The following is a 144,179-nucleotide window of genomic DNA, read 5'->3' as shown; positions in this document are numbered from 1 at the left end:
AGTGTGCTGCTTGTACTGTGTCTGCATACCGCATCACGCGACAAGGGCTTGCAGACGAAAAATGTTACCGTTTCAGAGAGAAAAGCGACCAATGTGACGATCTGGCGTTATGTCGATTCGATAGTAAATGACGGAACCGGGAGATTTTCTTAGGTTTTTACTACATATTAACACTTTACACAATTTCTCGTGTTACCTGGCTGCGAGTCCTCGGTTCATGCAAAATCTTAAGGTCCTCGGTCTGGTCCAAGGCACCAAACCGCCCAATAATTCATTAATCGATAACTAAAACTTGAAATGTAGCTCTTCTTACTGGCCGATTGCATCAACGTAGATTCTTATTCTGTGTTCTAGTGTGCTGCTTGTACTGTGTCTGCATACCGCATCACGCGACAAGGGCTTGCAGACGATAAATGTAACCGTTTCAGAGAGTAAAGCTACCAATGTGACGATCTGGCGTTATGTCGATTCGATAGTAAATGACGAAACCGGGAGATTTTCTTAGGTTTTTACTACATATTAACACTTTACACAATTTCTCGTGTTACCTGGCTGCCAGTCCTCGGGTCATGCAAAATCTTAAGGTCCTCAGTCTGGTCCAAGGCACCAAACCGCCCAATAATTCATTAATCGATAACTAAAACTTGAAATGTAGCTCTTCTTACTGGGCGATTGCATAAACTTAGATGCTTCTTCAGTGTTCTACTATGCCGCTTGTAGTGACTCTGCATACCGCATCACGTACAAGGGCTTGCAGACGATAAATGTAACCGTTTCAGAGAGAAAAGCGACCAATGTGACGATCTGGCGTTATGTCGATTCGATAGTAAATGACGGAAACGGGAGATTTTCTTAGGTTTTTACTACATATTAACACTTTACACAATTTCTCGTGTTACCTGGCTGCCAGTCCTCGGGTCATGCAAAATCTTAAGGTCCTCAGTCTGGTCCAAGGCACCAAACCGCCCAATAATTCATTAATCGGTAACTAAAACTTGAAATGTAGCTCTTCTTACTGGGCGATTGCATAAACTTAGATGCTTCTTCAGTGTTCTACTATGCCGCTTGTAGTGACTCTGCATACCGCATCAGGCGACAAGGGCTTGCAGACGATAAATGTAACCGTTTCAGAGAGAAAGGCGACCACTGTGACGATCTGGCGTTATTTCGATTCGATAGTAAATGACGGAAACGGGAGATTTTCTTAGGTTTTTACTACATATTAACACTTTACACAATTTCTCGTGTTACCTGGCTGCCAGTCCTCGGTTCATGCAAAATCTTAAGGTCCTCGGTCTGGTCCAAGGCACCAAACCGCCCAATAATTCATTAATCGATAACTAAAACTTGAAATGTAGCTCTTCTTACTGGCCGATTGCATCAACGTAGATTCTTATTCTGTGTTCTAGTGTGCTGCTTGAACTGTGTCTGCATACCGCATCATGCGACAAGGGCTTGCAGACGATAAATGTAACCGTTTCCGAGAGAAAAGCGACCACTGTGACGATCTGGCGTTATGTCGATTTGATAGTAAGTGACGGAAACGGGAGATTTTCTTAGGTTTTTCCTACATATTAACACTTTACACAATTTCTCGTGTTACCTGGCTGCCAGTCCTCGGTTCATGCAAAATCTTAAGGTCCTCGGTCTGGTCCAAGGCACCAAACCGCCCAATAATTCATTAATCGATAACTAAAACTTGAAATGTAGCTCTTCTTCCTGGCCGATTGCATCAACGTAGATTCTTATTCTGTGTTCTAGTGTGCTGCTTGTACTGTGTCTGCATACCGCATCACGCGACAAGGGCTTGCAGACGATAAATGTAACCGTTTCAGAGAGAAAAGCGACCACTGTGACGATCTGGCGTTATGTCGATTCGATAGTAAATGACGGAAACGGGAGATTTTCTTAGGTTTTTACTACATATTAACACTTTACACAATTTCTCGTGTTACCTGGCTGCCAGTCCTCGGTTCATGCAAAATCTTAAGGTCCTCGGTCTGGTCCAAGGCACCAAACCGCCCAATAATTCATTAATCGATAACTAAAACTTGAAATGTAGCTCTTCTTACTGGGCGATTGCATAAACTTAGATGCTTCTTCAGTGTTCTACTATGCCGCTTGTAGTGACTCTGCATACCGCATCACGCGACAAGGGCTTGCAGACGATAAATGTAACCGTTTCAGAGAGAAAAGCGACCACTGTGACGATCTGGCGTTATGTCGATTCGATAGTAAATGACGGAAACGGGAGATTTTCTTAGGTTTTTACTACATATTAACACTTTACACAATTTCTCGTGTTACCTGGCTGCCAGTCCTCGGTTCATGCAAAATCTTAAGGTCCTCGGTCTGTTCCAAGGCACCAAACAGCCCAATAATTCATTAATCGATAACTAAAACTTGAAATGTAGCTCTTCTTACTGGCCGATTGCATCAACGTAGATTCTTATTCTGTGTTCTAGTGTGCTGCTTGTACTGTGTCTGCATACCGCATCACGCGACAAGGGCTTGCAGACGATAAATGTAACCGTTTCAGAGAGAAAAGCGACCAATGTGACGATCTGGCGTTATGTCGATTCGATAGTAAATGACGGAAACGGGAGATTTTCTTATGTTTTTACTACATATTAACACTTTACACAATTTCTCGTGTTACCTGGCTGCCAGTCCTCGGTTCATGCAAAATCTTAAGGTCCTCGGTCTGGTCCAAGGCACCAAACCGCCCAATAATTCATTAATCGATAACTAAAACTTGAAATGTAGCTCTTCTTACTGGCCGATTGCATCAACGTAGATTCTTATTCTGTGTTCTAGTGTGCTGCTTGTACTGTGTCTGCATACCGCATCACGCGACAAGGGCTTGCAGACGAAAAATGTTACCGTTTCAGAGAGAAAAGCGACCAATGTGACGATCTGGCGTTATGTCGATTCGATAGTAAATGACGGAACCGGGAGATTTTCTTAGGTTTTTACTACATATTAACACTTTACACAATTTCTCGTGTTACCTGGCTGCGAGTCCTCGGTTCATGCAAAATCTTAAGGTCCTCGGTCTGGTCCAAGGCACCAAACCGCCCAATAATTCATTAATCGATAACTAAAACTTGAAATGTAGCTCTTCTTACTGGCCGATTGCATCAACGTAGATTCTTATTCTGTGTTCTAGTGTGCTGCTTGTACTGTGTCTGCATACCGCATCACGCGACAAGGGCTTGCAGACGATAAATGTAACCGTTTCAGAGAGTAAAGCTACCAATGTGACGATCTGGCGTTATGTCGATTCGATAGTAAATGACGAAACCGGGAGATTTTCTTAGGTTTTTACTACATATTAACACTTTACACAATTTCTCGTGTTACCTGGCTGCCAGTCCTCGGGTCATGCAAAATCTTAAGGTCCTCAGTCTGGTCCAAGGCACCAAACCGCCCAATAATTCATTAATCGATAACTAAAACTTGAAATGTAGCTCTTCTTACTGGGCGATTGCATAAACTTAGATGCTTCTTCAGTGTTCTACTATGCCGCTTGTAGTGACTCTGCATACCGCATCACGTACAAGGGCTTGCAGACGATAAATGTAACCGTTTCAGAGAGAAAAGCGACCAATGTGACGATCTGGCGTTATGTCGATTCGATAGTAAATGACGGAAACGGGAGATTTTCTTAGGTTTTTACTACATATTAACACTTTACACAATTTCTCGTGTTACCTGGCTGCCAGTCCTCGGTTCATGCAAAATCTTAAGGTCCTCGGTCTGGTCCAAGGCACCAAACCGCCCAATAATTCATTAATCGATAACTAAAACTTGAACTGCAGCTCTTCTTACTGGGCGATTGCATAAACTTAGATGCTTCTTCAGTGTTCTACTATGCCGCTTGTAGTGACTCTGCATACCGCATCACGCGACAAGGGCTTGCAGACGATAAATGTAACCGTTTCAGAGAGAAAAGCGACCAATGTGACGATCTGGCGTTATGTCGATTCGATAGTAAATGACGGAAACAGGAGATTTTCCTAGGTTTTTACTACATATTAACACTTTAGACAATTTCTCGTGTTACCTGGCTGCCAGTCCTCGGTTCAATGCGAAATCTTAATGTCCTCGGTCTGGTCCAAAGCACCAAACCGCCCAATAATTCATTAATCGATAACAAAAACTTGAAATGTAGCTCTTCTTACTGGCCGATTGCATAAACTTAGATGCTTCTTCAGTGTTCTACTATGCCGCTTGTAGTGACTCTGCATACCGCATCACGCGACAAGGGCTTGCAGACGATAAATGTAACCGTTTCAGAGAGAAAAGCGACCAATGTGACGATCTGGCGTTATGTCGATTCGATAGTAAATGACGGAAACGGGAGATTTTCTTAGGTTTTTACTACATATTAACACTTTTCACAATTTCTCGTGTTACCTGGCTGCCAGTCCTCGGTTCATGCGAAATCTTAAGGTCCTCGGTCTGGTCCAAGGCACCAAACCGCCCAATAATCCATTAATCGATAACTAAAACTTGAAATGTAGCTCTGCTTACTGGGCGATTGCATAAACTTAGATGCTTCTTCAGTGTTCTACTATGCCGCTTGTAGTGACTCTGCATACCGCATCACGCGACAAGGGCTTGCAGACGATAAATGTAACCGTTTCAGAGAGAAAAGCGACCACTGTGACGATCTGGCGTTATGTCGATTCGATAGTAAATGACGGAAACGGGAGATTTTCTTAGGTTTTTACTACATATTAACACTTTACACAATTTCTCGTGTTATCTGGCTGCCAGTCCTCGGTTCATGCAAAATCTTAAGGTCCTCGGTCTGGTCCAAGGCACCAAACCGCCCAATAATGCATTAATCGATAACTAAAACTTGAAATAAAGGCCTTCTTACTGGCCGATTGCATCAACGTAGATTCTTATTCTGTGTTCTAGTGTGCTGCTTGTACTGTGTCTGCATACCGCATCACGTGACAAGGGCTTGCAGACGATAAATGTAACCGTTTCAGAGAGCAAAGCGACCAATGTGACGATCTGGCGTTATGTCGATTCGATAGTAAATGACGGAACCGGGAGATTTTCTTAGGTTTTTACTACATATTAACACTTTACATAATTTCTCGTGTTACCTGGCTGCGAGTCCTCGGTTCATGCAAAATCTTAAGGTCCTCGGTCTGGTCCAAGGCACCAAACCGCCCAAAAATTCATTAATCGATAACTAAAACTTGAAATGTAGCTCTTCTTACTGGCCGATTGCATCAACGTAGATTCTTATTCTGTGTTCTAGTGTGCTGCTTGTACTGTGTCTGCATACCGCATCACGCGACAAGGACTTGCAGACGATAAATGTAACCGTTTCAGAGAGAAAAGCTACCAATGTGACGATCTGGCGTTATGTCGATTCGATAGTAAATGACGGAACCGGGAGATTTTCTTAGGTTTTTACTACATATTAACACTTTACACAATTTCTCGTGTTACCTGGCTGCGAGTCCTCGGTTCATGCAAAATCTTAAGGTCCTCGGTCTGGTCCAAGGCACCAAACCGCCCAATAATTCATTAATCGATAACTAAAACTTGAAATGTAGCTCTTTTTACTGGGCGATTGCATAAACTTAGATGCTTCTTCAGTGTTCTACTATGCAGCTTGTAGTGACTCTGCATACCGCATCACGCGACAAGGGCTTGCAGACGAGAAATGTAACCGTTTCAGAGAGAAAAGCGACCACTGTGACGATCTGGCGTTATGTCGATTCGATAGTAAATGACGGAAACGGGAGATTTTCTTAGGTTTTTACTACATATTAACACTTTACACAATTTCTCGTGTTACCTGGCTGCCAGTCCTCGGTTCATGCAAAATTTTAAGGTCCTCGGTCTGGTCCAAGGCACCAAACCGCCCAATAATTCATTAATCGATAACTAAAACTTGAAATGTAGCTCTTCTTACTGGGCGATTGCATAAACTTAGATGCTTCTTCAGTGTTCTACTATGCCGCTTGTAGTGACTCTGCATACCGCATCACGCGACAAGGGCTTGCAGACTATAAATGTAACCGTTTCAGAGAGAAAAGCGACCAATGTGACGATCTGGCGTTATGTCGATTCGATAGTAAATGACGGAAACGGGAGATTTTCTTAGGTTTTTACTACATATTAACACTTTTCACAATTTCTCGTGTTACCTGGCTGCCAGTCCTCGGTTCATGCGAAATCTTAAGGTCCTCGGTCTGGTCCAAGGCACCAAACCGCCCAATAATCCATTAATCGATAACTAAAACTTGAAATGTAGCTCTGCTTACTGGGCGATTGCATAAACTTAGATGCTTCTTCAGTGTTCTACTATGCCGCTTGTAGTGACTCTGCATACCGCATCACGCGACAAGGGCTTGCAGACGATAAATGTAACCGTTTCAGAGAGAAAAGCGACCACTGTGACGATCTGGCGTTATGTCGATTCGATAGTAAATGACGGAAACGGGAGATTTTCTTAGGTTTTTACTACATATTAACACTTTACACAATTTCTCGTGTTATCTGGCTGCCAGTCCTCGGTTCATGCAAAATCTTAAGGTCCTCGGTCTGGTCCAAGGCACCAAACCGCTCAATAATGCATTAATCGATAACTAAAACTTGAAATAAAGGTCTTCTTACTGGCCGATTGCATCAACGTAGATTCTTATTCTGTGTTCTAGTGTGCTGCTTGTACTGTGTCTGCATACCGCATCACGTGACAAGGGCTTGCAGACGATAAATGTAACCGTTTCAGAGAGCAAAGCGACCAATGTGACGATCTGGCGTTATGTCGATTCGATAGTAAATGACGGAACCGGGAGATTTTCTTAGGTTTTTACTACATATTAACACTTTACATAATTTCTCGTGTTACCTGGCTGCGAGTCCTCGGTTCATGCAAAATCTTAAGGTCCTCGGTCTGGTCCAAGGCACCAAACCGCCCAAAAATTCATTAATCGATAACTAAAACTTGAAATGTAGCTCTTCTTACTGGCCGATTGCATCAACGTAGATTCTTATTCTGTGTTCTAGTGTGCTGCTTGTACTGTGTCTGCATACCGCATCACGCGACAAGGGCTTGCAGACGATAAATGTAACCGTTTCAGAGAGAAAAGCGACCACTGTGACGATCTGGCGTTATGTCGATTCGATAGTAAATGACGGAAACGGGAGATTTTCTTAGGTTTTTACTACATATTAACACTTTACACAATTTCTCGTGTTACCTGGCTGCCAGTCCTCGGTTCATGCAAAATCTTAAGGTCCTCGGTCTGGTCCAAGGCACCAAACCGCCCAATAATTCATTAATCGATAACTAAAACTTGAAATGTAGCTCTTCTTACTGGGCGATTGCATAAACTTAGATGCTTCTTCAGTGTTCTACTATGCCGCTTGTAGTGACTCTGCATACCGCATCACGCGACAAGGGCTTGCAGACGATAAATGTAACCGTTTCAGAGAGAAAAGCGACCACTGTGACGATCTGGCGATATGTCGATTCGATAGTAAATGACGGAAACGGGAGATTTTCTTAGGTTTTTACTACATATTAACACTTTACACAATTTCTCGTGTTACCTGGCTGCCAGTCCTCGGTTCATGCAAAATCTTAAGGTCCTCGGTCTGTTCCAAGGCACCAAACCGCCCAATAATTCATTAATCGATAACTAAAACTTGAAATGTAGCTCTTCTTACTGGCCGATTGCATCAACGTAGATTCTTATTCTGTGTTCTAGTGTGCTGCTTGTACTGTGTCTGCATACCGCATCACGCGACAAGGGCTTGCAGACGATAAATGTAACCGTTTCAGAGAGAAAAGCGACCAATGTGACGATCTGGCGTTATGTCGATTCGATAGTAAATGACGGAAACGGGAGATTTTTTAGGTTTTTACTACATATTAACACTTTACACAATTTCTCGTGTTACATGGCTGGCAGTCCTCCTTTCATGCAAAATCTTAAGGTCCTCGGTCTGGTCCAAGGCACCAAACCGCACAATAATTCAATAATCGATAACTAAAACTTGAAATGTAGCTCTTCTTACTGGCCGATTGCATCAACGTAGATTCTTATTCTGTGTTCTAGTGTGCTGCTTGTACTGTGTCTGCATACCGCATCACGCGACAAGGGCTTGCAGACGATAAATGTAACCGTTTCAGAGAGAAAAGCTACCAATGTGACGATCTGGCGTTATGTCGATTCGATAGTAAATGACGGAACCGGGAGATTTTCTTAGGTTTTTACTACATATTAACACTTTACACAATTTCTCGTGTTACCTGGCTGGCAGTCCTCCTTTCATGCAAAATCTTAAGGTCCTCGGTCTGGTCCAAGGCACCAAACCGCACAATAATTCAATAATCGATAACTAAAACTTGAAATGTAGCTCTTCTTACTGGCCGATTGCATCAACGTAGATTCTTATTCTGTGTTCTAGTGTGCTGCTTGTACTGTGTCTGCATACCGCATCACGCTACAAGGGCTTGCAGACGATAAATGTAACCGTTTCAGAGAGAAAAGCTACCAATGTGACGATCTGGCGTTATGTCGATTCGATAGTAAATGACGGAACCGGGAGATTTTCTTAGGTTTTTACTACATATTAACACTTTACACAATTTCTCGTGTTACCTGGCTGCGAGTCCTCGGTTCATGCAAAATCTTAAGGTCCTCGGTCTGGTCCAAGGCACCAAACCGCCCAATAATTCATTAATCGATAACTAATACTTGAAATGTAGCTCTTTTTACTGGGCGATTGCATAAACTTAGATGCTTCTTCAGTGTTCTACTATGCCGCTTGTAGTGACTCTGCATACCGCATCACGCGACAAGGGCTTGCAGACGATAAATGTAACCGTTTCAGAGAGAAAAGCGACCAACGTGACGATCTGGCGTTATGTCGATTCGATAGTAAATGACGGAAACGGGAGATTTTCTTAGGTATTTACTACATATTAACACTTTAGACAATTTCTCGTGTTACCTGGCTGGCAGTCCTCCTTTCATGCAAAAACTTAAGGTCCTCGGTCTGGTCCAAGGCACCAAACCGCCCAATAATTCATTAATCGATAACTAAAACTTGAAATGTAGCTCTTCTTACTGGCCGATTGCATCAACGTAGATTCTTATTCTGTGTTCTAGTGTGCTGCTTGTACTGTGTCTGCATACCGCATCACGCGACAAGAGCTTGCAGACGATAAATGTAACCGTTTCAGACAGAAAAGCGACCAATGTGACGATCTGGCGTTATGTCGATTCGATAGTAAATGACGGAAACGGGAGATTTTCTTAGGTATTTACTACATATTAACACTTTACACAATTTCTCGTGTTACGTGGCTGCCAGTCCTCGGTTCATGCGAAATCTTAAGGTCCTCGGTCTGGTCAAAGGCACCAAACCGCCCAATAATCCATTAATCGATAACTAAAACTTGAAATGTAGCTCTGCTTACTGGGCGATTGCATAAACTTAGATGCTTCTTCAGTGTTCTACTATGCCGCTTGTAGTGACTCTGCATACCGCATCACGCGACAAGGGCTTGCAGACGATAAATGTAACCGTTTCAGAGAGAAAAGCGACCACTGTGACGATCTGGCGTTATGTCGATTCGATAGTAAATGACGGAAACGGGAGATTTTCTTAGGTTTTTACTACATATTAACACTTTACACAATTTCTCGTGTTATCTGGCTGCCAGTCCTCGGTTCATGCAAAATCTTAAGGTCCTCGGTCTGGTCCAAGGCACCAAACCGCCCAATAATGCATTAATCGATAACTAAAACTTGAAATAAAGCTCTTCTTACAGGCCGATTGCATCAACGTAGATTCTTATTCTGTGTTCTAGTGTGCTGCTTGTACTGTGTCTGCATACCGCATCACGCGACAAGGGCTTGCAGACGATAAATGTAACCGTTTCAGAGAGAAAAGCGACCAATGTGACGATCTGGCGTTATGTCGATTCGATAGTAAATGACGGAAACGGGATATTTTCTTAGGTTTTTACTACATATTAACACTTTACACAATTTCTGGTGTTACCTGGCTGCCAGTCCTCGGTTCATGCAAAATCTTAAGGTCCTCGGTCTGGTCCAAGGCACCAAACCGCCCAATAATTCATTAATCGATAACTAAAACTTGAAATGTAGCTCTTCTTACTGGCCGATTGCATCAACGTAGATTCTTATTCTGTGTTCTAGTGTGCTGCTTGTACTGTGTCTGCATACCGCATCACGCGACAAGGGCTTGCAGACGATAAATGTAACCGTTTCAGAGAGAAAAGCGACCAATGTGACGATCTGGCGTTATGTCGATTCGATAGTAAATGACGGAACCGGGAGATTTTCTTAGGTTTTTACTACATATTAACACTTTACATAATTTCTCGTGTTACCTGGCTGCGAGTCCTCGGTTCATGCAAAATCTTAAGGTCCTCGGTCTGGTCCAAGGCACCAAACCGCCCAATAATTCATTAATCGATAACTAAAACTTGAAATGTAGCTCTTCTTACTGGCCGATTGCATCAACGTAGATTCTTATTCTGTGTTCTAGTGTGCTGCTTGTACTGTGTCTGCATACCGCATCACGCGACAAGGGCTTGCAGACGATAAATGTAACCGTTTCAGAGAGAAAAGCTACCAATGTGACGATCTGGCGTTATGTCGATTCGATAGTAAATGACGGAACCGGGAGATTTTCTTAGGTTTTTACTACATATTAACACTTTACACAATTTCTCGTGTTACCTGGCTGCCAGTCCTCGGTTCATGCAAAATCTTAAGGTCCTCGGTCTGGTCCAAGGCACCAAACCGCCCAATAATTCATTAATCGATAACTAAAACTTGAAATGTAGCTCTTCTTACTGGGCGATTGCATAAACTTAGATGCTTCTTCAGTGTTCTACTATGCCGCTTGTAGTGACTCTGCATACCGCATCACGCGACAAGGGCTTGCAGACGATAAATGTAACCGTTTCAGAGAGAAAAGCGACCACTGTGACGATCTGGCGTTATGTCGATTCGATAGTAAATGACGAAAACGGGAGATTTTCTTAGGTTTTTACTACATATTAACACTTTACACAATTTCTCGTGTTACCTGGCTGCGAGTCCTCGGTTCATGCAAAATCTTAAGGTCCTCGGTCTGGTCCAAGGCACCAAACCGGCCAATAATTCATTAATCGATAACTAAAACTTGAAATGTAGCTCTTCTTACTGGCCGATTGCATCAACGTAGATTCTTATTCTGTGTTCTAGTGTGCTGCTTGTACTGGGTCTGCATACCGCATCACGCGACAAGGGCTTGCAGACGATAAATGTAACCGTTTCAGAGAGAAAAGCTACCAATGTGACGATCTGGCGTTATGTCGATTCGATAGTAAATGACGGAACCGGGAGATTTTCTTAGGTTTTTACTACATATTAACACTTTACACAATTTCTCGTGTTACCTGGCTGCGAGTCCTCGGTTCATGCAAAATCTTAAGGTCCTCGGTCTGTCCAAGGCACCAAACCGCCCAATAATTCATTAATCGATAACTAATACTTGAAATGTAGCTCTTTTTACTGGGCGATTGCATAAACTTAGATGCTTCTTCAGTGTTCTACTATGCCGCTTGTAGTGACTCTGCATACCGCATCACGCGACAAGGGCTTGCAGACGATAAATGTAACCGTTTCAGAGAGAAAAGCGACCAATGTGACGATCTGGCGTTATGTCGATTCGATAGTAAATGACGGAACCGGGAGATTTTCTTAGGTTTTTACTACATATTAACACTTTACATAATTTCTCGTGTTACCTGGCTGCGAGTCCTCGGTTCATGCAAAATCTTAAGGTCCTCGGTCTGGTCCAAGGCACCAAACCGCCCAATAATTCATTAATCGATAACTAAAACTTGAAATGTAGCTCTTCTTACTGGCCGATTGCATCAACGTAGATTCTTATTCTGTGTTCTAGTGTGCTGCTTGTACTGTGTCTGCATACCGCATCACGCGACAAGGGCTTGCAGACGATAAATGTAACCGTTTCAGAGAGAAAAGCTACCAATGTGACGATCTGGCGTTATGTCGATTCGATAGTAAATGACGGAACCGGGAGATTTTCTTAGGTTTTTACTACATATTAACACTTTACACAATTTCTCGTGTTACCTGGCTGCCAGTCCTCGGTTCATGCAAAATCTTAAGGTCCTCGGTCTGGTCCAAGGCACCAAACCGCCCAATAATTCATTAATCGATAACTAAAACTTGAAATGTAGCTCTTCTTACTGGGCGATTGCATAAACTTAGATGCTTCTTCAGTGTTCTACTATGCCGCTTGTAGTGACTCTGCATACCGCATCACGCGACAAGGGCTTGCAGACGATAAATGTAACCGTTTCAGAGAGAAAAGCGACCACTGTGACGATCTGGCGTTATGTCGATTCGATAGTAAATGACGAAAACGGGAGATTTTCTTAGGTTTTTACTACATATTAACACTTTACACAATTTCTCGTGTTACCTGGCTGCGAGTCCTCGGTTCATGCAAAATCTTAAGGTCCTCGGTCTGGTCCAAGGCACCAAACCGGCCAATAATTCATTAATCGATAACTAAAACTTGAAATGTAGCTCTTCTTACTGGCCGATTGCATCAACGTAGATTCTTATTCTGTGTTCTAGTGTGCTGCTTGTACTGGGTCTGCATACCGCATCACGCGACAAGGGCTTGCAGACGATAAATGTAACCGTTTCAGAGAGAAAAGCTACCAATGTGACGATCTGGCGTTATGTCGATTCGATAGTAAATGACGGAACCGGGAGATTTTCTTAGGTTTTTACTACATATTAACACTTTACACAATTTCTCGTGTTACCTGGCCGCGAGTCCTCGGTTCATGCAAAATCTTAAGGTCCTCGGTCTGTCCAAGGCACCAAACCGCCCAATAATTCATTAATCGATAACTAATACTTGAAATGTAGCTCTTTTTACTGGGCGATTGCATAAACTTAGATGCTTCTTCAGTGTTCTACTATGCCGCTTGTAGTGACTCTGCATACCGCATCACGCGACAAGGGCTTGCAGACGATAAATGTAACCGTTTCAGAGAGAAAAGCGACCAATGTGACGATCTGGCGTTATGTCGATTCGATAGTAAATGACGGAAACGGGAGATTTTCTCAGGTTTTTACTACCTATTAACACTTTACACAATTCCTCGTGTTACCTGGCTGCCAGTCCTCGGTTCATGCAAAATCTTAAGGTCCTCGGTCTGGTCCAAGGCACCAAACCGCCCAATAATTCATTAATCGATAACTAAAACTTGAAATGTAGCTCTTCTTACTGGGCGATTGCATAAACTTAGATGCTTCTTCAGTGTTCTACTATGCCGCTTGTAGTGACTCTGCATACCGCATCACGCGACAAGGGCTTGCAGACGATAAATGTAAACGTTTCAGAGAGAAAAGCGACCAATGTGACGATCTGGCGTTATGTCGATTCGATAGTAAATGACGGAAACGGGAGATTTTCTTAGGTTTTTACTACATATTAACACTTTACACAATTTCTCGTGTTACCTGGCTGGCAGTCCTCCTTTCATGCAAAATCTTAAGGTCCTCGGTCTGGTCCAAGGCACCAAACCGCCCAATAATTCATTAATCGATAACTAAAACTTGAAATGTAGCTCTTCTTACTGGCCGATTGCATCAACGTAGATTCTTATTCTGTGTTCTAGTGTGCTGCTTGTACTGTGTCTGCATACCGCATCACGCGACAAGGGCTTGCAGACGATAAATGTAACTGATTCAGAGAGAAAAGCGACCAATGTGACGATCTGGCGTTATGTCGATTCGATAGTAAATGACGGAAACGGGAGATTTTCTTAGGTTTTTACTACATATTAACACTTTACACAATTTCTCGTGTTACCTGGCTGCCAGTCCTCGGTTCATGCAAAATCTTAAGGTCCTCGGTCTGGTCCAAGGCACCAAACCGCCCAATAATTCATTAATCGATAACTAAAACTTGAAATGTAGCTCTTCTTACTGGCCGATTGCATCAACGTAGATTCTTATTCTGTGTTCTAGTGTGCTGCTTGTACTGTGTCTGCATACCGCATCACGCGACAAGGGCTTGCAGACGATAAATGTAACCGTTTCAGAGAGAAAAGCGACCAATGTGACGATCTGGCGTTATGTCGATTCGATAGTAAATGACGGAAACGGGAGATTTTCTTAGGTTTTTACTACATATTAACACTTTACACAATTTCTCGTGTTACGTGGCTGCCAGTCCTCGGTTCATACAAAATCTTAAGGTCCTCGGTCTGGTCCAAGGCACCAAACCGCCCAATAATTCATTAATCGATAACTAAAACTTGAACTGCAGCTCTTCTTACTGGGCGATTGCATAAACTTAGATGCTTCTTCAGTGTTCTACTATGCCGCTTGTAGTGACTCTGCATACCGCATCACGCGAAAAGGGCTTGCAGACGATAAATGTAACCGTTTCAGAGAGAAAAGCGACCAATGTGACGATCTGGCGTTATGTCGATTCGATAGTAAATGACGGAAACGGGAGATTTTCTTGGGTTTTTACTACATATTACCACTTTACACAATTTCTCGTGTTACCTGGCTGCCAGTCCTCGGTTCATGCAAAATCTTAAGGTCCTCGGTCTGGTCCAAGGCACCAAACCGCCCAATAATTCATTAATCGATAACTAAAACTTGAAATGTAGCTCTTCTTACTGGGCGATTGCATAAACGTAGATGCTTCTTCAGTGTTCTACTATGCCGCTTGTAGTGACTCTGCATACCGCATCACGCGACAAGGGCTTGCAGGCGATAAATGTAACCGTTTCAAGGAGAAAAGCGACCAATGTGACGATCTGGCGTTATGTCGATTCGATAGTAAATGACGGAAACAGGAGATTTTCTTAGGTTTTTACTACATATTAACACTTTACACAATTTCTCGTGTTACCTGGCTGCCAGTCCTCGGTTCATGCGAAATCTTAAGGTCCTCGGTCTGGTCCAAGGCACCAAACCGCCCAATAATTCATTAATCGATAACTAAAACTTGAAATGTAGCTCTTCTTACTGGCCGATTGCATAAACTTAGATGCTTCTTCAGTGTTCCACTATGCCGCTTGTAGAGACTCTGCATACCGCATCACGCGACAAGGGCTTGCAGACGATAAATGTAACCGTTTCAGAGAGAAAAGCGACCACTGTGACGATCTGGCGTTATGTCGATTCGATAGTAAATGACGGAAACGGGAGATTTTCTTAGGTTTTTACAACAAATTAACACTTTACACAATTTCTCGTGTTACCTGGCTGCCAGTCCTCGGTTCATGCAAAATCTTAAGGTCCTCGGTCTGGTCCAAGGCACCAAACCGCCCAATAATTCATTAATCGATAACTAAAACTTGAAATGTAGCTCTTCTTACTGGGCGATTGCATAAACTTAGATGCTTCTTCAGTGTTCTGCTATGCCGCTTGTAGTGACACTGCATACCGCATCACGCGACAATGGCTTGCAGACGATAAATGTAACCGTTTCAGAGAGAAAAGCGACCACTGTGACGATCTGGCGTTATGTCGATTCGATAGTAAATGACGGAAACGGGAGATTTTCTTAGGTTTTTACTACATATTAACACTTTACACAATTCCTCGTGTTACCTGGCTGCCAGTCCTCGGTTCATGCAAAATCTTAAGGTCCTCGGTCTGGTCCAAGGCACCAAACCGCCCAATAATTCATTAATCGATAACTAAAACTTGAAATGTAGCTCTTCTTACTGGCCGATTGCATCAACGTAGATTCTTATTCTGTGTTCTAGTGTGCTGCTTGTACTCTGTCTGCATACCGCATCACGCGACAAGGGCTTGCAGACGATAAATGTAACCGTTTCAGAGAGAAAAGCGACCAATGTGACGATCTGGCGTTATGTCGATTCGATAGTAAATGACGGAAACGGGAGATTTTCTTAGGTTTTTACTACATATTAACACTTTACACAATTTCTCGTGTTACCTGGCTGGCAGTCCTCCTTTCATGCAAAATCTTAAGGTCCTCGGTCTGGTCCAAGGCACCAAACCGCCCAATAATTCATTAATCGATAACTAAAACTTGAAATGTAGCTCTTCTTACTGGCCGATTGCATCAACGTAGATTCTTATTCTGTGTTCTAGTGTGCTGCTTGTACTGTGTCTGCATACCGCATCACGCGACAAGGGCTTGCAGACGATAAATGTAACTGTTTCAGAGAGAAAAGCGACCAATGTGACGATCTGGCGTTATGTCGATTCGATAGTAAATGACGGAAACGGGAGATTTTCTTAGGTTTTTACTACATATTAACACTTTACACAATTTCTCGTGTTACCTGGCTGCCAGTCCTCGGTTCATGCAAAATCTTAAGGTCCTCGGTCTGGTCCAAGGCACCAAACCGCCCAATAATTCATTAATCGATAACTAAAACTTGAAATGTAGCTCTTCTTACTGGCCGATTGCATCAACGTAGATTCTTATTCTGTGTTCTAGTGTGCTGCTTGTACTGTGTCTGCATACCGCATCACTCGACAAGGGCTTGCAGACGATAAATGTAACCGTTTCAGAGAGAAAAGCGACCAATGTGACGATTTGGCGTTATGTCGATTCGATAGTAAATGACGGAAACGGGAGATTTTCTTAGGTTTTTACTACATATTAACACTTTACACAATTTCTCGTGTTACGTGGCTGCCAGTACTCGGTTCATGCAAAATCTTAAGGTCCTCGGTCTGGTCCAAGGCACCAAACCGCCCAATAATTCATTACTCGATAACTAAAACTTGAACTGCAGCTCTTGTTACTGGGCGATTGCATAAACTTAGATGCTTCTTCAGTGTTCTACTATGCCGCTTGTAGTGACTCTGCATACCGCATCACGCGATAAGGGCTTGCAGACGATAAATGTAACCGTTTCAGAGAGAAAAGCGACCAATGTGACGATCTGGCGTTATGTCGATTCGATGGTAAATGACGGAAACGGGAGATTTTCTTGGGTTTTTACTACATATTAACACTTTACACAATTTCTCGTGTTACCTGGCTGCCAGTCCTCGGTTCATGCAAAATCTTAAGGTCCTCGGTCTGGTCCAAGGCACCAAACCGCCCAATAATTCATTAATCGATAACTAAAACTTGAAATGTAGCTCTTCTTACTGGGCGATTGCATAAACTTAGATGCTTCTTCAGTGTTCTGCTATGCCGCTTGTAGTGACACTGCATACCGCATCACGCGACAATGGCTTGCAGACGATAAATGTAACCGTTTCAGAGAGAAAAGCGACCACTGTGACGATCTGGCGTTACGTCGATTCGATAGTAAATGACGGAAACGGGAGATTTTCTTAGGTTTTTACTACATATTAACACTTTGCACAATTTCTCGTGTTACCTGGCTGGCAGTCCTCGGTTCATGCAAAATCTTAAGGTCCTCGGTCTGGTCCAAGGCACCAAACCGCCCAATAATTCATTAATCGATAACTAAAACTTGAAATGTAGCTCTTCTTACTGGCCGATTGCATCAACGTAGATTCTTATTCTGTGTTCTAGTGTGCTGCTTGTACTGTGTCTGCATACGGCATCACGCGACAAGGGCTTGCAGACGATAAATGTAACCGTTTCAGAGAGAAAAGCGACCAATGTGACGATCTGGCGTTATGTCGATTCGATAGTAAATGACGGAAACGGGAGATTTTCTTAGGTTGTTACTACATATTAACACTTTACACAATTTCTCGTGTTACCTGGCTGCCAGTCCTCGGTTCATGCAAAATCTTAAGGTCCTCGGTCTGGTCCAAGGCACCAAACCGCCCAATAATTCATTAATCGATAACTAAAACTTGAAATGTAGCTCTTCTTACTGGCCGATTGCATCAACGTAGATTCTTATTCTGTGTTCTAGTGTGCTGCTTGTACTGTGTCTGCATACCGCATCACGCGACAAGGGCTTGCAGACGATAAATGTAACCGTTTCAGAGAGAAAAGCGACCAATGTGACGATCTGGCGTTATGTCGATTCGATAGTAAATGACGGAAACGGGAGATTTTCTTAGGTTTTTACTACATATTAACACTTTACACAATTTCTCGTGTTACCTGGCTGCCAGTCCTCGGTTCATGCAAAATCTTAAGGTCCTCGGTCTGGTCCAAGGCACCAAACCGCCCAATAATTCATTAATCGATAACTAAAACTTGAAATGTAGCTCTTCTTACTGGGCGATTGCATAAACTTAGATGCTTCTTCAGTGTTCTACTATGCCGCTTGTAGTGACTCTGCATACCGCATCACGCGACAAGGGCTTGCAGACGATAAATGTAACCGTTTCAGAGAGAAAAGCGACCACTGTGACGATCTGGCGTTATGTCGATTCGATAGTAAATGACGGAAACGGGAGATTTTCTTAGGTTTTTACTACATATTAACACTTTACACAATTTCTCGTGTTCCCTGGCTGCCAGTCCTCGGTTCATGCAAAATCTTAAGGTCCTCGGTCTGGTCCAAGGCACCAAACCGCCCAATAATTCATTAATCGATAACTAAAACTTGAAATGTAGCTCTTCTTACTGGCCGATTGCATCAACGTAGATTCTTATTCTGTGTTCTAGTGTGCTGCTTGTACTGTGTCTGCATACCGCATCACGCGACAAGGGCTTGCAGACGATAAATGTAACCGTTTCAGAGAGAAAAGCGACCACTGTGACGATCTGGCGTTATGTCGATTCGATAGTAAATGACGGAAACGGGAGATTTTCTTAGGTTGTTACTACATATTAACACTTTACACAATTTCTCGTGTTACCTGGCTGCCAGTCCTCGGTTCATGCAAAATCTTAAGGTCCTCGGTCTGGTCCAAGGCACCAAACCGCCCAATAATTCATTAATCGATAACTAAAACTTGAAATGTAGCTCATCTTACTGGCCGATTGCATCAACATAGATTCTTATTCTGTGTTCTAGTGTGCTGCTTGTACTGTGTCTGCATACCGCATCACGCGACAAGGGCTTGCAGACGATAAATGTAACCGTTTCAGAGAGAAAAGCGACCACTGTGACGATCTGGCGTTATGTCGATTCGATAGTAAATGACGGAAACGGGAGATTTTCTTAGGTTTTTACTACATATTAACACTTTACACAATTTCTCGTGTTACCTGGCTGCCAGTCCTCGGTTCATGCAAAATCTTAAGGTCCTCGGTCTGGTCCAAGGCACCAAACCGCCCAATAATTCATTAATCGATAACTAAAACTTGAAATGTAGCTCTTCTTACTGGGCGATTGCATAAACTTAGATGCTTCTTCAGTGTTCTACTATGCCGCTTGTAGTGACTCTGCATACCGCATCACGCGACAAGGGCTTGCAGACGATAAATGTAACCGTTTCAGAGAGAAAAGCGACCACTGTGACGATCTGGCGTTATGTCGATTCGATAGTAAATGACGGAAACGGGAGATTTTCTTAGGTTTTTACTATATATTAACACTTTACACAATTTCTCGTGTTACCTGGCTGCCAGTCCTCGGTTCATGCAAAATCTTAAGGTCCTCGGTCTGGTCCAAGGCACCAAACCGCCCAATAATTCATTAATCGATAACTAAAACTTGAAATGTAGCTCTTCTTACTGGCCGATTGCATCAACGTAGATTCTTATTCTGTGTTCTAGTGTGCTGCTTGTACTGTGTCTGCATACCGCATCACGCGACAAGGGCTTGCAGACGATAAATGTAACCGTTTCAGAGAGAAAAGCGACCACTGTGACGATCTGGCGTTATGTCGATTCGATAGTAAATGACGGAAACGGGAGATTTTCTTAGGTTGTTACTACATATTAACACTTTACACAATTTCTCGTGTTACCTGGCTGCCAGTCCTCGGTTCATGCAAAATCTTAAGGTCCTCGGTCTGGTCCAAGGCACCAAACCGCCCAATAATTCATTAATCGATAACTAAAACTTGAAATGTAGCTCATCTTACTGGCCGATTGCATCAACATAGATTCTTATTCTGTGTTCTAGTGTGCTGCTTGTACTGTGTCTGCATACCGCATCACGCGACAAGGGCTTGCAGACGATAAATGTAACCGTTTCAGAGAGAAAAGCGACCACTGTGACGATCTGGCGTTATGTCGATTCGATAGTAAATGACGGAAACGGGAGATTTTCTTAGGTTTTTACTACATATTAACACTTTACACAATTTCTCGTGTTACCTGGCTGCCAGTCCTCGGTTCATGCAAAATCTTAAGGTCCTCGGTCTGGTCCAAGGCACCAAACCGCCAAATAATTCATTAATCGATAACTAAAACTTGAATTGTAGCTCTTCTTACTGGGCGATTGCATAAACTTAGATGCTTCTTCAGTGTTCTACTATGCCGCTTGTAGTGACTCTGCATACCGCATCACGCGACAAGGGCTTGCAGACGATAAATGTAACCGTTTCATAGAGAAAAGCGACCACTGTGACTATCTGGCGTTATGTCGATTCGATAGTAAATGACGGAAACGGGAGATTTTCTTAGGTTTTTACTACATATTAACACTTTACACAATTTCTCGTGTTACCTGGCTGCCAGTCCTCGGTTCATGCAAAATCTTAAGGTCCTCGGTCTGGTCCAAGGCTCCAAACCGCCCAATAATTCATTAATCGGTAACTAAAACTTGAAATGTAGCTCTTCTTACTGGCCGATTGCATAAACTTAGATGCTTCTTCAGTGTTCTACTATGCCGCTTGTAGTGACTCTGCATACCGCATCACGCGACAAGGGCTTGCAGACCATAAATGTAACCGTTTCAGAGAGAAAGGCGACCACTGTGACGATCTGGCGTTATTTCGATTCGATAGTAAATGACGGAAACGGGAGATTTTCTTAGGTTTTTACTACATATTAACACTTTACACAATTTCTCGTGTTACCTGGCTGCCAGTCCTCGGTTCATGCAAAATCTTAAGGTCCTCGGTCTGGTCCAAGGCACCAAACCGCCCAATAATTCATTAATCGATAACTAAAACTTGAAATGTAGCTCTTCTTACTGGCCGATTGCATCAACGTAGATTCTTATTCTGTGTTCTAGTGTGCTGCTTGTACTGTGTCTGCATACCGCATCATGCGACAAGGGCTTGCAGACGATAAATGTAACCGTTTCCGAGAGAAAAGCGACCACTGTGACGATCTGGCGTTATGTCGATTTGATAGTAAGTGACGGAAACGGGAGATTTTCTTAGGTTTTTCCTACATATTAACACTTTACACAATTTCTCGTGTTACCTGGCTGCCAGTCCTCGGTTCATGCAAAATCTTAAGGTCCTCGGTCTGGTCCAAGGCACCAAACCGCCCAATAATTCATTAATCGATAACTAAAACTTGAAATGTAGCTCTTCTTACTGGCCGATTGCATCAACGTAGATTCTTATTCTGTGTTCTAGTGTGCTGCTTGTACTGTGTCTGCATACCGCATCACGCGACAAGGGCTTGCAGACGATAAATGTAACCGTTTCAGAGAGAAAAGCGACCACTGTGACGATCTGGCGTTATGTCGATTCGATAGTAAATGACGGAAACGGGAGATTTTCTTAGGTTTTTACTACATATTAACACTTTACACAATTTCTCGTGTTACCTGGCTGCCAGTCCTCGGTTCATGCAAAATCTTAAGGTCCTCGGTCTGGTCCAAGGCACCAAACCGCCCAATAATTCATTAATCGATAACTAAAACTTGAAATGTAGCTCTTCTTACTGGGCGATTGCATAAACTTAGATGCTTCTTCAGTGTTCTACTATGCCGCTTGTAGTGACTCTGCATACCGCATCACGCGACAAGGGCTTGCAGACGATAAATGTAACCGTTTCAGAGAGAAAAGCGACCACTGTGACGATCTGGCGTTATGTCGATTCGATAGTAAATGACGGAAACGGGAGATTTTCTTAGGTTTTTACTACATATTAACACTTTACACAATTTCTCGTGTTACCTGGCTGCCAGTCCTCGGTTCATGCAAAATCTTAAGGTCCTCAGTCTGGTCCAAGGCACCAAACCGCCCAATAATTCATTAATCGATAACTAAAACTTGAAATGTAGCTCTTCTTACTGGGCGATTGCATAAACTTAGATGCTTCTTCTGTGTTCTACTATGCCGCTTGTAGTGACTCTGCATACCGCATCACGTACAAGGGCTTGCAGACGATAAATGTAACCGTTTCAGAGAGAAAAGCGACCAATGTGACGATCTGGCGTTATGTCGATTCGATAGTAAATGACGGAAACGGGAGATTTTCTTAGGTTTTTACTACATATTAACACTTTACACAATTTCTCGTGTTACCTGGCTGCCAGTCCTCGGTTCATGCAAAATCTTAAGGTCCTCGGTCTGGTCCAAGGCACCAAACCGCCCAATAATTCATTAATCGATAACTAAAACTTGAAATGTAGCTCTTCTTACTGGGCGATTGCATAAACTTAGATGCTTCTTCAGTGTTCTACTATGCCGCTTGTAGTGACTCTGCATACCGCATCACGCGACAAGGGCTTGCAGACGATAAATGTAACCGTTTCAGAGAGAAAAGCGACCACTGTGACGATCTGGCGTTATGTCGATTCGATAGTAAATGACGGAAACGGGAGATTTTCTTAGGTTTTTACTACATATTAACACTTTACACAATTTCTCGTGTTACCTGGCTGCCAGTCCTCGGTTCATGCAAAATCTTAAGGTCCTCGGTCTGGTCCAAGGCACCAAACCGGCCAATAATTCATTAATCGATAACTAAAACTTGAAATGTAGCTCTTCTTACTGGCCGATTGCATCAACGTAGATTCTTATTCTGTGTTCTAGTGTGCTGCTTGTACTGTGTCTGCATACCGCATCACGCGACAAGGGCTTGCAGACGATAAATGTAACCGTTTCAGAGAGAAAAGCGACCACTGTGACGATCTGGCGTTATGTCGATTCGATAGTAAATGACGGAAACGGGAGATTTTCTTAGGTTTTTACTACATATTAACACTATACACAATTTCTCGTGTTACCTGGCTGCCAGTCCTCGGTTCATGCAAAATCTTAAGGTCCTCGGTCTGGGCCAAGGCACCAAACCGCCCAATAATTCATAATCGATAACTAAAACTTGAATTGTAGCTCTTCTTACTGGGCGATTGCATAAACTTAGATGCTTCTTCAGTGTTCTACTATGCCGCTTGTAGTGACTCTGCATACAGCATCGCGCGACAAGGGCTTGCAGACGATAAATGTAACCGTTTCAGAGAGAAAAGCGACCACTGTGACGATCTGGCGTTATGTCGATTCGATAGTAAATGACGGAAACGGGAGATTTTCTTAGGTTTTTACTACATATTAACACTTTACACAATTTCTCGTGTTACCTGGCTGCCAGTCCTCGGTTCATGCAAAATCTTAAGGTCCTCGGTCTGGTCCAAGGCACCAAACCGCCCAATAATTCATTAATCGATAACTAAAACTTGAAATGTAGCTCTTCTTACTGGCCGATTGCTTCAACGTAGATTCTTATTCTGTGTTCTAGTGTGCTGCTTGTACTGTGTCTGCATACCGCATCACGCGACAAGGGCTGGCAGACGATAAATGTAACCGTTTCAGAGAGAAAAGCGACCACTGTGACGATCTGGCGTTATGTCGATTCGATAGTAAATGACGGAAACGGGAGATTTTCTTAGGTTTTTACTACATATTAACACTTTACACAATTTCTCGTGTTACCTGGCTGCCAGTCCTCGGTTCATGCAAAATCTTAAGGTCCTCGGTCTGGTCCAAGGCACCAAACCGCCCAATAATTCATTAATCGATAACTAAAACTTGAAATGTAGCTCTTCTTACTGGGCGATTGCATAAACTTAGATGCTTCTTCAGTGTTCTACTATGCCGCTTGTAGTGACTCTGCATACCGCATCACGCGACAAGGGCTTGCAGACGATAAATGTAACCGTTTCAGAGAGAAAAGCGACCACTGTGACGATCTGGCGTTATGTCGATTCGATAGTAAATGACGGAAACGGGAGATTTTCTTAGGTTTTTACTACATATTAACACTTTACACAATTTCTCGTGTTACCTGGCTGCCAGTCCTCGGTTCATGCAAAATCTTAAGGTCCTCGGTCTGGTCCAAGGCACCAAACCGCCCAATAATTCTTTAATCGATAACTAAAACTTGAAATGTAGCTCTTCTTACTGGCCGATTGCATCAACTTACATTCTTATTCTGTGTTCTAGTGTGCTGCTTGTACTGTGTCTGCATACCGCATCACGCGACAAGGGCTTGCAGACGATAAATGTAACCGTTTCAGAGAGAAAAGCGACCACTGTGACGATCTGGCGTTATGTCGATTCGATAGTAAATGACGGAAACGGGAGATTTTCTTAGGTTTTTACTACATATTAACACTTTACACAATTTCTCGTGTTACCTGGCTGCCAGTCCTCGGTTCATGCAAAATCTTAAGGTCCTCGGTCTGGTCCAAGGCACCAAACCGCCCAATAATTCATTAATCGATAACTAAAACTTGAAATGTAGCTCTTCTTACTGGGCGATTGCATAAACTTAGATGCTTCTTCAGTGTTCTACTATGCCGCTTGTAGTGACTCTGCATACCGCATCACGCGACAAGGGCTTGCAGACGATAAATGTAACCGTTTCAGAGAGAAAAGCGACCACTGTGACGATCTGGCGTTATGTCGATTCGATAGTAAATGACGGAAACGGGAGATTTTCTTAGGTTTTTACTATATATTAACACTTTACACAATTTCTCGTGTTACCTGGCTGCCAGTCCTCGGTTCATGCAAAATCTTAAGGTCCTCGGTCTGGTCCAAGGCACCAAACCGCCCAATAATTCATTAATCGATAACTAAAACTTGAAATGTAGCTCTTCTTACTGGCCGATTGCATCAACGTAGATTCTTATTCTGTGTTCTAGTGTGCTGCTTGTACTGTGTCTGCATACCGCATCACGCGACAAGGGCTTGCAGTCGATAAATGTAACCGTTTCAGAGAGAAAAGCGACCACTGTGACGATCTGGCGTTATGTCGATTCGATAGTAAATGACGGAAACGGGAGATTTTCTTAGGTTTTTACTACATATTAACACTTTACACAATTTCTCGTGTTACCTGGCTGCCAGTCCTCGGTTCATGCAAAATCTTAAGGTCCTCGGTCTGGTCCAAGGCACCAAACCGCCCAATAATTCATTAATCGATAACTAAAACTTGAAATGTAGCTCTTCTTACTGGCCGATTGCATCAACGTAGATTCTTATTCTGTGTTCTAGTGTGCTGCTTGTACTGTGACTGCATACCGCATCACGCGACAAGGGCTTGCAGACGATAAATGTAACCGTTTCAGAGAGAAAAGCGACCACTTTGACGATCTGGCGTTATGTCGATTCGATAGTAAATGACGGAAACGGGAGATTTTCTTAGGTTTTTACTACATATTAACACTTTACACAATTTCTCGTGTTACCTGGCTGCCAGTCCTCGGTTCATGCAAAATCTTAAGGTCCTCGGTCTGGTCCAAGGCACCAAACCGCCCAATAATTCATTAATCGATAACTAAAACTTGAAATGTAGCTCTTCTTACTGGGCGATTGCATAAACTTAGATGCTTCTTCAGTGTTCTACTATGCCGCTTGTAGTGACTCTGCATACCGCATCACGCGACAAGGGTTTGCAGACGATAAATGTAACCGTTTCAGAGAGAAAAGCGACCACTGTGACGATCTGGCGTTATGTCGATTCGATAGTAATTGACGGAAACGGGAGATTTTCTTAGGTTTTTACTATATATTAACACTTTACACAATTTCTCGTGTTACCTGGCTGCCAGTCCTCTGTTCATGCAAAATCTTAAGGTCCTCGGTCTGGTCCAAGGCACCAAACGGCCCAATAATTCATTAATCGATAACTAAAACTTGAAATGTAGCTCTTCTTACTGGCCGATTGCATCCACGTAGATTCTTATTCTGTGTTCGAGTGTGCTGCTTGTACTGTGTCTGCATACCGCATCACGCGACAAGGGCTTGCAGACGATAAATGTAACCGTTTCAGAGAGAAAAGCGACCACTGTGACGATCTGGCGTTATGTCGATTCGATAGTAAATGACGGAAACGGGAGATTTTCTTAGGTTGTTACTACATATTAACACTTTACACAATTTCTCGTGTTACCTGGCTGCCAGTCCTCGGTTCATGCAAAATCTTAAGGTCCTCGGTCTGGTCCAAGGCACCAAACCGCCCAATAATTCATTAATCGATAACTAAAACTTGAAATGTAGCTCATCTTACTGGCCGATTGCATCAACATAGATTCTTATTCTGTGTTCTAGTGTGCTGCTTGTACTGTGTCTGCATACCGCATCACGCGACAAGGGCTTGCAGACGATAAATGTAACCGTTTCAGAGAGAAAAGCGACCACTGTGACGATCTGGCGTTATGTCGATTCGATAGTAAATGACGGAAACGGGAGATTTTCTTAGGTTTTTACTACATATTAACACTTTACACAATTTCTCGTGTTACCTGGCTGCCAGTCCTCGGTTCATGCAAAATCTTAAGGTCCTCGGTCTGGTCCAAGGCACCAAACCGCCAAATAATTCATTAATCGATAACTAAAACTTGAATTGTAGCTCTTCTTACTGGGCGATTGCATAAACTTAGATGCTTCTTCAGTGTTCTACTATGCCGCTTGTAGTGACTCTGCATACCGCATCACGCGACAAGGGCTTGCAGACGAGAAATGTAACCGTTTCAGAGAGAAAAGCGACCACTGTGACTATCTGGCGTTATGTCGATTCGATAGTAAATGACGGAAACGGGAGATTTTCTTAGGTTTTTACTACATATTAACACTTTACACAATTTCTCGTGTTACCTGGCTGCCAGTCCTCGGTTCATGCAAAATCTTAAGGTCCTCGGTCTGGTCCAAGGCACCAAACCGCCCAATAATTCATTAATCGATAACTAAAACTTGAAATGTAGCTCTTCTTACTGGCCGATTGCATCAACGTAGATTCCTATTCTGTGTTCTAGTGTGCTGCTTGTACTGTGTCTGCATACCGCATCACGCGACAAGGGCTTGCAGACGATAAATGTAACCGTTTCAGAGAGAAAAGCGACCACTGTGACGATCTGGCGTTATGTCGATTCGATAGTAAATGACGGAAACGGGAGATTTTCTTAGGTTTTTACTACATATTAACACTTTACACAATTTCTCGTGTTACCTGGCTGCCAGTCCTCGGTTCATGCAAAATCTTAAGGTCCTCGGTCTGGTCCAAGGCACCAAACCGCCCAATAATTCATTAATCGGTAACTAAAACTTGAAATGTAGCTCTTCTTACTGGCCGATTGCATAAACTTAGATGCTTCTTCAGTGTTCTACTATGCCGCTTGTAGTGACTCTACATACCGCATCACGCGACAAGGGCTTGCAGACGATAAATGTAACCGTTTCAGAGAGAAAAGCGACCACTGTGACGATCTGGCGTTATTTCGATTCGATAGTAAATGACGGAAACGGGAGATTTTCTTAGGTTTTTACTACATATTAACACTTTACACAATTTCTCGTGTTACCTGGCTGCCAGTCCTCGGTTCATGCAAAATCTTAAGGTCCTCGGTCTGGTCCAAGCCACCAAACCGCCCAATAATTCATTAATCGATAACTAAAACTTGAAATGTAGCTCTTCTTACTGGCCGATTGCATTAACGTAGATTCTTATTCTGTGTTCTAGTGTGCTGCTTGTACTGTGTCTGCATACCGCATCATGCGACAAGGGCTTGCAGACGATAAATGTAACCGTTTCCGAGAGAAAAGCGACCACTGTGACGATCTGGCGTTATGTCGATTTGATAGTAAGTGACGGAAACGGGAGATTTTCTTAGGTTTTTACTACATATTAACACTTTACACAATTTCTCGTGTTACCTGGCTGCCAGTCCTCGGTTCATGCAAAATCTTAAGGTCCTCGGTCTGGTCCAAGGCACCAAACCGCCCAATAATTCATTAATCGATAACTAAAACTTGAAATGTAGCTCTTCTTACTGGGCGATTGCATAAACTTAGATGCTTCTTCAGTGTTCTACTATGCCGCTTGTAGTGACTCTGCATACCGCATCACGCGACAAGGGCTTGCAGACGATAAATGTAACCGTTTCAGAGAGAAAAGCGACCACTGTGACGATCTGGCGTTATGTCGATTCGATAGTAAATGACGGAAACGGGAGATTTTCTTAGGTTTTTACTACATATTAACACTATACACAATTTCTCGTGTTACCTGGCTGCCAGTCCTCGGTTCATGCAAAATCTTAAGGTTCTCGGTCTGGTCCAAGGCACCAAACCGCCCAATAATTCATAATCGATAACTAAAACTTGAATTGTAGCTCTTCTTACTGGGCGATTGCATAAACTTAGATGCTTCTTCAGTGTTCTACTATGCCGCTTGTAGTGACTCTGCATACCGCATCACGCGACAGGGGCTTGCAGACGATAAATGTAACCGTTTCAGAGAGAAAAGCGACCACTGTGACGATCTGGCGTTATGTCGATTCGATAGTAAATGACGGAAACGGGAGATTTTCTTAGGTTTTTACTACATATTAACACTTTACACAATTTCTCGTGTTACCTGGCTGCCAGTCCTCGGTTCATGCAAAATCTTAAGGTCCTCGGTCTGGTCCAAGGCACCAAACCGCCCAATAATTCATTAATCGATAACTAAAACTTGAAATGTAGCTCTTCTTCCTGGCCGATTGCATCAACGTAGATTCTTATTCTGTGTTCTAGTGTGCTGCTTGTACTGTGTCTGCATACCGCATCACGCGACAAGGGCTTGCAGACGATAAATGTAACCGTTTCAGAGCGAAAAGCGACCAATGTGACGATCTGGCGTTATGTCGATTCGATAGTAAATGACGGAAACGGGAGATTTTCTTAGGTTTTTACTACATATTAACACTTTACACAATTTCTCGTGTTACCTGGCTGCCAGTCCTCGGTTCATGCAAAATCTTAAGGTCCTCGGTCTGGTCCAAGGCACCAAACCGCCCAATAATTCATTAATCGATAACTAAAACTTGAACTGCAGCTCTTCTTACTGGGCAATTGCATAAACTTAGATGCTTCTTCAGTGTTCTACTATGCCGCTTGTAGTGACTCTGCATACCGCATCACGCGACAAGGGCTTGCAGACGATAAATGTAACCGTTTCAGAGAGAAAAGCGACCACTGTGACGATCTGGCGTTATGTCGATTCGATAGTAAATGACGGAAACGGGAGATTTTCTTAGGTTTTTACTACATATTAACACTTTACACAATTTCTCGTGTTACCTGGCTGCCAGTCCTCGGTTCATGCAAAATCTTAAGGTCCTCGGTCTGGTCCAAAACACCAAAACGCCCAATAATTCATTAATCGATAACTAAAACTTGAAATGTAGCTCTTCTTCCTGGCCGATTGCATCAACGTAGATTCTTATTCTGTGTTCTAGTGTGCTGCTTGTACTGTGTCTGCATACCGCATCACGCGACAAGGGCTTGCAGACGATAAATGTAACCGTTTCAGAGAGAAAAGAGACCACTGTGACGATCTGGCGTTATGTCGATTCGATAGTAAATGAAGGAAACGGGAGATTTTCTTAGGTTTTTACTACATATTAACACTTTACACAATTTCTCGTGTTACCTGGCTGCCAGTCCTCGGTTCATGCAAAATCTTAAGGTCCTCGGTCTGGTCCAAGGCACCAAACCGCCCAATAATTCATTAATCGATAACTAAAACTTGAAATGTAGCTCTTCTTCCTGGCCGATTGCATCAACGTAGATTCCTATTCTGTGTTCTAGTGTGCTGCTTGTACTGTGTCTGCATACCGCATCACGCGACAAGGGCTTGCAGACGATAAATGTAACCGTTTCAGAGAGAAAAGCGAATACTGTGACGATCTGGCGTTATGTCGATTCGATAGTAAATGACGGAAACGGGAGATATTCTTAGGTTTTTACTGCATATTAACACTTTACACAATTTCTCGTGTTACCTGGCTGCCAGTCCTCGGTTCATGCAAAATCTTAAGGTCCTCGGTCTGGGCCAAGGCACCAAACCGCCCAATAATTCATTAATCGATAACTAAAACTTGAAATGTAGCTCTTCTTACTGGGGGATTGCATAAACTTAGATGCATCTTCAGTGTTCTACTATGCCGCTTGTAGTGACTCTGCATACCGCATCACGCAACAAGGGCTTGCAGACGATAAATGTAACCGTTTCAGAGAGAAAAGCGACCACTGTGACGATCTGGCGTTATGTCGATTCGATAGTAAATGACGGAAACGGGAGATTTTCTTAGGTTTTTACTACATATTAACACTTTACACAATTTCTCGTGTTACCTGGCTGCCAGTCCTCGGTTCATGCAAAATCTTAAGGTCCTCGGTCTGGTCCAAGGCACCAAACCGCCCAATAATTCATTAATCGATAACTAAAACTTGAAATGTAGCTCTTCTTACTGGCCGATTGCATCAACGTAGATTCTTATTCTGTGTTCTAGTGTGCTCCTTGTACTGTGTCTGCATACCGCATCACGCGACAAGGCTTGCAGACGATAAATATAACCGTTTCAGAGAGAAAAGCGACCACCGTGACGATCTGGCGTTATGTCGATTCGATAGTAAATGACGGAAACGGGAGATTTTCTTAGGTTTTTACTACATATTAACACTTTCCACAATTTCTCGTGTTACCTGGCTGCCAGTCCTCGGTTCATGCAAAATCTTAAGGTCCTCGGTCTGGTCCAAGGCACCAAACCGCCCAATAATTCATTAATCGATAACTAAAACTTGAACTGCAGCTCTTCTTACTGGGCGATTGCATAAACTTAGATGCTTCTTCAGTGTTCTACTATGCCGCTTGTAGTGACTCTGCATACCGCATCACGCGACAAGGGCTTGCAGACGATAAATGTAACCGTTTCAGAGAGAAAAGCGACCACTGTGACGATCTGGCGTTATGTCGATTCGATAGTAAATGACGGAAACGGGAGATTTTCTTAGGTTTTTACTACATATTAACACTTTACACAATTTCTCGTGTTACCTGGCTGCCAGTCCTCGGTTCATGCAAAATCTTAAGGTCCTCGGTCTGGTCCAAGGCACCAAACCGCCCAATAATTCATTAATCGATAACTAAAACTTGAAATGTAGCTCTTCTTCCTGGCCGATTGCATCAACGTAGATTCTTATTCTGTGTTCTAGTGTGCTGCTTGTACTGTGTCTGCATACCGCATCACGCGACAAGGGCTTGCAGACGATAAATGTAACCGTTTCAGAGAGAAAAGCGACCACTGTGACGATCTGGCGTTATGTCGATTCGATAGTAAATGACGGAAACGGGAGATTTTCTTAGGTTTTTACTACATATTAACACTTTACACAATTTCTCGTGTTACCTGGCTGCCAGTCCTCGGTTCATGCAAAATCTTAAGGTCCTCGGTCTGGTCCAAGCCACCAAACCGCCCAATAATTCATTAATCGATAACTAAAACTTGAAATGTAGCTCTTCTTCCTGGCCGATTGCATCAACGTAGATTCCTATTCTGTGTTCTAGTGTGCTGCTTGTACTGTGTCTGCATACCGCATCACGCGACAAGGGCTTGCAGACGATAAATGTAACCGTTTCAGAGAGAAAAGCGACCACTGTGACGATCTGGCGTTATGTCGATTCGATAGTAAATGACGGAAACGGGAGATATTCTTAGGTTTTTACTACATATTAACACTTTACACAATTTCTCGTGTTACCTGGCTGCCAGTCCTCGGTTCATGCAAAATCTTAAGGTCCTCGGTCTGGTCCAAGGCACCAAACCGCCCAATAATTCATTAATCGATAACTAAAACTTGAAATGTAGCTCTTCTTACTGGGCGATTGCATAAACTTAGATGCTTCTTCAGTGTTCTACTATGCCGCTTGTAGTGACTCTGCATACCGCATCACGCGACAAGGGCTTGCAGACGATAAATGTAACCGTTTCAGAGAGAAAAGCGACCACTGTGACGATCTGGCGTTATGTCGATTCGATAGTAAATGACGGAAACGGGAGATTTTCTTAGGTTTTTACTACATATTAACACTTTACACAATTTCTCGTGTTACCTGGCTGCCAGTCCTCGGTTCATGCAAAATCTTAAGGTCCTCGGTCTGGTCCAAGGCACCAAACCGCCCAATAATTCATTAATCGATAACTAAAACTTGAAATGTAGCTCTTCTTACTGGCCGATTGCATCAACGTAGATTCTAATTCTGTGTTCTAGTGTGCTGCTTGTACTGTGTCTGCATACCGCATCACGCGACAAGGGCTTGCAGACGATAAATGTAACCGTTTCAGAGAGAAAAGCGACCAATGTGACGATCTGGCGTTATGTCGATTCGATAGTAAATGACGGAAACGGGAGATTTTCTTAGGTTTTTACTACATATTAACACATTACACAATTTCCCGTGTTACCTGGCTGCCAGTCCTCGGTTCATGCAAAATCTTAAGGTCCTCGGTCTGGTCCAAGGCACCAAACCGCCCAATAATTCATTAATCGATAACTAAAACTTGAACTGCAGCTCTTCTTACTGGGCGATTGCATAAACTTAGATGCTTCTTCAGTGTTCTACTATGCCGCTTGTAGTGACTCTGCATACCGCATCACGCGACAAGGGCTTGCAGACGATAAATGTAACCGTTTCAGAGAGAAAAGCGACCACTGTGACGATCTGGCGTTATGTCGATTCGATAGTAAATGACGGAAACGGGAGATTTTCTTAGGTTTTTACTACATATTAACACTTTACACAATTTCTCGTGTTACCTGGCTGCCAGTCCTCGGTTCATGCAAAATCTTAAGGTCCTCGGTCTGGTCCAAGGCACCAAACCGCCCAATAATTCATTAATCGATAACTAAAACTTGAAATGTAGCTCTTCTTCCTGGCCGATTGCATCAACGTAGATTCTTATTCTGTGTTCTAGTGTGCTGCTTGTACTGTGTCTGCATACCGCATCACGCGACAAGGGGTTGCAGACGATAAATGAAACCGTTTCAGAGAGAAAAGCGACCACTGCGACGATCTGGCGTTATGTCGATTCGATAGTAAATGAAGGAAACGGGAGATTTTCTTAGGTTTTTACTACATATTAACACTTTACACAATTTCTCGTGTTACCTGGCTGCCAGTCCTCGGTTCATGCAAAATCTTAAGGTCCTCGGTCTGGTCCAAGGCACCAAACCGCCCAATAATTCATTAATCGATAACTAAAAGTTGAAATGTAGCTCTTCTTCCTGGCCGATTGCATCAACGTAGATTCCTATTCTGTGTTCTAGTGTGCTGCTTGTACTGTGTCTGCATACCGCATCACGCGACAAGGGCTTGCAGACGATAAATGTAACCGTTTCAGAGAGAAAAGCGACCACTGTGACGATCTGGCGTTATGTCGATTCGATAGTAAATGACGGAAACGGGAGATTTTCTTAGGTTTCTACTACATATTAACACTTTACACAATTTCTCGTGTTACCTGGCTGCCAGTCCTCGGTTCAAGCAAAATCTTAATGTCCTCGGTCAGGTCCAAGGCACCAAACCGCCCAATAATTCATTAATCGATAACTAAAACTTGAAATGTAGCTCTTCTTACTGGGCGATTGCATAAACTTAGATGCTTCTTCAGTGTTCTACTATTCCGCTTGTAGTGACACTGCATACCGCATCACGCGACAAGGGCTTGCAGACGATAAATGTAACCGTTTCAGAGAGAAAAGCGACCACTGTGACGATCTGGCGTTATGTCGATTCGATAGTAAATGACGGAAACGCGAGATTTTCTTAGGTTTTTACTACATATTAACACTTTCCACATATTCTCGTGTTACCTGGCTGCCAGTCCTCGGTTCATGCAAAATCTTAAGGTCCTCGGTCTGGTCCAAGGCACCAAACCGCCCAATAATTCATTAATCGATAACTAAAACTTGAAATGTAGCTCTTCTTACTGGCCGATTGCATCAACGTAGATTCTTATTCTGTGTTCTAGTGTGCTGCTTGTACTGTGTCTGCATACCGCATCACGCGACAAGGGCTTGCAGACGATAAATGTAACCGTTTCAGAGAGAAAAGCGACCACTGTGACGATCTGGCGTTATGTCGATTCGATAGTAAATGACGGAAACGGGAGATTTTCTTAGGTTTTTACTACATATTAACACTTTACACAATTTCTCGTGTTACCTGGCTGCCAGTCCTCGGTTCATGCAAAATCTTAAGGTCCTCGGTATGGTCCAAGGCACCAAACCGCCCAATAATTCATTAATCGGTAACTAAAACTTGAAATGTAGCTCTTCTTACTGGGCGATTGCATAAACTTAGATGCTTCCTCAGTGTTCAACTATGCCGCTTGTAGTGACTCCGCATACCGCATCACGCGACAAGGGCTTGCAGACGATAAATGTAACCGTTTCAGAGAGAAAAGCGACCACTGTGACGATCTGGCGTTATGTCGATTCGATAGTAAATGACGGAAACGGGAGATTTTCTTAGGTTTTTACTACATATTAACACTTTACACAATTTCTCGTGTTACCTGGCTGCCAGTCCTCGGTTCATGCAAAATCTTAAGGTCCTCGGTCTGGTCCAAGGCACCAAACCGCCCAATAATTCATTAATCGATAACTAAAGCATGAACTGCAGCTCTTCTTACTGGGCGATTGCATAAACTTAGATGCTTCTTCAGTGTTCTACTATGCCGCTTGTAGTGACTCTGCATACCGCATCACGCGACAAGGGCTTGCAGACGATGAATGTAACCGTTTCAGAGAGAAACGCGACCACTGTGACGATCTGGCTTTATGTCGATTCGATAGTAAATGACGGAAATGGGAGATTTTCTTAGGTTTTTACTACATATTAACACTTTACACAATTTCTCGTGTTACCTGGCTGCCAGTCCTCGGTTCATGCAAAATCTTAAGGTCCTCGGTCTGGTCCAAGGCACCAAACCGCCCAATAATTCATTAATCGATAACTAAAACTTGAAATGTAGCTCTTCTTACTGGCCGATTGCATCAACGTAGATTCTTATTCTGTGTTCTAGTGTGCTGCTTGTACTGTGTCTGCATACCGCATCACGCGACAAGGGCTTGCAGTCGATAAATGTAACCGTTTCAGAGAGAAAAGCGACCACTGTGACGATCTGGCGTTATGTCGATTCGATAGTAAATGACGGAAACGGGAGATTTTCTTAGGTTTTTACTACATATTAACACTTTACACAATTTCTCGTGTTACCTGGCTGCCAGTCCTCGGTTCATGCAAAATCTTAAGGTCCTCGGTCTGGTCCAAGGCACCAAACCGCCCAATAATTCATTAATCGATAACTAAAACTTGAAATGTAGGTCTTCTTACTGGGCGATTGCATAAACTTAGATGCTTCTTCAGTGTTCTACTATTCCGTTTGTAGTGACTCTGCATACCGCATCACGTACAAGGGCTTGCAGACGATAAATGTAACCGTTTCAGAGAGAAAAGCGACCACTGTGACGATCTGGCGTTATGTCGATTCGATAGTAAATGACGGAAACGGGAGATTTTCTTAGGTTTTTACTACATATTAACACTTTACACAATTTCTCGTGTTACCTGGCTGCCAGTCCTCGGTTCATGCAAAATCTTAAGGTCCTCGGTCTGGTCCAAGGCACCAAACCGCCCAATAATTCATTAATCGATAATTAAACTTGAAATGTAGCTCTTCTTCCTGGCCGATTGCATCAACGTAGATTCTTATTCTGTGTTCTAGTGTGCTGCTTGTACTGTGTCTGCATACCGCATCACGCGACAAGGGCTTGCAGACGATAAATGTAACCGTTTCAGAGAGAAATGCAACCACTTTGACTATCTGGAGTTATTTCGATTCGACAGTAAATAACGGAAACAGGAGATTATCTTATATTTTTACTACATATTAACACTTTCCACATATTCTCGTGTTACGTGGCTGCCAGTCCTCGGTTCATGCAAAATCTTAAGGTCCTCGGTCTGGTCCAAGGCACCAAACCGCCCAATAATTCATTAATCGATAACTAAAACTTGAAATGTAGCTCTTCTTCCTGGCCGATTGCATCAACGTAGATTCTTATTCTGTGTTCTAGTGTGCTGCTTGTACTGTGTCTGCATACCGCATCACGCGACAAGGGCTTGCAGACGATAAATGTAACCGTTTCAGAGAGAAAAGCGACCACTGTGACGATCTGGCGTTATGTCGATTCGATAGTAAATGACGGAAACGGGAGATTTTCTCAGGTTTTTACTACATATTAACACTTTACACAATTTCTCGTGTTACCTGGCTGCCAGTCCTCGGTTCATGCAAAATCTTAAGGTCCTCGGTCTGGTCCAAGGCACCAAACCGCCCAATAATTCATTAATCGATAACTAAGACTTGAAATGTAGCTCTTCTTACTGGCCGATTGCATCAACGTAGATTCTTATTCTGTGTTCTAGTGTGCTGCTTGTACTGTGTCTACATACCGCATCACGCGACAAGGGCTTGCAGACGATAAATATAACCGTTTCAGAGAGAAAAGCGACCAATGTGACGATCTGGCGTTATGTCGATTCGATAGTAAATGACGGAAACTGGAGACTTTCTTAGGTTTTTACTACATATTAACACTTTACACAATTTCTCGTGTTACCTGGCTGCCAGTCCTCGGTTCATGCAAAATCTTAAGGTCCTCGGTCTGGTCCAAGGCACCAAACCGTCCAATAATTCATTAATCGATAACTAAAACTTGAAATGTAGGTCTTCTTACTGGGCGATTGCATAAACTTAGATGCTTCTTCAGTGTTCTACTATGCCGCTTGTAGTGACTCTGCATACCGCATCACGTACAAGGGCTTGCAGACGATAAATGTAACCGTTTCAGAGAGAAAAGCGACCACTGTGACGATCTGGCGTTATGTCGATTCGATAGTAAATGACGGAAACGGGAGATTTTCTCAGGTTTTTACTACATATTAACACTTTACACAATTTCTCGTGTTACCTGGCTGCCAGTCCTCGGTTCATGCAAAATCTTAAGGTCCTCGGTCTGGTCCAAGGCACCAAACCGCCCAATAATTCATTAATCGATAACTAAAACTTGAAATGTAGCTCTTCTTCCTGGCCGATTGCATCAACGTAGATTCTTATTCTGTGTTCTAGTGTGCTGCTTGTACTGTGTCTGCATACCGCATCACGCGACAAGGGCTTGCAGACGATAAATGTAACCGTTTCAGAGAGAAAAGCGACCACTGTGACGATCTGGCGTTATGTCGATTCGATAGTAAATGACGGAAACGGGAGATTTTCTCAGGTTTTTACTACATATTAACACTTTACACAATTTCTCGTGTTACCTGGCTGCCAGTCCTCGGTTCATGCAAAATCTTAAGGTCCTCGGTCTGGTCCAAGGCACCAAACCGCCCAATAATTCATTAATCGATAACTAAGACTTGAAATGTAGCTCTTCTTACTGGCCGATTGCATCAACGTAGATTCTTATTCTGTGTTCTAGTGTGCTGCTTGTACTGTGTCTGCATACCGCATCACGCGACAAGGGCTTGCAGACGATAAATATAACCGTTTCAGAGAGAAAAGCGACCAATGTGACGATCTGGCGTTATGTCGATTCGATAGTAAATGACGGAAACGGGAGATTTTCTTAGGTTTTTACTACATATTAACACTTTACACAATTTCTCGTGTTACCTGGCTGCCAGTCCTCGGTTCATGCAAAATCTTAATTTCCTCGGTCTGGTCCAAGGCACCAAACCGCCCAATAATTCATTAATCGATAACTAAAACTTGAAATGTAGCTCTTCTTACGGGCCGATTGCATCAACGTAGATTCTTATTCTGTGTTCTAGTGTGCTGCTTGTACTGTGTCTGCATACCGCATCACGCGACAAGGGCTTGCAGACGATAAATGTAACCGTTTCAGAGAGAAAAGCGACCATTGTGACGATCTGGCGTTATGTCGATTCGATAGTAAATGACGGAAACGGGAGATTTTCTTAATTTTTTACTACATATTAACACTTTACACAATTTCTCGTGTTACCTGGCTGCCAGTCCACGGTTCATGCAAAATCTTAAGGTCCTCGGTCTGGTCCAAGGCACCAAACCGCCAAATAATTCATTAATCGATAACTAAAACTTGAATTGTAGCTCTTCTTACAGGGCGATTGCATAAACTTAGATGCTTCTTCAGTGTTCTACTATGCCGCTTGTAGTGACTCTGCATACCGCATCACGCGACAAGGGCTTGCAGACGATAAATGTAACCGTTTCAGAGAGAAAAGCAACCATTTTGACTATCTGGAGTTATGTCGATTCGATAGTAAATAACGGAAACAGGAGATTATCTTATATTTTTACTACATATTAACACTTTCCACATTTTCTCGTGTTACGTGGCTGCCAGTCCTTGGTTCATGCAAAATCTTAAGGTCCTCGGTCTTGTCCAAGGTACCAAACCGCCCAATAATTCATTAATCGATAACTAAATCTTGAAATGTAGCTCTTCTTACTGGCCGATTGCATCAACGTAGATTCTTATTCTGTGTTCTAGTGTGCTGCTTGTACTGTGTCTGTATACTGCATCACGCGACAAGGGCTTGCAGACGATAAATGTAACCGTTTCAGAGAGCAAAGCGACCACTGTGACGATCTGGCGTTATGTCGATTCGATAGTAAATGACGGAAACGGGAGATTTTCTTAGGTTTTTACTACATATTAACACTTTACACAATTTCTCGTGTTACCTGGCTGCCAGTCCTCGGTTCATGCAAAATCTTAAGGTCCTCGGTCTGGTCCAAGGCACCAAACCGCCCAATAATTCATTAATCGATAACTAAAACTTGAAATGTAGCTCTTCTTCCTGGTCGATTGCATCAACGTAGATTCTTATTCTGTGTTCTAGTGTGCTGCTTGTACTGTGTCAGCATACCGCATCACGCTACAAGGGCTTGCAGACGATAAATGTAACCGTTTCAAAGAGAAAAGCAACCATTTTGACTATCTGGAGTTATGTCCATTCGATAGTAAATAACGGAAACATGAGATTATCTTATATTTTTACTACATATTAACACTTTCCACATTTTCTCGTGTTACATGGCTGCCAGTCCTCGGTTCATGCAAAATCTTAAGGTCCTCGGTCTGGTCCACGGCACCAAACCGCCAAATAATTCATTAATCGATAACTAAAACTTGAATTGTAGCTCTTCTTACTGGGCGATTGCATAAACTTAGATGCTTCTTCAGTGTTCTACTATGCCGCTTGTAGTGACTCTGCATACCGCATCACGCGACAAGGGCTTGCAGACGATAAATGTAACCGTTTCAGAGAGAAAAGCGACCACTGTGACGATCTGGCGTTATGTCGATTCGATAGTAAATGACGGAAACGGGAGATTTTCTTAGGTTTTTACTACATATTAACACTTTACACAATTTCTCGTGTTACCTGGCTGCCAGTCCTCGGTTCATGCAAAATCTTAAGGTCCTCGGTCTGGTCCAAGGCACCAAACCGCCCAATAATTCATTAATCGATAACTAAAACTTGGAATGTAGCTCTTCTTACTGGCCGATTGCATCAACGTAGATTCTTATTCTGTGTTCTAGTGTGCTGCTTGTACTGTGTCTGCATACCGCATCACGCGACAAGGGCTTGCAGACGATAAATGTAACCGTTTCAGAGAGAAAAGCGACCACTGTGACGATCTGGCGTTATGTCGATTCGATAGTAAATGACGGAAACGGGAGATTTTCTTAGGTTTTTACTACATATTAACACTTTACACAATTTCTCGTGTTACCTGGCTGCCAGTCCTCGGTTCATGCAAAATCTTAAGGTCCTTGGTCTGGTCCAAGGCACCAAACCGCCCAATAATTCATTAATCGATAACTAAAACTTGAAATGTAGCTCTTCTTACTGGCCGATTGCATCAACGTAGATTCTTATTCTGTGTTCTAGTGTGCTGCTTGTACTGTGTCTGCATACCGCATCACGCGACAAGGGCTTGCAGACGATAAATGTAACCGTTTCAGAGAGAAAAGCGACCACTGTGACGATCTGGCGTTATGTCGATTCGATAGTAAATGACGGAAACGGGAGATTTTCTTAGGTTTTTACTAAATATTAACACTTTACACAATTTCTCGTGTTACCTGGCTGCCAGTCCTCGGTTCATGCAAAATCTTAAGGTCCTCGGTCTGGTCCAAGGCACCAAACCGCCAAAAAATTCATTAATCGATAACTAAAACTTGAATTGTAGCTCTTCTTACTGGGCGATTGCATAAACTTAGATGCTTCTTCAGTGTTCTACTATGCCGCTTGTAGTGACTCTGCATACCGCATCACGCGACAAGGGCTTGCAGACGATAAATGTAACCGTTTCAGAGAGAAAAGCGACCAATGTGACGATCTGGCGTTATGTCGATTCGATAGTAAATGACGGAAACGGGAGATTTTCTTAGGTTTTTACTACATATTAACACTTTACACAATTTCTCGTGTTACCTGGCTGCCAGTCCTCGGTTCATGCAAAATCTTAAGGTCCTCGGTCTGGTCCAAGGCACCAAACCGCCCAATAATTCATTAATCGATAACTAAAACTTGAAATGTAGCTCTTCTTACTGGCCGATTGCATCAACGTAGATTCTTATTCTGTGTTCTAGTGTGCTGCTTGTACTGTGTCTGTATACCGCATCACGCGACAAGGGCTTGCAGACGATAAATGTAACCGTTTCAGAGAGAAAAGCGACCACTGTGACGATCTGGCGTTATGTCGATTCGATAGTAAATGACGGAAACGGGAGATTGTCTTAGGTTTTTACTACATATTAACACTTTACACAATTTCTCGTGTTACCTGGCTGCCGGTCCTCGGTTCATGCAAAATCTTAAGGTCCTCGGTCTGGTCCAAGGCACCTAACCGCCCAATAATTCATTAATCGATAACTAAAACTTGAAATGTAGCTCTTCTTACTAGCCGATTGCATCAACGTAGATTCTTATTCTGTGTTCTAGTGTGCTGCTTGTACTGTGTCTGCATACCGCATCACGCGACAAGGGCTTGCAGACGATAAATGTAACCGTTTCAGAGAGAAAAGCGATCACTGTGACGATCTGGCGTTATGTCGATTCGATAGTAAATGACGGAAACGGGAGATTTTCTTAGGTTTTTACTACATATTAACACTTTACACAATTTCTCGTGTTACCTGGCTGCCAGTCCTCGGTTCATGCAAATTCTTAAGGTCCTCGGTCTGGTCCAAGGCACCAAACCGCCAAATAATTCATTAATCGATAACTAAAACTTGAATTGTAGCTCTTCTTACTGGGCGATTGCATAAACTTAGATGCTTCTTCAGTGTTCTACTATGCCGCTTGTAGTGACTCTGCATACCGCATCACGCGACAAGGGCTTGCAGACGATAAATGTAACCGTTTCAGAGAGAAAAGCGACCACTGTGACGATCTGGCGTTATGTCGATTCGATAGTAAATGACGGAAACGGGAGATTTTCTTAGGTTTTTACTAAATATTAACACTTTACACAATTTCTCGTGTTACCTGGCTGCCAGTCCTCGGTTCATGCAAAATCTTAAGGTCCTCGGTCTGGTCCAAGGCACCAAACCGCCCAATAATTCATTAATCGATAACTAAAACTTGAAATGTAGCTCTTCTTACTGGCCGATTGCATCAACGTAGATTCTTATTCTGTGTTCTAGTGTGCTGCTTGTACTGTGTCTGTATACCGCATCACGCGACAAGGGCTTGCAGACGATAAATGTAACCGTTTCAGAGAGAAAAGCGACCACTGTGACGATCTGGCGTTATGTCGATTCGATAGTAAATGACGGAAACGGGAGATTTTCTTAGGTTTTTACTACATATTAACACTTTACACAATCTCTCGTGTTACCTGGCTGCCAGTCCTCGGTTCATGCAAAATCTTAATTTCCTCGGTCTGGTCCAAGGCACCAAACCGCCAAATAATTCATTAATCGATAACTAAAACTTGAATTGTAGCTCTTCTTACTGGGCGATTGCATAAACTTAGATGCTTCTTCAGTGTTCTACTATGCCGCTTGTAGTGACTCTGCATACCGCATCACGCGACAAGGGCTTGCAGACGATAAATGTAACCGTTTCAGAGAGAAAAGCGACCACTGTGACGATCTGGCGTTATGTCGATTCGATAGTAAATGACGGAAACATGAGATTTTCTTAGGTTTTTACTACATATTAACACTTTACACAATTTCTCGTGTTACCTGGCTGCCAGTCCTCGGTTCATGCAAAATCTTAAGGTCCTCGGTCTGGTCCAAGGCACCAAACCGCCAAATAATTCATTAATCGATAACTAAAACTTGAATTGTAGCTCTTCTTACTGGGCGATTGCATAAACTTAGATGCTTCTTCAGTGTTCTACTATGCCGCTTGTAGTGACTCTGCATACCGCATCACGCGACAAGGGCTTGCAGACGATAAATGTAACCGTTTCAGAGAGAAAAGCGACCACTGTGACGATCTGGGGTTATGTCGATTCTATAGTAAATGACGGAAACGGGAGATTTTCTTAGGTTTTTACTACATATTAACACTTTACACAATTTCTCGTGTTACCTGGCTGCCAGTCCTCGGTTCATGCAAAATCTTAAGGTCCTCGGTCTGGTCCAAGGCACCAAACCGCCAAATAATTCATTAATCGATAACTAAAACTTGAATTGTAGCTCTTCTTACTGGGCGATTGCATAAACTTAGATGCTTCTTCAGTGTTCTACTATGCCGCTTGTAGTGACTCTGCATACCGCATCACGCGACAAGGGCTTGCAGACGATAAATGTAACCGTTTCAGAGAAAAAAGCGACCACTGTGACGATCTGGCGTTATGTCGATTCGATAGTAAATGACGGAAACGGGAGATTTTCTTAGGTTTTTACTACATATTAACACTTTACACAATTTCTCGTGTTACCTGGCTGCCAGTCCTCGGTTCATGCAAAATCTTAATTTCCTCGGTCTGGTCCAAGGCACCAAACCGCCCAATAATTCATTAATCGATAACTAAAACTTGGAATGTAGCTCTTCTTACTGGCCGATTGCATCAACGTAGATTCTTATTCTGTGTTCTAGTGTGCTGCTTGTACTGTGTCTGCATACCGCATCACGCGACAAGGGCTTGCAGACGATAAATGTAACCGTTTCAGAGAGAAAAGCGACCACTGTGACGATCTGGCGTTATGTCGATTCGATAGTAAATGACGGAAACGGGAGATTTTCTTAGGTTTTTACTACATATTAACACTTCACACAATTTCTCGTGTTACCTGGCTGCCAGTCCTCGGTTCATGCAAAATCTTAAGGTCCTCGGTCTGGTCCAAGGCACCAAACCGCCCAATAATTCATTAATCGATAACTAAAACTTGAAATGTAGCTCTTCTTAGTGGCCGATTGCATCAACGTAGATTCTTATTCTGTGTTCTAGTGTGCTGCTTGTACTGTGTCTGCATACCGCATCACGCGACAAGCGCTTGCAGACGATAAATGTAACCGTTTCAGAGAGAAAAGCAACCATTTTGACGAACTGGCGTTATGTCGATTCGATAGTAAATGACGGAAACGGGAGATTTTCTTAGGTTTTTACTACATATTAACACTTTACACAATTTCTCGTGTTACCTGGCTGCCAGTCCTCGGTTCATGCAAAATCTTAAGGTCCTCGGTCTGGTCCAAGGCACCAAACCGCCCAATAATTCAATAATCGATAACTAAAACTTGAAATGTAGCTATCCTTCCTGGCCGATTGCATCAACGTAGATTCTTATTCTGTGTTCTAGTGTGCTGCTTGTACTGTGTCTGCATACCGCATCACGCGACAAGGGCTTGCAGACGATAAATGTAACCGTTTCAAAGAGAAAAGCAACCATTTTGACTATCTGGAGTTATGTCGATTCGATAGTAAATAACGGAAACAGGAGATTATCTTATATTTTTAATACATATTAACACTTTCCACATTTTCTCGTGTTACGTGGCTGCCAGTCCTCGGTTCATGCAAAATCTTAAGGTCCTCGGTATGGTCCAAGGCACCAAACAGCCCAATACTTCATTAATCGATAACTAAAACTAGAAATGTAGCTCTTGTTACTGGCCGATTGCATCAACGTAGATTCTTATTCTGTGTTCTAGTGTGCTGCTTGTACTGTGTCTGCATACCGCATCACGCGACAAGGGCTTGCAGACGATAAATGTAACCGTTTCAGAGAGAAAAGCGACCACTGTGACGATCTGGCGTTATGTCGATTCGATAGTAAATGACGGAAACGGGAGATTTTCTTAGGTTTTTACTACATATTAACACTTTACACAATTTCTCGTGTTACCTGGCTGCCAGTCCTCGGTTCATGCAAAATCTTAAGGTCCTCGGTCTGGTCCAAGGCACCAAACCGCCCAATAATTCATTAATCGATAACTAAAACTTGAAATGTAGCTCTTCTTACTGGCCGATTGCATCAACGTAGATTCTTATTCTGTGTTCTAGTGTGCTGCTTGTACTGTGTCTGCATACCGCATCACGCGACAAGAGCTTACAGACGATAAATGTAACCGTTTCAGAGAGAAAAGCGACCACTGTGACGATCTGGCGTTATGTCGATTCGATAGTAAATGACGGAAACGGGAGATTTTCTTAGGTTTGTACTACATATTAACACTTTACACAATTTCTCGTGTTACCTGGCTGCCAGTCCTCGGTTCATGCAAAATCTTAAGGTCCTCGGTCTGGTCCAAGGCACCAAACCGCCCAATAATTCATTAATCGATAACTAAAACTTGAAATGTAGCTCTTCTTACTGGCCGATTGCATCAACGTAGATTCTTATTCTGTGTTCTAGTGTGCTGCTTGTACTGTGTCTGTATACCGCATCACGCGACAAGGGCTTGCAGACGATAAATGTAACCGTTTCAGAGAGAAAAGCGACCACTGTGACGATCTGGCGTTATGTCGATTCGATAGTAAATGACGGAAACGGGAGATTTTCTTAGGTTTTTACTACATATTAACACTTTACACAATTTCTCGTGTTACCTGGCTGCCAGTCCTCGGTTCATGCAAAATCTTAAGGTCCTCGGTCTGGTCCAAGGCACCAAACCGCCCAATAATTCATTAATCGATAACTAAAACTTGAAATGTAGCTCTTCTTCCTGGCCGATTGCATCAACGTAGATTCTTATTCTGTGTTCTAGTGTGCTGCTTGACTGTGTCTGCATACCGCATCACGCGACAAGGATTTGCAGACGATAAATGTAACCGTTTCAAAGAGAAAAGCAACCATTTTGACTATCTGGAGTTATGTCGATTCGATAGTAAATAACGGAAACAGGAGATTATCTTATATTTTTAATACATATTAACACTTTCCACATTTTCTCGTGTTACGTGGCTGCCAGTCCTCGGTTCATGCAAAATCTTAAGGTCCTCGGTATGGTCCAAGGCACCAAACCGCCCAATAATTCATTAATCGATAACTAAAACTTGAAATGTAGCTCTTCTTACTGGCCGATTGCATCAACGTAGATTCTTATTCTGTGTTCTAGTGTGCTGCTTGTACTCTGTCTGCATACCGCATCACGCGACAAGGGCTTGCAGACGATAAATGTAACCGTTTCAGAGAGAAAAGCGACCAATGTGACGATCTGGCGTTATGTCGATTCGATAGTAAATGACGGAAACGGGAGATTTTCTTAGGTTTTTACTACATATTAACACTTTACACAATTTCTCGTGTTACCTGGCTGCCAGTCCTCGGTTCATGCAAAATCTTAAGGTCCTCGGTCTGGTCCAAGGCACCAAACTGCCCAATAATTCATTAATCGATAACTAAAACTTGAAATGTAGCTCTTCTTACTGGCCGATTGTATAAACTTAGATGCTTCTTCAGTGTTCTACTATGCCGCTTGTAGTGACTCTGCATACCGCATCACGCGACAAGGGCTTGCAGACGATAAATGTAACCGTTTCAGAGAGAAAAGCAACCATTTTGACTATCTGGAGTTATGTCGATTCGATAGTAAATGACGGAAACGGGAGATTTTCTTAGGTTTTTACTACATATTAACACTTTACACAATTTCTCGTGTTACCTGGCTGCCAGTCCTCGGTTCATGCAAAATCTTAAGGTCCTCGGTATGGTCCAAGGCACCAAACAGCCCAATAATACATTAATCGATAACTAAAACTTGAAATGTAGCTCTTCTTACTGGCCGATTGCATCAACGTAGATTCTTATTCTGTGTTCTAGTGTGCTGCTTGTACTGTGTCTGCATACCGCATCACGCGACAAGGGCTTGCAGACGATAAATGTAACCGTTTCAGAGAGAAAAGCGACCACTGTGACGATCTGGCGTTATGTCGATTCGATAGTAAATGACGGAAACGGGAGATTTTCTTAGGTTTTTACTACATATTAACACTTTACACAATTTCTCGTGTTACCTGGCTGCCAGTCCTCGGTTCATGCAAAATCTTAAGGTCCTCGGTCAGGTCCAAGGCACCAAACCGCCCAATAATTCATTAATCGATAACTAAAACTTGAAATGTAGCTCTTCTTACTGGCCGATTGCATAAACTTAGCTGCTTCTTCAGTGTTCTACTATGCCGCTTGTAGTGACTCTGCATACGGCATCACGTACAAGGGCTTGCAGACGATAAATGTAACCGTTTCAGAGAGAAAAGCGACCACTGTGACGATCTGGCGTTATGTCGATTCGATAGTAAATGACGGAAACGGGAGATTTTCTTAGGTTTTTACTACATATTAACACTTTACACAATTTCTCGTGTTACCTGGCTGCCAGTCCTCGGTTCATGCAAAATCTTAAGGTCCTCGGTCTGGTCCAAGGCACCAAACCGCCCAATAATTCATTAATCGATAACTAAAACTTGAAATGTAGCTCTTATTCTGTGTTCTAGTGTGCTGCTTGTACTCTGTCTGCATACCGCATCACGCGACAAGGGCTTGCAGACGATAAATGTAACCGTTTCAGAGAGAAAAGCGACCAATGTGACGATCTGGCGTTATTTCGATTCGATAGTAAATGACGGAAACGGGAGATTTTCTTAGGTTTTTACTACATATTAACACTTTACACAATTTCTCGTGTTACCTGGCTGCCAGTCCTCGGTTCATGCAAAATCTTAAGGTCCTCGGTCTGGTCCAAGGCACCAAACTGCCCAATAATTCATTAATCGATAACTAAAACTTGAAATGTAGCTCTTCTTACTGGGCGATTGCATAAACTTAGATGCTTCTTCAGTGTTCTACTATGCCGCTTGTAGTGACTCTGCATACCGCATCACGCGACAAGGGCTTGCAGACGATAAATGTAACCGTTTCAGAGAGAAAAGCAACCATTTTGATTAACTGGAGTTATTTCGATTCGATAGTAAATAACGGAAACAGGAGATTATCTTATATTTTTACTACATATTAACACTTTCCACATATTCTGGTGTTACGTGGCTGCCAGTCCTCGGTTCATGCAAAATCTTAAGGTCCTCGGTCATGTCAAAGGCATTAAACCAGCCAATAATTCAATTTTCGATAACTAAAATTTGAAGTGTAGCTCTTATTTTTGGCCGATTGCATCAACATAGATTCTTATTCTGTGTTCTAGTGTGCTGCTTGTACTGTGTCTGCATACCGCATCACGCGACAAGGGCTTGCAGACGATAAATGTAACCGTTTCAGAGAGAAAAGCGACCACTGTGACGATCTGGCGTTATGTCGATTCGATAGTAAATGACGGAAACGGGAGATTTTCTTAGGTTTTTACTACATATTAACACTTTACACAATTTCTCGTGTTACCTGGCTGCCAGTCCTCGGTTCATGCAAAATCTTAAGGTCCTCGGTCTGGTCCAAGGCACCAAATCGCAAAATAATTCATTCATCGATAACTAAAACTTGAAATGTAGCTCTTCTTACTGGCCGATTGCATCAACGTAGATTCTTATTCTGTGTTCTAGTGTGCTGCTTGTACTGTGTCTGCATACCGCATCACGCGACAAGGGCTTGCAGACGATAAATGTAACCGTTTCAGAGAGAAAAGCGACCACTGTGACGATCTGGCGTTATGTCGATTCGATAGTAAATGACGGAAACGGGAGATTTTCTTAGGTTTTTACTACATATTAACACTTTACACAATTTCTCGTGTTACCTGGCTGCCAGTCCTCGGTTCATGCAAAATCTTAAGGTCCTCGGTCTGGTCCAAGGCACCAAACCGCCCAATAATTCATTAATCGATAACTAAAACTTGAAATGTAGCTCTTCTTACTGGGCGATTGCATAAACTTAGATGCTTCTTCAGTGTTCTACTATGCCGCTTGTAGTGACTCTGCATACCGCATCACGTACAAGGGCTTGCAGACGATAAATGTAACCGTTTCAGAGAGAAAAGCGACCACTGTGACGATCTGGCGTTATGTCGATTCGATAGTAAATGACGGAAACGGGAGATTTTCTTAGGTTTTTACTACATATTAACACTTTACACAATTTCTCGTGTTACCTGGCTGCCAGTCCTCGGTTCATGCAAAATCTTAAGGTCCTCGGTCTGGTCCAAGGCACCAAACCGCCCAATAATTCATTAATCGATAACTAAAACTTGAAATGTAGCTCTTCTTCCTGGCCGATTGCATCAACGTAGATTCTTATTCTGTGTTCTAGTGTGCTGCTTGTACTGTGTCTGCATACCGCATCACGCGACAAGGGCTTGCAGACGATAAATGTAACCGTTTCAGAGAGAAAAGCGACCACTGTGACGATCTGGCGTTATGTCGATTCGATAGTAAATGACGGAAACGGGAGATTTTCTTAGGTTTTTACTACATATTAACACTTTACACATTTTCTCGTGTTACCTGGCTGCCAGTTTTCGGTTCATGCAAAATCTTAAGGTCCTCGGTCTGGTCCAAGGCACCAAACCGCCCAATAATTCATTAATCGATAACTAAAACTTGAAATGTAGCTCTTCTTCCTGGCCTATTGCATCAACGTAGATTCTTATTCTGTGTTCTAGTGTGCTGCTTGTACTGTGTCTGCATACCGCATCACGCGACAAGGGCTTGCAGACGATAAATGTAAACGTTTCAGAGAGAAAAGCAACCATTTTGACTATCTGGCGTTATTTCGATTCGATAGTAAATAACGGAAACAGGAGATTATCTTATATTTTTACTACATATTAACACTTTCCACATATTCTCGTGTTACGTGGCTGCCAGTCCTCGGTTCATGCAAAATCTTAAGGTCCTCGGTCTGGTCCAAGGCATGAAACTGCCCAATAATTCATTAATCGATAACTAAAACTTGAAATGTAGCTCTTCTTACTGGCCGATTGCATAAACGTAGATGCTTCTTCAGTGTTCTACTATGCCGCTTGTAGTGACTCTGCATACCGCATCACGCGACAAGGGCTTGCAGACGATAAATGTAACCGTTTCAGAGAGAAAAGCAACCATTTTGACTATCTGGAGTTATGTCGATTCGATAGTAAATGACGGAAACGGGAGATTTTCTTAGGTTTTTACTACATATTAACACTTTACACAATTTCTCGTGTTACCTGGCTGCCAGTCCTCGGTTCATGCAAAATCTTAAGGTCCTCGGTATGGTCCAAGGCACCAAACAGCCCAATAATACATTAATCGATAACTAAAACTAGAAATGTAGCTCTTCTTACTGACCGATTGCATCAACGTAGATTCTTATTCTGTGTTCTAGTGTGCTGCTTGTACTGTGTCTGCATACCGCATCACGCGACAAGGGCTTGCAGACGATAAATGTAACCGTTTCAGAAAAAAAAGCGACCACTGTGACGATCTGGCGTTATGTCGATTCGATAGTAAATGACGGAAACGGGAGATTTTCTTAGGTTTTTACTACATATTAACACTTTACACAATTTCTCGTGTTACCTGGCTGAAAGTCCTCGGTTCATGCAAAATCTTAAGGTCCTCGGTCTGGTCCAAGGCACCAAACCGCCCAATAATTCATTAATCGATAACTAAAACTTGAAATGTAGCTCTTCTTACTGGCCGATTGCATCAACGTAGATGCTTCTTCAGTGTTCTACTATGCCGCTTGTAGTGACTCTGCATACCGCATCACGTACAAGGGCTTGCAGACGATAAATGTAACCGTTTCAGAGAGAAAAGCGACCACTGTGACGATCTGGCGTTATGTCGATTCGATAGTAAATGACGGAAACGGGAGATTTTCTTAGGTTTTTACTACATATTAACACTTTACACAATTTCTCGTGTTACCTGGCTGAAAGTCCTCGGTTCATGCAAAATCTTAAGGTCCTCGGTCTGGTCCAAGGCACCAAACCGCCCAATAATTCATTAATCGATAACTAAAACTTGAAATGTAGCTCTACTTACTGGCCGATTGCATAAACTTAGATGCTTCTTCAGTGTTCTACTATGCCGCTTGTAGTGACTCTGCATACCGCATCACGTACAAGGGCTTGCAGACGATAAATGTAACCGTTTCAGAGAGAAAAGCGACCACTGTGACGATCTGGCGTTATGTCGATTCGATAGTAAATGACGGAAACGGGAGATTTTCTTAGGTTTTTACTACATATTAACACTTTACACAATTTCTCGTGTTACCTGGCTGCCAGTCCTCGGTTCATGCAAAATCTTAAGGTCCTCGGTCTGGTCCAAGGCACCAAACCGCCCAATAATTCATTAATCGATAACTAAAACTTGAAATGTAGCTCTTATTCTGTGTTCTAGTGTGCTGCTTGTACTGTGTCTGCATACCGCATCACGCGACAAGGGCTTGCAGACGATAAATGTAACCGTTTCAGAGAGAAAAGCGACCACTGTGACGATCTGGCGTTATGTCGATTCGATAGTAAATGACGGAAACGGGAGATTTTCTTAGGTTTTTACTACATATTAACACTTTACACAATTTCTCGTGTTACCTGGCTGCCAGTCCTCGGTTCATGCAAAATCTTAAGGTCCTCGGTCTGGTCCAAGGCACCAAACCGCCCAATAAATCATTAATCGATAACTAAAACTTGAAATGTAGCTCTTCTTACTGGCCGATTGCATCAACGTAGATTCTTATTCTGTGTTCTAGTGTGCTGCTTGTACTGTGTCTGCATACCGCATCACGCGACAAGGGCTTGCAGACGATAAATGTAACCGTTTCAGAGAGAAAAGCGACCACTGTGACGATCTGGCGTTATGTCGATTCGATAGTAAATGACGGAAACGGGAGATTTTCTTAGGTTTTTACTACATATTAACACTTTACACAATTTCTCGTGTTACCTGGCTGCCAGTCCTCGGTTCATGCAAAATCTTAAGGTCCTCGGTCTGGTCCAAGTCGCCAAACCGCCCAATAATTCATTAATCGATAACTAAAACTTGAAATGTAGCTCTTCTTCCTGGCCGATTGCATCAACGTAGATTCTTATTCTGTGTTCTAGTGTGCTGCTTGTACTGTGTCTGCATACCGCATCACGCGACAAGGGCTTGCAGACGATAAATGTAACCGTTTCAGAGAGAAAAGCAACCATTTTGACTATCTGGAGTTATTTCGATTCGATAGTAAATAACGGAAACAGGAGATTATCTTATATTTTTACTACATATTAATACTTTCCACATATTCTCGTGTTACGTGGCTGCCAGACCTCGGTTCATGCAAAATCTTAAGGTCCTCGGTCATGTCAAAGGCATTAAACCGGCCAATAATTCAATTTTCGATAACTAAAATTTGAAGTGTAGCTCTTATTTTTGGCCGATTGCATTAATGTAGATTCTTATTCTGTGTTCTAGTGTGCTGCTTGTACTGTGTCTGCATACCGCATCACGCGACAAGGGCTTGCAGACGATAAATGTAACCGTTTCAGAGAGAAAAGCGACCACTGTGACGATCTGGCGTTATGTCGATTCTATAGTAAATGACGGAAACGGGAGATTTTCTTAGGTTTTTACTACATATTAACACTTTACACAATTTCTCGTGTTACGTGGCTGCCAGTCCTCGGTTCATGCAAAATCTTAAGGTCCTCGGTCTGGTCCAAGGCACCAAACCGCCAAATAATTCATTAATCGATAACTAAAACTTGAATTGTAGCTCTCCTTACTGGGCGATTGCATAATCTTAGATGCTTCTTCAGTGTTCTACTATGCCGCTTGTAGTGACTCTGCATACCGCACCACGCGACAAGGGCTTGCAGACGATAAATGTAACCGTTTCAGAGAGAAAAGCAACCATTTTGACTATCTGGAGTTATGTCGATTCGATAGTAAATAATGGAAACAGGAGATTATCTTATATTTTTACTACATATTAACACTTTCCACATTTTCTCGTGTTACGTGGCTGCCAGTCCTCGGTTCATGCAAAATCTTAAGGTCCTCGGTAATGTCAAAGGCATTAAACCGACCAATAATTCAATTTTCGATAACTAATATTTGAATTGTAGCTCTTCTTTTTGGCCGATTGCATCAACGTAGATTCTTATTCTGTGTTCTAGTGTGCTGATTGTACTGTGTCTGCATACCGCATCACGCGACAAGGATTTGCAGACGATAAATGTAACCGTTTCAGAGAGAAAAGCGACCACTGTGACGATCTGGCGTTATGTCGATTCGATAGTAAATGACGGAAACGGGAGATTTTCTTAGGTTTTTACTACATATTAACACTTTACACAATTTCTCGTGTTACCTGGCTGCCAGTCCTCGGTTCATGCAAAATCTTAAGGTCCTCGGTCTGCTCCAAGGCACCAAACCGCCCAATAATTCATTAATCGATAACTAAAACTTGAAATGTAGCTCTTCTTCCTGGCCGATTGCATCAACGTAGATTCTTATTCTGTGTTCTAGTGTGCTGCTTGTACTGTGTCTGCATACCGCATCACGCGACAAGGGCTTGCAGACGATAAATGTAACCGTTTCAGAGAGAAAAACGACCACTGTGACGATCTGGCGTTATGTCGATTCGATAGTAAATGAAGGAAACGGGAGATTTTCTTAGGTTTTTACTACATATTAACACTTTACACAATTTCTCGTGTTACCTGGCTGCCAGTCCTCGGTTCATGCAAAATCTTAAGGTCCTCGGTCTGGTCCAAGGCACCAAACCGCCCAATAATTCATTAATCGATAACTAAAACTTGAAATGTAGCTCTTCTTACTGGCCGATTGCATCAACGTAGATTCTTATTCTGTGTTCTAGTGTGCTGCTTGTACTGTGTCTGCATACCGCATCACGCGACAAGGGCTTGCAGACGATAAATGTAACCGTTTCAGAGAGAAAAGCGACCACTGTGACGATCTGGCGTTATGTCGATTCGATAGTAAATGACGGAAACGGGAGATTTTCTTAGGTTTTTACTACATATTAACACTTTACACAATTTCTCGCGTTACCTGGCTGCCAGTCCTCGGTTCATGCAAAATCTTAAGGTCCTCGGTCTGGTCCAAGGCACCAAACTGCCCAATAATTCATTAATCGATAACTAAAACTTGAAATGTAGCTCTTCTTACTGGCCGATTGCATAAACTTAGATGCTTCTTCAGTGTTCTACTATGCCGCTTGTAGTGACTCTGCATACCGCATCACGCGACAAGGGCTTGCAGACGATAAATGTAACCGTTTCAGAGAGAAAAGCAACCATTTTGACTATCTGGAGTTATGTCGATTCGATGGTAAATGACGGAAACGGGAGATTTTCTTAGGTTTTTACTACATATTAACACTTTACACAATTTCTCGTGTTACCTGGCTGCCAGTCCTCGGTTCATGCAAATTCTTAAGGTCCTCGGTCTGGTCCAAGGCACCAAACCGCCAAATAATTCATTAATCGATAACTAAAACTTGAATTGTAGCTCTTCTTACTGGGCGATTGCATAAACTTAGATGCTTCTTCAGTGTTCTACTATGCCGCTTGTAGTGACTCTGCATACCGCATCACGCGACAAGGGCTTGCAGACGATAAATGTAACCGTTTCAGAGAGAAAAGCGACCACTGTGACGATCTGGCGTTATGTCGATTCGATAGTAAATGACGGAAACGGGAGATTTTCTTAGGATTTTACTACATATTAACACTTTACACAATTTCTCGTGTTACCTGGCTGCCAGTCCTCGGTTCATGCAAAATCTTAAGGTCCTCGGTCTGGTCCAAGGCACCAAACCGCCCAATAATTCATTAATCGATAACTAAAACTTGAAATGTAGCTCTTCTTACTGGCCGATTGCATAAACTTAGATGCTTTATCAGTGTTCTACTATGCCGCTTGTAGTGACTCTGCATACCGCATCACGCGACAAGGGCTTGCAGACGATAAATGTAACCGTTTCAGAGAGAAAAGCGACCACTGTGACGATCTGGCGTTATGTCGATTCGATAGTAAATGACGGAAACGGGAGATTTTCTTAGGTTTTTACTACATATTAACACTTTACACAATTTCTCGTGTTACCTGGCTGCCAGTCCTCGGTTCATGCAAAATCTTAAGGTCCTCGGTATGGTCCAAGGCACCAAACAGCCCAATAATTCATTAATCGATAACTAAAACTAGAAATGTAGCTCTTCTTACTGGCCGATTGCATCAACGTAGATTCTTATTCTGTGTTCTAGTGTGCTGCTTGTACTGTGTCTGCATACCGCATCACGCGACAGGGGCTTGCAGACGATAAATGTAACCGTTTCAGAGAGAAAAGCGACCACTGTGACGATCTGGCGTTATGTCGATTCGATAGTAAATGACGGAAACGGGAGATTTTCTTAGGTTTTTACTACATATTAACACTTTACACAATTTCTCGTGTTACCTGGCTGCCAGTCCTCGGTTCATGAAAAATCTTAAGGTCCTCGGTCTGGTCCAAGGCACCAAACCGCCCAATAATTCATTAATCGATAACTAAAACTTGAAATGTAGCTCTTCTTACTGGCCGATTGCATCAACGTAGATTCTTATTCTGTGTTCTAGTGTGCTGCTTGTACTGTGTCTGCCTACCGCATCACGCGACAAGGGCTTGCAGACGATAAATGTAACCGTTTCAGAGAGAAAAGCGACCACTGTGACGATCTGGCGTTATGTCGATTCGATAGTAAATGACGGAAACGGGAGATTTTCTTAGGTTTTTACTACATATTAACACTTTCCACAATTTCTCGTGTTACCTGGCTGCCAGTCCTCGGTTCATGCAAAATCTTAAGGTCCTCGGTCTGGTCCAAGGCACCAAACCGCCCAATAATTCATTAATCGATAACTAAAACGGAAATGTAGCTCTTCTTACTGGCCGATTGCATAAACTTAGATGCTTCTTCAGTGTTCTACTATGCCGCTTGTAGTGACTCTGCATACCGCATCACGTACAAGGGCTTGCAGACGATAAATGTAACCGTTTCAGAGAGAAAAGCGACCACTGTGACGATCTGGCGTTATGTCGATTCGATAGTAAATGACGGAAACGGGAGATTTTCTTAGGTTTTTACTACATATTAACACTTTACACAATTTCTCGTGTTACCTGGCTGCCAGTCCTCGGTTCATGCAAATTCTTAAGGTCCTCGGTCTGGTCCAAGGCACCAAACCGCCCAATAATTCATTAATCGATAACTAAAACTTGAAATGTAGCTCTTCTTCCTGGCCGATTGCATCAACGTAGATTCTTATTCTGTGTTCTAGTGTGCTGCTTGTACTGTGTCTGCATACCGCATCACGCGACAAGGGCTTGCAGACGATAAATGTAACCGTTTCAGAGAGAAAAGCGACCACTGTGAAGATCTGGCGTTATGTCGATTTGATAGTAAATGACGGAAACGGGAGATTTTCTTAGGTTTTTACTACATATTAACACTTTACACAACTTCTCGTGTTACCTGGCTGCCAGTCCTCGGTTCATGCAAAATCTTAAGGTCCTCGGTCTGGTCCAAGGCACCAAACCGCCCAATAATTCATTAATCGATAACTAAAACTTGAAATGTAGCTCTTCTTCCTGGCCGATTGCATCAACGTAGATTCTTATTCTGTGTTCTAGTGTGCTGCTTGTACTGTGTCTGCATACCGCATCACGCGACAAGGGCTTGCAGACGATAAATGTAAACGTTTCAGAGAGAAAAGCAACCATTTTGACTATCTGGCGTTATATCGATTCGATAGTAAATAACGGAAACAGGAGATTATCTTATATTTTTACTACATATTAACACTTTCCACATATTCTCGTGTTACGTGGCTGCCAGTCCTCGGTTCATGCAAAATCTTAAGGTCCTCGGTCATGTCAAAGGCATTAAACCGGCCAATAATTCAATTTTCGATAACTAAAATTTGAAGTGTAGCTCTTATTTTTGGCCGATTGTATCAACGTAGATTCTTATTCTGTGTTCTAGTGTGCTGCTTGTACTGTGTCTGCATACCGCATCACGCGACAAGGGCTTGCAGACGATAAATGTAACCGTTTCAGAGAGAAAAGCGACCACTGTGACGATCTGGCGTTATGTCGATTCGATAGTAAATGACGGAAACGGGAGATTTTCTTAGGTTTTTACTACATATTAACACTTTACACAATTTCTCGTGTTACCTGGCTGCCAGTCCTCGGTTCATGCAAAATCTTATGGTCCTCGGTCTGGTCCAAGTCGCCAAACCGCCCAATAATTCATTAATCGATAACTAAAACTTGAAATGTAGCTCTTCTTACTGGCCGATTGCATCAACGTAGATTCTTATTCTGTGTTCTAGTGTGCTGCTTGTACTGTGTCTGCATACCGCATCACGCGACAAGGGCTTGCAGACGATAAATGTAACCGTTTCAGAGAGAAAAGCGACCACTGTGACGATCTGGCGTTATGTCGATTCGATAGTAAATGACGGAAACGGGAGATTTTCTTAGGATTTTACTACATATTAACACTTTACACAATTTCTCGTGTTACGTGGTTGCCAGTCCTCGGTTCATGCAAAATCTTAAGGTCCTCGGTCTGGTCCAAGGCACCAAACCGCCCAATAATTCATTAATCGATAACTAAAACTTGAAATGTAGCTCTTCTTACTGGCCGATTGCATCAACGTAGATTCTTATTCTGTGTTCTAGTGTGCTGCTCGTACTGTGTCTGCATACCGCATCACGCGACAAGGGCTTGCAGACGATAAATGTAACCGTTTCAGAGAGAAAAGCGACCACTGTGACGATCTGGCGTTATGTCGATTCGATAGTAAATGACGGAAACGGGAGATTTTCTTAGGTTTTTACTACATATTAACACTTTACACAATTTCTCGTGTTACCTGGCTGCCAGTCCTCGGTTCATGCAAAATCTTAAGTTCCTCGGTCTGGTCCAAGGCACCAAACCGCCCAATAATTCATTAATCGATAACTAAAACTTGAAATGTAGCTCTTCTTACTGGCCGATTGCATCAACGTAGATTCTTATTCTGTGTTCTAGTGTGCTGCTTGTACTGTGTCTGAATACCGCATCACGCGACAAGGGCTTGCAGACGATAAATGTAACCGTTTCAGAGAGAAAAGCGACCACTGTGACGATCTGGCGTTATGTCGATTCGATAGTAAATGACGGAAACGGGAGATTTTCTTAGGTTTTTACTACATATTAACACTTTACACAATTTCTCGTGTTACCTGGCTGCCAGTCCTCGGTTCATGCTAAATCTTAAGGTCCTCGGTCTGGTCCAAGGCACCAAACCGCCCAATAATTCATTAATTGATAAATAAAACTTGAAATGTAGCTCTTCTTACTGGCCGATTGCATCAACGTAGATTCTTATTCTGTGTTCTAGGGTGCTGCTTGTACTGTGTCTGCCTACCGCATCACGCGACAAGGGCTTGCAGACGAGAAATGTAACCGTTTCAGAGAGAAAAGCGACCACTGTGACGATCTGGCGTTATGTCGATTCGATAGTAAATGACGGAAACGGGAGATTTTCTTAGGTTTTTACTACATATTAACACTTTACACAATTTCTCGTGTTACCTGGCTGCCAGTCCTCGGTTCATGCAAAATCTTAAGGTCCTCGGTCTGGTCCAAGGCACCAAACCGCCCAATAATTCATTAATCGATAACTAAAACTTGAAATGTAGCTCTTCTTACTGGCCGATTGCATAAACTTAGATGCTTCTTCAGTGTTCTACAATGCCGCTTGTTGTGACTCTGCATACCGCATCACGTACAAGGGCTTGCAGACGATAAATGTAACCGTTTCAGAGAGAAAAGCGACCACTGTGACGATGTGGCGTTATGTCGATTCGATAGTAAATGACGGAAACGGGAGATTTTCTTAGGTTTTTACTACATATTAACACTTTACACAATTTCTCGTGTTACCTGGCTGCCAGTCCTCGGTTCATGCAAAATCTTAAGGTCCTCGGTCTGGTCCAAGGCACCAAACCGCCCAATAATTCATTAATCGATAACTAAAACTTGAAATGTAGCTCTTCTTCCTGGCCGATTGCATCAACGTAGATTCTTATTCTGTGTTCTAGTGTGCTGCTTGTACTGTGTCTGCATACCGCATCACGCGACAAGGGCTTGCAGACGATAAATGTAACCGTTTCAGAGAGAAAAGCGACCACTGTGACGATCTGGCGTTATGTCGATTCGATAGTAAATGACGGAAACGGGAGATTTTCTTAGGTTTTTACTACATATTAACACTTTACACAATTTCTCGTGTTACCTGGCTGCCAGTCCTCGGTTCATGCAAAATCTTAAGGTCCTCGGTCTGGTCCAAGTCGCCAAACCGCCCAATAATTCATTAATCGATAACTAAAACTTGAAATGTAGCTCTTCTTACTGGCCGATTGCATCAACGTAGATTCTTATTCTGTGTTCTAGTGTGCTGCTTGTACTGTGCCTGCATACCGCATCACGCGACAAGGGCTTGCAGACGATAAATGTAACCGTTTTAGAGAGAAAAGCGACCACTGTGACGATCTGGCGTTATGTCGATTCGATAGTAAATGACGGAAACGGGAGATTTTCTTAGGATTTTACTACATATTAACACTTTACACAATTTCTCGTGTTACCTGGCTGCCAGTCCTCGGTTCATGCAAAATCTTAAGGTCCTCGGTCTGGTCCAAGGCACCAAACCGCCCAATAATTCATTAATCGATAACTAAAACTTGAAATGTAGCTCTTCTTACTGGCCGATTGCATAAACTTAGATGCTTTATCAGTGTTCTACTATGCCGCTTGTAGTGACTCTGCATACCGCATCACGTACAAGGGCTTGCAGACGATAAATGTAACCGTTTCAGAGAGAAAAGCGACCACTGTGACGATCTGGCGTTATGTCGATCCGATAGTAAATGACGGAAACGGGAGATTTTCTTAGGTTTTTACTACATATTAACACTTTACACAATTTCTCGTGTTACCTGGCTACCAGTCCTCGGTTCATGCAAAATCTTAAGGTCCTCGGTATGGTCCAAGGCACCAAACAGCCCAATAATTCATTAATCGATAACTAAAACTAGAAATGTAGCTCTTCTTACTGGCCGATTGCATCAACGTAGATTCTTATTCTGTGTTCTAGTGTGCTGCTTGTACTGTGTCTGCATAACGCATCACGCGACAAGGGCTTGCAGACGATAAATGTAACCGTTTCAGAGAGAAAAGCGACCACTGTGACGATCTGGCGTTATGTCGATTCGATAGTAAATGACGGAAACGGGAGATTTTCTTAGGTTTTTACTACATATTAACACTTTACACAATTTCTCGTGTTACCTGGCTGCCAGTCCTCTGTTCATGCAAAATCTTAAGGTCCTCGGTCTGGTCCAAGGCACCAAACCGCCCAATAATTCATTAATCGATAACTAAAACTTGAAATGTAGCTCTTCTTACTGGCCGATTGCATCAACGTAGATTCTTATTCTGTGTTCTGGGGTGCTGCTTGTACTGTGTCTGCCTACCGCATTACGCGACAAGGGCTTGCAGACGATAAATGTAACCGTTTCAGAGAGAAAAGCGACCACTGTGACGATCTGGCGTTATGTCGATTCGATAGTAAATGACGGAAACGGGAGATTTTCTTAGGTTTTTACTACATATTAACACTTTACACAATTTCTCGTGTTACCTGGCTGCCAGTCCTCGGTTCATGCAAAATCTTAAGGTCCTCGGTCTGGTCCAAGGCACCAAACCGCCCAATAATTCATTAATCGATAACTAAAACTTGAAATGTAGCTCTTCTTACTGGCCGATTGCATAAACTTAGATGCTTCTTCAGTGTTCTACTATGCCGCTTGTAGTGACTCTGCATACCGCATAGCGTACAAGGGCTTGCAGACGATAAATGTAACCGTTTCAGAGAGAAAAGCGACCACTGTGACGATCTGGCGTTATGTCGATTCGATAGTAAATGACGGAAACGGGAGATTTTCTTAGGTTTTTACTACATATTAACACTTTACACAATTTCTCGTGTTACCTGGCTGCCAGTCCTCGGTTCATGCAAAATCTTAAGGTCCTCGGTCTGGTCCAAGGCACCAAACCGCCCAATAATTCATTAATCGATAACTAAAACTTGAAATGTAGCTCTTCTTCCTGGCCGATTGCATCAACGTAGATTCTTATTCTGTGTTCTAGTGTGCTGCTTGTACTGTGTCTGCATACCGCATCACGCGACAAGGGCTTGCAGACGATAAATGTAACCGTTTCAGAGAGAAAAGCGACCACTGTGACGATCTGGCGTTATGTCGATTCGATAGTAAATGACGGAAACGGGAGATTTTCTTAGGTTTTTACTACATATTAACACTTTACACAATTTCTCGTGTTACCTGGCTGCCAGTCCTCGGTTCTTGCAAAATCTTAAGGTCCTCGGTCTGGTCCAAGGCACCAAACCGCCCAATAATTCATTAATCGATAACTAAAACTTGAAATGTAGCTCTTCTTCCTGGCCGATTGCATCAACGTAGATTCTTATTCTGTGTTCTAGTGTGCTGCTTGTACTGTGTCTGCATACCGCATCACGCGACAAGGGCTTGCAGACGATAAATGTAAACGTTTCAGAGAGAAAAGCTACCATTTTGACTATCTGGCGTTATATCGATTCGATAGTAAATAACGGAAACAGGAGATTATCTTATATTTTTACTACATATTAACACTTTCCACATATTCTCGTGTTACGTGGCTGCCAGTCCTCGGTTCATGCAAAATCTTAAGGTCCTCGGTCATGTCAAAGGCATTAAACCGGCCAATAATTCAATTTTCGATAACTAAAATTTGAAGTGTAGCTCTTATTTTTGGCCGATTGCATCAACGTAGATTCTTATTCTGTGTTCTAGTGTGCTGCTTGTACTGTGTCTGCATACCGCATCACGCGACAAGGGCTTGCAGACGATAAATGTAACCGTTTCAGAGAGAAAAGCGACCACTGTGACGATCTGGCGTTATGTCGATTCGATAGTAAATGACGGAAACGGGAGATTTTCTTAGGTTTTTAGTACATATTAACACTTTACACAATTTCTCGTGTTACCTGGCTGCCAGTCCTCGGTTCATGCAAAATCTTAAGGTCCTCGGTCTGGTCCAAGTCGCCAAACCGCCCAATAATTCATTAATCGATAACTAAAACTTGAAATGTAGCTCTTCTTACTGGCCGATTGCATCAACGTAGATTCTTATTCTGTGTTCTAGTGTGCTGCTTGTACTGTGTCTGCATACCGCATCACGCGACAAGGGCTTGCAGACGATAAATGTAACCGTTTCAGAGAGAAAAGCGACCACTGTGACGATCTGGCGTTATGTCGATTCGATAGTAAATGACGGAAACGGGAGATTTTCTTAGGATTTTACTACATATTAACACTTTACACAATTTCTCGTGTTACCTGGCTGCCAGTCCTCGGTTCATGCAAAATCTTAAGGTCCTCGGTCTGGTCCAAGGCACCAAACCGCCCAATAATTCATTAATCGATAACTAAAACTTGAAATGTAGCTCTTCTTCCTGGCCGATTGCATCAACGTAGAATCTTATTCTGTGTTCTAGTGTGCTGCTTGTACTGTGTCTGCATACCGCATCACGCGACAAGGGCTTGCAGACGATAAATGTAACCGTTTCAGAAAGAAAAGCGACCACTGTGACGATCTGGCGTTATGTCGATTCGATAGTAAATGACGGAAACGGGAGATTTTCTTAGGTTTTTACTACATATTAACACTTTACACAATTTCTCGTGTTACCTGGCTGCCAGTCCTCGGTTCATGCAAAATCTTAAGGTCCTCAGTCTGGTCCAAGGCACCAAACCACCCAATAATTCATTAATCGATAACTAAAACTTGAAATGTAGCTCTTCTTACTGGCCGATTGCATCAACGTAGATTCTTATTCTGTGTTCTAGTGTGCTGCTTGTACTATGTCTGCATACCGCATCACGCGACAAGGGCTTGCAGACGATAAATGTAACCGTTTCAGAGAGAAAAGCAACCATTTTGACTATCTGGAGTTATTTCGATTCGATAGTAAATAACGGAAACAGGAGATTATCTTATATTTTTACTACATATTAACACTTTCCACATATTCTCGTGTTACGTGGCTGCCAGTCCTCGGTTCATGCAAAATCTTAAGGTCCTCGGTCATGTCAAAGGCATTAAACCGGCCAATAATTCAACTTTCGATAACTAAAATTTGAAGTGTAGCTCTTATTTTTGGCCGATTGCATCAACGTAGATTCTTATTCTGTGTTCTAGTGTGCTGCTTGTACTGTGTCTGCATACCGCATCACGCGACAAGGGCTTGCAGACGATAAATGTAACCGTTTCAGAGAGAAAAGCGACCACTGTGACGATCTGGCGTTATGTCGATTCGATAGTAAATGACGGAAACGGGAGATTTTCTTAGGTTTTTACTACATATTAACACTTTACACAATTTCTCGTGTTACCTGGCTGCCAGTCCTCGGTTCATGCAAAATCTTAAGGTTCTCGGTCTGGTCCAAGGCACCAAACCGCCCAATAATTCATTAATCGATAACTAAAACTTGAAATGTAGCTCTTCTTACTGGCCGATTGCATCAACGTAGATTCTTATTCTGTGTTCTAGTGTGCTGCTTGTACTCTGTCTGCATACCGCATCACGCGACAAGGGCTTGCAGACGATAAATGTAACCGTTTCAGAGAGAAAAGCGACCACTGTGACGATCTGGCGTTATGTCGATTCGATAGTAAATGACGGAAACGGGAGATTTTCTTAGGTTTTTACTACATATTAACACTTTACACAATTTCTCGTGTTACCTGGCTGCCAGTCCTCGGTTCATGCAAAATCTTAAGGTCCTCGGTCTGGTCCAAGGCACCAAACCGCCCAATAATTCATTAATCGATAACTAAAACTTGAAATGTAGCTCTTCTTACTGGCCGATTGCATCAACGTAGATTCTTATTCTGTGTTCTAGGGTGCTGCTTGTACTGTGTCTGCCTACCGCATCACGCGACAAGGGCTTGCAGACGATAAATGTAACCGTTTCAGAGAGAAAAGCGACCACTGTGACGATCTGGCGTTATGTCGATTCGATAGTAAATGACGGAAACGGGAGATTTTCTTAGGTTTTTACTACATATTAACACTTTACACAATTTCTCGTGTTACCTGGCTGCCAGTCCTCGGTTCATGCAAAATCTTAAGGTCCTCGGTCTGGTCCAAGGCACCAAACCGCCCAATAATTCATTAATCGATAACTAAAACTTGAAATGTAGCTCTTCTTACTGGCCGATTGCATAAACTTAGATGCTTCTTCAGTGTTCTACTATGCCGCTTGTAGTGACTCTGCATACCGCATAGCGTACAAGGGCTTGCAGACGATAAATGTAACCGTTTCAGAGAGAAAAGCGACCACTGTGACGATCTGGCGTTATGTCGATTCGATAGTAAATGACGGAAACGGGAGATTTTCTTAGGTTTTTACTACATATTAACACTTTACACAATTTCTCGTGTTACCTGGCTGCCAGTCCTCGGTTCATGCAAAATCTTAAGGTCCTCGGTCTGGTCCAAGGCACCAAACCGCCCAATAATTCATTAATCGATAACTAAAACTTGAAATGTAGCTCTTCTTCCTGGCCGATTGCATCAACGTAGATTCTTATTCTGTGTTCTAGTGTGCTGCTTGTACTGTGTCTGCATACCGCATCACGCGACAAGGGCTTGCAGACGATAAATGTAACCGTTTCAGAGAGAAAAGCGACCACTGTGACGATCTGGCGTTATGTCGATTCGATAGTAAATGACGGAAACGGGAGATTTTCTTAGGTTTTTACTACATATTAACACTTTACACAATTTCTCGTGTTACCTGGCTGCCAGTCCTCGGTTCTTGCAAAATCTTAAGGTCCTCGGTCTGGTCCAAGGCACCAAACCGCCCAATAATTCATTAATCGATAACTAAAACTTGAAATGTAGCTCTTCTTCCTGGCCGATTGCATCAACGTAGATTCTTATTCTGTGTTCTAGTGTGCTGCTTGTACTGTGTCTGCATACCGCATCACGCGACAAGGGCTTGCAGACGATAAATGTAAACGTTTCAGAGAGAAAAGCTACCATTTTGACTATCTGGCGTTATATCGATTCGATAGTAAATAACGGAAACAGGAGATTATCTTATATTTTTACTACATATTAACACTTTCCACATATTCTCGTGTTACGTGGCTGCCAGTCCTCGGTTCATGCAAAATCTTAAGGTCCTCGGTCATGTCAAAGGCATTAAACCGGCCAATAATTCAATTTTCGATAACTAAAATTTGAAGTGTAGCTCTTATTTTTGGCCGATTGCATCAACGTAGATTCTTATTCTGTGTTCTAGTGTGCTGCTTGTACTGTGTCTGCATACCGCATCACGCGACAAGGGCTTGCAGACGATAAATGTAACCGTTTCAGAGAGAAAAGCGACCACTGTGACGATCTGGCGTTATGTCGATTCGATAGTAAATGACGGAAACGGGAGATTTTCTTAGGTTTTTACTACATATTAACACTTTACACAATTTCTCGTGTTACCTGGCTGCCAGTCCTCGGTTCATGCAAAATCTTAAGGTCCTCGGTCTGGTCCAAGTCGCCAAACCGCCCAATAATTCATTAATCGATAACTAAAACTTGAAATGTAGCTCTTCTTACTGGCCGATTGCATCAACGTAGATTCTTATTCTGTGTTCTAGTGTGCTGCTTGTACTGTGTCTGCATACCGCATCACGCGACAAGGGCTTGCAGACGATAAATGTAACCGTTTCAGAGAGAAAAGCGACCACTGTGACGATCTGGCGTTATGTCGATTCGATAGTAAATGACGGAAACGGGAGATTTTCTTAGGATTTTACTACATATTAACACTTTACACAATTTCTCGTGTTACCTGGCTGCCAGTCCTCGGTTCATGCAAAATCTTAAGGTCCTCGGTCTGGTCCAAGGCACCAAACCGCCCAATAATTCATTAATCGATAACTAAAACTTGAAATGTAGCTCTTCTTCCTGGCCGATTGCATCAACGTAGATTCTTATTCTGTGTTCTAGTGTGCTGCTTGTACTGTGTCTGCATACCGCATCACGCGACAAGGGCTTGCAGACGATAAATGTAACCGTTTCAGAAAGAAAAGCGACCACTGTGACGATCTGGCGTTATGTCGATTCGATAGTAAATGACGGAAACGGGAGATTTTCTTAGGTTTTTACTACATATTAACACTTTACACAATTTCTCGTGTTACCTGGCTGCCAGTCCTCGGTTCATGCAAAATCTTAAGGTCCTCGGTCTGGTCCAAGGCACCAAACCACCCAATAATTCATTAATCGATAACTAAAACTTGAAATGTAGCTCTTCTTACTGGCCGATTGCATCAACGTAGATTCTTATTCTGTGTTCTAGTGTGCTGCTTGTACTATGTCTGCATACCGCATCACGCGACAAGGGCTTGCAGACGATAAATGTAACCGTTTCAGAGAGAAAAGCAACCATTTTGACTATCTGGAGTTATTTCGATTCGATAGTAAATAACGGAAACAGGAGATTATCTTATATTTTTACTACATATTAACACTTTCCACATATTCTCGTGTTACGTGGCTGCCAGTCCTCGGTTCATGCAAAATCTTAAGGTCCTCGGTCATGTCAAAGGCATTAAACCGGCCAATAATTCAACTTTCGATAACTAAAATTTGAAGTGTAGCTCTTATTTTTGGCCGATTGCATCAACGTAGATTCTTATTCTGTGTTCTAGTGTGCTGCTTGTACTGTGTCTGCATACCGCATCACGCGACAAGGGCTTGCAGACGATAAATGTAACCGTTTCAGAGAGAAAAGCGACCACTGTGACGATCTGGCGTTATGTCGATTCGATAGTAAATGACGGAAACGGGAGATTTTCTTAGGTTTTTACTACATATTAACACTTTACACAATTTCTCGTGTTACCTGGCTGCCAGTCCTCGGTTCATGCAAAATCTTAAGGTCCTCGGTCTGGTCCAAGGCACCAAACCGCCCAATAATTCATTAATCGATAACTAAAACTTGAAATGTAGCTCTTCTTACTGGCCGATTGCATCAACGTAGATTCTTATTCTGTGTTCTAGTGTGCTGCTTGTACTCTGTCTGCATACCGCATCACGCGACAAGGGCTTGCAGACGATAAATGTAACCGTTTCAGAGAGAAAAGCGACCACTGTGACGATCTGGCGTTATGTCGATTCGATAGTAAATGACGGAAACGGGAGATTTTCTCAGGTTTTTACTACATATTAACACTTTACACAATTTCTCGTGTTACCTGGCTGCCAGTCCTCGGTTCATGCAAAATCTTAAGGTCCTCGGTCTGGTCCAAGTCACCAAACCGCCCAATAATTCATTAATCGATAACTAAAACTTGAAATGTAGCTCTTCTTCCTGGCCGATTGCATCAACGTAGGTTCTTATTCTGTGTTCTAGTGTGCTGCTTGTACTGTGTCTGCATACCGCATCTCGCGACAAGGGCTTGCAGACGATAAATGTAACCGTTTCAAAGAGAAAAGCAACCATTTTGACTATCTGGAGTTATGTCGATTCGATAGTAAATAATGGAAACAGGAGATTATCTTATATTTTTACTACATATTAACACTTTCCACATTTTCTCGTGTTACGTGGCTGCCAGTCCTCGGTTCATGCAAAATCTTAAGGTCCTCGGTCATGTCAAAGGCATTAAACCGACCAATAATTCAATTTTCGATAACTAATATTTGAATTGTAGCTCTTCTTACTGGCCGATTGCATCAACGTAGATTCTTATTCTGTGTTCTAGTGTGCTGCTTGTACTGTGTCTGCATAACGCATCACGCGACAAGGGCTTGCAGACGATAAATGTAACCGTTTCAGAGAGAAAAGCGACCACTGTGACGATCTGGCGTTATGTCGATTCGATAGTAAATGACGGAAACGGGAGATTTTCTTAGGTTTTTACTACATATTAACACTTTACACAATTTCTCGTGTTACCTGGCTGCCAGTCCTCGGTTCATGCAAAATCTTAAGGTCCTCGGTCTGGTCCAAGGCACCAAACCGCCCAATAATTCATTAATCGATAACTAAAACTTGAAATGTAGCTCTTCTTACTGGCCGATTGCATCAACGTAGATTCTTATTCTGTGTTCTAGGGTGCTGCTTGTACTGTGTCTGCCTACCGCATCACGCGACAAGGGCTTGCAGACGATAAATGTAACCGTTTCAGAGAGAAAAGCGACCACTGTGACGATCTGGCGTTATGTCGATTCGATAGTAAATGACGGAAACGGGAGATTTTCTTAGGTTTTTACTACATATTAACACTTTACACAATTTCTCGTGTTACCTGGCTGCCAGTCCTCGGTTCATGCAAAATCTTAAGGTCCTCGGTCTGGTCCAAGGCACCAAACCGCCCAATAATTCATTAATCGATAACTAAAACTTGAAATGTAGCTCTTCTTACTGGCCGATTGCATAAACTTAGATGCTTCTTCAGTGTTCTACTATGCCGCTTGTAGTGACTCTGCATACCGCATAGCGTACAAGGGCTTGCAGACGATAAATGTAACCGTTTCAGAGAGAAAAGCGACCACTGTGACGATCTGGCGTTATGTCGATTCGATAGTAAATGACGGAAACGGGAGATTTTCTTAGGTTTTTACTACATATTAACACTTTACACAATTTCTCGTGTTACCTGGCTGCCAGTCCTCGGTTCATGCAAAATCTTAAGGTCCTCGGTCTGGTCCAAGGCACCAAACCGCCCAATAATTCATTAATCGATAACTAAAACTTGAAATGTAGCTCTTCTTCCTGGCCGATTGCATCAACGTAGATTCTTATTCTGTGTTCTAGTGTGCTGCTTGTACTGTGTCTGCATACCGCATCACGCGACAAGGGCTTGCAGACGATAAATGTAACCGTTTCAGAGAGAAAAGCGACCACTGTGACGATCTGGCGTTATGTCGATTCGATAGTAAATGACGGAAACGGGAGATTTTCTTAGGTTTTTACTACATATTAACACTTTACACAATTTCTCGTGTTACCTGGCTGCCAGTCCTCGGTTCTTGCAAAATCTTAAGGTCCTCGGTCTGGTCCAAGGCACCAAACCGCCCAATAATTCATTAATCGATAACTAAAACTTGAAATGTAGCTCTTCTTCCTGGCCGATTGCATCAACGTAGATTCTTATTCTGTGTTCTAGTGTGCTGCTTGTACTGTGTCTGCATACCGCATCACGCGACAAGGGCTTGCAGACGATAAATGTAAACGTTTCAGAGAGAAAAGCTACCATTTTGACTATCTGGCGTTATATCGATTCGATAGTAAATAACGGAAACAGGAGATTATCTTATATTTTTACTACATATTAACACTTTCCACATATTCTCGTGTTACGTGGCTGCCAGTCCTCGGTTCATGCAAAATCTTAAGGTCCTCGGTCATGTCAAAGGCATTAAACCGGCCAATAATTCAATTTTCGATAACTAAAATTTGAAGTGTAGCTCTTATTTTTGGCCGATTGCATCAACGTAGATTCTTATTCTGTGTTCTAGTGTGCTGCTTGTACTGTGTCTGCATACCGCATCACGCGACAAGGGCTTGCAGACGATAAATGTAACCGTTTCAGAGAGAAAAGCGACCACTGTGACGATCTGGCGTTATGTCGATTCGATAGTAAATGACGGAAACGGGAGATTTTCTTAGGTTTTTACTACATATTAACACTTTACACAATTTCTCGTGTTACCTGGCTGCCAGTCCTCGGTTCATGCAAAATCTTAAGGTCCTCGGTCTGGTCCAAGTCGCCAAACCGCCCAATAATTCATTAATCGATAACTAAAACTTGAAATGTAGCTCTTCTTACTGGCCGATTGCATCAACGTAGATTCTTATTCTGTGTTCTAGTGTGCTGCTTGTACTGTGTCTGCATACCGCATCACGCGACAAGGGCTTGCAGACGATAAATGTAACCGTTTCAGAGAGAAAAGCGACCACTGTGACGATCTGGCGTTATGTCGATTCGATAGTAAATGACGGAAACGGGAGATTTTCTTAGGATTTTACTACATATTAACACTTTACACAATTTCTCGTGTTACCTGGCTGCCAGTCCTCGGTTCATGCAAAATCTTAAGGTCCTCGGTCTGGTCCAAGGCACCAAACCGCCCAATAATTCATTAATCGATAACTAAAACTTGAAATGTAGCTCTTCTTCCTGGCCGATTGCATCAACGTAGATTCTTATTCTGTGTTCTAGTGTGCTGCTTGTACTGTGTCTGCATACCGCATCACGCGACAAGGGCTTGCAGACGATAAATGTAACCGTTTCAGAAAGAAAAGCGACCACTGTGACGATCTGGCGTTATGTCGATTCGATAGTAAATGACGGAAACGGGAGATTTTCTTAGGTTTTTACTACATATTAACACTTTACACAATTTCTCGTGTTACCTGGCTGCCAGTCCTCGGTTCATGCAAAATCTTAAGGTCCTCGGTCTGGTCCAAGGCACCAAACCACCCAATAATTCATTAATCGATAACTAAAACTTGAAATGTAGCTCTTCTTACTGGCCGATTGCATCAACGTAGATTCTTATTCTGTGTTCTAGTGTGCTGCTTGTACTATGTCTGCATACCGCATCACGCGACAAGGGCTTGCAGACGATAAATGTAACCGTTTCAGAGAGAAAAGCAACCATTTTGACTATCTGGAGTTATTTCGATTCGATAGTAAATAACGGAAACAGGAGATTATCTTATATTTTTACTACATATTAACACTTTCCACATATTCTCGTGTTACGTGGCTGCCAGTCCTCGGTTCATGCAAAATCTTAAGGTCCTCGGTCATGTCAAAGGCATTAAACCGGCCAATAATTCAACTTTCGATAACTAAAATTTGAAGTGTAGCTCTTATTTTTGGCCGATTGCATCAACGTAGATTCTTATTCTGTGTTCTAGTGTGCTGCTTGTACTGTGTCTGCATACCGCATCACGCGACAAGGGCTTGCAGACGATAAATGTAACCGTTTCAGAGAGAAAAGCGACCACTGTGACGATCTGGCGTTATGTCGATTCGATAGTAAATGACGGAAACGGGAGATTTTCTTAGGTTTTTACTACATATTAACACTTTACACAATTTCTCGTGTTACCTGGCTGCCAGTCCTCGGTTCATGCAAAATCTTAAGGTCCTCGGTCTGGTCCAAGGCACCAAACCGCCCAATAATTCATTAATCGATAACTAAAACTTGAAATGTAGCTCTTCTTACTGGCCGATTGCATCAACGTAGATTCTTATTCTGTGTTCTAGTGTGCTGCTTGTACTCTGTCTGCATACCGCATCACGCGACAAGGGCTTGCAGACGATAAATGTAACCGTTTCAGAGAGAAAAGCGACCACTGTGACGATCTGGCGTTATGTCGATTCGATAGTAAATGACGGAAACGGGAGATTTTCTCAGGTTTTTACTACATATTAACACTTTACACAATTTCTCGTGTTACCTGGCTGCCAGTCCTCGGTTCATGCAAAATCTTAAGGTCCTCGGTCTGGTCCAAGTCACCAAACCGCCCAATAATTCATTAATCGATAACTAAAACTTGAAATGTAGCTCTTCTTCCTGGCCGATTGCATCAACGTAGGTTCTTATTCTGTGTTCTAGTGTGCTGCTTGTACTGTGTCTGCATACCGCATCACGCGACAAGGGCTTGCAGACGATAAATGTAACCGTTTCAAAGAGAAAAGCAACCATTTTGACTATCTGGAGTTATGTCGATTCGATAGTAAATAATGGAAACAGGAGATTATCTTATATTTTTACTACATATTAACACTTTCCACATTTTCTCGTGTTACGTGGCTGCCAGTCCTCGGTTCATGCAAAATCTTAAGGTCCTTGGTCATGTCAAAGGCATTAAACCGACCAATAATTCAATTTTCGATAACTAATATTTGAATTGTAGCTCTTCTTACTGGCCGATTGCATCAACGTAGATTCTTATTCTGTGTTCTAGTGTGCTGCTTGTACTGTGTCTGCATAACGCATCACGCGACAAGGGCTTGCAGACGATAAATGTAACCGTTTCAGAGAGAAAAGCGACCACTGTGACGATCTGGCGTTATGTCGATTCGATAGTAAATGACGGAAACGGGAGATTTTCTTAGGTTTTTACTACATATTAACACTTTACACAATTTCTCGTGTTACCTGGCTGCCAGTCCTCGGTTCATGCAAAATCTTAAGGTCCTCGGTCTGGTCCAAGGCACCAAACCGCCCAATAATTCATTAATCGATAACTAAAACTTGAAATGTAGCTCTTCTTACTGGCCGATTGCATCAACGTAGATTCTTATTCTGTGTTCTAGGGTGCTGCTTGTACTGTGTCTGCCTACCGCATCACGCGACAAGGGCTTGCAGACGATAAATGTAACCGTTTCAGAGAGAAAAGCGACCACTGTGACGATCTGGCGTTATGTCGATTCGATAGTAAATGACGGAAACGGGAGATTTTCTTAGGTTTTTACTACATATTAACACTTTACACAATTTCTCGTGTTACCTGGCTGCCAGTCCTCGGTTCATGCAAAATCTTAAGGTCCTCGGTCTGGTCCAAGGCACCAAACCGCCCAATAATTCATTAATCGATAACTAAAACTTGAAATGTAGCTCTTCTTACTGGCCGATTGCATAAACTTAGATGCTTCTTCAGTGTTCTACTATGCCGCTTGTAGTGACTCTGCATACCGCATAGCGTACAAGGGCTTGCAGACGATAAATGTAACCGTTTCAGAGAGAAAAGCGACCACTGTGACGATCTGGCGTTATGTCGATTCGATAGTAAATGACGGAAACGGGAGATTTTCTTAGGTTTTTACTACATATTAACACTTTACACAATTTCTCGTGTTACCTGGCTGCCAGTCCTCGGTTCATGCAAAATCTTAAGGTCCTCGGTCTGGTCCAAGGCACCAAACCGCCCAATAATTCATTAATCGATAACTAAAACTTGAAATGTAGCTCTTCTTCCTGGCCGATTGCATCAACGTAGATTCTTATTCTGTGTTCTAGTGTGCTGCTTGTACTGTGTCTCCATACCGCATCACGCGACAAGGGCTTGCAGACGATAAATGTAACCGTTTCAGAGAGAAAAGCGACCACTGTGACGATCTGGCGTTATGTCGATTCGATAGTAAATGACGGAAACGGGAGATTTTCTTAGGTTTTTACTACATATTAACACTTTACACAATTTCTCGTGTTACCTGGCTGCCAGTCCTCGGTTCTTGCAAAATCTTAAGGTCCTCGGTCTGGTCCAAGGCACCAAACCGCCCAATAATTCATTAATCGATAACTAAAACTTGAAATGTAGCTCTTCTTCCTGGCCGATTGCATCAACGTAGATTCTTATTCTGTGTTCTAGTGTGCTGCTTGTACTGTGTCTGCATACCGCATCACGCGACAAGGGCTTGCAGACGATAAATGTAAACGTTTCAGAGAGAAAAGCTACCATTTTGACTATCTGGCGTTATATCGATTCGATAGTAAATAACGGAAACAGGAGATTATCTTATATTTTTACTACATATTAACACTTTCCACATATTCTCGTGTTACGTGGCTGCCAGTCCTCGGTTCATGCAAAATCTTAAGGTCCTCGGTCATGTCAAGGCATTAAACCGGCCAATAATTCAATTTTCGATAACTAAAATTTGAAGTGTAGCTCTTATTTTTGGCCGATTGCATCAACGTAGATTCTTATTCTGTGTTCTAGTGTGCTGCTTGTACTGTGTCTGCATACCGCATCACGCGACAAGGGCTTGCAGACGATAAATGTAACCGTTTCAGAGAGAAAAGCGACCACTGTGACGATCTGGCGTTATGTCGATTCGATAGTAAATGACGGAAACGGGAGATTTTCTTAGGTTTTTACTACATATTAACACTTTACACAATTTCTCGTGTTACCTGGCTGCCAGTCCTCGGTTCATGCAAAATCTTAAGGTCCTCGGTCTGGTCCAAGTCGCCAAACCGCCCAATAATTCATTAATCGATAACTAAAACTTGAAATGTAGCTCTTCTTACTGGCCGATTGCATCAACGTAGATTCTTATTCTGTGTTCTAGTGTGCTGCTTGTACTGTGTCTGCATACCGCATCACGCGACAAGGGCTTGCAGACGATAAATGTAACCGTTTCAGAGAGAAAAGCGACCACTGTGACGATCTGGCGTTATGTCGATTCGATAGTAAATGACGGAAACGGGAGATTTTCTTAGGATTTTACTACATATTAACACTTTACACAATTTCTCGTGTTACCTGGCTGCCAGTCCTCGGTTCATGCAAAATCTTAAGGTCCTCGGTCTGGTCCAAGGCACCAAACCGCCCAATAATTCATTAATCGATAACTAAAACTTGAAATGTAGCTCTTCTTCCTGGCCGATTGCATCAACGTAGATTCTTATTCTGTGTTCTAGTGTGCTGCTTGTACTGTGTCTGCATACCGCATCACGCGACAAGGGCTTGCAGACGATAAATGTAACCGTTTCAGAAAGAAAAGCGACCACTGTGACGATCTGGCGTTATGTCGATTCGATAGTAAATGACGGAAACGGGAGATTTTCTTAGGTTTTTACTACATATTAACACTTTACACAATTTCTCGTGTTACCTGGCTGCCAGTCCTCGGTTCATGCAAAATCTTAAGGTCCTCGGTCTGGTCCAAGGCACCAAACCACCCAATAATTCATTAATCGATAACTAAAACTTGAAATGTAGCTCTTCTTACTGGCCGATTGCATCAACGTAGATTCTTATTCTGTGTTCTAGTGTGCTGCTTGTACTATGTCTGCATACCGCATCACGCGACAAGGGCTTGCAGACGATAAATGTAACCGTTTCAGAGAGAAAAGCAACCATTTTGACTATCTGGAGTTATTTCGATTCGATAGTAAATAACGGAAACAGGAGATTATCTTATATTTTTACTACATATTAACACTTTACACATATTCTCGTGTTACGTGGCTGCCAGTCCTCGGTTCATGCAAAATCTTAAGGTCCTCGGTCATGTCAAAGGCATTAAACCGGCCAATAATTCAACTTTCGATAACTAAAATTTGAAGTGTAGCTCTTATTTTTGGCCGATTGCATCAACGTAGATTCTTATTCTGTGTTCTAGTGTGCTGCTTGTACTGTGTCTGCATACCGCATCACGCGACAAGGGCTTGCAGACGATAAATGTAACCGTTTCAGAGAGAAAAGCGACCACTGTGACGATCTGGCGTTATGTCGATTCGATAGTAAATGACGGAAACGGGAGATTTTCTTAGGTTTTTACTACATATTAACACTTTACACAATTTCTCGTGTTACCTGGCTGCCAGTCCTCGGTTCATGCAAAATCTTAAGGTCCTCGGTCTGGTCCAAGGCACCAAACCGCCCAATAATTCATTAATCGATAACTAAAACTTGAAATGTAGCTCTTCTTACTGGCCGATTGCATCAACGTAGATTCTTATTCTGTGTTCTAGTGTGCTGCTTGTACTCTGTCTGCATACCGCATCACGCGACAAGGGCTTGCAGACGATAAATGTAACCGTTTCAGAGAGAAAAGCGACCACTGTGACGATCTGGCGTTATGTCGATTCGATAGTAAATGACGGAAACGGGAGATTTTCTCAGGTTTTTACTACATATTAACACTTTACACAATTTCTCGTGTTACCTGGCTGCCAGTCCTCGGTTCATGCAAAATCTTAAGGTCCTCGGTCTGGTCCAAGTCACCAAACCGCCCAATAATTCATTAATCGATAACTAAAACTTGAAATGTAGCTCTTCTTCCTGGCCGATTGCATCAACGTAGGTTCTTATTCTGTGTTCTAGTGTGCTGCTTGTACTGTGTCTGCATACCGCATCACGCGACAAGGGCTTGCAGACGATAAATGTAACCGTTTCAAAGAGAAAAGCAACCATTTTGACTATCTGGAGTTATGTCGATTCGATAGTAAATAATGGAAACAGGAGATTATCTTATATTTTTACTACATATTAACACTTTCCACATTTTCTCGTGTTACGTGGCTGCCAGTCCTCGGTTCATGCAAAATCTTAAGGTCCTTGGTCATGTCAAAGGCATTAAACCGACCAATAATTCAATTTTCGATAACTAATATTTGAATTGTAGCTCTTCTTACTGGCCGATTGCATCAACGTAGATTCTTATTCTGTGTTCTAGTGTGCTGCTTGTACTGTGTCTGCATAACGCATCACGCGACAAGGGCTTGCAGACGATAAATGTAACCGTTTCAGAGAGAAAAGCGACCACTGTGACGATCTGGCGTTATGTCGATTCGATAGTAAATGACGGAAACGGGAGATTTTCTTAGGTTTTTACTACATATTAACACTTTACACAATTTCTCGTGTTACCTGGCTGCCAGTCCTCGGTTCATGCAAAATCTTAAGGTCCTCGGTCTGGTCCAAGGCACCAAACCGCCCAATAATTCATTAATCGATAACTAAAACTTGAAATGTAGCTCTTCTTACTGGCCGATTGCATCAACGTAGATTCTTATTCTGTGTTCTAGGGTGCTGCTTGTACTGTGTCTGCCTACCGCATCACGCGACAAGGGCTTGCAGACGATAAATGTAACCGTTTCAGAGAGAAAAGCGACCACTGTGACGATCTGGCGTTATGTCGATTCGATAGTAAATGACGGAAACGGGAGATTTTCTTAGGTTTTTACTACATATTAACACTTTACACAATTTCTCGTGTTACCTGGCTGCCAGTCCTCGGTTCATGCAAAATCTTAAGGTCCTCGGTCTGGTCCAAGGCACCAAACCGCCCAATAATTCATTAATCGATAACTAAAACTTGAAATGTAGCTCTTCTTACTGGCCGATTGCATAAACTTAGATGCTTCTTCAGTGTTCTACTATGCCGCTTGTAGTGACTCTGCATACCGCATAGCGTACAAGGGCTTGCAGACGATAAATGTAACCGTTTCAGAGAGAAAAGCGACCACTGTGACGATCTGGCGTTATGTCGATTCGATAGTAAATGACGGAAACGGGAGATTTTCTTAGGGTTTTACTACATATTAACACTTTACACAATTTCTCGTGTTACCTGGCTGCCAGTCCTCGGTTCATGCAAAATCGTAAGGTCCTCGGTCTGGTCCAAGGCACCAAACCGCCCAATAATTCATTAATCGATAACTAAAACTTGAAATGTAGCTCTTCTTACTGGCCGATTGCATAAACTTAGATGCTTTATCAGTGTTCTACTATGCCGCTTGTAGTGACTCTGCATACCGCATCACGCGACAAGGGCTTGCAGACGATAAATGTAACCGTTTCAGAGAGAAAAGCAACCATTTTGACTATCTGGAGTTATGTCGATTCGATAGTAAATGACGGAAACGGGAGATTTTCTTAGGTTTTTACTACATATTAACACTTTACACAATTTCTCGTGTTACCTGGCTGCCAGTCCTCGGTTCATGCAAAATCTTAAGGTCCTCGGTCTGGTCCAAGGCACCAAACCGCCCAATAATTCATTAATCGATAACTAAAACTTGAAATGTAGCTCCTCTTACTGGCCGATTGCATCAACGTAGATTCTTATTCTGTGTTCTAGTGTGCTGCTTGTACTGTGTCTGCATACCGCATCACGCGACAAGGGCTTGCAGACGATAAATGTAACCGTTTCAGAGAGAAAAGCAACCATTTTGACTATCTGGAGTTATTTCGATTCGATAGTAAATAACGGAAACAGGAGATTATCTTATATTTTTACTACATATTAACACTTTCCACATATTCTCGTGTTACGTGGCTGCCAGTCCTCGGTTCATGCAAAATCTTAAGGTCCTCGGTCATGTCAAAGGCATTAAACCGGCCAATAATTCAACTTTCGATAACTAAAATTTGAAGTGTAGCTCTTATTTTTGGCCGATTGCATCAACGTAGATTCTTATTCTGTGTTCTAGTGTGCTGCTTGTACTGTGTCTGCATACCGCATCACGCGACAAGGGCTTGCAGACGATAAATGTAACCGTTTCAGAGAGAAAAGCGACCACTGTGACGATCTGGCGTTATGTCGATTCGATAGTAAATGACGGAAACGGGAGATTTTCTTAGGTTTTTACTACATATTAACACTTTACACAATTTCTCGTGTTACCTGGCTGCCAGTCCTCGGTTCATGCAAAATCTTAAGGTCCTCGGTCTGGTCCAAGGCACCAAACCGCCCAATAATTCATTAATCGATAACTAAAACTTGAAATGTAGCTCTTCTTCCTGGCCGATTGCATCAACGTAGATTCTTATTCTGTGTTCTAGTGTGCTGCTTGTACTGTGTCTGCCTACCGCATCACGCGACAAGGGCTTGCAGACGATAAATGTAACCGTTTCAGAGAGAAAAGCGACCACTGTGACGATCTGGCGTTATGTCGATTCGATAGTAAATGACGGAAACGGGAGATTTTCTTAGGTTTTTACTACATATTAACACTTTACACAATTTCTCGTGTTACCTGGCTGCCAGTCCTCGGTTCATGCAAAATCTTAAGGTCCTCGGTCTGGTCCAAGGCACCAAACCGCCCAATAATTCATTAATCGATAACTAAAACTTGAAATGTAGCTCTTCTTCCTGGCCGATTGCATCGACGTAGATTCTTATTCTGTGTTCTAGTGTGCTGCTTGTACTGTGTCTGCATACCGCATCACGCGACAAGGGCTTGCAGACGATAAATGTAACCGTTTCAGAGAGAAAAGCGACCACCGTGACGATCTGGCGTTATGTCGATTCGATAGTAAATGACGGAAACGGGAGATTTTCTTAGGTTTTTACTACATATTAACACTTTACACAATTTCTCGTGTTACCTGGCTGCCAGTCCTCGGTTCATGCAAAATCTTAAGGTCCTCGGTCTGGTCCAAGGCACCAAACCGCCCAATAACTCATTAATCGATAACTAAAACTTGAAATGTAGCTCTTCTTCCTGGCCGATTGCATCAACGTAGGTTCTTATTCTGTGTTCTGGTGTGCTGCTTGTACTGTGTCTGCATACCGCATCACGCGACAAGGGCTTGCAGACGATAAATGTAACCGTTTCAAAGAGAAAAGCAACCATTTTGACTATCTGGAGTTATGTCGATTCGATAGTAAATAATGGAAACAGGAGATTATCTTATATTTTTACTACATATTAACACTTTCCACATTTTCTCGTGTTACGTGGCTGCCAGTCCTCGGTTCATGCAAAATCTTAAGGTCCTCGGTCATGTCAAAGGCATTAAACCGACCAATAATTCAATTTTCGATAACTAATATTTGAATTGTAGCTCTTCTTTTTGGCCGATTGCATCAACGTAGATTCTTACTCTGTGTTCTAGTGTGCTGATTGTACTGTGTCTGCATACCGCATCACGCGACAAGGGCTTGCAGACGATAAATGTAACCGTTTCAGAGAGAAAAGCGACCACTGTGACGATCTGGCGTTATGTCGATTCGATAGTAAATGACGGAAACGGGAGATTTTCTTAGGTTTTTACTACATATTAACACTTTACACAATTTCTCGTGTTACCTGGCTGCCAGTCCTCGGTTCATGCAAAATCTTAAGGTCCTCGGTCTGGTCCAAGGCACCAAACCGCCCAATAATTCATTAATCGATAACTAAAACTTGAAATGTAGCTCTTCTTACTGGCCGATTGCATCAACGTAGATTCTTATTCTGTGTTCTAGTGTGCTGATTGTACTCTGTCTGCATACCGCATCACGCGACAAGGGCTTGCAGACGATAAATGTAACCGTTTCAGAGAGAAAAGCGACCACTGTGACGATCTGGCGTTATGTCGATTCGATAGTAAATGACGGAAACGGGAGATTTTCTTAGGTTTTTACTACATATTAACACTTTACACAATTTCTCGTGTTACCTGGCTGCCAGTCCTCGGTTCATGCAAAATCTTAAGGTCCTCGGGCTACTCCAAGGCACCAAACAGCCCAATAATTCATTAATCGATAACTAAAACTTGAAATGTAGCTCTTCTTACTGACCGATTGCATCAACGTAGATTCTTATTCTGTGTTCTAGTGTGCTGCTTGTACTGTGTCTGCATACCGCATCACGCGACAAGGGCTTGCAGACGATAAATGTAACCGTTTCAGAGGGAAAAGCAACCATTTTGACTATCTGGAGTTATGTCGATTCGATAGTAAATGACGGAAACGGGAGATTTTCTTAGGTTTTTACTACATATTAACACTTTACACAATTTCTCGTGTTACCTGGCTGCCAGTCCTCGGTTCATGCAAAATCTTAAGGTCCTCGGTATGGTCCAAGGCACCAAACAGCCCAATAATTCATTAATCGATAACTAAAACTTGAAATGTAGCTCTTCTTACTGACCGATTGCATCAACGTAGATTCTTATTCTGTGTTCTAGTGTGCTGCTTGTACTGTGTCTGCATACCGCATCACGCGACAATGGCTTGCAGACGATAAATGTAACCGTTTGAGAGAGAAAAGCGACCACTGTGACGATCTGGCGTTATGTCGATTCGATAGTAAATGACGGAAACGGGAGATTTTCTTAGGTTTTTACTACATATTAACACTTTACACAATTTCTCGTGTTACCAGGCTGCCAGTCCTCGGTTCATGCAAAATCTTAAGGTCCTCGGTCTGGTCCAAGGCACCAAACCGCCCAATAATTCATTAATCGATAACTAAAACTTGAAATGTAGCTCTTCTTACTGGCCGATTGCATCAACGTAGATTCTTATTCTGTGTTCTAGTGTGCTGCTTGTACTGTGTCTGCATACCGCATCACGCGACAAGGGCTTGCAGACGATAAATGTAACCGTTTCAGAGAGAAAAGCGACCACTGTGACGATCTGGCGTTATGTCGATTCGATAGTAAATGACGGAAACGGGAGATTTTCTTAGGATTTTACTACATATTAACACTTTACACAATTTTTCGTGTTACCTGGCTGCCAGTCCTCGGTTCATGCAAAATCTTAAGGTCCTCGGTCTGGTCCAAGGCACCAAACCGCCCAATAATTCATTAATCGATAACTAAAACTTGAAATGTAGCTCTTCTTACTGGCCGATTGCATAAACTTAAATGCTTTATCAGTGTTCTACTATGCCGCTTGTAGTGACTCTGCATACCGCATCACGTACAAGGGCTTGCAGACGATAAATGTAACCGTTTCAGAGAGAAAAGCGACCACTGTGACGATCTGGCGTTATGTCGATTCGATAGTAAATGACGGAAACGGGAGATTTTCTTAGGTTTTTACTACATATTAACACTTTACACAATTTCTCGTGTTACCTGGCTGCCAGTCCTCGGTTCATGCAAAATCTTAAGGTCCTCGGTATGGTCCAAGGCACCAAACAGCCCAATAATTCATTAATCGATAACTAAAACTAGAAATGTAGCTCTCCTTACTGGCCGATTGCATCAACGTAGATTCTTATTCTGTGTTCTAGTGTGCTGCTTATACTGTGTCTGCCTACCGCATCACGCGACAAGGGCTTGCAGACGATAAATGTAACCGTTTCAGAGAGAAAAGCGACCACTGTGACGATCTGGCGTTATGTCGATTCGATAGTAAATGACGGAAACGGGAGATTTTCTTAGGTTTTTACTACATATTAACACTTTACACAATTTCTCGTGTTACCTGGCTGCCAGTCCTCGGTTCATGCAAAATCTTAAGGTCCTCGGTCTGGTCCAAGGCACCAAACAGCCCAATAATTCATTAATCGATAACTAAAACTTGAAATGTAGCTCTTCTTACTGGCCGATTGCATAAACTTAGATGCTTCTTCAGTGTTCTACTATGCCGCTTGTAGTGACTCTGCATACCGCATCACGTACAAGGGCTTGCAGACGATAAATGTAACCGTTTCAGAGAGAAAAGCGACCACTGTGACGATCTGGCGTTATGTCGATTCGATAGTAAATGACGGAAACGGGAGATTTTCTTAGGTTTTTACTACGTATTAACACTTTACACAATTTCTCGTGTTACCTGGCTGCCAGTCCTCGGTTCATGCAAAATCTTAAGGTCCTCGGTCTGGTCCAAGGCACCAAACCGCCCAATAATTCATTAATCGATAACTAAAACTTGAAATGTAGCTCTTCTTCCTGGCCGATTGCATCAACGTAGATTCTTATTCTGTGTTCTAGAGTGCTGCTTGTACTGTGTCTGCATACCGCATCACGCGACAAGGGCTTGCTGACGATAAATGTAAACGTTTCAGAGAGAAAAGCAACCATTTTGACTATCTGGCGTTATATCGATTCGATAGTAAATAACGGAAACAGGAGATTATCTTATATTTTTACTACATATTAACACTTTCCACATATTCTCGTGTTACGTGGCTGCCAGTCCTCGGTTCATGCAAAATCTTAAAGTCCTCGGTCATGTCAAAGGCATTAAACCGGCCAATAATTCAATTTTCGATAACTAAAATTTGAAGTGTAGCTCTTATTTTTGGCCGATTGCATCAACGTAGATTCTTATTCTGTGTTCTAGTGTGCTGCTTGTACTGTGTCTGCATACCGCATCACGCGACAAGGGCTTGCAGACGATAAATGTAACCGTTTCAGAGAGAAAAGCGACCACTGTGACGATCTGGCGTTATGTCGATTCGATAGTAAATGACGGAAACGGGAGATTTTCTTAGGTTTTTACTACATATTAACACTTTACACAATTTCTCGTGTTACCTGGCTGCCAGTCCTCGGTTCATGCAAAATCTTAAGGTCCTCGGTCTGGTCCAAGTCGCCAAACCGCCCAATAATTCATTAATCGATAACTAAAACTTGAAATGTAGCTCTTCTTACTGGCCGATTGCATCAACGTAGATTCTTATTCTGTGTTCTAGTGTGCTGCTTGTACTGTGTCTGCATACCGCATCACGCGACAAGGGCTTGCAGACGATAAATGTAACCGTTTCAGAGAGAAAAGCGACCACTGTGACGATCTGGCGTTATGTCGATTCGATAGTAAATGACGGAAACGGGAGATTTTCTTAGGATTTTACTACATATTAACACTTTACACAATTTCTCGTGTTACCTGGCTGCCAGTCCTCGGTTCATGCAAAATCTTAAGGTCCTCGGTCTGGTCCAAGGCACCAAACCGCCCAATAATTCATTAATCGATAACTAAAACTTGAAATGTAGCTCTTCTTACTGGCCGATTGCATAAACTTAGATGCTTTATCAGTGTTCTACTATGCCGCTTGTAGTGACTCTGCATACCGCATCACGTACAAGGGCTTGCAGACGATAAATGTAACCGTTTCAGAGAGAAAAGCGACCACTGTGACGATCTGGCGTTATGTCGATTCGATAGTAAATGACGGAAACGGGAGATTTTCTTAGGTTTTTACTACATATTAACACTTTACACAATTTCTCGTGTTACCTGGCTGCCAGTCCTCGGTTCATGCAAAATCTTAAGGTCCTCGGTATGGTCCAAGGCACCAAACAGCCCAATAATTCATTAATCGGTAACTAAAACTAGAAATGTAGCTCTTCTTACTGGCCGATTGCATCAACGTAGATTCTTATTCTGTGTTCTAGTGTGCTGCTTGTACTGTGTCTGCATACCGCATCACGCGACAAGGGCTTGCAGACGATAAATGTAACCGTTTCAGAGAGAAAAGCGACCACTGTGACGATCTGGCGTTATGTCGATTCGATAGTAAATGACGGAAACGGGAGATTTTCTTAGGTTTTTACTACATATTAACACTTTACACAATTTCTCGTGTTACCTGGCTGCCAGTCCTCGGTTCATGCAAAATCTTAAGGTCCTCGGTCTGGTCCAAGGCACCAAACCGCCCAATAATTCATTAATCGATAACTAAAACTTGAAATGTAGCTCTTCTTACTGGCCGATTGCATCAACGTAGATTCTTATTCTGTGTTGTAGGGTGCTGCTTGTACTGTGTCTGCATACCGCATCACGCGACAAGGGCTTGCAGACGATAAATGTAACCGTTTCAGAGAGAAAAGCGACCACTGTGACGATCTGGCGTTATGTCGATTCGATAGTAAATGACGGAAACGGGAGATTTTCTTAGGTTTTTACTACATATTAACACTTTACAGAATTTCTTGTGTTACCTGGCTGCCAGTCCTCGGTTCATGCAAAATCTTAAGGTCCTCGGTCTGGTCCAAGGCACCAAACCGCCCAATAATTCATTAATCGATAACTAAAACTTGAAATGTAGCTCTTCTTCCGGGCCGATTGCATCAACGTAGATTCTTATTCTGTGTTCTGGTGTGCTGCTTGTACTGTGTCTGCATACCGCATCACGCGACAAGGGCTTGCAGACGATAAATGTAAACGTTTCAGAGAGAAAAGCAACCATTTTGACTATCTGGCGTTATATCGATTCGATAGTAAATAACGGAAACAGGAGATTATCTTATATTTTTACTACATATTAACACTTTCCACATATTCTCGTGTTACGTGGCTGCCAGTCCTCGGTTCATGCAAAATCTTAAAGTCCTCGGTCATGTCAAAGGCATTAAACCGGCCAATAATTCAATTTTCGATAACTAAAATTTGAAGTGTAGCTCTTATTTTTGGCCGATTCTATCAACGTAGATTCTTATTCTGTGTTCTAGTGTGCTGCTTGTACTGTGTCTGCATACCGCATCACGCGACAAGGGCTTGCAGACGATAAATGTAACCGTTTCAGAGAGAAAAGCGACCACTGTGACGATCTGGCGTTATGTCGATTCGATAGTAAATGACGGAAACGGGAGATTTTCTTAGGTTTTTACTACATATTAACACTTTACACAATTTCTCGTGTTACCTGGCTGCCAGTCCTCGGTTCATGCAAAATCTTAAGGTCCTCGGTCTGGTCCAAGTCGCCAAACCGCCCAATAATTCATTAATCGATAACTAAAACCTGAAATGTAGCTCTTCTTACTGGCCGATTGCATCAACGTAGATTCTTATTCTGTGTTCTAGTGTGCTGCTTGTACTGTGTCTGCATACCGCATCACGCGACAAGGGCTTGCAGACGATAAATGTAACCGTTTCAGAGAGAAAAGCGACCACTGTGACGATCTGGCGTTATGTCGATTCGATAGTAAATGACGGAAACGGGAGATTTTCAAAGGATTTTACTACATATTAACACTTTACACAATTTCTCGTGTTACCTGGCTGCCAGTCCTCGGTTCATGCAAAATCTTAAGGTCCTCGGTCTGGTCCAAGGCACCAAACCGCACAATATTTCATTAATCGATAACTAAAACTTGAAATGTAGCTCTTCTTCCTGTCCGATTGCATCAACGTAGATTCTTATTCTGTGTTCTAGTGTGCTGCTTGTACTGTGTCTGCATACCGCATCACGCGACAAGGGCTTGCAGACGATAAATGTAACCGTTTCAGAGAGAAAAGCGACCACTGTGACGATCTGGCGTTATGTCGATTCGATAGTAAATGACGGAAACGGGAGATTTTCTTAGGTTTTTACTACATATTAACACTTTACACAATTTCTCGTGTTACCTGGCTGCCAGTCCTCGGTTCATGCAAAATCTTAAGGTCCTCGGTCTGGTCCAAGGCACCAAACCACCCAATAATTCATTAATCGATAACTAAAACTTGAAATGTAGCTCTTCTTACTGGCCGATTGCATCAACGTAGATTCTTATTCTGTGTTCTAGTGTGCTGCTTGTACTGTGTCTGCATACCGCATCACGCGACAAGGGCTTGCAGACGATAATTGTAACCGTTTCAGAGAGAAAAGCAACCATTTTGACTATCTGGAGTTATTTCGATTCGATAGTAAATAACGGAAACAGGAGATTATCTTATATTTTTACTACATATTAACACTTTCCACATATTCTCGTGTTACGTGGCTGCCAGTCCTCGGTTCATGCAAAATCTTAAGGTCCTCGGTCATGTCAAAGGCATTAAACCGGCCAATAATTCAATTTTCGATAACTAAAATTAGAAGTGTAGCTCTTATTTTTGGCCGATTGCATCAACGTAGATTCTTATTCTGTGTTCTAGTGTGCTGCTTGTACTGTGTCTGCATACCGCATCACGCGACAAGGGCTTGCAGACGATAAATGTAACCGTTTCAGAGAGTAAAGCGACCACTGTGACGATCTGGCGTTATGTCGATTCGATAGTAAATGACGGAAACGGGAGATTTTCTTAGGATTTTACTACATATTAACACTTTACACAAGTTCTCGTGTTACCTGGCTGCCAGTCCTCGGTTCATGCAAAATCTTAAGGTCCTCGGTCTGGTCCAAGGCACCAAACCGCCCAATAATTCATTAATCGATAACTAAAACTTGAAATGTAGCTCTTCTTACTGGCCGATTGCATCAACGTAGATTCTTATTCTGTGTTCTAGTGTGCTGCTTGTACTGTGTCTGCATACCGCATCACGCGACAAGGGCTTGCAGACGATAAATGTAACCGTTTCAGAGAGAAAAGCGACCACTGTGACGATCTGGCGTTATGTCGATTCGATAGTAAATGACGGAAACGGGAGATTTTCTCAGGTTTTTACTACATATTAACACTTTACACAATTTCTCGTGTTACCTGGCTGCCAGTCCTCGGTTCATGCAAAATCTTAAGGTCCTCGGTCTGGTCCAAGGCACCAAACCGCCCAATAATTCATTAATCGATAACTAAAACTTGAAATGTAGCTCTTCTACCTGGCCGATTGCATCAACGTAGATTCTTATTCTGTGTTCTAGTGTGCTGCTTGTACTGTGTCTGCATACCGCATCACGCGACAAGGGCTTGCAGACGATAAATGTAACCGTTTCAGAGAGAAAAGCAACCATTTTGACTATCTGGAGTTATTTCGTTTCGATAGTAAATAACGGAAACAGGAGATTATCTTATATTTTTACTACATATTAACACTTTCCACATATTCTCGTGTTACGTGGCTGCCAGTCCTCGGTTCATGCAAAATCTTAAGGTCCTCGGTCATGTCAAAGGCATTATACCGGCCAATATTTCAATTTTCGATAACTAAAATTTGAAGTGTAGCTCTTATTTTTGGCCGATTGCATCAACGTAGATTCTTATTCTGTGTTCTAGTGTGCTGCTTGTACTGTGTCTGCATACCGCATCACGCGACAAGGGCTTGCAGACGATAAATGTAACCGTTTCAGAGAGAAAAGCGACCACTGTGACGATCTGGCGTTATGTCGATTCGATAGTAAATGACGGAAACGGGAGATTTTCTTAGGTTTTTACTACATATTTACACTTTACACAATTTCTCGTGTTACCTGGCTGTCAGTCCTCGGTTCATGCAAAATCTTAAGGTCCTCGGTCTGGTCCAAGGCACCAAACCGCCCAATAATTCATTAATCGATAACTAAAACTTGAAATGTAGCTCTTCTTCCTGGCCGATTGCATCAACGTAGATTCTTATTCTGTGTTCTAGTGTGCTGCTTGTACTGTGTCTGCATACCGCATCACGCGACAAGGGCTTGCAGACGATAAATGTAACCGTTTCAGAGAGAAAAGCAACCATTTTGACTATCTGGAGTTATTTCGATTCGATAGTAAATAACGGAAACAGGAGATTATCTTATATTTTTACTACATATTAACACTTTCCACATATTCTCGTGTTACGTGGCTGCCAGTCCTCGGTTCATGCAAAATCTTAAGGTCCTCGGTCATGTCAAAGGCATTAAACCGGCCAATATTTCAATTTTCGATAACTAAAATTTGAAGTGTAGCTCTTACTTTTGGCCGATTGCATCAACGTAGATTCTTATTCTGTGTTCTAGTGTGCTGCTTGTACTGTGTCTGCATACCGCATCACGCGACAAGGGCTTGCAGACGATAAATGTAACCGTTTCAGGGAGAAAAGCGACCACTGTGACGATCTTCCGTTATGTCGATTCGATAGTAAATGACGGAAACGGGAGATTTTCTTAGGTTTTTACTACATATTTACACTTTACACAATTTCTCGTGTTACCTGGCTGCCAGTCCTCGGTTCATGCAAAATCTTAAGGTCCTCGGTCTGGTCCAAGGCACCAAACCGCCCAATAATTCATTAATCGATAACTAAAACTTGAAATGTAGCTCTTCTTACTGGCCGATTACATCAACGTAGATTCTTATTCTGTGTTCTAGTGTGCTGCTTGTACTGTGTCTGCATACCGCATCACGCGACAAGGGCTTGCAGACGATAAATGTAACCGTTTCAGAGAGAAAAGCGACCACTGTGACCATCTGGCGTTATGTCGATTCGATAGTAAATGACGGAAACGGGAGATTTTCTCAGGTTTTTACTACATATTAACACTTTACACAATTTCTCGTGTTACCTGGCTGCCAGTCCTCGGTTCATGCAAAATCTTAAGGTCCTCGGTCTGGTCCAAGGCACCAAACCGCCCAATAATTCATTAATCGATAACTAAAACTTGAAATGTAGCTCTTCTTACTGGCCGATTGCATCAACGTAGATTCTTATTCTGTGTTCTAGTGTGCTGCTTGTACTGTGTCTGCATACCGCATCACGCGACAAGGGCTTGCAGACGATAAATGTAACCGTTTCAGAGAGAAAAGCGACCACTGTGACGATCTGGCGTTATGTCGATTCGATAGTAAATGACGGAAACGGGAGATTTTCTTAGGATTTTACTACATATTAACACTTTACACAATTTCTCGTGTTACCTGGCTGCCAGTCCTCGGTTCATGCAAAATCTTAAGGTCCTCGGTCTGGTCCAAGGCACCAAACCGCCCAATAATTCATTAATCGATAACTAAAACTTGAAATGTAGCTCTTCTTACTGGCCGATTGCATAAACTTAGATGCTTTATCAGTGTTCTACTATGCCGCTTGTAGTGACTCTGCATACCGCATCACGTACAAGGGCTTGCAGACGATAAATGTAACCGTTTCAGAGAGAAAAGCGACCACTGTGACGATCTGGCGTTATGTCGATTCGATAGTAAATGACGGAAACGGGAGATTTTCTTAGGTTTTTACTACATATTAACACTTTACACAATTTCTCGTGTTACCTGGCTGCCAGTCCTCGGTTCATGCAAAATCTTAAGGTCCTCGGTATGGTCCAAGGCACCAAACAGCCCAATAATTCATTAATCGATAACTAAAACTAGAAATGTAGCTCTCCTTACTGGCCGATTGCATCAACGTAGATTCTTATTCTGTGTTCTAGTGTGCTGCTTGTACTGTGTCTGCCTACCGCATCACGCGACAAGGGCTTGCAGACGATAAATGTAACCGTTTCAGAGAGAAAAGCGACCACTGTGACGATCTGGCGTTATGTCGATTCGATAGTAAATGACGGAAACGGGAGATTTTCTTCGGTTTTTACTACATATTAACACTTTACACAATTTCTCGTGTTACCTGGCTGCCAGTCCTCGGTTCATGCAAAATCTTAAGGTCCTCGGTCTGGTCCAAGGCACCAAACCGCCCAATAATTCATTAATCGATAACTAAAACTTGAAATGTAGCTCTTCTTCCTGGCCGATTGCATCAACGTAGATTCTTATTCTGTGTTCTACTATGCCGCTTGTACTGTGTCTGCATACCGCATCACGCGACAAGGGCTTGCAGACGATAAATGTAACCGTTTCAGAGAGAAAAGCGACCACTGTGACGATCTGGCGTTATGTCGATTCGATAGTAAATGACGGAAACGGGAGATTTTCTTAGGTTTTTACTACATATTAACACTTTACACAATTTCTCGTGTTACCTGGCTGCCAGTCCTCGGTTCATGCAAAATCTTAAGGTCCTCGGTCTTGTCCAAGACACCAAACCGCCCAATAATTCATTAATCGATAACTAAAACTTGAAATGTAGCTCTTCTTACTGGCCGATTGCATCAACGTAGATTCTTATTCGGTGTTCTAGTGTGCTGCATGTACTGTGTCTGCATACCGCATCATGCGACAAGGGCTTGCAGACGATAAATGTAACCGTTTCAGAGAGAAAAGCGACCACCGTGACGATCTGGCGTTATGTCGATTCGATAGTAAATGACGGAAACGGGAGATTTTCTTAGGTTTTTACTACATATTAACACTTTACACAATTTCTCGTGTTACCTGGCTGCCAGTCCTCGGTTCATGCAAAATCTTAAGGTCCTCGGTCTGGTCCAAGGCACCAAACCGCCCAATAATTCATTAATCGATAACTAAAACTTGAAATGTAGCTCTACTTCCTGGCCGATTGCATCAACGTAGATTCTTATTCTGTGTTCTAGTGTGCTGCTTTTACTGTGTCTGCACACCGCATCACGCGACAAGGGCTTGCAGACGATAAATGTAACCGTTTCAGAGAGAAAAGCAACCATTTTGACTATCTGGAGTTATGTCGATTCGATAGTAAATAACGGAAACAGGAGATTATCTTATATTTTTACTACATATTAACACTTTCCACATTTTCTCGTGTTACGTGGCTGCCAGTCCTCGGTTCATGCAAAATCTTAAGGTCCTCGGTCTGGTCCAAGGCACCAAACCGCCCAATAATTCATTAATCGATAACTAAAACTTGAAATGTAGCTCTTCTTACTGGCCGATTGCATCAACGTAGATTCTTATTCTGTGTTCTAGTGTGCTGCTTGTACTGTGTCTGCATACCGCATCACGCGACAAGGGCTTGCAGACGATAAATGTAACCGTTTCAGAGAGAAAAACGACCACTGTGACGATGTGGCGTTAAAAAATGGCTCTGAGCACTATGGGACTCAACTGCTGTGTACATAAGTCCCCTAGAACTTAGAACTACTTAAACCTAACTAACATAAGGACAGCACACAACACCCAGCCATCACGAGGCAGAGAAAATCCCTGACCCCGCCGGGAATCGAACCCGGGAACCCGGGCGTGGGAAGCGAGAACGCTACCGCACGACCACGAGACGCGGGCGATGAGGCGTTATGTCGATTCGATAGTAAATGACGGAAACGGGAGATTTTCTTAGGTTTTTACTACATATTAACACTTTGCACAATTTCTCGTGTTACCTGGCTGCCAGTCCTCGGTTCATGCAAAATCTTAAGGTCCTCGGTCTGGTCCAAGGCACCAAACCGCCCAATAATTCATTAATCGATAACTAAAACTTGAAATGTAGCTCTTCTTACTGGCCGATTGCTTCAACGTAGATTCTTATTCTGTGTTCTAGTGTGCTGCTTGTACTGTGTCTGCATACCGCATCACGCGACAAGTGCTTGCAGACGATAAATGTAACCGTTTCAGAGAGAAAAGCGACCACTGTGACGATCTGGCGTTATGTCGATTCGATAGTAAATGACGGAAACGGGAGATTTTCTTAAGTTTTTACTACATATTAACACTTTACACAATTTCTCGTGTTACCTGGCTGCCAGTCCTCGGTTCATGCAAAATCTTAAGGTCCTCGGTCTGGTCCAAGGCACCAAACCGCCCAATAATTCATTAATCGATAACTAAAACTTGAAATGTAGCTCTTCTTCCTGGCCGATTGCATCAACGTAGATTCTTATTCTGTGTTCTAGTGTGCTGCTTGTACTGTGTCTGCATACCGCATCACGCGACAAGGGCTTGCAGACGATAAATGTAACCGTTTCAGAGAGAAAAGCGACCACTGTGACGATCTGGCGTTATGTCGATTCGATAGTAAATGACGGAAACGAGAGATTTTCTTAGGTTTTTACTACATATTAACACTTTACACAATTTCTCGTGTTACCTGGCTGCCGGTCCTCGGTTCATGCAAAATCTTAAGGTCCTCGGTCTGGTCCAAGGCACCAAACAGCCCAATAATTCATTAATCGATAACTAAAACTTGAAATGTAGCTCTTCTTACTGGCCGATTGCATCAACGTAGATTCTTATTCTGTGTTCTACTATGCCGCTTGTAGTGACTCTGCATACCGCATCACGCGACAAGGGCTTGCAGACGATAAATGTAACCGTTTCAGAGAGAAAAGCGACCACTGTGACGATCTGGCGTTATGTCGATTAGATAGTAAATGACGGAAACGGGAGATTTTCTTAGGTTTTTACTACATATTAACACTTTACACAATTTCTCGTGTTACCTGGCTGCCAGTCCTCGGTTCATGCAAAATCTTAAGGTCCTCGGTCTGGTCCAAGGCACCAAACCGCCCAATAATTCATTAATCGATAACTAAAACTTGAAATGTAGCTCTTCTTCCTGGCCGATTGCATCAACGTAGATTCTTATTCTGTGTTCTACTATGCCGCTTGTACTGTGTCTGCATACCGCATCACGCGACAAGGGCTTGCAGACGATAAATGTAACCGTTTCAGAGAGAAAAGCGACCACTGTGACGATCTGGCGTTATGTCGATTCGATAGTAAATGACGGAAACGGGAGATGTTCTTAGGTTTTTACTACATATTAACACTTTACACAATTTCTCGTGTTACCTGGCTGCCAGTCCTCGGTTCATGCAAAATCTTAAGGTCCTCGGTCTGGTCCAAGGCACCAAACCGCCCAATAATTCATTAATCGATAACTAAAACTTGAAATGTAGCTCTTCTTCCTGGCCGATTGCATCAACGTAGATTCTTATTCTGTGTTCTAGTGTGCTGCTTGTACTGTGTCTGCATACCGCATCACGCGACAAGGGCTTGCAGACGATAAATGTAACCGTTTCAGAGAGAAAAGCGACCACTGTGACGATCTGGCGTTATGTCGATTCGATAGTAAATGACGGAAACGAGAGATTTTCTTAGGTTTTTACTACATATTAACACTTTACACAATTTCTCGTGTTACCTGGCTGCCGGTCCTCGGTTCATGCAAAATCTTAAGGTCCTCGGTCTGGTCCAAGGCACCAAACCGTCCAATAATTCATTAATCGATAACTAAAACTTGAAATGTAGCTCTTCTTACTGGCCGATTGCATCAACGTAGATTCTTATTCTGTGTTCTACTATGCCGCTTGTAGTGACTCTGCATACCGCATCACGCGACAAGGGCTTGCAGACGATAAATGTAACCGTTTCAGAGAGAAAAGCGACCACTGTGACGATCTGGCGTTATGTCGATTCGATAGTAAATGACGGAAACGGGAGATTTTCTTAGGTTTTTACTACATATTAACACTTTACACAATTTCTCGTGTTACCTGGCTGCCAGTCCTCGGTTCATGCAAAATCTTAAGGTCCTCGGTCTGGTCCAAGGCACCAAACCGCCCAATAATTCATTAATCGATAACTAAAACTTGAAATGTAGCTCTTCTTCCTGGCCGATTGCATCAACGTAGATTCTTATTCTGTGTTCTAGTGTGCTGCTTGTACTGTGTCTGCATACCGCATCACGCGACAAGGGCTTGCAGACGATAAATGTAACCGTTTCAGAGAGAAGAGCAACCGTTTTGACTATCTGGAGTTATTTCGATTCGATAGTAAATAACGGAAACAGGAGATTATCTTATATTTTTACTACATATTAACACTTTCCACATTTTCTCGTGTTACGTGGCTGCCAGTCCTCGGTTCATGCAAAATCTTAAGGTCCTCGGTCTGGTCCAAGGCACCAAACCGCCCAATAATTCATTAATCGATAACTAAAACTTGAAATGTAGCTCTTCTTACTGGCCGATTGCATCAACGTAGATTCTTATTCTGTGTTCTAGTGTGCTGCTTGTACTGTGTCTGCATACCGCATCACGCGACAAGGGCTTGCAGACGATAAATGTAACCGTTTCAGAGAGAAAAGCGACCACCGTGACGATCTGGCGTTATGTCGATTCGATAGTAAATGACGGAAACGGGAGATTTTCTTAGGTTTTTACTACATATTAACACTTTACACAATTTCTCGTGTTACCTGGCTGCCAGTCCTCGGTTCATGCAAAATCTTAAGGTCCTCGGTCTGGTCCAAGGCACCAAACCGCCCAATAATTCATTAATCGATAACTAAAACTTGAAATGTAGCTCTTCTTCCTGGCCGATTGCATCAACGTAGATTCTTATTCTGTGTTCTAGTGTGCTGCTTGTACTGTGTCTGCATACCGCATCACGCGACAAGGGCTTGCAGACGATAAATGTAACCGTTTCAGAGAGAAAAGCAACCACTTTGACTATCTGGAGTTATGTCGATTCGATAGTAAATAACGGAAACAGGAGATTATCTTATATTTTTACTACATATTAACACTTTCCACATTTTCTCGTGTTACGTGGCTGCCAGTCCTCGGTTCATGCAAAATCTTAAGGTCCTCGGTCTGGTCCAAGGCACCAAACCGCCCAATAATTCATTAATCGATAACTAAAACTTGAAATGTAGCTCTTCTTACTGGCCGATTGCATCAACGTAGATTCTTATTCTGTGTTCTAGTGTGCTGCTTGTACTGTGTCTGCATACCGCATCACGTGACAAGGGCTTGCAGACGATAAATGTAACCGTTTCAGAGAGAAAAACGACCACTGTGACGATCTGGCGTTATGTCGATTCGATAGTAAATGACGGAAACGGGAGATTTTCTTAGGTTTTTACTACATATTAACACTTTACACAATTTCTCGTGTTACCTGGCTGCCAGTCCTCGGTTCATGCAAAATCTTAAGGTCCTCGGTCTGGTCCAAGGCACCAAACCGCCCAATAATTCATTAATCGATAACTAAAACTTGAAATGTAGCTCTTCTTACTGGCCGATTGCATCAACGTAGATTCTTATTCTGTGTTCTAGTGTGCTGCTTGTACTGTGTCTGCATACCGCATCACGCGACAAGTGCTTGCAGACGATAAATGTAACCGTTTCAGAGAGAAAAGCGACCACTGTGACGATCTGGCGTTATGTCGATTCGATAGTAAATGACGGAAACGGGAGATTTTCTTAGGTTTTTACTACATATTAACACTTTACACAATTTCTCGTGTTACCTGGCTGCCAGTCCTCGGTTCATGCAAAATCTTAAGGTCCTCGGTCTGGTCCAAGGCACCAAACCGCCCAATAATTCATTAATCGATAACTAAAACTTGAAATGTAGCTCTTCTTACTGGCCGATTGCATCAACGTAGATTCTTATTCTGTGTTCTACTATGCCGCTTGTACTGTGTCTGCATACCGTATCACGCGACAAGGGCTTGCAGACGATAAATGTAACCGTTTCAGAGAGAAAAGCGACCACTGTGACGATCTGGCGTTATGTCGATTCGATAGTAAATGACGGAAACGAGAGATTTTCTTAGGTTTTTACTACATATTAACACTTTACACAATTTCTCGTGTTACCTGGCTGCCGGTCCTCGGTTCATGCAAAATCTTAAGGTCCTCGGTCTGGTCCAAGGCACCAAACCGCCCAATAATTCATTAATCGATAACTAAAACTTGAAATGTAGCTCTTCTTACTGGCCGATTGCATCAACGTAGATTCTTATTCTGTGTTCTACTATGCCGCTTGTAGTGGCTCTGCATACCGCATCACGCGACAAGGGCTTGCAGACGATAAATGTAACCGTTTCAGAGAGAACAGCGACCACTGTGACGATCTGGCGTTATGTCGATTCGATAGTAAATGACGGAAACGGGAGATTTTCTTAGGTTTTTACTACATATTAACACTTTACACAATTTCTCGTGTTACCTGGCTGCCAGTCCTCGGTTCATGCAAAATCTTAAGGTCCTCGGTCTGGTCCAAGGCACCAAACCGCCCAATAATTCATTAATCGATAACTAAAACTTGAAATGTAGCTCTTCTTCCTGGCCGATTGCATCAACGTAGATTCTTATTCTGTGTTCTACTATGTCGCTTGTACTGTGTCTGCATACCGCATCACGCGACAAGGGCTTGCAGACGATAAATGTAACCGTTTCAGAGAGAAAAGCGACCACTGTGACGATCTGGCGTTATGTCGATTCGATAGTAAATGACGGAAACGGGAGATTTTCTTAGGTTTTTACTACATATTAACACTTTACACAATTTCTCGTGTTACCTGGCTGCCAGTCCTCGGTTCATGCAAAATCTTAAGGTCCTCGGTCTGGTCCAAGGCACCAAACCGCCCAATAATTCATTAATCGATAACTAAAACTTGAAATGTAGCTCTTCTTCCTGGCCGATTGCATCAACCTAGATTCTTATTCTGTGTTCTACTATGCCGCTTGTACTCTGTCTGCATACCGCATCACGCGACAAGGGCTTGCAGACGATAAATGTAACCGTTTCAGAGAGAAAAGCGACCACTGTGACGATCTGGCGTTATGTCGATTCGATAGTAAATGACGGAAACGGGAGATTTTCTTAGGTTTTTACTACATATTAACACTTTACACAATTTCTCGTGTTACCTGGCTGCCAGTCCTCGGTTCATGCAAAATCTTAAGGTCCTCGGTCTGGTCCAAGGCACCAAACCGCCCAATAATTCATTAATCGATAACTAAAACTTGAAATGTAGCTCTTCTTACTGGCCGATTGCATCAACGTAGATTCTTATTCTGTGTTCTAGTGTGCTGCTTGTACTGTGTCTGCATACCGCATCACGCGACAAGTGCTTGCAGACGATAAATGTAACCGTTTCAGAGAGAAAAGCGACCACTGTGACGATCTGGCGTTATGTCGATTCGATAGTAAATGACGGAAACGGAGATTTTCTTAGGTTTTTACTACATATTAACACTTTACACAATTTCTCGTGTTACCTGGCTGCCAGTCCTCGGTTCATGCAAAATCTTAAGGTCCTCGGTCTGGTCCAAGGCACCAAACCGCCCAATAATTCATTAATCGATAACTAAAACTTGAAATGTAGCTCTTCTTACTGGCCGATTGCATCAACGTAGATTCTTATTCTGTGTTCTAGTGTGCTGCTTGTACTGTGTCTGCATACCGCATCACGCGACAAGTGCTTGCAGACGATAAATGTAACCGTTTCAGAGAGAAAAGCGACCACTGTGACGATCTGGCGTTATGTCGATTCGATAGTAAATGACGGAAACGGAGATTTTCTTAGGTTTTTACTACATATTAACACTTTACACAATTTCTCGTGTTACCTGGCTGCCAGTCCTCGGTTCATGCAAAATCTTAAGGTCCTCGGTCTGGTCCAAGGCACCAAACCGCCCAATAATTCATTAATCGATAACTAAAACTTGAAATGTAGCTCTTCTTACTGGCCGATTGCATCAACGTAGATTCTTATTCTGTGTTCTACTATGCCGCTTGTAGTGACTCTGCATACCGCATCACGCGACAAGGGCTTGCAGACGATAAATGTAACCGTTTCAGAGAGAAAAGCGACCACTGTGACGATCTGGCGTTATGTCGATTCGATAGTAAATGACGGAAACGGGAGATTTTCTTAGGTTTTTACTACATATTAACACTTTACACAATTTCTCGTGTTACGTGGCTGCCAGTCCTCGGTTCATGCAAAATCTTAAGGTCCTCGGTCTGGTCCAAGGCACCAAACCGCCCAATAATTCATTAATCGATAACTAAAACTTGAAATGTAGCTCTTCTTACTGGCCGATTGCATCAACGTAGATTCTTATTCTGTGTTCTAGTGTGCTGCTTGTACTGTGTCTGCATACCGCATCACGCGACAAGTGCTTGCAGACGATAAATGTAACCGTTTCAGAGAGAAAAGCGACCACTGTGACGATCGGGCGTTATGTCGATTCGATAGTAAATGACGGAAACGGGAGATTTTCTTAGGTTTTTACTACATATTAACACTTTACACAATTTCTCGTGTTACCTGGCTGCCAGTCCTCGGTTCATGCAAAATCTTAAGGTCCTCGGTCTGGTCCAAGGCACCAAACCGCCCAATAATTCATTAATCGATAACTAAAACTTGAAATGTAGCTCTTCTAACTGGCCAATTGCATCAACGTAGATTCTTATTCTGTGTTCTAGTGTGCTGCTTGTACTGTGTCTGCATACCGCATCACGCGACAAGGGCTTGCAGACGATAAATGTAACCGTTTCAGAGAGAAAAGCGACCACTGTGACGATCTGGCGTTATGTCGATTCGATAGTAAATGACGGAAACGAGAGATTTTCTTAGGTTTTTACTACATATTAACACTTTACACAATTTCTCGTGTTACCTGGCTGCCGGTCCTCGGTTCATGCAAAATCTTAAGGTCCTCGGTCTGGTCCAAGGCACCAAACAGCCCAATAATTCATTAATCGATAACTAAAACTTGAAATGTAGCTCTTCTTACTGGCCGATTGCATCAACGTAGATTCTTATTCTGTGTTCTACTATGCCGCTTGTAGTGACTCTGCATACCGCATCACGCGACAAGGGCTTGCAGACGATAAATGTAACCGTTTCAGAGAGAAAAGCGACCACTGTGACGATCTGGCGTTATGTCGATTCGATAGTAAATGACGGAAACGGGAGATTTTCTTAGGTTTTTACTACATATTAACACTTTACACAATTTCTCGTGTTACCTGGCTGCCAGTCCTCGTTTCATGCAAAATCTTAAGGTCCTCGGTCTGGTCCAAGGCACCAAACCGCCCAATAATTCATTAATCGATAACTAAAACTTGAAATGTAGCTCTTCTTACTGGCCGATTGCATCAACGTAGATTCTTATTCTGTGTTCTAGTGTGCTGCTTGTACTGTGTCTGCATACCGCATCACGCGACAAGTGCTTGCAGACGATAAATGTAACCGTTTCAGAGAGAAAAGCGACCACTGTGACGATCTGGCGTTATGTCGATTCGATAGTAAATGACGGAAACGGGAGATTTTCTTAGGTTTTTACTACATATTAACACTTTACACAATTTCTCGTGTTACCTGGCTGCCAGTCCTCGGTTCATGCAAAATCTTAAGGTCCTCGGTCTGGTCCAAGGCACCAAACCGCCCAATAATTCATTAATCGATAACTAAAACTTGAAATGTAGCTCTTCTTACTGGCCGATTGCATCAACGTAGATTCTTATTCTGTGTTCTAGTGTGCTGCTTGTACTGTGTCTGCATACCGCATCACGCGACAAGGGCTTGCAGACGATAAATGTAACCGTTTCAGAGAGAAAAGCGACCACTGTGACGATCTGGCGTTATGTCGATTCGATAGTAAATGACGGAAACGAGAGATTTTCTTAGGTTTTTACTACATATTAACACTTTACACAATTTCTCGTGTTACCTGGCTGCCGGTCCTCGGTTCATGCAAAATCTTAAGGTCCTCGGTCTGGTCCAAGGCACCAAACAGCCCAATAATTCATTAATCGATAACTAAAACTTGAAATGTAGCTCTTCTTACTGGCCGATTGCATCAACGTAGATTCTTATTCTGTGTTCTACTATGCCGCTTGTAGTGACTCTGCATACCGCATCACGCGACAAGGGCTTGCAGACGATAAATGTAACCGTTTCAGAGAGAAAAGCGACCACTGTGACGATCTGGCGTTATGTCGATTCGATAGTAAATGACGGAAACGGGAGATTTTCTTAGGTTTTTACTACATATTAAGACTTTACACAATTTCTCGTGTTACCTGGCTGCCAGTCCTCGGTTCATGCAAAATCTTAAGGTCCTCGGTCTGGTCCAAGGCACCAAACCGCCCAATAATTCATTAATCGATAACTAAAACTTGAAATGTAGCTCTTCTTCCTGGCCGATTGCATCAACGTAGATTCTTATTCTGTGTTCTACTATGCCGCTTGTACTGTGTCTGCATACCGCATCACGCGACAAGGGCTTGCAGACGATAAATGTAACTGTTTCAGAGAGAAAGTAGCAACTTCAGAAGACTCGTACGTACTCCAGGAAGACCTGCAGAGGATTAATGCATGGTGCGACAGCTGGCAGCTTTCCCTAAACGTAGATAAATGTAATATAATGCGCATACATAGGGGCAGAAATCCATTCCAGTACGATTATGCCATAGGTGGTAAATCATTGGAAGCGGTAACGACCGTAAAATACTTAGGAGTTACTATCCGGAGCGATCTGAAGTGGAATGATCACATAAAACAAATAGTGGGAAAAGCAGGCGCCAGGTTGAGATTCATAGGAAGAATTCTAAGAAAATGTGACTCATCGACGAAAGAAGTAGCTTACAAAACGCTTGTTCGTCCGATTCTTGAGTATTGCTCATCAGTATGGGACCCTTACCAGGTTGGATTAATAGAAAAGATAGACATGATCCAGCGAAAAGCAGCGCGATTCGTCATGGGGACATTTAGTCAGCGCGAGAGCGTTACGGAGATGCTGAACAAGCTCCAGTGGCGGACACTTCAAGAAAGGCGTTACGCAATAGGGAGAGGTTTATTATCGAAATTGCGAGAGAGCACATTCCGGGAAGAGATGGGCAACATATTACTACCGCCCACATAAATCTCGCGTAATGATCACAACGAAAAGATCCGAGAAATTAGAGCAAATACGGAGACTTACAAGCAGTCGTTCTTCCCACGCACAATTCGTGAATGGAAGAGGGAAGGGGGGATCAGATAGTGGTACAATAAGTACCCTCCGCCACACACCGTAAGGTGGCTCGCGGAGTATAGATGTAGATGTAGATGTAGATGTAGAAAAGCGACCACTGTGACGACCTGGCGTTATGTCGATTCGATAGTAAATGACGGAAACGGGAGATTTTCTTAGGTTTTTACTACATATTAACACTTTACACAATTTCTCGTGTTACCTGGCTGCCAGTCCTCGGTTCATGCAAAATCTTAAGGTCCTCGGTCTGGTCCAAGGCACCAAACCGCCCAATAATTCATTAATCGATAACTAAAACTTGAAATGTAGCTCTTCTTACTGGCCGATTGCATCAACGTAGATTCTTATTCTGTGTTCTACTATGCCGCTTGTAGTGACTCTGCATACCGCATCACGCGACAAGGGCTTGCAGACGATAAATGTAACCGTTTCAGAGAGAAAAGCGACCACTGTGACGATCTGGCGTTATGTCGATTCGATAGTAAATGACGGAAACGGGAGATTTTCTTAGGTTTTTACTACATATTAACACTTTACACAATTTCACGTGTTACCTGGCTGCCAGTCCTCGGTTCATGCAAAATCTTAAGGTCCTCGGTCTGGTCCAAGGCACCAAACCGCCCAATAATTCATTAATCGATAACTAAAACTTGAAATGTAGCTCTTCTTCCTGGCCGATTGCATCAACGTAGATTCTTATTCTGTGTTCTAGTGTGCTGCTTGTACTGTGTCTGCATACCGCATCACGCGACAAGGGCTTGCAGACGATAAATGTAACCGTTTCAGAGAGAAAAGCAACCATTTTGACTATCTGGAGTTATTTCGATTCGATAGTAAATAACGGAAACAGGAGATTATCTTATATTTTTACTACATATTAACACTTTCCACACATTCTGGTGTTACGTGGCTGCCAGTCCTCGGTTCATGCAAAATCTTAAGGTCCTCGGTCATGTCAAAGGCATTAAACCGGCCAATAATTCAATTTTCGATAACTAAAATTTGAAGTGTAGCTCTTATTTTTGGCCGATTACATCAACGTAGATTCTTATTCTGTGTTCTAGTGTGCTGCTTGTACTGTGTCTGCATACCGCATCACGCGACAAGGGCTTGCAGACGATAAATGTAACCGTTTCAGAGAGAAAAGCGACCACTGTGACGATCTGGCGTTATGTCGATTCGATAGTAAATGACGGAAACGGGAGATTTTCTTAGGTTTTTACTACATATTAACACTTTACACAATTTCTCGTGTTACCTGGCTGCCAGTCCTCGGTTCATGCAAAATCTTAAGGTCCTCGGTCTGGTCCAAGGCACCAAACCGCCCAATAATTCATTAATCGATAACGAAAACTTGAAATGTAGCTCTCCTTACTGGCCGATTGCATCAACGTAGATTCTTATTCTGTGTTCTAGTGTGCTGCTTGTACTGTGTCTGCATACCGCATCACGCGACAAGGGCTTGCAGACGATAAATGTAACCGTTTCAGAGAGAAAAGCAACCATTTTGAATATCTGGAGTTATTTCGATTGTATAGTAAATAACGGAAACAGGAGATTATCTTATATTTTTACTACATATTAATACTTTCCACATATTCTCGTGTTACGTGGCTGCCAGTCTTCGGTTCAAGCAAAATCTTAAGGTCCTCGGTCATGTCAAAGGCATTAAACCGGCCAATAATTCAATTTTCGATAACTAAAATTTGAAGTGTAGCACTTATTTTTGGCCGATTGCATCAACGTAGATTCTTATTCTGTGTTCTAGTGTGCTGCTTGTACTGGTTCTGCATACCGCATCACGCGACAAGGGCTTGCAGACGATAAATGTAACCGTTTCAGAGAGAAAAGCGACCACTGTGACGATCTGGCGTTATGTCGATTCGATAGTAAATGACGGAAACGGGAGATTTTCTTAAGTTTTTACTACGTATTAACACTTTACACAATTTCTCGTGTTACCTGGCTGCCAGTCCTCGGTTCATGCAAAATCTTAAGGTCCTCGGTCTGGTCCAAGGCACCAAACCGCCCATTAATTCATTAATCGATAACTAAAACTTGAAATGTAGCTCTTCTTACTGGGCGATTGCATAAACTTAGATGCCTCTTCAGTATTCTACTATGCCGCTTGTAGTGACTCTGCATACCGCATCACGTACAAGGGCTTGCAGACGATAAATGTAACCGTTTCAGAGAGAAAAGCGACCACTGTGACGATCTGGCGTTATGTCGATTCGATAGTAAATGACGGAAACGGGAGATTTTCTTAGGTTTTTACTACATATTAACACTTTACACAATTTCTCGTGTTACCTGGCTGCCAGTCCTCGGTTCATGCAAAATCTTAAGGTCCTCGGTCTGGTCCAAGGCACCAAACCGCCCAATAATTCATTAATCGATAACTAAAACTTGAAATGTAGCTCTTCTTCCTGGCCGATTGCATCAACGTAGATTCTTATTCTGTGTTCTAGTGTGCTGCTTGTACTGTGTCTGCATACCGCATCACGCGACAAGGGCTTGCAGACGATAAATGTAACCGTTTCAGAGAGAAAAGCGACCACTGTGACGATCTGGCGTTATGTCGATTCGATAGTAAATGACGGAAACGGGAGATTTTCTTAGGTTTTTACTACATATTAACACTTTACACAATTTCTCGTGTTACCTGGCTGCCAGTCCTCGGTTCATGCAAAATCTTAAGGTCCTCGGTCTGGTCCAAGGCACCAAACCGCCCAATAATTCATTAATCGATAATTAAACCTGAAATGTAGCTCTTCTTACTGGCCGATTATATCAACGTAGATTCTTATTCTGTGTTCTAGTGTGCTGCTTGTACTGTGTCTGCATACCGCATCACGCGACAAGGGCTTGCAGACGATAAATGTAACCGTTTCAGAGAGAAAAGCAACCATTTTGACTAACTGGAGTTATTTCGATTCGATAGTAAATAACGGAAACAGGAGATTATCTTATATTTTTACTACATATTAACACTTTCCACATATTCTGGTGTTACGTGGCTGCCAGTCCTCGGGTCATGCAAAATCTTAAGGTCCTCGGTCATGTCAAAGGCATTAAACCAGCCAATAATTCAATTTTCGATAACTAAAATTTGAAGTGTAGCTCTTATTTTTGGCCGATTGCATCAACGTAGATTCTTATTCTGTGTTCTAGTGTGCTGCTTGTACTGTGTCTGCATACCGCATCACGCGACAAGGGCTTGCAGACGATAAATGTAACCGTTTCAGAGAGAAAAGCGACCACTGTGACGATCTGGCGTTATGTCGATTCGATAGTAAATGACGGGAACGGGAGATTTTCTTAGGTTTTTACTACATATTAACACTTTACACAATTTCTCGTGTTACCTGGCTGCCAGTCCTCGGTTCATGCAAAATCTTAAGGTCCTCGGTCTGGTCCAAGGCACCAAACCGCCCAATAATTCATTAATCGATAACTAAAACTTGAAATGTAGCTCTTCTTACTGGGCGACTGCATAAACTTAGATGCTTCTTCAGTGTTCTACTATGCCGCTTGTAGTGACTCTGCATACCGCATCACGCGACAAGGGCTTGCAGACGATAAATGTAACCGTTTCAGAGAGAAAAGCGACCACTGTGACGATCTGGCGTTATGTCGATTCGATAGTAAATGACGGAAACGGGAGATTTTCTTAGGTTTTTACTACATATTAACACTTTACACAATTTCTCGTGTTACCTGGCTGCCAGTCCTCGGTTCATGCAAAATCTTAAGGTCCTCGGTCTGGTCCAAGGCACCAAACCGCCCAATAATTCATTAATCGATAACTAAAACTTAAATGTAGCTCTTCTTACTGGGCGATTGCATAACCTTAGATGCTTCTTCAGTGTTCTACTATGCCGCTTGTAGTGACTCTGCATACCGCATCACGCGACAAGGGCTTGCAGACGATAAATGTAACCGTTTCAGAGAGAAAAGCAACCAATGTGACGATCTGGCGTTATGTCGATTCGATAGTAAATGACGGAAACGGGAGATTTTCTTAGGTTTTTACTACATATTAACACTTTACACAATTTCTCGTGTTACGGTTTTTACTACATATTAACACTTTACACAATTTCTCGTGTTACCTGGCTGCCAGTCCTCGGTTCATGCAAAATCTTAAGGTCCTCGTTCTGGTCCAAGGCACCAAACCGCCCAATAATTCATTAATCGATAACTAAAACTTGAAATGTAGCTCTTCTTACTGGGCGATTGCATAAACTTAGATGCTTCTTCAGTGTTCTACTATGCCGCTTGTAGTGACTCTGCATACCGCATCACGCGGCAAGGGCTTGCAGACGATAAATGTAACCGTTTCAGAGAGAAAAGCAACCATTTTGACTAACTGGAGTTATTTCGATTCGATAGTAAATAACGGAAACAGGAGATTATCTTATATTTTTACTACATATTAACACTTTCCACATATTCTGGTGTTACGTGGCTGCCAGTCCTCGGTTCATGCAAAATCTTAAGGTCCTCGGTCATGTCAAAGGCATTAAACCAGCCAATAATTCAATTTTCGATAACTAAAATTTGAAGTGTAGCTCTTATTTTTGGCCGATTGCATCAACGTAGATTCTTATTCTGTGTTCTAGTGTGCTGCTTGTACTGTGTCTGCATACCGCATCACGCGACAAGGGCTTGCAGACGATAAATGTAACCGTTTCAGAGAGAAAAGCGACCACTGTGACGATCTGGCGTTATGTCGATTCGATAGTAAATGACGGAAACGGGAGATTTTCTTAGGTTTTTACTACATATTAACACTTTACACAATTTCTCGTGTTACCTGGCTGCCAGTCCTCGGTTCATGCAAAATCTTAAGGTCCTCGGTCTGGTCCAAGGCACCAAACCGCCCAATAATTCATTAATCGATAACTAAAACTTGAAATGTAGCTCTTCTTACTGGCCGATTGCATCAACGTAGATTCTTATTCTGTGTTCTAGTGTGCTGCTTGTACTGTGTCTGCATATCGCATCACGCGACAAGGGCTTGCAGACGATAAATGTAACCGTTTCAGAGAGAAAAGCGACCACTGTGACGATCTGGCGTTATGTCGATTCGATAGTAAATGACGGAAACGGGAGATTTTCTTAGGTTTTTACTACATATTAACACTTTACACAATTTCTCGTGTTACCTGGCTGCCAGTCCTCGGTTCATGCAAAATCTTAAGGTCCTCGGTCTGGTCCAAGGCACCAAACCGCCCAATAATTCATTAATCGATAACTAAAACTTGAAATGTAGCTCTTCTTAATGGCCGATTGCATCAACGTAGATTCTTATTCTGTGTTCTAGTGTGCTGCTTGTACTGTGTCTGCATACCGCATCACGCGACAAGGGCTTGCAGACGATAAATGTAACCGTTTCAGAGAGAAAAGCGACCACTGTGACGATCTGGCGTTATGTCGATTCGATAGTAAATGACGGAAACGGGAGATTTTCTTAGGTTTTTACTACATATTAACACTTTACACAATTTCTCGTGTTACCTGGCTGCCAGTCCTCGGTTCATGCAAAATCTTAAGGTCCTCGGTCTGGTCCAAGGCACCAAACCGCCCAATAATTCATTAATCGATAATTAAACCTGAAATGTAGCTCTTCTTACTGGCCGATTATATCAACGTAGATTCTTATTCTGTGTTCTAGTGTGCTGCTTGTACTGTGTCTGCATACCGCATCACGCGACAAGGGCTTGCAGACGATAAATGTAACCGTTTCAGAGAGAAAAGCAACCATTTTGACTAACTGGAGTTATTTCGATTCGATAGTAAATAACGGAAACAGGAGATTATCTTATATTTTTACTACATATTAACACTTTCCACATATTCTGGTGTTACGTGGCTGCCAGTCCTCGGTTCATGCAAAATCTTAAGGTCCTCGGTCATGTCAAAGGCATTAAACCAGCCAATAATTCAATTTTCGATAACTAAAATTTGAAGTGTAGCTCTTATTTTTGGCCGATTGCATCAACGTAGATTCTTATTCTGTGTTCTAGTGTGCTGCTTGTACTGTGTCTGCATACCGCATCACGCGACAAGGGCTTGCAGACGATAAATGTAACCGTTTCAGAGAGAAAAGCGACCACTGTGACGATCTGGCGTTATGTCGATTCGATAGTAAATGACGGAAACGGGAGATTTTCTTAGGTTTTTACTACATATTAACACTTTACACAATTTCTCGTGTTACCTGGCTGCCAGTCCTCGGTTCATGCAAAATCTTAAGGTCCTCGGTCTGGTCCAAGGCACCAAACCGCCCAATAATTCATTAATCGATAACTAAAACTTAAAATGTAGCTCTTCTTACTGGCCGATTGCATCAACGTAGATTCTTATTCTGTGTTCTAGTGTGCTGCTTGTACTGTGTCTGCATATCGCATCACGCGACAAGGGCTTGCAGACGATAAATGTAACCGTTTCAGAGAGAAAAGCGACCACTGTGACGATCTGGCGTTATGTCGATTCGATAGTAAATGACGGAAACGGGAGATTTTCTTAGGTTTTTACTACATATTAACACTTTACACAATTTCTCGTGTTACCTGGCTGCCAGTCCTCGGTTCATGCAAAATCTTAAGGTCCTCGGTCTGGTCCAAGGCACCAAACCGCCCAATAATTCATTAATCGATAACTAAAACTTGAAATGTAGCTCTTCTTACTGGCCGATTGCATCAACGTAGATTCTTATTCTGTGTTCTAGTGTGCTGCTTGTACTGTGTCTGCATAGCGCATCACGCGACAAGGGCTTGCAGACGATAAATGTAACCGTTTCAGAGAGAAAAGCGACCACTGTGACGATCTGGCGTTATGTCGATTCGATAGTAAATGACGGAAACGGGAGATTTTCTTAGGTTTTTACTACATATTAACACTTTACACAATTTCTCGTGTTACCTGGCTGCCAGTCCTCGGTTCATGCAAAATCTTAAGGTCCTCGGTCTGGTCCAAGGCACCAAACCGCCCAATAATTCATTAATCGATAATTAAACCTGAAATGTAGCTCTTCTTACTGGCCGATTATATCAACGTAGATTCTTATTCTGTGTTCTAGTGTGCTGCTTGTACTGTGTCTGCATACCGCATCACGCGACAAGGGCTTGCAGACGATAAATGTAACCGTTTCAGAGAGAAAAGCAACCATTTTGACTAACTGGAGTTATTTCGATTCGATAGTAAATAACGGAAACAGGAGATTATCTTATATTTTTACTACATATTAACACTTTCCACACATTCTGGTGTTACGTGGCTGCCAGTCCTCGGTTCATGCAAAACCTTAAGGTCCTCGGTCATGTCAAAGGCATTAAACCAGCCAATAATTCAATTTTCGATAACAAAAATTTGAAGTGTAGCTCTTATTTTTGGCCGATTGCATCAACGTAGATTCTTATTCTGTGTTCTAGTGTGCTGCTTGTACTGTGTCTGCATACCGCATCACGCGACAAGGGCTTGCAGACGATAAATGTAACCGTTTCAGAGAGAAAAGCGACCTCTGTGACGATCTGGCGTTATGTCGATTCGATAGTAAATGACGGAAACGGGAGATTTTCTTAGGTTTTTACTACATATTAACACTTTACACAATTTCTCGTGTTACCTGGCTGCCAGTCCTCGGTTCATGCAAAATCTTAAGGTCCTCGGTCTGGTCCAAGGCACCAAACCGCCCAATAATTCATTAATCGATAACTAAAACTTGAAATGTAGCTCTTCTTACTGGCCGATTGCATCAACGTAGATTCTTATTCTGTGTTCTAGTGTGCTGCTTGTACTGTGTCTGCATACCGCATCACGCGACAAGGGCTTGCAGACGATAAATGTAACCGTTTCAGAGAGAAAAGCGACCACTGTGACGATCTGGCGTTATGTCGATTCGATAGTAAATGACGGAAACGGGAGATTTTCTTAGGTTTTTACTACATATTAACACTTTACACAATTTCTCGTGTTACGGTTTTTACTACATATTAACACCTTACACAATTTCTCGTGTTACCTGGCTGCCAGTCCTCGGTTCATGCAAAATCTTAAGGTCCTCGGTCTGGTCCAAGGCACCAAACCGCCCAATAATTCATTAATCGATAACTAAAACTTGAAATGTAGCTCTTCTTACTGGGCGATTGCATAAACTTAGATGCTTCTTCAGTGTTCTACTATGCCGCTTGTAGTGACTCTGCATACCGCATCACGCGGCAAGGGCTTGCAGACGATAAATGTAACCGTTTCAGAGAGAAAAGCGATCACTGTGACGATCTGGCGTTATGTCGATTCGATAGTAAATGACGGAAACGGGAGATTTTCTTAGGTTTTTACTACATATTAACACTTTACACAATTTCTCGTGTTACCTGGCTGCCAGTCCTCGGTTCATGCAAAATCTTAAGGTCCTCGGTCTGGTCCAAGGCACCAAACCGCCCAATAATTCATAAATCGATAATTAAAACTTGAAATGTAGCTCTTCTTACTGGCCGATTGCAACAACGTAGATTCTTATTCTGTGTTCTAGTGTGCTGCTTGTACTGTGTCTGCATACCGCATCACGCGACAAGGGCTTGCAGACGATAAATGTAACCGTTTCAGAGAGAAAAGCGACCACTGTGACGATCTGGCGTTATGTCGATTCGATAGTAAATGACGGAAAAGGGAGATTTTCTTAGGTTTTTACTACATATTAACACTTTACACAATTTCTCGTGTTACCTGGCTGCCAGTCCTCGGTTCATGCAAAATCTTAAGGTCCTCGGTCTGGTCCAAGGCACCAAACCGCCCAATAATTCATTAATCGATAACTAAAACTTGAAATGTAGCTCTTCTTACTGGCCGATTGCATCAACGTAGATTCTTATTCTGTGTTCTAGTGTGCTGCTTGTACTGTGTCTGCATACCGCATCACGCGACAAGGGCTTGCAGACGATAAATGTAACCGTTTCAGAGAGAAAAGCGACCACTGTGACGATCTGGCGTTATGTCGATTCGATAGTAAATGACGGAAAAGGGAGATTTTCTTAGGTTGTTACTACATATTAACACTTTACACAATTTCTCGTGTTACCTGGCTGCCAGTCCTCGGTTCATGCAAAATCTTAAGGTCCTCGGTCTGGTCCAAGGCACCGAACCGCCCAATAATTCATTAATCGATAACTAAAACTTGAAATGTAGCTCTTCTTACTGGCCGATTGCTACAACGTAGATTCTTATTCTTTGTTCTAGTGTGTTGCTTGTACTGTGTCTGCATACCGCATCACGCGACAAGGGCTTGCAGACGATAAATGTAACCGTTTCAGAGAGAAAAGCGACCACTGTGACGATCTGGCGTTATGTCGATTCGATAGTAAATGACGGAAACGGGAGATTTTCTTAGGTTTTTACTACATATTAACACTTTACACAATTTCTCGTGTTACCTGGCTGCCAGTCCTCGGTTCATGCAAAATCTTAAGGTCCTCGGTCTGGTCCAAGGCACCAAACCGCCCAATAATTCATTAATCGATAACTAAAACTTGAAATGTAGCTCTTCTTACTGGGCGATTGCATAAACTTAGATGCTTCTTCAGTGTTCTACTATGCCGCTTGTAGTGACTCTGCATACCGCATCACGCGACAAGGGCTTGCAGACGATAAATGTAACCGTTTCAGAGAGAAAAGCGACCACTGTGACGATCTGGCGTTATGTCGATTAGATAGTAAATGACGGAAACGGGAGATTTTCTTAGGTTTTTACTACATATTAACACTTTACACAATTTCTCGTGTTACCTGGCTGCCAGTCCTCGGTTCATGCAAAATCTTAAGGTCCTCGGTCTGGTCCAAGGCACCAAACCGCCCAATAATTCATTAATCGATAACTAAAACTTGAAATGTAGCTCTTCTTACTGGCCGATTGCATCAACGTAGATTCTTATTCTGTGTTCTAGTGTGCTGCTTGTACTGTGTCTGCATACCGCATCACGCGACAAGGGCTTGCAGACGATAAATGTAACCGTTTCAGAGAGAAAAGCGACCACTGTGACGATCTGGCATAATGTCGATTCGATAGTAAATGACGGAAAAGGGAGATTTTCTTAGGTTTTTACTACATATTAACACTTTACACAATTTCTCGTGTTACCTGGCTGCCAGTCCTCGGTTCATGCAAAATCTTAAGGTCCTCGGTCTGGTCCAAGGCACCAAACCGCCCAATAATTCATTAATCGATAACTAAAACTTGAAATGTAGCTCTTCTTACTGGCCGATTGCATCAACGTAGATTCTTATTCTGTGTTCTAGTGTGCTGCTTGTACTGTGTCTGCATACCGCATCACGCGACAAGGGCTTGCAGACGATAAATGTAACCGTTTCAGAGAGAAAAGCGACCACTGTGACGATCTGGCGTTATGTCGATTCGATAGTAAATGACGGAAAAGTGAGATTTTCTTAGGTATTTACTACATATTAACACTTTACACAATTTCTCGTGTTACCTGGCTGCCAGTCCTCGGTTCATGCAAAATCTTAGGGTCCTCGGTCTGGTCAAAGGCACCAAACCGCCCAATAATTCATTAATCGATAACTAAAACTTGAAATGTAGCTCTTCTTACTGGCCGATTGCATCAACGTAGATTCTTATTCTGTGTTCTAGTGTGCTGCTTGTACTGTGTCTGCATACCGCATCACGCGACAAGGGCTTGCAGACGATAAATGTAACCGTTTCAGAGAGAAAAGCGACCACTGTGACGATCTGGCGTTATTTCGATTCGATAGTAAATGACGGAAAAGGGAGATTTTCTTAGGTTTTTACTACATATTAACACTTTACACAATTTCTCGTGTTACCTGGCTGCCAGTCCTCGGTTCATGCAAAATCTTAAGGTCCTCGGTCTGGTCCAAGGCACCAAACCGCCCAATAATTCATTAATCGATAACTAAAACTTGAAAAGTAGCTCTTCTTACTGGCCGATTGCATCAACGTAGATTCTAATTCTGTGTTCTAGTGTGCTGCTTGTACTGTGTCTGCGTACCGCATCACGCGACAAGGGCTTGCAGACGATAAATGTAACCGTTTCAGAGAGAAAAGCGACCACTGTGACGATCTGGCGTTATGTCGATTCGATAGTAAATGACGGAAAAGGGAGATTTTCTTAGGTTTTTACTACATATTAACACTTTACACAATTTCTCGTGTTACCTGGCTGCCAGTCCTCGGTTCATGCAAAATCTTAAGGTCCTCGGTCTGGTCCAAGGCACCAAACCGCCCAATAATTCATTAATCGATAACTAAAACTTGAAATGTAGCTCTTCTTACTGGCCGATTGCATCAACGTAGATTCTAATTCTGTGTTCTAGTGTGCTGTTTGTACTGTGTCTGCGTACCGCATCACGCGACAAGGGCTTGCAGACGATAAATGTAACCGTTTCAGAGAGAAAAGCGACCACTGTGACGATCTGGCGTTATGTCGATTCGATAGTAAATGACGGAAAAGGGAGATTTTCTTAGGTTTTTACTACATATTAACACTTTACACAATTTCTCGTGTTACCTGGCTGCCAGTCCTCGGTTCATGCAAAATCTTAAGGTCCTCGGTCTGGTCCAAGGCACCAAACCGCCCAATAATTCATTAACCGATAACTAAAACTTGAAATGTAGCTCTTCTTACTGGGCGACTGCATAAACTTAGATGCTTCTTCAGTGTTCTACTATGCCGCTTGTAGTGACTCTGCATACCGCATCACGCGACAAGGGCTTGCAGACGATAAATGTAACCGTTTCAGAGAGAAAAGCGACCACAGTGACGATCTGGCGTTATGTCGATTCGATAGTAAATGACGTAAACGGGAGATTTTCTTAGGTTTTTACTACATATTAACACTTTACACAATTTCTCGTGTTACCTGGCTGCCAGTCCTCGGTTCATGCAAAATCTTAAGGTCCTCGGTCTGGTCCAAGGCACCAAACCCCCCAATAATTCATTAATCGATAACTAAATCTTGAAATGTAGCTCTTCTTACTGGGCGATTGCATAAACTTAGATGCTTCTTCAGTGTTCTACTATGCCGCTTGTAGTGACTCTGCATACCGCATCACGCGACAAGGGCTTGCAGACGATAAATGTAACCGTTTCAGAGAGAAAAGCGACCACTGTGACGATCTGGCGTTATGTCGATTCGATAGTAAATGAGGGAAACGGGATATTTTCTTAGGTTTTTACTACATATTAACACTTTACACAATTTCTCGTGTTACCTGGCTGCCAGTCCTCGGTTCATGCAAAATCTTAAGGTCCTCGGTCTGGTCCAAGGCACCAAACCGCCCAATAATTCATTAATCGATAACTAAAACTTGAAATGTAGCTCTTCTTACTGGCCGATTGCATCAACGTAGATTCTTATTCTGTGTTCTAGTGTGCTGCTTGTACAGTGTCTGCATACCGCATCACGCGACAAGGGCTTGCAGACGATAAATGTAACCGTTTCAGAGAGAAAAGCGACGACTGTGACGATCTGGCGTTATGTCGATTCGATAGTAAATGACGGAAACGGGAGATTTTCTTAGGTTTTTACTACATATTAACACTTTACACAATTTCTCGTGTTACCTGGCTGCCAGTCCTCGGTTCATGCAAAATCTTAAGGTCCTCGGTCTGGTCCAAGGCACCAAACCGCCCAATAATTCATTAATCGATAACTAAAACTTGAAATGTAGCTCTTCTTACTGGCCGATTGCATCAACGTAGATTCTTATTCTGTGTTCTAGTGTGCTGCTTGTACTGTGTCTGCATACCGCATCACGCGACAAGGGCTTGCAGACGATAAATGTAACCGTTTCAGAGAGAAAAGCGACCAATGTGACGATCTGGCGTTATGTCGATTCGATAGTAAATGACGGAAACGGGAGATTTTCTTAGGTTTTTACTACATATTAACACTTTACACAATTTCTCGTGTTACCTGGCTGCCAGTCCTCGGTTCATGCAAAATCTTAAGGTCCTCGGTCTGGTCCAAGGCACCAAACCGCCCAATAATTCATTAATCGATAACTAAAACTTGAAATGTAGCTCTTCTTACTGGCCGATTGCATCAACGTAGATTCTTATTCTGTGGTCTAGTGTGCTGCTTGTACTGTGTCTGCATACCGCATCACGCGACAAGGGCTTGCAGACGATAAATGTAACCGTTTCAGAGAGAAAAGCGACCAATGTGACGATCTGGCGTTATGTCGATTCGATAGTAAATGACGGAAACGGGAGATTTTCTTAGGTTTTTACTACATATTAACACTTTACACAATTTCTCGTGTTACCTGGCTGCCAGTCCTCGGTTCATGCAAAATCTTAAGGTCCTCGGTCTGGTCCAAGGCACCAAACCGCCCAATAATTCATTAATCGATAACTAAAACTTGAAATGTAGCTCTTCTTACTGGCCGATTGCATCAACGTAGATTCTTATTCTGTGTTCTAGTGTGCTGCTTGTACTGTGTCTGCATACTGCATCACGCGACAAGGGCTTGCAGACGATAAATGTAACCGTTTCAGAGAGAAAAGCGACCAATGTGACGATCTGGCGTTATGTCGATTCGATAGTAAATGACGGAAACGGGAGATTTTCTTAGGTTTTTACTACATATTAACACTTTACACAATTTCTCGTGTTACCTGGCTGCCAGTCCTCGGTTCATGCAAAATCTTAAGGTCCTCGGTCTGGTCCAAGGCACCAAACCGCCCAATAATTCATTAATCGATAACTAAAACTTGAAATGTAGCTCTTCTTACTGGCCGATTGCATCAACGTAGATTCTTATTCTGTGTTCTAGTGTGCTGCTTGTACAGTGTCTGCATACCGCATCACGCGACAAGGGCTTGCAGACGATAAATGTAACCGTTTCAGAGAGAAAAGCGACCACTGTGACGATCTGGCGTTATGTCGATTCGATAGTAAATGACGGAAACGGGAGATTTTCTTGGGTTTTTACTACATATTAACACTTTACACAATTTCTCGTGTTACCTGGCTGCCAGTCCTCGGTTCATGCAAAATCTTAAGGTCCTCGGTCTGGTCCAAGGCACCAAACCGCCCAATAATTCATTAATCGATAACTAAATCTTGAAAAGTAGCTCTTCTTACTGGGCGATTGCATAAACTTAGATGCTTCTTCAGTGTTCTAGTATGCCGCTTGTAGTGACTCTGCATACCGCATCACGCGACAAGGGCTTGCAGACGATAAATGTAACCGTTTCAGAGAGAAAAGCGACCACTGTGACGATCTGGCGTTATGTCGATTCGATAGTAAATGACGGAAACGGGATATTTTCTTAGGTTTTTACTACATATTAACACTTTACACAATTTCTCGTGTTACCTGGCTGCCAGTCCTCGGTTCATGCAAAATCTTAAGGTCCTCGGTCTGGTCCAAGGCACCAAACCGCCCAATAATTCATTAATCGATAACTAAAACTTGAAATGTAGCTCTTCTTACTGGCCGATTGCATCAACGTAGATTCTTATTCTGTGTTCTAGTGTGCTGCTTGTACTGTGTCTGCATAGCGCATCACGCGACAAGGGATTGCAGACGATAAATGTAACCGTTTCAGAGAGAAAAGCGACCACTGTGACGATCTGGCGTTATGTCGATTCGATAGTAAATGACGGAAACGGGAGATTTTCTTAGGTTTTTACTACATATTAACACTTTACACAATTTCTCGTGTTACCTGGCTGCCAGTCCTCGGTTCATGCAAAATCTTAAGGTCCTCGGTCTGGTCCAAGGCACCAAACCGCCCAATAATTCATTAATCGATAACTAAAACTTGAAATGTAGCTCTTCTTACTGGGCGATTGCATAAACTTAGATGCTTCTTCAGTGTTCTACTATGCTGCTTGTAGTGACTCTGCATACCGCATCACGCGACAAGGGCTTGCAGACGATAAATGTAACCGTTTCAGAGAGAAAAGCGACCACTGTGACGATCTGGCGTTATGTCGATTCGATAGTAAATGACGGAAACGGGAGATTTTCTTGGGTTTTTACTACATATTAACACTTTACACAATTTCTCGTGTTACCTGGCTGCCAGTCCTCGGTTCATGCAAAATCTTAAGGTCCTCGGTCTGGTCCAAGGCACCAAACCGCCCAATAATTCATTAATCGATAACTAAAACTAGAAATGTAGCTCTTCTTACTGGCCGATTGCATCAACGTAGATTCTTATTCTGTGTTCTAGTGTGCTGCTTGTACAGTGTCTGCATACCGCATCACGCGACAAGGGCTTGCAGACGATAAATGTAACCGTTTCAGAGAGAAAAGCGACCACTGTGACGATCTGGCGTTATGTCGATTCGATAGTAAATGACGGAAACGGGAGATTTTCTCGGGTTTTTACTACATATTAACACTTTACACAATTTCTCGTGTTACCTGGCTGCCAGTCCTCGGTTCATGCAAAATCTTAAGGTCCTCGGTCTGGTCCAAGGCACCAAACCGCCCAATAATTCATTAATCGATAACTAAAACTTGAAATGTAGCTCTTCTTACTGGCCGATTGCATCAACGTAGATTCTTATTCTGTGTTCTAGTGTGCTGCTTGTACTGTGTCTGCGTACCGCATCACGCGACAAGGGCTTGCAGACGATAAATGTAACCGTTTCAGAGAGAAAAGCGACAACTGTGACGATCTGGCGTTATGTCGATTCGATAGTAAATGACGGAAACGGGAAATTTTCTTGGGTTTTTACTACATATTAACACTTTACACAATTTCTCGTGTTACCTGGCTGCCAGTCCTCGGTTCATGCAAAATCTTAAGGTCCTCGGTCTGGTCCAAGGCACCAAACCGCCCAATAATTCATTAATCGATAACTAAAACTTGAAATGTAGCTCTTCTTACTGGCCGATTGCATCAACGTAGATTCTTATTCTGTGTTCTAGTGTGCTGCTTGTACAGTGTCTGCATACCGCATCACGCGACAAGGGCTTGCAGACGATAAATGTAACCGTTTCAGAGAGAAAAGCGACCACTCTGACGATCTGGCGTTATGTCGATTAGATAGTAAATGACGGAAACGGGAAATTTTCTTGGGTTTTTACTACATATTAACACTTTACACAATTTCTCGTGTTACCTGGCTGCCAGTCCTCGGTTCATGCAAAATCTTAAGGTCCTCGGTCTGGTCCAAGGCACCAAACCGCCCAATAATTTATTAATCGATAACTAAAACTTGAAATGTAGCTCTTCTTACTGGGCGACTGCATAAACTTAGATGCTTCTTCAGTGTTCTACTATGCCGCTTGTAGTGACTCTGCATACCGCATCACGCGACAAGGGCTTGCAGACGATAAATGTAACCGTTTCAGAGAGAAAAGCGACCACTGTGACGATCTGGCGTTATGTCGATTCGATAGTAAATGACGGAAACGGGAAATTTTCTTGGGTTTTTACTACATATTAACACTTTACACAATTTCTCGTGTTACCTGGCTGCCAGTCCTCGGTTCATGCAAAATCTTAAGGTCCTCGGTCTGGTCCAAGGCACCAAACCGCCCAATAATTCATTAATCGATAACTAAAACTTGAAATGTAGCTCTTCTTACTGGCCGATTGCATCAACGTAGATTCTTATTCTGTGTTCTAGTGTGCTGCTTGTACTGTGTCTGCGTACCGCATCACGCGACAAGGGCTTGCAGACGATAAATGTAACCGTTTCAGAGAGAAAAGCGACCACTGTGACGATCTGGCGTTATGTCGATTCGATAGTAAATGACGGAAACGGGAAATTTTCTTGGGTTTTTACTACATATTAACACTTTACACAATTTCTCGTGTTACCTGGCTGCCAGTCCTCGGTTCATGCAAAATCTTAAGGTCCTCGGTCTGGTCCAAGGCACCAAACCGCCCAATAATTCATTAATCGATAACTAAAACTTGAAATGTAGCTCTTCTTACTGGGCGACTGCATAAACTTAGATGCTTCTTCAGTGTTCTACTATGCCGCTTGTAGTGACTCTGCATACCGCATCACGCGACAAGGGCTTGCAGACGATAAATGTAACCGTTTCAGAGAGAAAAGCGACCACTGTGACGATCTGGCGTTATGTCGATTCGATAGTAAATGACGGAAACGGGAGATTTTCTTAGGTTTTTACTACATATTAACACTTTACACAATTTCTCGTGTTACCTGGCTGCCAGTCCTCGGTTCATGCAAAATCTTAAGGTCCTCGGTCTGGTCCAAGGCACCAAACCGCCCAATAATTCATTAATCGATAACTAAAACTTGAAATGTAGCTCTTCTTACTGGGCGATTGCATAAACTTAGATGCTTCTTCAGTGTTGTACTATGCCGCTTGTAGTGACTCTGTATACCGCATCACGCGACAAGGGCTTGCAGACGATAAATGTAACCGTTTCAGAGAGAAAAGCGACCACTGTGACGATCTGGCGTTATGTCGATTCGATAGTAAATGACGGAAACGGGAGATTTTCTTAGGTTTTTACTACATATTAACACTTTACACAATTTCTCGTGTTACCTGGCTGCCAGTCCTCGGTTCATGCAAAATCTTAAGGTCCTCGGTCTGGTCCAAGGCACCAAACCGCCCAATAATTCATTAATCGATAACTAAAACTTGAAATGTAGCTCTTCTTACTGGGCGATTGCATAAACTTAGATGCTTCTTCAGTGTTCTACTATGCCGCTTGTAGTGACTCGGCATACCGCATCACGCGACAAGGGCTTGCAGACGATAAATGTAACCGTTTCAGAGAGAAAAGCGACCACTGTGACGATCTGGCGTTATGTCGATTCGATAGTAAATGACGGAAACGGGAGATTTTCTTAGGTTTTTACTACATATTAACACTTTACACAATTTCTCGTGTTACCTGGCTGCCAGTCCTCGGTTCATGCAAAATCTTAAGGTCCTCGGTCTGGTCCAAGGCACCTAACCGCCCAATAATTCATTAATCGATAACTAAAACTTGAAATGTAGCTCTTCTTACTGGCCGATTGCATCAACGTAGATTCTTATTCTGTGTTCTAGTGTGCTGCTTGTACAGTGTCTGCATACCGCATCACGCGACAAGGGCTTGCAGAAAATAAATGTAACCGTTTCAGAGAGAAAAGCGACCACTGTGACGATCTGGCGTTATGTCGATTCGATAGTAAATGACGGAAACGGGAGATTTTCTTGGGTTTTTACTACATATTAACACTTTACACAATTTCTCGTGTTACCTGGCTGCCAGTCCTCGGTTCATGCAAAATCTTAAGGTCCTCGGTCTGGTCCAAGGCACCAAACCGCCCAATAATTCATTAATCGATAACTAAAACTTGAAATGTAGCTCTTCTTACTGGCCGATTGCATCAACGTAGATTCTTATTCTGTGTTCTAGTGTGCTGCTTGTACTGTGTCTGCGTACCGCATCACGCGACAAGGGCTTGCAGACGATAAATGTAACCGTTTCAGAGAGAAAAGCGACAACTGTGACAATCTGGCGTTATGTCGATTCGATAGTAAATGAAGGAAACGGGAAATTTTCTTGGGTTTTTACTACATATTAACACTTTACACAATTTCTCGTGTTACCTGGCTGCCAGTCCTCGGTTCATGAAAAATCTTAAGGTCCTCGGTCTGGTCCAAGGCACCAAACCGCCCAATAATTCATTAATCGATAACTAAAACTTGAAATGTAGCTCTTCTTACTGGGCGACTGCATAAACTTAGATGCTTCTTCAGTGTTCTACTATGCCGCTTGTAGTGACTCTGCATACCGCATCACGCGACAAGGGCTTGCAGACGATAAATGTAACCGTTTCAGAGAGAAAAGCGACCACTGTGACGATCTGGCGTTATGTCGATTCGATAGTAAATGACGGAAACGGGAGATTTTCTTAGGTTTTTACTACATATTAACACTTTACACAATTTCTCGTGTTACCTGGCTGCCAGTCCTCGGTTCATGCAAAATCTTAAGGTCCTCGGTCTGGTCCAAGGCACCAAACCGCCCAATAATTCATTAATCGATAACTAAAACTTGAAATGTAGCTCTTCTTACTGGCCGATTGCATCAACGTAGATTCTTATTCTGTGTTCTAGTGTGCTGCTTGTACAGTGTCTGCATACCGCATCACGCGACAAGGGCTTGCAGACGATAAATGTAACCGTTTCAGAGAGAAAAGCGACCACTGTGACGATCTGGCGTTATGTCGATTCGATAGTAAATGACGGAAACGGGAGATTTTCTTGGGTTTTTACTACATATTAACACTTTACACAATTTCTCGTGTTACCTGGCTGCCAGTCCTCGGTTCATGCAAAATCTTAAGGTCCTCGGTCTGGTCCAAGGCACCAAACCGCCCAATAATTCATTAATCGATAACTAAAACTTGAAATGTAGCTCTTCTTACTGGCCGATTGCATCAACGTAGATTCTTATTCTGTGTTCTAGTGTGCTGCTTGTACTGTGTCTGCGTACCGCATCACGCGACAAGGGCTTGCAGACGATAAATGTAACCGTTTCAGAGAGAAAAGCGACCACTGTGACGATCTGGCGTTATGTCGATTCGATAGTAAATGACGGAAACGGGAAATTTTCTTGGGTTTTTACTACATATTAACACTTTACACAATTTCTCGTGTTACCTGGCTGCCAGTCCTCGGTTCATGCAAAATCTTAAGGTCCTCGGTCTGGTCCAAGGCACCAAACCGCCCAATAATTCATTAATCGATAACTAAAACTTGAAATGTAGCTCTTCTTACTGGGCGACTGCATAAACTTAGATGCTTCTTCAGTGTTCTACTATGCCGCTTGTAGTGACTCTGCATACCGCATCACGCGACAAGGGCTTGCAGACGATAAATGTAACCGTTTCAGAGAGAAAAGCGTCCACTGTGACGATCTGGCGTTATGTCGATTCGATAGTAAATGACGGAAACGGGATATTTTCTTAGGTTTTTACTACATATTAACACTTTACACAATTTCTCGTGTTACCTGGCTGCCAGTCCTCGGTTCATGCAAAATCTTAAGGTCCTCGGTCTGGTCCAAGGCACCAAACCGCCCAATAATTCATTAATCGATAACTAAAACTTGAAATGTAGCTCTTCTTACTGGGCGATTGCATAAACTTAGATGCTTCTTCAGTGTTCTACTATGCCGCTTGTAGTGACTCTGCATACCGCATCACGCGACAAGGGCTTGCAGACGATAAATGTAACCGTTTCAGAGAGAAAAGCGACCACTGTGACGATCTGGCGTTATGTCGATTCGATAGTAAATGACGGAAACGGGAGATTTTCTTAGGTTTTTACTACATATTAACACTTTACACAATTTCTAGTGTTACCTGGCTGCCAGTCCTCGGTTCTTGCAAAATCTTAAGGTCCTCGGTCTGGTCCAAGGCACCAAACCGCCCAATAATTCATTAATCGATAACTAAAACTTGAAATGTAGCTCTTCTTACTGGGCGATTGCATAAACTTAGATGCTTCTTCAGTGTTCTACTATGCCGCTTGTAGTGACTCTGCATACCGCATCACGCGACAAGGGCTTGCAGACGATAAATGTAACCGTTTCAGAGAGAAAAGCGACCACTGTGACGATCTGGCGTTATTTCGATTCGATAGTAAATGACGGAAACGGGAGATTTTCTTAGGTTTTTACTACATATTAACACTTTACACAATTTCTCGTGTTACCTGGCTGCCAGTCCTCGGTTCATGCAAAATCTTAAGGTCCCTGGTCTGGTCCAAGGCACCAAACCGCCCAATAATTCATTAATCGATAACTAAAACTTGAAATGTAGCTCTTCTTACTGGCCGATTGCATCAACGTAGATTCTTATTCTGTGTTCTAGTGTGCTGCTTGTACAGTGTCTGCATACCGCATCACGCGACAAGGGCTTGCAGACGATAAATGTAACCGTTTCAGAGAGAAAAGCGACCACTGTGACGATCTGGCGTTATGTCGATTAGATAGTAAATGACGGAAACGGGAAATTTTCTTGGGTTTTTACTACATATTAACACTTTACACAATTTCTCGTGTTACCTGGCTGCCAGTCCTCGGTTCATGCAAAATCTTAAGGTCCTCGGTCTGGTCCAAGGCACCAAACCGCCCAATAATTCATTAATCGATAACTAAAACTTGAAATGTAGCTCTTCTTACTGGGCGACTGCATAAACTTAGATGCTTCTTCAGTGTTCTACTATGCCGCTTGTAGTGACTCTGCATACCGCATCACGCGACAAGGGCTTGCAGACGATAAATGTAACCGTTTCAGAGAGAAAAGCGACCACTGTGACGATCTGGCGTTATGTCGATTCGATAGTAAATGACGGAAACGGGAGATTTTCTTAGGTTTTTACTACATATTAACACTTTACACAATTTCTCGTGTTACCTGGCTGCCAGTCCTCGGTTCATGCAAAATCTTAAGGTCCTCGGTCTGGTCCAAGGCACCAAACCGCCCAATAATTCATTAATCGATAACTAAAACTTGAAATGTAGCTCTTCTTACTGGCCGATTGCATCAACGTAGATTCTTATTCTGTGTTCTAGTGTGCTGCTTGTACAGTGTCTGCATACCGCATCACGCGACAAGGGCTTGCAGACGATAAATGTAACCGTTTCAGAGAGAAAAGCGACCACTATGACGATCTGGCGTTATGTCGATTCGCTAGTAAATGACGGAAACGGGAGATTTTCTTGGGTTTTTACTACATATTAACACTTTACACAATTTCTCGTGTTACCTGGCTGCCAGTCCTCGGTTCATGCAAAATCTTAAGGTCCTCGGTCTGGTCCAAGGCACCAAACCGCCCAATAATTCATTAATCGATAACTAAAACTTGAAATGTAGCTCTTCTTACTGGCCGATTGCATCAACGTAGATTCTTATTCTGTGTTCTAGTGTGCTGCTTGTACTGTGTCTGCATACCGCATCACGCGACAAGGGCTTGCAGACGATAAATGTAACCGTTTCAGAGAGAAAAGCGACCAATGTGACGATCTGGCGTTATGTCGATTCGATAGTAAATGACGGAAACGGGAGATTTTCCTAGGTTTTTACTACATATTAACACTTTACACAATTTCTCGTGTTACCTGGCTGCCAGTCCTCGGTTCATGCAAAATCTTAAGGTCCTCGGTCTGGTCCAAGGCACCAAACCGCCCAATAATTCATTAATCGATAACTAAAACTTGAAATGTAGCTCTTCTTACTGGGCGACTGCATAAACTTAGATGCTTCTTCAGTGTTCTACTATGCCGCTTGTAGTGACTCTGCATACCGCATCACGCGACAAGGGCTTGCAGACGATAAATGTAACCGTTTCAGAGAGAAAAGCGACCACTGTGACGATCTGGCGTTATGTCGATTCGATAGTAAATGACGGAAACGGGAGATTTTCTTAGGTTTTTACTACATATTAACACTTTACACAATTTCTCGTGTTACCTGGCTGCCAGTCCTCGGTTCATGCAAAATCTTAAGGTCCTCGGTCTGGTCCAAGGCACCAAACCGCCCAATAATTCATTAATCGATAACTAAAACTTGAAATGTAGCTCTTCTTACTGGGCGATTGCATAAACTTAGATGCTTCTTCAGTGTTCTACTATGCCGCTTGTAGTGACTCTGCATACCGCATCACGCGACAAGGGCTTGCAGACGATAAATGTAACCGTTTCAGAGAGAAAAGCGACCACTGTGACGATCTGGCGTTATGTCGATTCGATAGTAAATGACGGAAACGGGAGATTTTCTTAGGTTTTTACTACATATTAACACTTTACACAATTTCTCGTGTTACCTGGCTGCCAGTCCTCGGTTCACGCAAAATCTTAAGGTCCTCGGTCTGGTCCAAGGCACCAAACCGCCCAATAATTCATTAATCGATAACTAAAACTTGAAAAGTAGCTCTTCTTACTGGCCGATTGCATCAACGTAGATTCTTATTCTGTGTTCTAGTGTGCTGCTTGTACTGTGTCTGCATACCGCATCACGCGACAAGGGCTTGCAGACGATAAATGTAACCGTTTCAGAGAGAAAAGCGACCAATGTGACGATCTGGCGGTATGTAGATTCCATAGTAAATGACGGAAACGGGAGATTTTCTTAGGTCTTTACTACATATTAACACTTTACACAATTTCTCGTGTTACCTGGCTGCCAGTCCTCGGTTCATGCAAAATCTTAAGGTCCTCGGTCTGGTCCAAGGCACCAAACCGCCCAATAATTCATTAATCGATAACTAAAACTTGAAATGTAGCTCTCCTTACTGGCCGATTGCATCAACGTAGATTCTTATTCTGTGTTCTAGTGTGCTGCTTGTACTGTGTCTGCATACCGCATCACGCGACAAGGGCTTGCAGACGATAAATGTAACCGTTTCAGAGAGAAAAGCGACCAATGTGACGATCTGGCGTTATGTCGATTCGATAGTAAATGACGGAAACGGGGGATTTTCTTAGGTTTTTACTACATATTAACAATTTACACAATTTTTCGTGTTACCTGGCTGCCAGTCCTCGGTTCATGCAAAATCTTAAGGTCCTCGGTCTGGTCCAAGGCACCAAACCGCCCAATAATTCATTAATCGATAACTAAAACTTGAAATGTAGCTCTTCTTACTGGCCGATTGCATCAACGTAGATTCTTATTCTGTGTTCTAGTGTGCTGCTTGTACTGTGTCTGCATACCACATCACGCGACAAGGGCTTGCAGACGATAAATGTAACCGTTTCAGAGAGAAAAGCGACCAATGTGACGATCTGGCGTTATGTCGATTCGATAGTAAATGACGGAAACGGGAGATTTTCTTAGGTTTTTACTACATATTAACACTTTACACAATTTCTCGTGTTACCTGGCTGCCAGTCCTCGGTTCATGCAAAATCTTAAGGTCCTCGGTCTGGTCCAAGGCACCAAACCGCCCAATAATTCATTAATCGATAACTAAAACTTGAAATGTAGCTCTTCTTACTGGGCGATTGCATAAACTTAGATGCTTCTTCAGTGTTCTAGTGTGCTGCTTGTACTGTGTCTGCATACCGCATCACGCGACAAGGGCTTGCAGACGATAAATGTAACCGTTTCAGAGAGAAAAGCGACCACTGTGACGATCTGGCGTTATGTCGATTCGATAGTAAATGACGGAAACGGGAGATTTTCTTAGGTTTTTACTACATATTAACACTTTACACAATTTCTCGTGTTACCTGGCTGCCAGTCCTCGGTTCATGCAAAATCTTAAGGTCCTCGGTCTGGTCCAAGGCACCAAACCGCCCAATAATTCATTAATCGATAACTAAAACTTGAAATGTAGCTCTTCTTCCTGGCCGATTGCATCAACGTAGATTCTTATTCTGTGTTCTAGTGTGCTGCTTGTACTGTGTCTGAATACCGCATCACGCGAAAAGGGCTTGCAGACGATAAATGTAACCGTTTCAGAGAGAAAAGCGACCACTGTGACGATCTGGCGTTATGTCGATTCGATAGTAAATGACGGAAACGGGAGATTTTCTTAGGTTTTTACTACATATTAACACTTTACACAATTTCTCGTGTTACCTGGCTGCCAGTCACCGGTTCATGCAAAATCTTAAGGTCCTCGGTCATGTCAAAGGCATTAAACCGGCCAATAATTCAATTTTCGATAACTAAAATTCGAAGTGTAGCTCTTTTTTTTGGCCGATTGCATCAACGTAGATTCTTATTCTGTGTTCTAGTGTGCTGCTTGTACTGTGTCTGCATACCGCATCACGCGACAAGGGCTTGCAGACGATAAATGTAACCGTTTCAGAGAGAAAAGCGACCAATGTGACGATCTGGCGTTATGTCGATTCGATAGTAAATGACGGAAACGGGAGATTTTCTTAGGTTTCTACTACATATTAACACTTTACACAATTTCTCGTGTTACCTGGCTGCCAGTCCTCGGTTCATGCAAAATCTTAAGGTCCTCGGTCTGGTCCAAGGCACCAAACCGCCCAATAATTCATTAATGGATAACTAAAACTTGAAATGTAGCTTTTCTTACTGGCCGATTGCATCAACGTAGATTCTTATTCTGTGTTCTAGTGTGCTGCTTGTACTGTGTCTGCATACCGCATCACGCGACAAGGGCTTGCAGACGATAAATGTAACCCTTTCAGAGAGAAAAGCGACCACTGTGACGATCTGGCGTTATGTCGATTCGATAGTAAATGACGGAAACGGGAGATTTTCTTGGGTTTTTACTACATATTAACACTTTACACAATTTCTCGTGTTACCTGGCTGCCAGTCCTCGGTTCATGCAAAATCTTAAGGTCCTCGGTCTGGTCTAAGGCACCAAACCGCCCAATAATTCATTAATCGATAACTAAAACTTGAAATGTAGCTCTTCTTACTGGTCGATTGCATCAACGTAGATTCCTATTCTGTGTTCTAGTGTGCTGCTTGTACTGTGTCTGCATACCGCATCACGCGACAAGGGCTTGCAGACGATAAATGTAACCGTATCAGAGTGAAAAGCGACCAATGTGACGATCTGGCGTTATGTCGATTCGATAGTAAATGACGGAAACGGGAGATTTTCTTAGGTTTTTACTACATATTAACACTTTACACAATTTCTCGTGTTACCTGGCTGCCAGTCCTCGGTTCATGCAAAATCTTAAGGTCCTCGGTCTGGTCCAAGGCACCAAACCGCCCAATAATTCATTAATCGATAACTAAAACTTGAAATGTACCTCTTCTTACTGGGCGATTGCATAAACTTAGATGCTTCTTCAGTGTTCTACTATGCCGCTTGTAGTGACTCTGCATACCGCATCACGCGACAAGGGCTTGCAGACGATAAATGTAACCGTTTCAGAGAGAAAAGCGACCACTGTGACGATCTGGCGTTATGTCGATTCGATAGTAAATGACGGAAACGGGAGATTTTCTTGGGTTTTTACTACATATTAACACTTTACACAATTTCTCGTGTTACCTGGCTGCCAGTCCTCGGTTCATGCAAAATCTTAAGGTCCTCGGTCTGGTCCAAGGCACCAAACCGCCCAAAAATTCATTAATGGATAACTAAAACTTGAAATGTAGCTCTTCTTACTGGCCGATTGCATCAACGTAGTTTCTTATTCGGTGTTCTAGTGTGCTGCTTGTACTGTGTCTGCATACCGCATCACGCGACAAGGGCTTGCAGACGATAAATGTAACCCTTTCAGAGAGAAAAGCGACCACTGTGACGATCTGGCGTTATGTCCATTCGATAGTAAATGACGGAAACGGGAGATTTTCTTGGGTTTTTACTACATATTAACACTTTACACAATTTCTCGTGTTACCTGGCTGCCAGTCCTCGGTTCATGCAAAATCTTAAGGTCCTCGGTCTGGTCTAAGGCACCAAACCGACCAATAATTCATTAATCGATAACTAAAACTTGAAATGTAGCTCTTCTTACTGGCCGATAGCATCAACGTAGATTCCTAATCTGTGTTCTAGTGTGCTGCTTGTACTGTGTCTGCATACCGCATCACGCGACAAGGGCTTGCAGACGATAAATGTAACCGTTTCAGAGAGAAAAGCGACCAATGTGACGATCTGGCGTTATGTCGATTCGATAGTAAATGACGGAAACGGGAGATTTTCTTAGGTTTTTACTACATATTAACACTTTACACAATTTCTCGTGTTACCTGGCTGCCTGTCCTCGGTTCATGCAAAATCTTAAGGTCCTCGGTCTGGTCCAAGGCACCAAACCGCCCAATAATTCATTAATCGATAACTAAAACTTGAAATGTAGCTCTTCTTACTGGGCGATTGCATAAACTTAGATGCTTCTTCAGTGTTCTACTATGCCGCTTGTAGTGACTCTGCATACCGCATCACGCGACAAGGGCTTGCAGACGATAAATGTAACCGTTTCAGAGAGAAAAGCGATCACTGTGACGATCTGGCGTTATGTCGATTCGATAGTAAATGACGGAAACGGGAGATTTTCTTAGGTTTTTACTACATATTAACACTTTACACAATTTCTCGTGTTACCTGGCTGCCAGTCCTCGGTTCATGCAAAATCTTAAGGTCCTCGGTCTGGTCCAAGGCACCAAACCGCCCAATAATTCATTAATCGATAACTAAAACTTGAAATGTAGCTCTTCTTACTGGCCGATTGCATCAACGTAGATTCTTATTCTGTGTTCTAGTGTGCTGCTTGTACTGTGTCTGCATACCGCATCACGCGACAAGGGCTTGCAGACGATAAATGTAACCGTTTCAGAGAGAAAAGCGACCAATGTGACGATCTGGCGTTATGTCGATTCGATAGTAAATGACGGAAACGGGAGATTTTCTTAGGTTTTTGCTACATATTAACAATTTACACAATTCCTCGTGTTACCTGGCTGCCAGTCCTCGGTTCATGCAAAATCTTAAGGTCCTCGGTCTGGTCCAAGGCACCAAACCGCCCAATAATTCATTAATCGATAACTAAAACTTGAAATGTAGCTCTTCTTACTGGCCGATTGCATCAACGTAGAATCTTATTCTGTGTTCTAGTGTGCTGCTTGTACTGTGTCTGCATACCGCATCACGTGACAAGGGCTTGCAGACGATAAATGTAACCGTTTCAGAGAGAAAAGCGACCACTGTGACGATCTGGCGTTATGTCGATTCGATAGTAAATGACGGAAACGGGAGATTTTCTTGGGTTTTTACTACATATTAACACTTTACACAATTTCTCGTGTTACCTGGCTGCCAGTCCTCGGTTCATGCAAAATCTTAAGGTCCTCGGTCTGGTCTAAGGCACCAAACCGCCCAATAATTCATTAATCGATAACTAAAACTTGAAATGTAGCTCTTCTTACTGGCCGATTGCATCAACGTAGATTCCTATTCTGTGTTCTAGTGTGCTGCTTGTACTGTGTCTGCATACCACATCACGCGACAAGGGCTTGCAGACGATAAATGTAACCGTTTCAGAGAGAAAAGCGACCAATGTGACGATCTGGCGTTATGTCGATTCGATAGTAAATGACGGAAACGGGAGATTTTCTTAGGTTTTTACTACATATTAACACTTTACACAATTTCTCGTGTTACCTGGCTGCCAGTCCTCGGTTCATGCAAAATCTTAAAGTCCTCGGTCTGGTCCAAGGCACCAAACCGCCCAATAATTCATTAATCGATAACTAAAACTTGAAATGTAGCTCTTCTTACCGGGCGATTGCATAAACTTAGATGCTTCTTCAGTGTTCTACTATGCCGCTTGTAGTGACTCTGCATACCGCATCATGCGACAAGGGCTTGCAGACGATAAATGTAACCCTTTCAGAGAGAAAAGCGACCACTGTGACGATCTGGCGTTATGTCGATTCGATAGTAAATGACGGAAACGGGAGATTTTCTTAGGTTTTTACTACATATTAACACTTTACACAATTTCTCGTGTTACGTGGTTGCCAGTCCTCGGTTCATGCAAAATCTTAAGGTCCTCGGTCTGGTCCAAGGCACCAAACCGCCCAATAATTCATTAATCGATAACTAAAACTTGAAATGTAGCTCTTCTTACTGGCCGATTGCATCAACGTAGATTCTTATTCTGTGTTCTAGTGTGCTGCTCGTACTGTGTCTGCATACCGCATCACGCGACAAGGGCTTGCAGACGATAAATGTAACCGTTTCAGAGAGAAAAGCGACCACTGTGACGATCTGGCGTTATGTCGATTCGATAGTAAATGACGGAAACGGGAGATTTTCTTAGGTTTTTACTACATATTAACACTTTACACAATTTCTCGTGTTACCTGGCTGCCAGTCCTCGGTTCATGCAAAATCTTAAGTTCCTCGGTCTGGTCCAAGGCACCAAACCGCCCAATAATTCATTAATCGATAACTAAAACTTGAAATGTAGCTCTTCTTACTGGCCGATTGCATCAACGTAGATTCTTATTCTGTGTTCTAGTGTGCTGCTTGTACTGTGTCTGAATACCGCATCACGCGACAAGGGCTTGCAGACGATAAATGTAACCGTTTCAGAGAGAAAAGCGACCACTGTGACGATCTGGCGTTATGTCGATTCGATAGTAAATGACGGAAACGGGAGATTTTCTTAGGTTTTTACTACATATTAACACTTTACACAATTTCTCGTGTTACCTGGCTGCCAGTCATCGGTTCATGCAAAATCTTAAGGTCCTCGGTCATGTCAAAGGCATTAAACCGGCCAATAATTCAATTTTCGATAACTAAAATTTGAAATGTAGCTCTCCTTACTGGCCGATTGCATCAACGTAGATTCTTATTCTGTGTTCTAGTGTGCTGCTTGTACTGTGTCTGCATACCGCATCACGCGACAAGGGCTTGCAGACGATAAATGTAACCGTTTCAGAGAGAAAAGCGACCAATGTGACGATCTGGCGTTATGTCGATTCGATAGTAAATGACGGAAACGGGGGATTTTCTTAGGTTTTTACTACATATTAACAATTTACACAATTTTTCGTGTTACCTGGCTGCCAGTCCTCGGTTCATGCAAAATCTTAAGGTCCTCGGTCTGGTCCAAGGCACCAAACCGCCCAATAATTCATTAATCGATAACTAAAACTTGAAATGTAGCTCTTCTTACTGGCCGATTGCATCAACGTAGATTCTTATTCTGTGTTCTAGTGTGCTGCTTGTACTGTGTCTGCATACCACATCACGCGACAAGGGCTTGCAGACGATAAATGTAACCGTTTCAGAGAGAAAAGCGACCAATGTGACGATCTGGCGTTATGTCGATTCGATAGTAAATGACGGAAACGGGAGATTTTCTTAGGTTTTTACTACATATTAACACTTTACACAATTTCTCGTGTTACCTGGCTGCCAGTCCTCGGTTCATGCAAAATCTTAAGGTCCTCGGTCTGGTCCAAGGCACCAAACCGCCCAATAATTCATTAATCGATAACTAAAACTTGAAATGTAGCTCTTCTTACTGGGCGATTGCATAAACTTAGATGCTTCTTCAGTGTTCTAGTGTGCTGCTTGTACTGTGTCTGCATACCGCATCACGCGACAAGGGCTTGCAGACGATAAATGTAACCGTTTCAGAGAGAAAAGCGACCACTGTGACGATCTGGCGTTATGTCGATTCGATAGTAAATGACGGAAACGGGAGATTTTCTTAGGTTTTTACTACATATTAACACTTTACACAATTTCTCGTGTTACCTGGCTGCCAGTCCTCGGTTCATGCAAAATCTTAAGGTCCTCGGTCTGGTCCAAGGCACCAAACCGCCCAATAATTCATTAATCGATAACTAAAACTTGAAATGTAGCTCTTCTTCCTGGCCGATTGCATCAACGTAGATTCTTATTCTGTGTTCTAGTGTGCTGCTTGTACTGTGTCTGAATACCGCATCACGCGAAAAGGGCTTGCAGACGATAAATGTAACCGTTTCAGAGAGAAAAGCGACCACTGTGACGATCTGGCGTTATGTCGATTCGATAGTAAATGACGGAAACGGGAGATTTTCTTAGGTTTTTACTACATATTAACACTTTACACAATTTCTCGTGTTACCTGGCTGCCAGTCACCGGTTCATGCAAAATCTTAAGGTCCTCGGTCATGTCAAAGGCATTAAACCGGCCAATAATTCAATTTTCGATAACTAAAATTCGAAGTGTAGCTCTTTTTTTTGGCCGATTGCATCAACGTAGATTCTTATTCTGTGTTCTAGTGTGCTGCTTGTACTGTGTCTGCATACCGCATCACGCGACAAGGGCTTGCAGACGATAAATGTAACCGTTTCAGAGAGAAAAGCGACCAATGTGACGATCTGGCGTTATGTCGATTCGATAGTAAATGACGGAAACGGGAGATTTTCTTAGGTTTCTACTACATATTAACACTTTACACAATTTCTCGTGTTACCTGGCTGCCAGTCCTCGGTTCATGCAAAATCTTAAGGTCCTCGGTCTGGTCCAAGGCACCAAACCGCCCAATAATTCATTAATGGATAACTAAAACTTGAAATGTAGCTTTTCTTACTGGCCGATTGCATCAACGTAGATTCTTATTCTGTGTTCTAGTGTGCTGCTTGTACTGTGTCTGCATACCGCATCACGCGACAAGGGCTTGCAGACGATAAATGTAACCCTTTCAGAGAGAAAAGCGACCACTGTGACGATCTGGCGTTATGTCGATTCGATAGTAAATGACGGAAACGGGAGATTTTCTTGGGTTTTTACTACATATTAACACTTTACACAATTTCTCGTGTTACCTGGCTGCCAGTCCTCGGTTCATGCAAAATCTTAAGGTCCTCGGTCTGGTCTAAGGCACCAAACCGCCCAATAATTCATTAATCGATAACTAAAACTTGAAATGTAGCTCTTCTTACTGGTCGATTGCATCAACGTAGATTCCTATTCTGTGTTCTAGTGTGCTGCTTGTACTGTGTCTGCATACCGCATCACGCGACAAGGGCTTGCAGACGATAAATGTAACCGTATCAGAGTGAAAAGCGACCAATGTGACGATCTGGCGTTATGTCGATTCGATAGTAAATGACGGAAACGGGAGATTTTCTTAGGTTTTTACTACATATTAACACTTTACACAATTTCTCGTGTTACCTGGCTGCCAGTCCTCGGTTCATGCAAAATCTTAAGGTCCTCGGTCTGGTCCAAGGCACCAAACCGCCCAATAATTCATTAATCGATAACTAAAACTTGAAATGTACCTCTTCTTACTGGGCGATTGCATAAACTTAGATGCTTCTTCAGTGTTCTACTATGCCGCTTGTAGTGACTCTGCATACCGCATCACGCGACAAGGGCTTGCAGACGATAAATGTAACCGTTTCAGAGAGAAAAGCGACCACTGTGACGATCTGGCGTTATGTCGATTCGATAGTAAATGACGGAAACGGGAGATTTTCTTGGGTTTTTACTACATATTAACACTTTACACAATTTCTCGTGTTACCTGGCTGCCAGTCCTCGGTTCATGCAAAATCTTAAGGTCCTCGGTCTGGTCCAAGGCACCAAACCGCCCAAAAATTCATTAATGGATAACTAAAACTTGAAATGTAGCTCTTCTTACTGGCCGATTGCATCAACGTAGTTTCTTATTCGGTGTTCTAGTGTGCTGCTTGTACTGTGTCTGCATACCGCATCACGCGACAAGGGCTTGCAGACGATAAATGTAACCCTTTCAGAGAGAAAAGCGACCACTGTGACGATCTGGCGTTATGTCCATTCGATAGTAAATGACGGAAACGGGAGATTTTCTTGGGTTTTTACTACATATTAACACTTTACACAATTTCTCGTGTTACCTGGCTGCCAGTCCTCGGTTCATGCAAAATCTTAAGGTCCTCGGTCTGGTCTAAGGCACCAAACCGACCAATAATTCATTAATCGATAACTAAAACTTGAAATGTAGCTCTTCTTACTGGCCGATAGCATCAACGTAGATTCCTAATCTGTGTTCTAGTGTGCTGCTTGTACTGTGTCTGCATACCGCATCACGCGACAAGGGCTTGCAGACGATAAATGTAACCGTTTCAGAGAGAAAAGCGACCAATGTGACGATCTGGCGTTATGTCGATTCGATAGTAAATGACGGAAACGGGAGATTTTCTTAGGTTTTTACTACATATTAACACTTTACACAATTTCTCGTGTTACCTGGCTGCCTGTCCTCGGTTCATGCAAAATCTTAAGGTCCTCGGTCTGGTCCAAGGCACCAAACCGCCCAATAATTCATTAATCGATAACTAAAACTTGAAATGTAGCTCTTCTTACTGGGCGATTGCATAAACTTAGATGCTTCTTCAGTGTTCTACTATGCCGCTTGTAGTGACTCTGCATACCGCATCACGCGACAAGGGCTTGCAGACGATAAATGTAACCGTTTCAGAGAGAAAAGCGATCACTGTGACGATCTGGCGTTATGTCGATTCGATAGTAAATGACGGAAACGGGAGATTTTCTTAGGTTTTTACTACATATTAACACTTTACACAATTTCTCGTGTTACCTGGCTGCCAGTCCTCGGTTCATGCAAAATCTTAAGGTCCTCGGTCTGGTCCAAGGCACCAAACCGCCCAATAATTCATTAATCGATAACTAAAACTTGAAATGTAGCTCTTCTTACTGGCCGATTGCATCAACGTAGATTCTTATTCTGTGTTCTAGTGTGCTGCTTGTACTGTGTCTGCATACCGCATCACGCGACAAGGGCTTGCAGACGATAAATGTAACCGTTTCAGAGAGAAAAGCGACCAATGTGACGATCTGGCGTTATGTCGATTCGATAGTAAATGACGGAAACGGGAGATTTTCTTAGGTTTTTGCTACATATTAACAATTTACACAATTCCTCGTGTTACCTGGCTGCCAGTCCTCGGTTCATGCAAAATCTTAAGGTCCTCGGTCTGGTCCAAGGCACCAAACCGCCCAATAATTCATTAATCGATAACTAAAACTTGAAATGTAGCTCTTCTTACTGGCCGATTGCATCAACGTAGAATCTTATTCTGTGTTCTAGTGTGCTGCTTGTACTGTGTCTGCATACCGCATCACGTGACAAGGGCTTGCAGACGATAAATGTAACCGTTTCAGAGAGAAAAGCGACCACTGTGACGATCTGGCGTTATGTCGATTCGATAGTAAATGACGGAAACGGGAGATTTTCTTGGGTTTTTACTACATATTAACACTTTACACAATTTCTCGTGTTACCTGGCTGCCAGTCCTCGGTTCATGCAAAATCTTAAGGTCCTCGGTCTGGTCTAAGGCACCAAACCGCCCAATAATTCATTAATCGATAACTAAAACTTGAAATGTAGCTCTTCTTACTGGCCGATTGCATCAACGTAGATTCCTATTCTGTGTTCTAGTGTGCTGCTTGTACTGTGTCTGCATACCACATCACGCGACAAGGGCTTGCAGACGATAAATGTAACCGTTTCAGAGAGAAAAGCGACCAATGTGACGATCTGGCGTTATGTCGATTCGATAGTAAATGACGGAAACGGGAGATTTTCTTAGGTTTTTACTACATATTAACACTTTACACAATTTCTCGTGTTACCTGGCTGCCAGTCCTCGGTTCATGCAAAATCTTAAAGTCCTCGGTCTGGTCCAAGGCACCAAACCGCCCAATAATTCATTAATCGATAACTAAAACTTGAAATGTAGCTCTTCTTACCGGGCGATTGCATAAACTTAGATGCTTCTTCAGTGTTCTACTATGCCGCTTGTAGTGACTCTGCATACCGCATCATGCGACAAGGGCTTGCAGACGATAAATGTAACCCTTTCAGAGAGAAAAGCGACCACTGTGACGATCTGGCGTTATGTCGATTCGATAGTAAATGACGGAAACGGGAGATTTTCTTAGGTTTTTACTACATATTAACACTTTACACAATTTCTCGTGTTACGTGGTTGCCAGTCCTCGGTTCATGCAAAATCTTAAGGTCCTCGGTCTGGTCCAAGGCACCAAACCGCCCAATAATTCATTAATCGATAACTAAAACTTGAAATGTAGCTCTTCTTACTGGCCGATTGCATCAACGTAGATTCTTATTCTGTGTTCTAGTGTGCTGCTCGTACTGTGTCTGCATACCGCATCACGCGACAAGGGCTTGCAGACGATAAATGTAACCGTTTCAGAGAGAAAAGCGACCACTGTGACGATCTGGCGTTATGTCGATTCGATAGTAAATGACGGAAACGGGAGATTTTCTTAGGTTTTTACTACATATTAACACTTTACACAATTTCTCGTGTTACCTGGCTGCCAGTCCTCGGTTCATGCAAAATCTTAAGTTCCTCGGTCTGGTCCAAGGCACCAAACCGCCCAATAATTCATTAATCGATAACTAAAACTTGAAATGTAGCTCTTCTTACTGGCCGATTGCATCAACGTAGATTCTTATTCTGTGTTCTAGTGTGCTGCTTGTACTGTGTCTGAATACCGCATCACGCGACAAGGGCTTGCAGACGATAAATGTAACCGTTTCAGAGAGAAAAGCGACCACTGTGACGATCTGGCGTTATGTCGATTCGATAGTAAATGACGGAAACGGGAGATTTTCTTAGGTTTTTACTACATATTAACACTTTACACAATTTCTCGTGTTACCTGGCTGCCAGTCATCGGTTCATGCAAAATCTTAAGGTCCTCGGTCATGTCAAAGGCATTAAACCGGCCAATAATTCAATTTTCGATAACTAAAATTTGAAGTGTAGCTCTCCTTTTTGGCCGATTGCATCAACGTAGATTCTTATTCTGTTTTCTAGTGTGCTGCTTGTACTGTGTCTGCATACCGCATCACGCGACAAGGGCTTGCAGACGATAAATGTAACCGTTTCAGAGAGAAAAGCGACCAATGTGACGATCTGGCGTTATGTCGATTCGATAGTAAATGACGGAAACGGGAGATTTTCTTAGGTTTTTACTACATATTAACACTTTACACAATTTCTCGTGTTACCTGGCTGCCAGTCCTCGGTTCATGCAAAATCTTAAGGTCCTCGGTCTGGTCCGAGGCACCAAACCGCCCAATAATTCATTAATGGATAACTAAAACTTGAAATGTAGCTCTTCTTACTGGCCGATTGCATCAACGTAGATTCTTATTCTGTGTTCTAGTGTGCTGCTTGTACTGTGTCTGTATACCGCATCACGCGACAAGGGCTTGCAGACGATAAATGTAACCCTTTCAGAGAGAAAAGCGACCACTGTGACGATCTGGCGTTATGTCGATTCGATAGTAAATGACGGAAACGGGAGATTTTCTTGGGTTTTTACTACATATTAACACTTTACACAATTTCTCGTGTTACCTGGCTGCCAGTCCTCGGTTCATGCAAAATCTTAAGATCCTCGGTCTGGTCTAAGGCACCAAACCGCCCAATAATTCATTAATCGATAACTAAAACTTGAAATGTAGCTCTTCTTACTGGCCGATTGCATCAACGTAGATTCCTATTCTGTGTTCTAGTGTGCTGCTTGTACTGTGTCTGCATACCGCATCACGCGACAAGGGCTTGCAGACGATAAATGTAACCGTATCAGAGTGAAAAGCGACCAATGTGACAATCTGGCGTTATGTCGATTCGATAGTAAATGACGGAAACGGGAGATTTTCTTAGGTTTTTACTACATATTAACACTTTACACAATTTCTCGTGTTACCTAGCTGCCAGTCCTCGGTTCATGCAAAATCTTAAGGTCCTCGGTCTGGTCCAAGGCACCAAACCGCCCAATAATTCATTAATCGATAACTAAAACTTGAAATGTAGCTCTTCTTACTGGGCGATTGCATAAACTTAGATGCTTCTTCAGTGTTCTACTATGCCGCTTGTAGTGACTCTGCATACCGCATCACGCGACAAGGGCTTGCAGACGATAAATGTAACCGTTTCAGAGAGAAAAGCGACCAATGTGACGATCTGGCGGTATGTCGATTCGATAGTAAATGATGGAAACGGGAGATTTTCTTAGGTTTTTACTACATATTAACACTTTACACAATTTCTCGTGTTACCTGGCTGCCAGTCCTCGGTTCATGCAAAATCTTAAGGTCCTCGGTCTGGTCCAAGGCACCAAACCGCCCAATAATTCATTAATCGATAACTAAAACTTGAAATGTAGCTCTTCTTACTGGCCGATTGCATCAACGTAGATTCTTATTCTGTGTTCTAGTGTGCTGCTTGTACTGTGTCTGCATACCGCATCACGCGACAAGGGCTTGCAGACGATAAATGTAACCGTTTCAAGGAGAAAAGCGACCACTGTGACGATCTGGCGTTATGTCGATTCGATAGTAAATGACGGAAACGGGAGATTTTCTTGGGTTTTTACTACATATTAACACTTTACACAATTTCTCGTGTTACCTGGCTGCCAGTCCTCGGCTCATGCAAAATCTTAAGGTCCTCGGTCTGGTCTAAGGCACCTAACCGCCCAATAATTCATTAATCGATAACTAAAACTTGAAATGTAGCTCTTCTTACTGGCCGATTGCATCAACGTAGATTCCTATTCTGTGTTCTAGTGTGCTGCTTGTACTGTGTCTGCATACCACATCACGCGACAAGGGCTTGCAGACGATAAATGTAACCGTTTCAGAGAGAAAAGCGACCAATGTGACGATCTGGCGTTATGTCGATTCGATAGTAAATGACGGAAACGGGAGATTTTCTTAGGTTTTTACTACATATTAACACTTTACACAATTTCTCGTGTTACCTGGCTGCCAGTCCTCGGTTCATGCAAAATCTTAAAGTCCTCGGTCTGGTCCAAGGCACTAAACCGCCCAATAATTCATTAATCGATAACTAAAACTTGAAATGTAGCTCTTCTTACTGGGCGATTGCATAAACTTAGATGCTTCTTCAGTGTTCTACTATGCCGCTTGTAGTGACTCTGCATACCGCATCATGCGACAATGGCTTGCAGACGATAAATGTAACCGTTTCAGAGAGAAAAGCGACCACTCTGACGATCTGGCGTTATGTCGATTCGATAGTAAATGACGGAAACGGGAGATTTTCTTGGGTTTTTACTACATATTAACACTTTACACAATTTCTCGTGTTACCTGGCTGCCAGTCCTCGGTTCATGCAAAATCTTAAGGTCCTCGATCTGGTCCAAGGCACCAAACCGCCCAATAATTCATTAATCGATAACTAAAACTTGAAATGTAGCTCTTCTTACTGGCCGATTGCATCAACGTAGATTCTTATTCTGTGTTCTAGTGTGCTGCTTGTACTGTGTCTGCATACCGCATCACGCGACAAGGGCTTGCAGACGATAAATGTAACCGTTTCAGAGAGAAAAGCGACCACTGTGACGATCTGGCGTTATGTCGATTCGATAGTAAATGACGGAAACGGGAGATTTTCTTAGGTGTTTACTACATATTAACACTTTACACAATTTCTCGTGTTACGTGGTTGCCAGTCCTCGGTTCATGCAAAATCTTAAGGTCCTCGGTCTGGTCCAAGGCACCAAACCGCCCTATAATTCATTAATCGATAACTAAAACTTGAAATGTAGCTCTTCTTACTGGCCGATTGCATCAACGTAGATTCTTATTCTGTGTTCTAGTGTGCTGCTCGTACTGTGTCTGCATACCGCATCACGCGACAAGGGCTTGCAGACGATAAAAGTAACCGTTTCAGAGAGAGAAGCGACCAATGTGACGATCTGCCGTTATGTAGATTCGATAGTAAATGACGGAAACGGGAGGTTTTCTTAGGTTTTTACTACATATTAACACTTTACACAATTTCTCGTGTTACCTGGCTGCCAGTCCTCGGTTAATGCAAAATCTTAAGGTCCTCGGTCTGGTCCAGGGCACCAAACCGCCCAATAATTCATTAATCGATAACTAAAACTTGAAATGTAGCTCTTCTTACTGGCCGATTGCATCAACGTAGATTCTTATTCTGTGTTCTAGTGTGCTGCTTGTACTGTGTCTGCATACCGCATCACGCGACAAGGGCTTGCAGACGATAAATGTAACCGTTTCAGAGAGAAAAGCGACCAATGTGACGATCTGGCGTTATGTCGATTCGATAGTAAATGACGGAAACGGGAGATTTTCTTAGGTTTTTACTACATATTAACACTTTACACAATTTCTCGTGTTACCTGGCTGCCAGTCATCGGTTCATGCAAAATCTTAAGGTCCTCGGTCATGTCAAAGGCATTAAACCGGCCAATAATTCAATTTTCGATAACTAAAATTTGAAGTGTAGCTCTTCTTTTTGGCCGATTGCATCAACGTAGATTCTTATTCTGTGTTCTAGTGTGCTGCTTGTACTGTGTCTGCATACCGCATCACGCGACAAGGGCTTGCAGACGATAAATGTAACCGTTTCAGAGAGAAAAGCGACCAATGTGACGATCTGGCGTTATGTCGATTCGATAGTAAATGACGGAAACGGGAGATTTTCTTAGGTTTTTACTACATATTAACACTTTACACAATTTCTCGTGTTACCTGGCTGCCAGTCCTCGGTTCATGCAAAATCTTACGGTCCTCGGTCTGGTCCAAGGCACCAAACCGCCCAATAATTCATTAATGGATAACTAAAACTTGAAATGTAGCTCTTCTTACTGGCCGATTGCATCAACGTAGATTCTTATTCTGTGTTCTAGTGTGCTGCTTGTACTGTGTCTGCATACCGCATCACGCGACAAGGGCTTGCAGACGATAAATGTAACCCTTTCAGAGAGAAAAGCGACCACTGTGACGATCTGGCGTTATGTCGATTCGATAGTAAATGACGGAAACGGGAGATTTTCTTGGGTTTTCACTACATATTAACACTTTACACAATTTCTCGTGTTACCTGGCTGCCAGTCCTAGGTTCTTGCAAAATCTTAAGGTCCTCGGTCTGGTCCAAGGCACCAAACCGCCCAATAATTCATTAATCGATAACTAAAACTTGAAATGTAGCTCTTCTTACTGGGCGATTGCATAAACTTAGATGCTTCTTCAGTGTTCTACTATGCCGCTTGTAGTGACTCTGCATACGGCATCACGTACAAGGGCTTGCAGACGATAAATGTAACCGTATCAGAGTGAAAAGCGACCAATGTGACGATCTGGCGTTATGTCGATTCGATAGTAAATGACGGAAACGGGAGATTTTCTTGGGTTTTCACTACATATTAACACTTCACACAATTTCTCGTGTTACCTGGCTGCCAGTCCTCGGTTCATGCAAAATCTTAAGGTCCTCGGTCTGGTCCAAGGCACCAAACCGCCCAATAATTCATTAATCGATAACTAAAACTTGAAATGTAGCTCTTCTTACTGGCCGATTGCATCAACGTAGATTCTTATTCTGTGTTCTAGTGTGCTGCTTGTACTGTGTCTGCATACCGCATCACGCGACAAGGGCTTGCAGACGATAAATGTAACCGTTTCAGAGAGAAAAGCGACCACTGTGACGATCTGGCGTTATGTCGATTCGATAGTAAATGACGGAAACGGGAGATTTTCTTAGGTTTTTACTACATATTAACACTTTACACAATTTCTCGTGTTACCTGGCTGCCAGTCCTCGGTTCATGCAAAATCTTAAGGTCCTCGGTCATGTCAAAGGCATTAAACCGGCCAATAATTCAATTTTGGATAACTAAAATTTGAAGTGTAGCTCTTCTTTTTGGCCGATTGCATCAACGTAGATTCTTATTCTGTGTTCTAGTGTGCTGCTTGTACTGTGTCTGCATACCGCATCACGCGACAAGGGCTTGCAGACGATAAATGTAACCGTTTCAGAGAGAAAAGCGACCAATGTGACGATCTGGCGTTATGTCGATTCGATAGTAAATGACGGAAACGGGAGATTTTCTTAGGTTTTTACTACATATTAACACTTTACACAATTTCTCGTGTTACCTGGCTGCCAGTCCTCGGTTCATGCAAAATCTTAAGGTCCTCGGTCTGGTCCAAGGCACCAAACTCCCAATAATTCATTAATCGATAACTAAAACTTGAAATGTAGCTCTTCTTACTGGCCGATTGCATCAACGTAGATTCTTATTCTGTGATCTAGTGTGCTGCTTGTACTGTGTCTGCATACCGCATCACGCTACAAGGGCTTGCAGACGATAAATGTAACCGTTTCAGAGAGAAAAGCGACCACTGTGACGATCTGGCGTTATGTCGATTCGATAGTAAATGACGGAAACGGGAGATTTTCTTAGGTTTTTACTACATATTAACACTTTACACAATTTCTCGTGTTACCTGGCTGCCAGTCCTCGGTTCATGCAAAATCTTAAGGTCCTCGGTCATGTCAAAGGCATTAAACCGGCCAATGATTCAATTTTTGGATAACTAAAATTTGAAGTGTAGCTCTTCTTTTTGGCCGATTGCATCAACGTAGATTCTTATTCTGTGTTCTAGTGTGCTGCTTGTACTGTGTCTGCATACCGCATCACGCGACAAGGGCTTGCAGACGATAAATGTAACTGTTTCAGAGAGAAAAGCGACCAATGTGACGATCTGGCATTATGTCGATTCGATAGTAAATGACGGAAACGGGAGATTTTCTTAGGTTTTTACTACATATTAACACTTTACACAATTTCTCGTGTTACCTGGCTGCCAGTCCTCGGTTCATGCAAAATCTTAAGGTCCTCGGTCTGGTCCAAGGCACCAAACCGCCCAATAATTCATTAATCGATAACTAAAACTTGAAATGTAGCTCTTCTTACTGGCCGATTGCATCAACGTAGATTCTTATTCTGTGTTCTAGTGTGCTGCTTGTACTGTGTCTGCATACCGCATCACGCTACAAGGGCTTGCAGACGATAAATGTAACCGTTTCAGAGAGAAAAGCGACCACTGTGACGATCTGGCGTTATGTCGATTCGATAGTAAATGACGGAAACGGGAGATTTTCTTGGGTTTTTACTACATATTAACACTTTACACAATTTCTCGTGTTACCTGGTTGCCAGTCCTCGGTTCATGCAAAATCTTAAGGTCCTCGGTCTGGTCTAAGGCACCAAACCGCCCAATAATTCATTAATCGATAACTAAAACTTGAAATGTTGCTCTTCTTACTGGGCGATTGCATAAACTTAGATGCTTCTTCAGTGTTCTACTATGCCGCTTGTAGTGACTCTGCATACCGCATCACGCGACAAGGGCTTGCAGACGATAAATGTAACCGTTTCAGAGAGAAAAGCGACCACTGTGACGATCTGGCGTTATGTCGATTCGATAGTAAATGACGGAAACGGGAGATTTTCTTGGGTTTTCACTACATATTAACACTTCACACAATTTCTCGTGTTACCTGGCTGCCAGTCCTCGGTTCATGCAAAATCTTAAGGTCCTCGGTCTGGTCCAAGGCACCAAACCGCCCAATAATTCATTAATCGATAACTAAAACTTGAAATGTAGCTCTTCTTACTGGCCGATTGCATCAACGTAGATTCTTATTCTGTGTTCTAGTGTGCTGCTTGTACTGTGTCTGCATACCGCATCACGCGACAAGGGCTTGCAGACGATAAATGTAACCGTTTCAGAGAGAAAAGCGACCACTGTGACGATCTGGCGTTATGTCGATTCGATAGTAAATGACGGAAACGGGAGATTTTCTTAGGTTTTTACTACATATTAACACTTTACACAATTTCTCGTGTTACCTGGCTGCCAGTCCTCGGTTCATGCAAAATCTTAAGGTCCTCGGTCATGTCAAAGGCATTAAACCGGCCAATAATTCAATTTTGGATAACTAAAATTTGAAGTGTATCTCTTCTTTTTGGCCGATTGCATCAACGTAGATTCTTATTCTGTGTTCTAGTGTGCTGCTTGTACTGTGTCTGCATACCGCATCACGCGACAAGGGCTTGCAGACGATAAATGTAACCGTTTCAGAGAGAAAAGCGACCAATGTGTCGATCTGGCGTTATGTCGATTCGATAGTAAATGACGGAAACGGGAGATTTTCTTAGGTTTTTACTACATATTAACACTTTACACAATTTCTCGTGTTACCTGGCTGCCAGTCCTCGGTTCATGCAAAATCTTAAGGTCCTCGGTCTGGTCCAAGGCACCAAACCGCCCAATAATTCATTAATCGATAACTAAAACTTGAAATGTAGCTCTTCTTACTGGCCGATTGCATCAACGTAGATTCTTATTCTGTGTTCTAGTGTGCTGCTTGTACTGTGTCTGCATACCGCATCACGCTACAAGGGCTTGCAGACGATAAATGTAACCGTTTCAGAGAGAAAAGCGACCACTGTGACGATCTGGCGTTATGTCGATTCGATAGTAAATGACGGAAACGGGAGATTTTCTTGGGTTTTTACTACATATTAACACTTTACACAATTTCTCGTGTTACCTGGCTGCCAGTCCTCGGTTCATGCAAAATCTTAAGGTCCTCGGTCTGGTCTAAGGCACCAAACCGCCCAATAATTCATTAATCGATAACTAAAACTTGAAATGTAGCTCTTCTTACTGGCCGATTGCATCAACGTAGATTCCTATTCTGTGTTCTAGTGTGCTGCTTGTACTGTGTCTGCATACCGCATCACGCGACAAGGGCTTGCAGACGATAAATGTAACCGTTTCAGAGAGAAAAGCGACCAATGTGACGATCTGGCGTTATGTCGATTCGATAGTAAATGAAGGAAACGGGAGATTTTCTTAGGTTTTTACTACATATTAACACTTTACACAATTTCTCGTGTTACCTGGCTGCCAGTCCTCGGTTCATGCAAAATCTTAAGGTCCTCGGTCAGGTCCAAGGCACCAAACCGCCCAATAATTCATTAATGGATAACTAAAACTTGAAATGTAGCTCTTCTTACTGGCCGATTGCATCAACGTAGATTCTTATTCTGTGTTCTAGTGTGCTGCTTGTACTGTGTCTGCATACCGCATCACGCGACAAGGGCTTGCAGACGATAAATGTAACCCTTTCAGAGAGAAAAGCGACCACTGTGACGATCTGGCGTTATGTCGATTCGATAGTAAATGACGGAAACGGGAGATTTTCTTAGGTTTTTACTACATATTAACACTTTACACAATTTCTCGTGTTACCTGGCTGCCAGTCCTCGGTTCATGCAAAATCTTAAGGTCCTCGGTCATGTCAAAGGCATTAAACCGGCCAATAATTCAATTTTGGATAACTAAAATTTGAAGTGTATCTCTTCTTTTTGGCCGATTGCATCAACGTAGATTCTTATTCTGTGTTCTAGTGTGCTGCTTGTACTGTGTCTGCATACCGCATCACGCGACAAGGGCTTGCAGACGATAAATGTAACCGTTTCAGAGAGAAAAGCGACCAATGTGACGATCTGGCGTTATGTCGATTCGATAGTAAATGACGGAAACGGGAGATTTTCTTAGGTTTTTACTACATATTAACACTTTACACAATTTCTCGTGTTACCTGGCTGCCAGTCCTCGGTTCATGCAAAATCTTAAGGTCCTCGGTCTGGTCCAAGGCACCAAA

Source organism: Schistocerca cancellata, chromosome 11 (genome assembly GCF_023864275.1).
Source record: "Schistocerca cancellata isolate TAMUIC-IGC-003103 chromosome 11, iqSchCanc2.1, whole genome shotgun sequence".
Taxonomy (NCBI): Eukaryota; Metazoa; Arthropoda; class Insecta; order Orthoptera; family Acrididae; genus Schistocerca; species Schistocerca cancellata.
The sequence above is the reverse complement of the archived record's forward strand: the minus strand, read 5'-3'. Positions refer to the sequence as shown.